Source organism: Acomys minous, assembly GCF_964271855.1.
Source record: "Acomys minous genome assembly, chromosome: 9".
Taxonomy (NCBI): domain Eukaryota; kingdom Metazoa; phylum Chordata; class Mammalia; order Rodentia; family Muridae; genus Acomys; species Acomys minous.
Window position 1 is genome coordinate 44,368,552 of NC_140490.1, and position 128,893 is coordinate 44,497,444.

At 47.0% G+C, this 128,893-nt stretch overlaps 2 protein-coding genes and 1 long non-coding RNA gene across 10 annotated transcripts; 1 reads left to right on the forward strand and 2 right to left on the reverse strand.

Moving 5' to 3' along the window:
- Positions 1–23,404: 23,404 nt before the first annotated feature.
- SPATA31E1 (SPATA31 subfamily E member 1) lies at positions 23,405–28,379 on the reverse strand. Of its 2 annotated transcripts, none has more exons than XM_084794858.1 (4): positions 28,140–28,379; positions 27,406–27,454; positions 26,807–26,867; positions 23,405–26,566 (listed from the first exon to the last, which is right to left on the reverse strand). In XM_084794858.1, the coding sequence occupies exons 1-4, from the start codon at positions 28,332–28,334 to the stop codon at positions 23,425–23,427; spliced, it is 3,447 nt and encodes a 1,148-aa protein (XP_084650984.1). In that variant the 5' UTR covers positions 28,335–28,379; the 3' UTR covers positions 23,405–23,424. The 2 variants fall into 2 exon arrangements, with proteins under 2 accessions (XP_084650984.1, XP_084650985.1); XM_084794859.1 differs by lacking the exon at positions 28,140–28,379 and adding an exon at positions 27,663–28,014.
- Positions 28,380–35,508: 7,129 nt separating this feature from the next.
- Positions 35,509–99,274, forward strand: LOC311606013 (uncharacterized protein). Of its 6 annotated transcripts, XM_084796948.1 has the most exons (9): positions 35,509–35,637; positions 42,166–45,205; positions 45,701–45,846; positions 46,523–46,599; positions 46,784–47,503; positions 48,641–49,705; positions 50,578–50,691; positions 64,448–64,544; positions 96,926–99,274. In XM_084796948.1, the coding sequence occupies exons 2-3, from the start codon at positions 42,224–42,226 to the stop codon at positions 45,701–45,703; spliced, it is 2,985 nt and encodes a 994-aa protein (XP_084653074.1). In that variant the 5' UTR covers positions 35,509–35,637; positions 42,166–42,223; the 3' UTR covers positions 45,704–45,846; positions 46,523–46,599; positions 46,784–47,503; positions 48,641–49,705; positions 50,578–50,691; positions 64,448–64,544; positions 96,926–99,274. The 6 variants fall into 6 exon arrangements, with proteins under 6 accessions (XP_084653074.1, XP_084653073.1, XP_084653072.1 ...); XM_084796947.1 differs by having other exon boundaries at positions 46,523–47,914; XM_084796946.1 differs by having other exon boundaries at positions 46,523–47,503.
- Positions 82,729–110,174, reverse strand: LOC311606014. Of its 2 annotated transcripts, XR_014782154.1 has the most exons (5): positions 110,092–110,174; positions 108,886–109,148; positions 106,866–106,957; positions 105,928–106,041; positions 82,729–83,406 (listed from the first exon to the last, which is right to left on the reverse strand). It is a non-coding gene; the product is annotated as an uncharacterized lncRNA (long non-coding RNA). The 2 variants fall into 2 exon arrangements; XR_014782155.1 differs by lacking the exon at positions 82,729–83,406 and having other exon boundaries at positions 99,271–106,041.
- Between the last annotated feature and the right edge of the window lie 18,719 nt (positions 110,175–128,893).

Here is a 128,893-nt window from a genome sequence, read left to right on the forward strand (position 1 = left end):
ATTTCCCCTGTATGTTTTGTGTGTCTAGGCGTCTGTGCACATGTGGATATGTGTGTGTGGTGGGGGGCAGTGCTGTGGGGGTGGAGGCCGGAGGCTGACATTGGGTTTCTTACTCAGTATCTTTCCATCTTATTTTGTGATAATGGAACTTGGAGGTCCCTGAGCTCTAGGATTTGTCTGCCTTCACCCACCAGTGCTGGGTTACAGGCATGGATGGACCGCCGCACTGCTTTTTCAGAATCTGAATTCATGTCCTCCTGCTGGTTCTACAAACACTGAGTCATCTCCTGGTCCCTTCCCCTTCTAGGAATAGTGGTTGTTACTGTTTCATCTTCTGTCTGCCAGGAGGAGGCAGGATGAAGCAGAGAAGGTATGCTCTGGTAGACATGGCATGTTCATGTTACTAGACATGGGGGTGGGGTGGGGGGGTGAGCGCTGAAGGAGATTCTGGCACGCCTGCGGTGGCTAGCCCTGCTGGGCAATTTGGATAAAGCTCGTTCATCTTCCTAGAGCAGGTTTCCAATCCCCTGTCCATCTGAGAAGTTTTATCCCCCTAATGATGTATTGTGCTCATCAGAGGGAGACTTTTAAGCTAATAACACATTATCACATAAAAAAGAGGTGGGGGGGAGAGGAGCTAAGCAATTACCTAATGCTTCTGCTGCCACATGGGGCTTCATCAACAGGGGTCACTGCGGGGATAAGCACCCATCTTAACACCCATCTTAACCTCATCCAGAAAACCACCCGGCCCGGCCCTTCAGCTTAGCCTTGTGTATTAAAGAGTTTCTTCTCCGCACCAGGTTCCCATTTGTTTTTACCAAGCCACAGCTGGTGCAATGGCATTGCTCTCAACACGAGGCTTGAGCTCCAGGGGCGCGGGTCTGGCACCTGCAAAGAACAGCACTGGCATCTGTCCCTCCTTCCTGGCCAACACAGTCAGGCTTTTTTTTTTTTTAATAGGTGTTAGGTGATGAGGAGACTCTTGCTGGAAGCTTCCTCTATATTCTTGAGGCAAGGGAATCAAAGGCCAAGACCTCACAGAGGAAGCACAGAACTGTCCTCCCATGGGGGAAAATTCAATTATGGGATGGAGAAGTTAAAAGGCTAGAACACATTGTACAGTGAGGGGAACACCTTTTTGCAGGGAGCAGGCTGAGACGGGGCCAGTCCAAGGAGATGAAGAAAAATAGACAACAGCCAAGATGAAGTGAGGGCACAGTTTCTCATTCTGTAAATGTCCTGAGGAAAAGGACAGAGGTGGCTTCAGGGTGTGTGGTCAGAGTCATTATTGTTGTTGGCCTGTTGGCCTAAGAAAAGGCTGTCTTGGAGCTAAAGAGGGCTGCTGCCAGGAGCTGGCAGTCATGGGGTGGGAGGGCACATTAGAGATGTGTGCGATGTGCAGATAGCGGAGAAAAAGAGGGAGGAAGGAAAAAGAAGGAAAGACAGAGAGGGAAAGAAGTAGGGAAGGACCAAGGAAGAGTAGGAAGCACACACACACACACACACACATACACACACACACACACACACACACACACACACACACACACACACACACACAAGACCCGGGAAAGAAGTAGGGAAGGACCAAGGAAGAGTAGGGAACGCACACACACACACACACACACACACACACATACACGCACACACACACATACACACACACACATACACACACACATACACATACACACACACACACACACACACACACACACACACACACACACACACAAGACCCCTAGATTCACTGACCTGCCAGCCCAGCTGAATCGATGGACTTTGGATTTAGTGAGAGGACTATCTAACAAAAAGGTAAAATTTAAGGTGGAGAGCAATTAAGAAATACACATCAACCATCAGTGTCTGGCCTCCACATGCATACTTGTCTGCACACACAAACATGCATATACACCCATACCACACACACACACACACACACACACACACACACACACACATACACATACACACACTCATGCATGCATGCATGCAAGCAAGCAAAGTGGCAAGAGTATGTCAAAGATTTGGAAATGTTATTGTTTGAGCTCATTTAAAGATTGCACTCTAACAAGTAAGCCTGCTACAGTTTCATGTGTGTAGATGGAAGACCCAAGATTCTGGCTCAAGGTCAGAGTTGAAGAGTATCGTCACTCAACTCAGCAAACAGCCATGCGCATCAGTGGGGCTGTGTAGATTTCTGTTTCTAAGTCCTGTGGAGCTGACACTGGGTAGGTTTCTGTTTCAAAGTCTCACAGGGCTGATATGGCACACAAGACGACACTTACACACCCAGGAAGGGGCCAGAAGAGGAACTTTAAGCTGAGGAATCTATTGTTTAAAGAGCCCCCTCCCCTTTCCCCCAAGGGCTGGGCATGCTTTCCCTCCAGTGGCTCCTTACAAGCCAGCCTAAGAGTGAGCTCAGGGAAAGCGTGGTGCATTTCTCATGGCTGCATAGCCACCACGATGGCACTTAGCGTGAGCTGCCTATGCGGAAAAGTGGAAAGGCAGGAGCCACCAGGCTAAAAATTAAAGAAGAGAAGCCTGGTCGTCAGGGTGGCTGACCTGTGAATCCTTCCCTTGGGGAGACACAGACATCATCTGTCCCTCCTCATAAGATCTCAACAACAGACCAAAGTAGGATTCCACATAGTTTTCCACCATCTGAGGAACCAATGAGCCTATTCGGCTTATTCATAGAGCATGGGTAGGATTATTTGAAGGAACATAGGACTTGTTCTGGAAAGTCTTCATCTAGCATGGATGATGGCTTCTCTATGTGAGGGGCCGCAGCAGTAAAGAAACTGCCAAAGTGACCGGTCCATGATTAAATGGGGGAGGTTTTCATTGTGAATAAGAGAAAGACAACAGCCAGAGGCATCTGAGGGAGGGTGCCATGGCGACCTGTCTGGGACAGGGGCAGGGGTGGGGGAGAAAAGGTGGAAGAGAAGCATACTGGTGATTGCCTGGGGTATGGGGGAAGAGAGGGTAGCACGAGTGACAGGAAAAGCCCTGTCAGTTATAGGGGTTATGCTGGGGGGGGGGAAGTTAGGTGGAACAGCCCGGGAACTAGCTTGGGGCTCTGGTCTACGGGAGGCCTGTTTGAGTTAATAGAAAACAAACTTTCTGGAGGAGGTGGTGGTGGTGGTGGTGGGAGGTGGGGGAAGGGCTAAAGAAGTGGATAAGAAAGTAATGGCTTTTCCTGGCAAGCAAAACCACTTTACAAGCTTCATAAGGAATGCTGGGTGTTTACCAGGTCAGAATCCAGCCTGGGTGGAGCCCAAATTGTCACTTTAAGAGGTTGGGGCGTGGCAGTTTCCTCACTTTATAGATGGAGCCTCTCTCCAATTAACTTCCCTCGCCTCTATAGAATAGCGCGTCCTTAGGCCTTCCTGGGATTGAGTCCGTGTGCAATTAGGCAGAATTGCATACAAATGGCTGGGAGGGGTGGGTCAAATAGCTGGCAAGGGTCTAATGATGTTTTCTACCTCCTCCTTCTATCAGGGAGCACTCATGGTCAACCCACCAGGTCTCGATGGACTCCTGCAAACACACACAACTGCTCTGATGAAGATGGCCACTGTTTTGCTCAGAGGATCAGGTGCTACAATAGTGGTCACACTGGCCTGGGGGGTGCAACATGGCAGGGACTCCTCTGGCTGTTTCCCTCAAGCCCCACCTTTATAGACAAGGTCAGCAGCCTCTAGAAACAGGAGGAACACACTAGAAGAACCACTAGGACAAGTAGAAAGGAAATGAACCCAGTCTGAGGTGTTGTCGACAGTGGCAGAATGACGTTTCAGAGACTGGTGGGATGATGGGAAGATGGGTTGAGAAGTGTTTCCAGATGGGAACCAGTAAGCAGCGGTGCCCAGTGGGGTGGTCATGGAGAACCAGGGGAGAGAGCTCTGGACCCAGGCCTGAGGAGCAAAGACCCGAGCATGCCTCACGGCAGGAGATCTGAGGACTGAGGGATGGAAGCCAAGCCACTCAGAACAGAGAGGATACAGGAATAGAATCTGGGTCCAGAGTAGGGTGCAGGATGGAGCCCATAGGTGGATACGAGGCCCCAGAGAACCCCAGTGTATGGCCCAAGAAGACAGTGCTGAGCCTAGGGAGCATGGGCTATGCTGGTCACAGGGGCTGTCACTGAGCATGGGGGTCACTGAGCCTTGCAAATCTGTGGCTGAGGGAGAAGTGGAGCCTGGGGTGGCAGGAGTGCTCTCTGTGTCCACAAGGAGGAGTGGGGACAGAGGTGACATATGACAGAAAAGCTCCCTGAAGGAGAAGCAGTTCATAACCGGAAGTGAGGTCATAATGGAGCTAAATTATGAAGCTGATTTCCCCAGGGGGCGGGAAGAAAGAAGGGAGGTGGCTGGCTGGGGAGAAGGCTCACTGGGTCTGAGCACTTGTTGTTCTTGCACAGAACCAGGGTTTGATTACCAATAACCACATGGCGGCTCACAACTGCCCATAACTCCAGTTCCAAGGAATCCAGTGCCTTCTTACGACCTTCATAGGCACCGGGTGCCCACATGGTACATAGACATACGTTTAAAGAAACACTCATAGGCATGAAATATACAATAAAACTAAATCTAAAAAAGGAGAAAGGAACAAAGAATGTTATTCTCTAAACACAAGCTGAGTTTTCATCTTTCATTTTCCTGTTTGTACCTCTTACACACAGGGACCCCAGTATGCACCCTAGACACAGAAGCAGCTGAGGAGGAGAGTCAAGAAGAGCTTCCTCCTGCTTGGCCTGGTGTCTCCAACCCCCCCCCCCCACAAACAATATAAGCAGGTAGCTAGCAGTGGGGATCAAGCAGAGTCCTGCTCCCACCAAAGGGCAAGTGGGGAACAGGCTCCTGTCCTGGTGAACCCAAGAGTTAGCTGGACTCCACCAGGTCATCAAGTCAGCTCCTGACCCTGAAGGATTCTCCTGCTGAGTTCACAGCTTGCTGCTTGGGAACAAACATTTCAGGCTGCGGCTAAAGACATCCCATTATTATAAAAACCACAGAGGCAGGCAGCTCACGGACAGCCCCTGGGTGTGCTCCAGATAGATCTGTCCTTTCTGCAAAGCCCAGTCTTAAACCCCAAGCAAGAGCTAGACAGTTGGGAGCCCTTTGGTTGGGTAGGGCTCTAGTGGCGTTCTTGGCTCTCAGGAGGCTCCTCCTGGTCCTTAAAACAATCATTTTCCTTTCATACCTATTGTTGCCTGTGAGTTTTATTCATTAGATGCCACGGATCGTCTTAGTCAGGTATAGGTCCTTGGGAACGGGAGTTTGTGAAGTGTCGGTGGACAAAGATAGGTGAGGGGACAGACAGACCAACCCAGGGGAAGTTTGATCTGAGTGCACTTTGCAGGCAAGCAAGCAAGATTTTTATACACATTTTTTGAAACGGGGAGTGTTTTTGTGGTTACATTTTTTTCATACAGTTCAAAATACAGGATGCAGAGTAATAATGTTGTCATCAATCTTGAGTCACCATTCTTAAGTCATTGGCTTGGTATCAGTACGCATGTGCCTTCTTTATTAAAGGTCAGTGCTCTCTCATTATGCCAAACATCTGTGTGTCAAGACAGTTTTTTCTTAGGTCTTCTTTTTATCTGATTGTCACTATTTGGAGCTTTCTTAAACACTTTATTTGTAAGTCACAGTATAAACTATCAAGTTATGATTAATCCTTCGCCATGTTTGTTTTAACAAGTGGAGTGGAACTTGGTGGTCAACTCCGGGCCTGAATGACCCTTGGCTGCAGTCCCAAGTTAGAGCGTTTCATAGCAACATAGTCATGTTTGAAAAGTTCTGATATGAAAATAGGTCAGAAAAAACAAAACAAAACAGACAGAATGTGCCAAAACAATGAGAAAAAAGAAAGAGTGCAATCAGTTACTCCTAGCAGGAACATCAGACCCATTCCAGAAGACTCTCCCTGGCCAGGGGTCGTCGCCTCAGGTTGTGCAGTAACATTTGTCACAGAGACTCCACTGGAGGGGGAGTGACAATTAGACATGAATTAGTGTTGGCATCTGCTCTTGGGAGCTCTGATGGCCTTGATTGTCTGAAGCTTTTGCACTCTTCTGGGTATTGTTTTTTAAGTTTATTAAGTACTATTAGTATAATTGTCATCACCACCACCACCACCACCACCACCACCACTACCACCACCACTATTTGTATGATGTATATGTGTGAGTTTGGCTGCTAGGTACCATGGTGCATGTGTGGAGGTCAGAGGTCACTGTTTAGAAGATGGTTCTTCCCTACCTTGCAGAGGCAGTGTCTCTTATTCGTTGTATACTTCAGGATAGCTGGCATCTCCTGTCTCTGCCTCTCACCTCAACTTAGGCGTGCTGGAGTGACTGATGAGTTCCACACTTGGCCTTTTTACAGAGGCCCTGGGATTAAATTCAGGTCCTCAGGCTTGTGCAGAAAGCCATTACCTGTGGGCCATCACACCAGTAGCTTTCCGGACACTTTTAAATTTTATGTACTTTTATTTTATGTGCATTGTTGTTTTGGTAGCGTGTATGTCTATGTGGGAGTGTCAGATCTTGGAGTTATAGACAGTTGTGAACTGCCATGAGAGTGCTAGGATTTGAACCTGGGTCCTCTGGAAGAGCAGTGAGTGTCCTTAAGCACTGAGCCATCTCTCCAGGCCCCTTTCCTGACTCTTTTGACCAGAGGCCATCATGTCAATGTAATCACTTGCGTCTCAGTGAAGACTGACAACTCCTGTCTGACACCTGTATTCCCACACTGGCCTCCGGCTTGTACCACGAGGAGATTTTCACAGAACCAAGTAAGCTTCACTTGCCCTGCAAAGGCTTGGAGATGCTGTTGCCATGGACCCTCAGCCCATGGCATTATCCAAGATGACCTACTCACTCACCCTGATCCGAAATACTAGCAGAGGGGACTTAAGGGGAATCTGGGGTCTCTTGACAGCATCCACACATACAGGATCTAACCGAAACTCAGCTGTCATAACTGAAACCAAAACAATTACAACTGAAGAAGAGAAGGGATTCTGATGCCAGGATGAACTGGATACTGGAATTGCCTGCCAAGGACTTTAAAAGAAACCATCATGAAAATGACATTAAAGGGTAAAAACAGCGGCTAAAGAGATGACTCAGCAGTTAAGAGCACTTCCTGCTTTTGCAGAGGACCTGAGTTCCCAGCAACTACCTAGAGCAGCTCACAAATACCTGCAACTCCAACTCCAGTGCCTATGATACCCTCTTCTGGCCTCCTCATGCATCTGCATTCACGCACGCACGCACACATGCACGCATGCGCGCGCGCGCGCGCGCGCGCACACACACACACACACACACACACACACACACACACACAGAGGAAAATAGTCTTAGGGCCTGGAGATGCAGCTGTTGGTAAGTGCTTGCTAAGCATGTATGAATCCTCTAGTTCAAGCCCCAGCATTAGTGAACAGACTGTGGAGGGATACGGCTGTAATCCCAGCCCTTAGACAGTAGTGGCAAGAGTACAAGACGTTCAAGGTCAGTCTCAGTTACCTATCCAGTTTGAGGCCAGCCTAGGTTACATGAGACTCTGTCCTAAAATATAAATAAATATAAGGAAGGAAAGAAGGAAGGAAGGAAAAATAGAGATGGATGGACATAGGAAAGAAATATTTAAATCTCATACATATAACCATAATAGGCCACAAATATAAATGAGAATAGTAGAAATACGAGGCTTTTATGGGAAACATTGGAGGAAGCATTTGTTGCTGTTGTTTTGTTCTTTTGAGACAAGGATTCTCTGTGTAGCCTTGGCTGTCCTGGAGCTCACTCTGTAGACTAGGCTGACCTCAAACTCACAGAGATCCGCCTGCCTGTGCCTCCTTGAGTGCTGGGATTACAGGCCTGTGCCACCATGCTCGGCTTAAAATATTTAAAAAAGAAAATCAATAAACAAATATAGACAAGTAAACGAGGCTAAAGGAAACAAAGGTGGCTGTTGAAGCACTTGTTTTGTACATGAAGAAACAGACTTTATGAGGGAACCGTCAGCTCCACTCCTTGGAGGCAGGGGCAGCTGAGAGGAGATTTGAGCCATTTTTTTTATTTAAATAACTTTTATGTTAGTAAAGTCCTTGTAACTGTCTGACCGGCCACCTTCCCAGGGTGCTTCTCTCTGCAACAAAAAGTCACACTTGATCCAGTCTGGAGTTAAATTCATCTTCAAAGGAGGCTGAAGGTGCTCGCGCTTTTAAAATCACAGCAAAAGGCACAGAGGGCAAGGTTCTCCCTACGTTTTCAAATGAGTCATCAAAGCCTGAAAGGAAACTGCATCTGGCTTCTGTGAATAATGCAAGACACACGGTGGTCACTCTTTCTCTCCTTTTGTGGAGAAAACGCGTAGGCACCTTTCTGGGAATAAATTCACTGGAAGCCAGAAAAGCTCATCTGCCAGTGAGCACCCTAAGTAAAGGGACCCTGTGTGGTGGGGGAGGAGGGCAGCAGATGCAGGTGACGAAGCTGATCTTTGGTGAGTGAGTGAGTGCCACAGACCAGGGTTGGAACTTCAGCCCCTGCGGGAGGCTGCCACCAGTCCCAGCTTTACTCTGAGACAGGGCATTATGCACATAGATTCCCCATTGCAGGCCACTTGCTAATATAGGCTGTGGAACAGTTGGGTTCCCTTCACTCTCAGAACAACTGTCTTCGGGTGGACAGCAGTCACACAATCACTCTCAAAGCCCTTCTGCTTTTCATAATTGTCTCCCAGGTACGAGCTAATTCACAGAAGTATTCAGTTTTATACATCCTGAGCCAGGCATGGAGTCTTAGGAGGAAGAGGCAAGAGAAAAAGAAGGTCAAAGCTTTCCCCTGCTACACAGAGGAAGAAGGCCTGAGCTACTCCAGACGCCATCTCAGAAACAAAACAGGGTCGACCAGATGCCTCAGTGGGTAACGACACTGGCTGCCAAGACTGACACACAGGCACACACAGTGGAAGGAGGAATGGGTTCCACCTGTCCTCTGCCCACCACACTAATGCAGATACATACACACATAAAAATAAAAGTGAAAACAAAAGCAGTTTTTCAGATCATGCAGGTCTTATCATTTCATGCTGACTCATCCTCCTGAGGGGGTCACGAGAAGGGAAAGGAAGCGCTCTCTCTCAGATGTACTTCACACTTCCTGTTGGCTCAACTCATCTAACCAGACAGGCTCAGTGGTTACACACACCTTTAACCTTAGCCCTTGAGAAGCAGAAACAGGTGGATCTCTGTAATTTCGAGGCTAGCCTGGTCTACAGGACAGCTTATGTAGCCAGACCTCATACCAACAAACAAACAAACAAACGAGCAAGCCAGCAAACAAATCAACTAAATTGCCTGCAGGGGAAAAGTGTTTCCCTAAAGACATCTCAAGCAAGGCTGTGGAGAGCAGGCACTTTCCTAAGGCAGGAACATTTTTAACCCTCTTTCACCTCCTCCCTCTCATACCTAAATCTAAATGTATATCCCATAAGCTGGAAAACAATTCCATTTTTTTCCTTTATTGAAGATAGATTTTTTTTCCCTCATATATGTTCTGATTATAGTTTTTCCTCCCTCTGCTCCTCCCAGCTCTTCCTCACCTCACTTTCTGTCTGGATCCACTACCTGTTTGTCTCTCATCAGAAAACACACAGGCTTCTAAGGGATAATAATATAATATAAAATAAATATAATATAATATATGTAATATAATATCACAAAAGCTAAATCGTCCGAATAGGACAAAACAAACAAACAGAAGTAAAAGAGCCCAGGAAAAGCAAGAGAAACAGATATGGAAACATTCACATAGAAACACTAAATTAGAAGCCATAATACATATGCAAAGGTGGCAATAGATTACTTTTGATTCTTCTTGCTCCCACCTACACTTTTATATTATGATTTTTGTTTAAACATTAATTCATATTTATAAATAAAATTAGTGTGTGAAGTTCCAAAGTATACTAAAATTAGATATGGCAATTTTGTACATGAAAGATGTTGTGAAGTGATATAGGGTTTAACGCATCAAAAATATTGAGTGCTTACTGGAGCTTGAAATAAAATGCTTTCCAATCATAAAAGGAAGAGAATGAAAACTGATTTTTCTACTACAGATATTTTTCACAAGCATGACAGTTTAAAGACTTGAATTAATATGTTTCTCTTTTAAAACCTCCATTTCTTGACTCAAATTATTTCTTTCTATCAAGCACCAAGGTATTATGCTATTCCCTTATGAGGTTGAGTTTAAACTGAGCCTGGCCCACAGAGATGGTTCAGCAGTTCAGAGAACATCCTGCTCTTGCAGAGGCCCTGGGTTCAGCTCTCAGTGTTTACATGGTGACTCACACAGTAAGTCCAGTTTTAGAGACCTTGATGGCTTTTCTGGCTTCTGAGGGCTCCTGCATTCATTGGTGTGAGCACATATATGCAGGCATATACAAATAAAATCCCTCCCTGACACATAAACCCTATGGTACAAAAAGATAAAGGGAGGCTGGAGAGATGGCTCAGCAGTGAAGAGCACTGACTGCTTTTTCAGAGGTCCTGAGTTCAATTCCCAGCAACCACATGGTGGCTCACAGCCATCTATAATGTGACCTAATGTGCACTGTATACATAATAAATAAATAAATTAATAAATCTTTTAAAAATGATAAAGGATGAGAGGAAGGGACTTTTGCCCAGATAGTGTGCACTTGCACACCTCTGGTTCCTGTTTGCTTTCTGGCCAAGTCTAGCCTCTTGTGCTGAGCACCTCGGCAGGGTTTCCTCAGCTCATGAAGTCTGTAGTGAGAAATCACTGCGTTTCACACATATATTCATTTAGCTTTTTCCTCCAGAAGAAAGATGCTCCTAATAAAATGCTTGCTAGCTTCTTATGGTCTTATCACTTTGAGGGTTCTCAAAGTGGTGCTTCTCAGCCAGCGTATGCATCTGTAACCAAAGACATTTAAGATTACAGGAACACGGGCAGAAGCATACCATAAACACTGTTGCATCATTAAATAGAAAGACAGTGCAGATGTTTGCCTAAGGGAGCCTGAGGTCACTGGAGAGAAGGTTAAATCCCTGCCTTTCGTTTTCTAGCCTTGTTCCCTACTTCAGTCCCCAGAATCAGCTGCTCTCTGAATTTTGCATGTCTTCATTGTTCAAAAAAAAGTATTGTTTGCATGGTTTAAACTTTATACAGAGCTGGGCATGGTGCCTCATGCCTGTAATCTCAGCACTTGGGAGGCAGAGGCAAGAGGATCACTGTGAGTTTGAGGCCAGCCTGATCCAGGACAGCCAAGATAACACAGAGAAACCCTATCTCAAAAAACTTTTTAAAAAAGTGTATACAAAGTAACTTCAATTAAAATTTAAGTTTAAAATCTATGTAAGTCGTAGCCAGGCATGATGGCGTATGCCTTTAATCCTAGCACTTGTGAGTCAGAGGCAGGCAGATTGGTGTGAGTTCGAGGCCAGCCTGGTCTACAAAGTGAGTCTAGGACAGCCAAAAAAAACAAAACAAAACTCTCTAAGTTGTAATGCACCTTTTCTTTCACTTTGAAATTGCACTGTTTCTCTCTTGCTGCCTGTCTCCTCTCTCTCTCTCTCTCTCTCTCTCTCTCTCTCTCTCTCTCTCTCTCTCTCTCTCTCTCTCTCTCTCTCCCTCCCTCCCTCCCTCTCTCTCTCTCTTTACACCAGTCATGTACAGAGATTAGCATGCAAATGTCTTTGTGTGCTCTCACCAGCTATCACTGCTGCAGTACAAACATCTGTCAAGGAAGGCCTCGCAGGATGGCTTGCTGAGGATCTGACTCGGGGCCAGCAGCCAGTCTTCAAATGTGCAGACCTAACGTCCAGCCGTCTAACGTATCCATCTGCAAACGCCAATAAAGACGCCTGCATCTATTAGCTGGTTACCGGCGGTGATTTAGATGGGAACCGGCCCTTACAGGCTCACTGTGTTTGAACACTTGCTTGGCCCCCAGCTGGTGGCGCTGTTTTTGAAGACTGTGAAACCGTTTTAGGAGCCAGTCCTCGCTATGCAAGTGGGTCGCTGGGGACAGGCTGACAGTCTTTGTAGCTCAGCCCCACTTCCTGTTCGCTCTCTGCTTCCTGACTATGGCTGCAGTGCAACCAGCCCCTCATGCTGCCTTGCCGTCCCACCATGACGGGAGGAAACCCTTCTTTTTTGTTTGTTTGTTGAGACAGGGTCTCCTTACCTAGCCCTGGCTGTACTTAGATCAATTCATCTAGGCATCAAACTCACAGAGGTCTGTCTGCCTCACCTCCAGAGTGCTGGGATTAAGGATCTGCATCACCACACCAGCTGGAATCCCTTCTTAAGCTATGATCTAAAGAGTTTTCTCTTACGTTGGCTTTTGCTCATACTTGGTCACAGCAATGAGAAAATTTCTAATATGTTCAACATCTACAAACCAGGGCACACGAAATGTCACTGTAAATTAAAATTTTCTTCCTTGGGGAACATTTTTTTTGAGATATATTTTGTTTTGTTCTGTTTTATCTGCAGCAATGTTTTGTGTGTGTGTGTGTGTGTGTGTGTGTGTGTGTGTGTGTGTGTGTGTGCGCGCGCGCGCGCACCGGCACCCCCCACCCCCCACTGAATTACCTTGATCTGGGGTTGTGAGCCACCACCTGGACATTGGGAGTCGAACCTGGTTCTCTGCAAAAGCAACAAGTGCGCTTAACCAGTGAACTATCTCTCCAGCCCTAATGAGAAATGATTTTAGAGATTATTTTTATTTTATGTGCATAAGACACAAGCGTGTGTATTACAAGTGTGCAGTGCCCGTGGAGGTCAGAACAGGCTATTGGATCCCCTGGAGTCACAGACAGTTGTGAATCTTCACGTGGGTGGCGGTGGAAACCAAACTGACATCCTCTGCAGGAGTGTGTTTAGAATCACTGGCCCAGCTCTCTAGACCTGAGGCAATGATTTGGAAACAGAAGGAATTTGAACGCAAGAAATCAAAGTTGGAGTCCAAAGAAGTTAGTTTTAGTGGAGTAATCAAGAAAGTCCTGTGTGATTTGACTGGTCTTAAGAGACATTTTGTTGTTTGGAGCTCTGATAGGTGTTCCCTCCACACCCGTGATCTCCACCTACAGCTCCAGAGCAGCCCCCTCACCCTTACAAGCTCCACACAGTCTGCCCAAAGAATACCAAACCACACGTTAACTTCTGTGTGAAAAACAACGTTTTTCTTTATTCTTATCTTCTGATTATTTCCAAGGAGAAAAAGGAATTCTTATTTTATGATTTCAAAATATGATTATGTGACAGACCAGCTTTTCCACATAGTTTCTAAGTCCAGCATAAAAAAGAAGCATCTACTTTGAGGAAATGTTCCTCATCCATTTCAGTAAGACAGAAATGGTACCCAGGGCTAATGAGATGGCTCAGTGGATAGTGACCTAAGTTCAACCCCCAGGATGCACGCAGTGGAAGGAAAGAATTGACTCTTTCAACTTGTCCTCTGACTTTGATGTGTGCATTGCTGTGCATGGGTGGCCATCCACACATACAGACACAAAATAAGTAAACGAAATATAATAAGAGTTAAGAATAAAACCTGTCCCAATGTTCAGGACATTTTAGGTGACACTGTTAGACTAGGTCTTACTATGTAGCCTAGACAATCCTGGAACTCTCTTTGCTGCCTAGGATGACCTAGAACTTATGACCTTACTCAGTCATATGCAGGACTCTTTAACACATCCTACTGTGTATTTTGAGAAAACGAAAAGCCATCCACATTTTGAAGCTTCATTGTATCAAGTAGGCAATGAGTTAAGTTTAATTTGCTTGTTTATGTTTCTCCTTCTATTGAGTAGACCCGTAGAGGAACTGAGCAAGATGTCCTCAGTCATTTGCCTTACAGTATCCTAGGTCTCATTAAAATAGTCATAAAAAGGAAGACAAGATGAAACTCCGTTTATCTAATCGAAGTAACTTGGAATTAAGAGAAATGCCTGTGCATAATTGCTTGATTCTCACACCTGACAGTTCATGGGCTCCAGTGGCACCAGCTATAGTCAAGCAAAGTGCACATCCCGCCTTTTGGAAATGCAAGTCGAAACTACATTGAAACTGAACACAGTGGTCTAGGACTATAATCCTAGAATTCTGGTGGCCGAGGCAAGAGGATTGCTGTGAATTTGAAGCCATCTTGGGATGCATAATTAGAACCTGTTTTAAACCACCCCAAACAACTAAAACATTGCACGAGATCCCATCTCATCAGTCAGAAGGGCTATCAGCAAGGATGCGTGCTGTTGACGAGGTGTGCCTGGGGTCGGGTGGGGGTGGGGTTCTTGTATAAAGTTGTTGTGAAGGTAAATTAGTGCAACCAAAATGGAAATAAGTATGAACATTTCTTAAAAGGCGAAAAACAGAACTGTGGTAGGTCGAGCTCACCTACCCCTGGAGAGCTAAGTTGACAAACTACAACAAAACTTCGCTACGCACGTTTATTGCTTCTTCGTATTCAACAGCCAAAGTATCCAGTTAACGTAGATGCCCATTAACAGATGACTGCATAAAGACGTAGAGTTTTAGTCAGCTGTAAAGAAGCATGGAATTGTATTAATTTTAGGAAAATGGATGGAAAACGGATCTTCCATGAAGCTTTGAGAGGTTGGACTACCACGCCCCAGCTGTTTCTCAATAGCGCCACCCTCTGGAGGCCAGCAACCAGATCCAAAGCACTAGCCTTCGGGCTCTTTCAAGGTTTGCCTATAACATGTTGGCTATTTATGGAAGGACGGATGAAAACGTGATAACAGGAACTCAGTGTGGCATCTCCCTAGGAGCAATGGTGAGACATACAGTAACTCAGTATAGACAGAAACTTCATAGACTAGAGTACCCGAGCAGCAAAAATTGCTATAAGATTGTCTCATTCGGAGCCGAGCATGGTGGCACATGCCTTTAATCCCAGCACTCGGGAGGCAGAGGCAGGTGGATCGCTGTGAGTTTGAGGCCAGCCTGGTCTACAAAGTGAGTTCAGGATAGCCAAGGCTACATAGAGAAACCCTGTCTCGAAAAACCAAAAAAAAATTTTTTTTTTCTCATTCTGCATCGATGAGGTTTTGTCTCCTCTTTTAACAGTGCTGGTAATTGAACTTGTAGCCCTGTGAACACTGGGCACCTCTCCATCTACTGAGTGACATCCCTAGTTCTTTGATTTTTTTTTTTCTGCCTATTTTAGATACGTACTGTGTCCTGTGAGTAAAAATGAAACTCCAGCTCTCTTTTCAACTTTCCGTATCTCAGCTCTGGTTTGTTTGCTCTCCTCTCCCTTCTGCAAGAGTCTAAAGAAAACTCCACCCAGACTCTTTGAGCAATTCCTCCCCTATCATTTTCTGATTAGAAGGAACACACGACATTGTTTTCAGACACCATAAAACAGTGGCTTTGCAAAAAGTAGGACTCTCATCTCAAACACGATCTTTCAACTTATCCCCAAAGGGAGCCAACCATTGTCACTGCTAGAACTGAACCACGGCGTAAACACTTCCGTTAAGGTGGTATCTGAGGAACTTGTGTCGTTGTGGCACCTGCATGGTCTGTGACCTCCATTTTCAAAACCACAGAGACTTTGCAGTGACATTGATGATGTCCCAGGCCTGTGGTGGGAACATCAGAAATGGACCCGCTTTGCTTTCCTGGTCACCAGCACCATCTGTTCATCACTAAACTTTCCTCCAGTTTAAAGTGAATGTCAGAGCAAGGGATGAAGGGGGTCTCACAGTATGCCTCTCTGAACTGAATCGTCCAGTGTGGACACATCTCGGGATGTGCAAGAGGTGCTTGCTGTCAGACACCCACATCACCAGCTATGCCCGCGACAAATGCTTCAGTTTTGTTTCTAATATGCGTATCCTTTCCCTAGAGTGCCCTCTGCTGTCACTGTCTAACACTGCAGTCTTCCCTGTTTCTTGGCCCACACCCAGTCTGAGGAGAGATGGGAAGGAGGAAGTTACTCTCTCACTACAGCAACTGTTGGTGAAACACTCAGCAGAAATATACGCAAGTGTACAGGAAAGTGGAGGAGAAGGATCAGGAGTTCAAGGTCATCCTCAGCTACAGATGCAGAAACCTTCTGCACCCCATCAGTAGGAGAATATCGAAGAAAAATTGAGCAGAACAAAATGTAAGTGCCAGGCAGGGTGGTCCACGCCTGTATTCTCAGTCAGAGCTTTGAGGCAGGAGGATCACTTGAACATAGGAGTTTAAGGCCAGTCTCTTAAACTAGCCAGAAATGGTGGCTCCTCTTTGTAATCCCAACACCCAGGAGGCATAGGTGGAAGGGAGTCAGTTAAAGGCCAGAAGGGATAAACAAGTTATAGGCTATCTTGAACTACACAGTGAGTCCCTGTCTCAAAAAGCCTCTGTCTGTAGATAGATGGATGATTGACAGACAATATAGATAGATATTTGATAGATAATAGATAGGTATATAAGTGATAAGAAGATGCTAAAATTGGATTAAGTAATTAGATTAAATAGATTATCAGTGATAGAAGGTAAATAAATGATTGATCATGATAGTAGCCAAAAGATAGATAGATAGATAGATAGATAGATAGACAGAATTGGCAACAGAAGCAGAGGAAGACTTCTGTTATTTGAAAAGAGAGATGAAAACATCTGTGGATAGATCAGATGTTATTAAGAGAGACAGATGTACAGAACGGTTCAGGGACCCAGGGATGGAGCATCCCTGGAACTAGGAAGGTGGAGGAAAAAGATCAAGGAGCTCAAGGTCACCCTCATCATAGATAGAGCTTGTGGCCAACCTGGGTAATGTGAAACCCTGCCTTAAAAAACCCAAAGGCAAGAAACAAAACAAAGCAAACAAAAATGGTGTGGGGTCATATGTTAATGGTGGTGCTTTTTTCTGAGAGTGGGGATTCTGAAACAAAAATAAGAGGGTGGCACTGAGCAATTAGATTTGAGATCTCTCCCTCTCTCTCTCTCTCTCTCTCTCTCTCTCTCTCTCTCTCTCTCTCTCTCTCTCTCTCTCTCTCAATCAGTCAAATGGATCTGTTAAAAGCAGCAAACCGAGATAGGAAGTCAGGCTAGTCATGGTGGCATATGGTTGTAAACCCAAACCCCCCACAGTTAAGACGGGACCATCATGAGTCTGAGACCATCATGAGCCATATAGTGAGATATTGAGTGAAAAACAAGAAGAAGAAGAAGAAGAAGAAGAAGAAGAAGAAGAAGAAGAAGAAGAAGAAGAAGAAGAAGAAGAAGAAGAAGAAGAAGGAAAGAGAAGATTATTCCAGAATCCTAGAAGACGAAGATCTCATGGGCAGGAAGAGCATCTATAATGGCAAGCTTCCTCAAGTAACACTCTTTAAAAAGCCAGGGGGAGCCCATGGTCACAGGTCAGAGCGGAACAAACTCTGTTAGCAACACTGGGCTCATCTGAATAGAACGCCTCAGTGGACTGGGGGCCTGCATCATCCGAGGGAAGTGACCGTGACCTGTTAGGGAGTATGCTAGTGGCTGTTTAAGATTCTAGGTGTGGGGTACATTGATAATACACCTGGAACAAGAACGTAAGAGAGCAAAGGCTTGTTTGGGCTTACGATCTATCTAGGGCAAAGGTAGTGTCCATTGGGGTGTAGAAGAAATGGTGGCAGGTGTGAGCATCTGCTTGCGTATGCACAAATGTGTCTGCTGATTTTTGTCAACTTGACACAAGCCTAGACATATCTGGGAAGAGAGAATCTCAACTGAGAGATTATTTCAACTATTTCAGATTGGCCTGTAGCCAACTATAGGTGACTCTGTAGCGTGTTTCCTTGATTATGATCATGATCAGCAGCTGGTCCTCGGTGGACTGAAAAAGCAACCCAAGGAAGCCTTTGGGAGCAAGCCAATAATCAGTGTTTCTCTGTGGTCTCCGATTTATCTGGCCCTGGCTTCCAGCCTCGAGTTCCTAGCCTGACTTCCTCTGTTGATGGACTGTGAGCTGTATGGTAAAATAAATCCTTTCCTCCCCTAAGTTGCTTTTGGTCATTGCACTTTTATCACAGAAATAAAAACCTAACTAAGACAGTGTGCATATAAAGACAAAGACACAGTTTTTACCTGCACTGGAATGTCTTGATCTCAGTGGAGCTAGGTTTATACAAGGACTGCAACCTCCATGTCTGTTTTGTGTTCACTATTGGAACTCTTAATTGCACCTATTTGGGTTTGTTTTTGTTTTATCTGGCCACTTTAAATTGTGATTTTTTAAAAAGGCATTTATTATTATGTGTACAATGCTCTGCCTGCATGCACACCTGCAGGTCAGAAGAGGGCATCAGATTACATTATAGATGGTTGTAAGCCACTGTGTGGTGGCTGGGAATTGAACTCAGGACCTCTGGAAGAGCAGTCAGTGCCCTTAACTGCTGAGCCATCTCTCCAGGCCCTCTTTATTTTTTTTTAAATTAAACATTTTTTTATTTTTTATATATGCATTTATATTATTACACGTATATACAATAAACTACCTATGGTTAGAAGAATCGTGACACAATCAGGAATTATATAAATGTTACATTCTTAGTGTTTTGGCTATTTGTATTTGACAGCCTTGGAGAAAACATCTTTCTTATCTTGGTGCATCTAAAATTCTGAATGTAAATCAGTCTCCATCACATCTTGTCATTATCAACTTAAAACATCTATCTAGACCTAAAAACATCTTAACCCCTAAACAACTAAGCTTCACTGTAAAACTAAGCTACCTGGTCTTCAACTCCATCAGAGACTTGAGAAGGAATAAACTTGATTACCTGAGTATGCCAGGAGTGCAGGTTAGTAGCTTTCCAAATGAGAAGATGATAGAGACAGTTTTCTACCTGAATAGTCAACCAAAACTCTCGATAATGTTGGAGCATCTTCTCCAGTCTTCTGGCCCAATATATCTGACTGACATTTTAAATTGTGATTTAACCTCTTTAAATTACTAATAGGTAGGAAAGGGTACACTTGGTAGGGTTTGTTCTCAGAAGCCTTGTGTCATGCATCACATGAAAGTATGTTTTGATACAGGCTTACTTTCCACGGGTGCTGTCCCGATTCCATGTACATTTGAAGTATTGTAATCTAATCTGATATGGTCCCAGTGTGAACTGTCCCCTTCTGGGTCTCGTTTTTGAACAGCTGGTAGGGCTGTTTTGGGATGTGGTGGGACTCTTATAAAATGGCGGCTCACTGAAGGGGGTACACCACTGGGGAGTGGGATGAGGGTAACAGCCAGGCTTACTTCCTGTCTGCTCTTGGTTCTATGCCTATGGATGCGGTGAAGCCGCCCTCTGTCCTTTCCTTGCCAGGGGAGTCTGTAGCCTTTCCTACACCATGGGTCAAGATAGACCCTTAAGCTACTTCTGTCACTGCAATAAGAGAAGAAAGATACTGAGCACTAATACTGAAGAACAGGCGTGTTTTTTATAAGCCTGACCCTGTGGTCCATAGGCTTTTGGGATTGTTTGTGGTGGGAAAGTGGGAGAGTTTGGAGCTTCCAGCTACAACAGCTCTTGAACGCTGCAGGCAGAGCCTCACAAAGCATTCTAATGAGAATCTGAAGGACCAAAAACACTGAAAGAAATGTGAGCAGCGCAGGCCAAGTCCACATCTCAGAAAGGAACACAACTCTTGCAAAATTGGCCTCAAGGCCATTCCTGTGAACACTGGAGAAAAACTGGCTGCGTTCTGTCCATTTACTGGGAACACCAGAGAAACTAAATTCAAAGGCAATCGACCAAATATTGTCTGGTGGAGGAGATTTCAAGTCACAACGGTGTTTAGCCTGTGCGTAGCTGCTCCTCTACACTACTCTTAAGCAGGTCTACAGTGAAAGGAGCAGAAAGAACTGAAAGAAAAGCCTATGTAGTTTGCGGGGTGGGTGGGGGAAAGGAGCACAAACAGCTTTAAAGTTACAAACTCACAGGTGCTGAGAAAGTAGCACCATGGGGTAATTCCATTTTAACTTGTGTGTGTGTGTGTGCGCGCGCGCGTACATGCACATGAGTGAACATGTGTGCAGGTCTGTTAGGAAGCTTCTGAAGTAGTAGGCTTCCATATGACTTTTTCAAAACATCTTTAGTGTTATTTACTCCTCCTTTCTCTACCCTGCCCCCTGCTCCCCCACTCTAATTTAACCTTTCCTTTATATCCATTATTCTCCTTACCCTTTTATCCAGTGCCTTCTATCACTCCTCTGTTGAAAGCCAACGCCCCCCCCCCCCCGCCCCCCAACAAATGCTCCTACTTGACACTGGAAGCTAACAAATAAAACCTCCCGTGCCCAGAATCAGTTGTCTCTTTTGGAGTTGTTGGCAAGTAAGGTCCCATAAACCCCCAAATAGTTCAGCGTACTGCCCATGCTCTTGGTTGCCCTCCAGAACTTGGCGATATGACCCTATTGCTGGTTGTGCATGAGTGTGTATGCCTTTATCCCAGCACAGGTGGGTCTCTGTGAATTTAAGCCCTGGAGTACACAGTGAGTTCCAGGCCAGCCAGTGCTACTTAGAAAGACGCTGTCTCAAAAAACAAGATGCCACATGCACAAGTCATAGGACATGGAGAATCAAGCCGGTACTGACCTGGATAGCTTTCACAGCGTTGGAAGGTCTTAGGAATGGCAGTGGAGGGGGAAAGTGATCATCAGTCTTCCTCAACTGGTGATACATGCAAGCTACAACAACGACAGGCCTGGCACGGCATGCCCAACCAGTTTCTGATTGAATTTAAGTCCCAATCCACAGACGAAACCCATCCATGTTGCCATTATCAGGCTAAAAACCTGTATATAGAGTGACCATGGATCCGTGGGGGAAGACCTCCTACTACTATTCTGCTAAATGGCCCCAGTATTAAACCAACTTGTCAGGACTTATTGTTACATTCATATGTCAATGCGGCCCTGAGCCCTTGTCAGATAAGCTATTTGCAGTAGATGGTAATTGACACAGAGACCCATAACTGGCCAAAGCACGGAGAATAAGAAAGTGCAGAGTGCTTAGCCCTAAACGGAACCCATATTCCACACCTTCTCCTCCAGAGGCTCATGGATCCTCACAGAAGAGAGGCAGAAAGGGAAGAGAGGCAGTAGAGGACAACAAGGAAACAGAATCTTCTGGACACAGCAGGCCACCTGCACATGGGAACTCACATGGGCTGTGGCAGATTGCACAAGATCTCAATCCAGACCAATATTTCAGCATGAAGATCAGAGCTGGGCACACAATGCCATCCTTAGCTGTGGCACTGTTGACGATTGGTGGCTGCTGGGAAAGAGAGAGACACGTTCGTTGACCACCCTTGGTAAGTAGACCATACTTCACTGGAAGATTCTGCATCCAAGAATGTATGGGCAGCACAATTGGTCTTAATGGGCTAAAGCAAAGACAAAAACAAACAACCCCCCCACATATTGGGTGGACAGGGAAGGAAGAGTGGATATTTGGGAAGAATCAGGGAGGAGTAACTATGATAAAAATGTGTTGTTCAAACTTCTCGAAGAATAAATTCTTTAAAAAAAAAAAGTGAACAGGAACATTAAAGACAAACCTCTTGGACCATACAAAACATCCAGATAGGCCAAGATACTGCTCATCAAAGATTCTAAATTGGGAAAATGCAAATTGATTTGAAGTGAGCACATCTAAGCTGAGAATGTGGCCAGAAGGATCCCAAGTTAATAGAAGCTACCAAGGAGGAGGGGTCCTCTTAAGGCTCATCCACTGATGGGCAGAGATACCACTTGCCTGGGATGACACCTAGTGCTGGCCACAGACCTAAGCAAGCACCATCCACATGGTATGGGATTTTTCAGATTGCAAATGCAAGAGTTAAGGGTGGCCTGCAGGCTCGCATCAAGATTTCGGAGAGGCAACGGACAGACGTTGTATGGCTGGGTGGGGTTCCCTGTGAAGAGGCCCATGAGAAGTCACAGCAGAAAGCTGTGAAAGGGGCGCCTATGGAGCAATTCCACCCTGAGAGTGTTGATGCGGTTGTTCACATCATAGTAATGGGCAGATGTCACTTATTTTTAGTGTGTTTCCTTTACTTTCCACTAAACCTCAATATATGAGGAAGATGAAGAGAAAATAATGGAGAGCCGGTCTGATGAAGCAGAGGGGAGATAAAAGATGGATGTTTAGGACAGAGCTTGGCAGGACAATGTGCAGAGTTGAGAGAAAGTATGGAGAAGAAGGATGAGAGGTTGAATTAAACCAGACAATGGATGTGGACAGGGCCCTTTGTCTCCTGGGAGCTCAGAAAGAACGTAAAGTAGGAATGTGGATTTCCAAAATTATCTACATAGAAATCTTCTACCAGGAACCAATCTGCAAGCTTACAGACCAGAGAAGCATTGGTGCAGCAGTCTCATGAGCTGCATAGCCAGATGTCAGACAGTGGGGACATGGACAGCACAGGAGGGTATGGGAAAAACAGGCCACATAGCCATCTGACTAGATGTCACCTAAAACCGGGCAAAATCAAGATAGTCTCTCATTAGAGGTGAACAGCATTCACTATGTTTCATTCTATAAAGTGTAGGTGAGAGGCAGCCACATCAACTAGAAGAGCATTCTAGAGCTTTAGCCCAAGCAGAGAACCTCATTACGGGCCATGACTGAGGGTTTCAGGGTTCTGGGCCTGGCCCAGGTGATGGCATGGGCAGGACAGATACAGGCCTCCAGGGAGGGCATTGCATGGGATGTTTGTGCAGTCTCTGCAGACACTTCCTGTGTTACTGGGCAGGCCTGTGTGACACAGCCCACAGTAGCCACCTGTGGTCACACACTGCAAGTTATATTCTGGCCCCTGCTCTAGTCAGAGAGGAAGGCAGACTGTGGACAGTTTCACTGCCCTGTCTCCCAGGCTCAGGTAGGAGGCGCTGGGGGCTCAGCTGGCATCAAGGTGAGTAGAGGCTCCTGGTGTAGGTGTTCCCTATACTTGTCCTGAAAGTGCAGGTTGAGACAATCCCACCTCTGTGGGGGATGAAACAGTTGGTGGCATGTGAAGCCTCTTGGCTCCCTGGTGTCTCTGCACACGGTTCTGCAAAGTGACACAGATGGCAAGGGGAGACAAGGAGAGAAGACATTGAGCCACAGACGTGGGTGGGCTCCTCACAGGGCTGGCTCATCCCAAAACCCCCCTGGACTTCTATGCCCCGCCCCTTCCGGAAACTGCACTGAGGCTGACCCTCCCTCTCCTCCATCACTGCAAGACAGACAGACACCATGGTGGTGAACGGCATGTGCATAAACTGGGGTTCACCTATTTGGGAAGGAGCCGTTAGCAACAGAGGAGGAACTCCAGTAGGAAAATTATTTTCTTGGCAGGGGTAAAGCCAAGGTTTATTACTAGGGAAACAATGACTGGGCAGATGGAATAGCTTTTGGAAGACTTCCTGGTGGGCAAGAGCCAAGGTGTAAGGCACCTGTTCCTTGGCCTATGCCGGAAAGGTCTATCTGGGCAGAACTGCCTGATTGCTCCTTGTCTTCAGTTCCCCTGTACACGAATGGAGGCTTGTTCTCCTTGAGGTTGGTGGGGTGGCCATAGCCTGATCCTTTCTTTGTTCCTTGACCTGGGTCACAGGCTCTATGGACAACGCCTCTCTGATGTTTGTTTTTAATTCCTCTGTACTTGATTGGATAGTCCTGCTCCTCGGGGCACCTATGTTGACAGCATCCTGTCCCACTCTTCGTTCTAATTTGATCTTGGTCACAGGCTGTTTTGGTAGCTGTGCCTAATTGCTGCTTGTCTTCAATTCCTTTGTACCTCCATGGCTGGTGGTTCCCTTTGGGAGTAGAGGGTTGGTCAAAGCCCGTTCCTCTCTTAACTTGTTTCTGATACTGGTTACAGGCTCTCTGGGCCTGTTTGTCTCTGGTTTGCCAGTACAGAAATGGATTGTTGTGCCCCTCAGGGCTGGTGTTATCACAGCTCTTTTTCTCTGGTTGGTTACTCTTTGGGTCATAGCGACCCTCAGAGGAGCAGGAGCAGCTGCCCGGCTGAGGTGCCGGTGGGTCCACATGACACCCTTTTGTCTTTGATGGGTCCTCCGCACTAAGGTTCAGCCAGTTCACCAGGACCTGTGTCACAGCCCTCAGGAGACACTGTACTTCAGCCGCCATGCTGCAGAAGAGCCTTTCTCTTGTGACTGCCTCCTCTGTCTGCACAGGAGATGGTGGAGGGCTCTCACTCTTCAGACGGTCCCCCTGCCCCTTGTGTTTTGTGCTGATGTTTACATATTGTGTAAAATTCTGTGTGATTTTCTTTATGTAGGTTTCTGAAGGCTGTCCTTTTGCTGCTATTTCAAGGGAGGACTGACTATCTGTCGTGGCTGTATGCTTGAGCTGGGTGTAGCTTGGGTTGAAGGAGCTCACTCTCCCAAGCCTTTCTCCCTGGCCTATGTCTCCAGCTCTCATAAAACTATTCCTCTCTTCATCGGGATGAAACGCCTTGTGTGTGTTGTCTTTTGGCCCTCTGAACTCCCGAGGCTTCATGCTCTGATCTCTCCCTGTGAAGACATTACCTAGGCCAAGGGAGGTCTTGGCGATTGGCAACGATTGCTGTGAAGGCATGCTGACCGCAGCGGGGTGCATCAAACTGGGGCCATCTGGATGATGGTCCACAAGCCTGGCCTCTGGCTGCCTGCTTGATCTGAAGTCAGTCTCGCTACACATGTGTGGGTTTAAAGCGAAGTCTCCTGAGTTGTGTAGAATAGGTGTGTGGAAACGGCCTGGGCTTCTGTTGGTCTCTCCATATGCCAAGTCTCTGAGATTGATATTGATGCCTTGGCTACTGGGAATCTCCCTGGATCCCTGATTCACTTTCCATGAAGGATGTGCCTTTTTTGTCACATCTGACCTGCTAGGTTGTTCGGCTATTGGAGGTGGGACACATTTTTGAGGGTCTACCACTGTCCCACTCCAGCAGGGATGCCTTGAGGTCACATTCTCAAACCTCTTACATGGCGCGTGCTTGGCCATTCTTGGCCTGACAGTTGGTTGCAGGCTGCCTCTTCCAGTCCCAAGGATAGTCCTGATGGGCTGGCTTTTTGCCTGGAAGCAGAAAGCACGGGTCTTAGCACTCAGGTATCTCTGTTGTGCATCTGGATAGGCCTTTGAGGGGCTGTGCCTGTCAGCAGGTGGAAGAGCTCTTTGAGGAACCTCTGAAGGTGTTGACAGAGGACTCTGCAGCCTGGCCACTGATAAAGTTTCTACCCTTGTCCCTCCTGGATCTTGGTGATGTAAATTTTCCAGCATCATGGCAGCTTTGGAATAATACTCAGCCTTGGAATCCCAGGTTGGTGAGGAGGGAAATGCAGGTTTGGGAAGGGGTAAGGCTGGGATGAGATCCCTTGACTTAAGAGTCTGCAGATATGGTTTCGGGTGTTTCACTGGGATCTGCTTGATGTTTGAGTGCAGCTTCATCTGAGTCTTTGGGTCAAGGACAGAAAGGTCCTGGGTTGCGTTCACATAGGACAAGTCACACTTCTTTATTGCAGGATTTCTGGGTTCCAGCCTCTTCCCAGGGGTGTCCCATAAAGTGCAAGGCAGGTCTTTGGCCCCAACACTAAGGCTCACCTTGAGGGGTTCACATAGGTTAGGTTTTTCTGGGCCCTTCTTTAAGAGTAAGCCCGAGGGCACAGATCCCATCGTATGACTCAACTTGTGGCTTTTGCAGTTGAGGGTGGAGGGCTGAGCAGGCTGGGAGAGGTCAGGCCTGTCCTTGTACTCACAAGGACTGTGTGCTGGGAACTGTCCCTGAAGTTGCCTCGGTTTCCTGGATGGGAGGAATCTGAAGGGGGTTCCTCGTTCTCTCATCTTAGTCCCCTTGTCTCCATTCTGTGGCTCTTCCTGGTACTGGGGAACCTGACAGGGCTCAGGAAGGATGGCGGCTGACCTAATGCCTTTACTGGGTGGAGGTCCCCCGGGCAAGTTGTCAGTGGGCTGGCTGGTGGCTACTTGACATTTTGGGACATTGTAATCTATAGTTTCTCTCCAACCCAGTCCCTGCCACCAGGGCTGGTTTTCAGCCTGTGTCCCTGTCTCAGTGGTAGCACGTGCTCTTCCACAGGTCCTACTTTTGGATGAAGACAGTGTTAGGTGTGGTGTAGCGCTTAGTAGGTTGTCCAATTCCTGGACCTCTGTCACACCTGCCAAGCTCGGTGTCACAGGTGGATGGGGCAATGACTGTGCCTGGGAAAGCTGTGGAGGACCTTGACGCAGAGGAAGAGCTGGTAAAGGGTCACCCGTAGCAGTGAACCTCACAGTCTTAAGTCCTACAGAGGACTGCTTTCTGGAGATCCAGGCTACAGCCACCATTGAATCAGAGAGCATAGATGAAATGCCCCAGAGAATCCGGCTAAATTTCTGCTGTATAAGATCCTCTAAGACCCTGAGGCAGGACAACAGCTCAGAGAGGGGAAGCTGATCCAGTTTCTCATTGGAGTTCCAAAAGTGGTGTGGCATGGAGTCCAATAAAGGATGCTTGGTGGGGCTGCAGAAGACAGGAGGGAAAAACATCAGCCCCAAGCAGATGGTCAAGAGGCCCATCAGTCTGTGTAAATGTGGCACCTGTATCCCATAGCCCTCCACTACCTCCATAACCTGTATTCTTTAGTGTTAGATCTAGCAGGGCCGTATTCCAATCCCACACTGCCTAGTATCTCCTGTAGGAGCCCATGGCCATGAGCTCACAGTCGGCTAGGAGTAATTTCACAAGACAGAGATTTCTTACATTTCCGTTGGCTGTGATGGATTCTGGGCCTCTTGCACATTTTTTCTGCAGTGTCTACAACCTGGAAATAGTTATGTAAGATGAGGACAAGGACAGAGATCACATAGGAGTGAGGCACCTCTCTTAAGACCACTCGTTCTAGGACTCTAATGCCCAACTACCATAGTCCAATGAAACAGAGCCCTGAAAGTGCACAGATGGGATGGAGGGACCATTTACACTTTCCTTGCTCCTCCTTCAACCCCTGTCATTCCTCATACAACACCGTGAGGGACACAGGTTACGTCATCTGAAAGAAATGAAGCTGGGAGAATTGAAGCTGCCTGTCCTAGGTGACCCTGCGTGTCCCCCACACAGGGGCACAGCTTCAGTCCACTGCCTTGAACACCTCCCATGGGCAGCACCACTCCCAGGGCAAACACAGCTTTATTATGTCACAAAACCTGAGGTTTTTCCCTGATGCTGACTTGCTGCCCAGCAGCCCCTCTTCCTTCTTGGTGCTCTGCATCTCATGTCCTCAGAAGCCTGGCTCTCCTCATGGCTCTCCTCATTGAGGGGCAGGGCTGATGGAATCGTCTCCATAGGAAGCAGAGGCCTACCTTTCACAGCAGCAGTTCTCTTCCTGGTCTTGCTCTGTCTCTTCTTCACCTGACAGTGAGAAACAACAAGATGAGTTGGCTCCTTCTTCCTCTCTCTGCATGGCAGGGTGTCTGCCCTCTGTGGTCAAGGATAACAGGAAATCCCCGTTTCCCAGAGAGCTTTCTCTCATCCATCCTTGACTCATTGTACTGTGTATAAACACATTTCCACTTGGCCTTGTTGGAAAAACAGAAGGGACTGTCTGTGCTGCACTTACCGTCCACAGTCAGTGTTCCTCAGACAGGATCCTGCCCAAGGCTGAGCTCTGCAGCCGCCACTGAACTGTCAGGTGAGATCTGCTTCCTCAGACCAGAGGAGACCGGAGCCCTGATCTGAGGCCCTTGGTCTCATTACTCCCTTCACATCAGCTCACCACAAAGAAAAACGTGTGCCTGAGCAGAGGGCAGAGCTTGTCTTGTGTCCCCACCGTCTCAGAAATGCAGTGTGCTCACAGATCCATGGTCTTTCTTAGTGGCCACTCTGCCACCCTGTACAGATGGTCTGGGAGCTTCAAGGCAGACACCTCAGGGCCAATCTCCCCTCTGCCCTGCCTGCCATCTCCTGCAGATGAGGTGTTGTTCTTTCTGGAGATTTCCTCTCACCTGTCTCCCTACTTGACTCCCTACAAGTATGAAAGTTACAGTGATGACCAACACTGCACATTCCTTTGTGTCTCAGCCACGGCTTCCCTTACCTTTGGGGTGCTCCCTTTGCTCCCAGGTGTTGGTGACACTGAGTGATTCTTCAGGAGTGGGATTAGTAGGAAGAAGAGCCCCACTCCGCACAGAATGCTGAAGGTCATGTCCACTACCATGAACATGAAGCTGGGGCTCACCCATGAATCACTAAAGCTGTGCAGCAGAATGAGGAAATTCTCCATCTTCTGCATCTCAGTGCAGATCTCAGGCTACTGAGTCCTGGGAGTGCAGTGTGAGGCTTGTCAAGAGGGCTCAGGCCACCTCACACAGCTGTGGCCTCCTCATCACAAAGGGCTCCTGGCAGGAGTGTGTGTGTGTGTGTGTGTGTGTGTGTGTGTGTGTGTGTGTGTGTGCATGTGTGCCACACCCTCTCCCCAGCCTGCAGCCCAGCTGACTTTCCTGCCTCCTGGCTCTCCCTGCTCCTTCCTTCCAGACCCTGCTCCTGCAGCAGTCAGAGATAGACCTCTGTTTTGTTCCTTCTCCTGAGCCCCATAATATCTCTGCCTCCTGAAAGATGTCTGCTTGAGTCCACAAGGTTCATAGTTTTCAACAAAGTGGGCCTCTCTGTGGAACTCCAGTTGTTTCTTAGCGATTGTGGCTTTCGGGTCTGTAGATCCACATCTGTTTATTATGAGTCAAGGCTTGCCTCAACTCAGACATGAAACCTCCACTTATCTCACACTTATTTAGCTTGTCCATTTTTTTTTTTTTTTTTTTTTTTTTGTCTTTTGAGACAGGGTTTCTCTGCGTAGCCTTGGCTGTCCTGGACTCGCTTTGTAGACCAGGCTGGCCTCGAACTCACAGCGATCCGCCTGCCTCTGCCTCCCGAGTGCTGGGACTAAAGGCGTGCGCCACCACGCCCGGCTGCTTGTCCATTTTTAATAAAATCTGAAATAATATTAATTTCATTGTCCTTAGTTATGGAATGCTGAAAAAAAAATAAAAATTTGTACTTTACTGTAGAAATGCATGTGCCTAATTACCATGAAATAAACCTTTGTTATTTTTAGTGTTTCATATTTGTTTCTTTTCTTTACATGCTTATCTTTAATTAGCATAAGATCATGTGATTCATTAAGGTCCTTTTTTGTTCCTAACTGTGTTGCTCTTGTGAGTAGTGCCACAGGCAGCACGGGTGTGCAGGCATCTCCTTGGCAGATGTAGGCAGCATGCTTGGAACCCACGCTCAGGAAGGGCAGTCCAGAGCCTGTGGTTCGTCTGTTTATTTGTTCTGTTTCTTTGAACTTCCGTTTCTATCACGATGGGGCTGCTCCAGTTCACACAGCCAATAGCAGTTGCCGAGGGGTCCTTTTCTCCACATCTTTCCTAGCATCTCTCACTTGTCTTCATCTTAGCCACTGTGGTTTAGGTGAGATGGAATCTCAAAATGGCTTTGGCTTGAATATCCCAAAGGCTAAGGATGTTGAGGGCTTTGTAAAATATTTACTGGTCTCTGTGTGTTTCTTTTTGAAACTGTTTAGTTCATTAGCTCCTCTATTGACCAGCTTTTAATATCTGCAACTCTCTGTACATTCCAGATGGTAAGACCCTGCAGGAATGTGGCCGGGAGTGATCTATCCCGTGACCGAGGCTGCCTGTTCCCTCTAACGGGAGCATGTATACTGCTGTGCAGAGCTTTTTCATTTCATGTGGTCTCATTTGTCAACTTATGGGCCTCTTTCCGGCACTATTAGTGCTCTAGCCAGACAGTTCTTGCCCATGCCTGTGTACAAAGTGCTTTCCTTCCTCTTCCTTCACAGCTTCAGCTTCCAGGGTTTAAATTCAGGTCTTTTGTCTAGTTTGAGCTGATTTTTGTACAGTGTGAGAGAGGTAGGTCTATTTGTATTCTTCTTCCTGTGGATGTCCTGTTTTACCAGTGTCATTTATTGCAACAACTAACTGTTTATTGCAAGGTTCTTTTTTTTTTCCAGTGTGTGTCTATATTCCACTGTATAGTTGGTGAAAGACTGAAGAAAAAAAGTCACAGATGCTGACATTTGCACAAAATATTCTTGCCCTTCTCTGTGGCACCCACAGACCTGCCTCTTGGGCAACATGGGGCCTTTTGTCAGCTTGTCCTTGTCTAGACGGCTCTTGACCACATCCTGTAGACTCTTTGCCCTGACAACCTGCAGTGGTAAGCCAGCCTTGTGCTAGTGATGGTGGGGAGGGACTTTGCAGTGCCTTTATTGGACCAAGCAGCAACAAGAGTTCTTGACGTTTTGTAGAAGTATGAGGTACCAGGCAGCATCAGCCAGTGTGGAACAGGCTGTGGAGGGAGATGAACCTTTTCCTCTCCAGAGGTCAAACGAATACCAGTGGCTCCCTGTTCTTTCTTCAACAAGATCTTGGCATTGGCCAGAGGGGCATCTTGGGGAACACTTACAGTAGTGGGGGGCTGATAGTTGAAAACACTCCTTTTAACCTTTTTTTTTTCATCTTCACAGTGCAGGTCACCCATGCTGTCTGTCCTCACAGGTTCTCCATAAAACCTGCCAGAGCAGAGTGAGACGGTGTCTCAGCGGAGCCCTGAGAAGTGAGTGAACATCTGTGCCTCACACCGGACAGGGTCCCCTGAGGAGGGCAGTGTCCCTATATGTCCTGTCCCAGGTTACTGCTAATGTAAATGTGGGAACTCGGGGTCATCCACGTGGACCATCTCTCCCCGGTATCACAAAGACACAGTTTACAACATACTTTAATACTGAAGAACGGAAGTAGAAACTCAACAGGGTTTACATAAATTGGTGTTCAGAACACTTTAAGGCATGGCTACATGAAGTCCAAATCTAAAGACTCAACAGAATGACAGTCTGATACCCAACACAGCAAATGTGGTGAGCAGCTAGGCTTAGACTAGACAAGACAGCAGAAGACAGAAGCCATTCCTAAAGGCCGCATGCTTCAGGTTCCAGCATGTACCAAAAGCCTCAGTGTTACAGAAAATGTTAAGGGGAAGGGGCAGAGACTGGACACATGGGACTGACCACAGAGCCCAGCCACAGACCCACCTACATGTCTAAACAATCCACATGGAAGCCATACAGGTCACAGGAGGACTCCACACAGCCTCACGCCTTATGACAGGGAAGCCCGAGACACAACCACACAGGGAAGATGACCCGTGGACACCAGAGCTCTGATGTGAAAGCCCAGAAGCTGGAGGCGGGCTGGAGTGGATCCCCTGTAGGCCACTAGAGGGAGCACGACCCTGCCACACCCCAGGAGCCCAGAGCTGGGCGATGACAAATCTCTGTTCTAAGGGGTTGTCTTCCTTGCTCTGACAGCACAGGAATTGGTTCACGGGAGTGTGCTCTGGCCTTCCCACTTCCTTGACCACATTTGCCTCTCTCTCCTACTGTATGAGGGGTCTATCTGGAAGCTGAATCTTTCCCAGACCCAGGCTGGGTTGCAGTTTGCAGCTCCAGTGTATCTGGGAGCACTGCTCTGGACTCCTCAACTCCTGGGACTCATGAGGAGGAAGTGTGAGGAAGAGGAAGAGACAGGATTTTTTTTTTTTTGGAGGTGGTGTGATGGCTGTTTTGGTTGTCAAGCTGACTACGTCTGGAATTAACTAAAACCCAAAAATGTCTGGGCACACCTGTGAGGAATTTTTGTTTAATTAAATTATTTGACAATGGGCAGCTCAGGCTTCATGTGGGTCCTCTAGTAAGGGGAGTGGGGGCTGTCTCTGACATGGACTCTGTTGCCTGCTTTTTGATCATTTCCCACTGCTGGGACTGCCTTGCCAGGCCGCAGGGGAGAAGGATTTGCTCAGTCCTGATGCGATTGATGCGCTGCGCTGGGTGGGTGGAGGGGTCTCCTTTTCTGAGGAACAGGGGAGAGGTCATGGGGGAAGAGGGAGGGAGGGTGGGACTGGGAGGAGAGAAGCATGCTGAGTGTCTTCAGGGGTGCATGATATGGGACGGAGGGGGGTCTAGCTGGGATGCACTGTATGTGCAGCTACAATGGAGAACGGCCCAGCAGGGTCTAATGTCTAATTGTGGACATGGACACTCCCACTATGTGTCACCTATGCACTGCTAGGTGTCAGGCCTTGCCAGGCATCTCACAGCTACCACCCACATGCACTGTTTTAACTCTATCAGTCCCTGCTGGACTCAGGATAACTCATAGCCCAAGATTGCGTGGGCACAGGGGTGTGCTTGATGGTTGGGGCAGCGTATTGTGACCTTGGGGATGCTGGCAGCTCAGAGCATGGATATTGGCAGTGTCATCATAAATTTTTCTCAAGTTTCTGTGTGGCCCACAGTGCAGCAGGCTGTGTGGTGAACAGCAGGGATGCTTGACACTTCATCCGTTCGCAGCTCTTCAACCCAGAAAAATTTCACATGACCCAGGTCTATCTAGCATAAAGATGTTAGTTAAATGTGCACTGATAGTAAATCATTGATTTATTTTAAGACAGTATTGTGTATGTATCACTTTACCATTTATTCACACTATTGAGATGGAATTATTTATTCATCTTTGCATAAGACATTAAACCTTGGCTGAATGGTTTAATGTGGAGCCTCTTCAATGTTTTCCAGAGTTAATCGATACTTTAATTTCATAATTGCCAATGCTGAGAAAAATTTCCACCTTAATCTCTATCCAGAACTTTAAACCCTCACAGCGGCTGCATACTACATATCCTGCATATCAACTATTTACATTACGATTCATAACAGTAGCAAAATTACAGTTATGAAGTAGCAATGAAATAATTTTATGGTTGGGAATCACCACACACACACACACAGTATTATAAGGTTACAGCATTAGGAAAGTTGAGAATCACTGCTCTAGCCAAATTTCATTCAACGTTTTAAAAAAATGAAACTCGAGCTTTAAATCGATGTCTCTTGATTTAAAAGCAGGCAGTTGGTGTGTCTTTACTTCAGTGGGGCACAGCTTACAGGCTTACAAACACAGCATGGCATTTCAGAACAAAGATGTAAAGAACACATTCCTGGAACTGTGTGCAGGCCCCTTGGGGTGTCTGTTTTCCATCATAAAATCATCGGTAGCTGAAAATACTCATGTGACCATTTCTCACCCTGTGCTTATGGTAACTTCTGTAAAACTTTGAAGATACCCGCACCGGCTAGGTTTGTGTCACTTTGACACCAGCTGGAGTCATCAGAGAGGAAGGAGCCTCAGTTGAGGAAAGGCCTCCATGAGACCCAGCTGTAAGGCATTTTCTCAATTAGTGATCAGTGGGGGAGGGCCCAGCCCACTGTGGGTGGAGCCATCCCTAGGCTGGTGGTCCTGGGTTCTATAAGGAAGCAGGCTGAGGAAGCCATGGGAGCAAGCATCCCTTCATAGCCTCTGCATCAACTCCTGCCTCCAAGTTCCTGCCCTGTTTGAGTTCTGGTCCCGTCTTCCTTCAGTGATGAGCAGCAATGTGGTAGTATAAGCTGAATAAACCCCTTCCTTTTCAACTTGCCTTCTGGTTATGGTGTTTCGTTGCAGCAATAGAAAACCCTAACTAAGACAGTACATTTAATCAGTGGTGCATCACAATTGCTTCCTTGAAGTAACATGTTAAAATTGATGGGTTTGGGGGGCTGTAGTGATGGCTCCGTGGTTAAAGGCATTTGTGCGTACAGCGGACCTACGTTCAATTCCCAACAGCTACATGATAGATCATAGCTGTTTCATAATTCCACTTGAGATATCTGGCACTGTCTTCTTACCTCCCACAGACATATAGGTAAGCAAAACACTCATACGCATAAAATAAATTTAAAATAAATTTTAAATCAATGAGTTTATTTATTCTTTTCTCATACCATACATTTAGACCACAGTTTCCCCCAGTATCTGGCAACACAGTTTCAAGAGCCATAGCCATTATGGAAAAAGAAAAAAGAAAAAAGATGTTTGTTCAGTCAAAAATATAACAAGATCACCTTTCAGTTCACTTCAGCTATGTAGCAGTAAGTTTCTAAAACTGGTCTCTGTGTTTGCAGAGGGTTGGAAACAAATGATTGGTGACCACACAGCTTCACACAAAGTTACTTATTTTGATAATGTCCTGCTATATCACTCTTTTAAAATCCCCAGAGAGATTAGATAAAATTATGGGTCCATTAAGCAGCAACTGGATATTTTAAAATGAATATTCAAATAAGAATATTTAATAAGAAAAGATAAAGGAGTAAACCCACAGATAGAGATCTGGCAGCAAAACAGGAAATGCATAAAGCCTACCAAGAAATTCAAGACTGATTCAAAGTGGATGAAAGTATTTTCAGGTGGAACAAAGGAGAAACAGTATATGGGATGTCTTGTGGGGGAAGGTTTCCAAGTCTAAGAAACAGAACTGTCTGTTTTAGAGTGACCCATCACACACTCAGTGCAGAGACTGGAAAAGTCGCACTGCTTCCTGAGGGACATGGCAGACAAGAAACTGTTCACTTGCTGGGTGGGTCTTTGTTTAGTGCTCCATCCAGGGATAAACAGGATTGAAGATACATCTGTCTTCAAGGAGCTGCCAGGGTTTCTCTGTGTAGCCTTAGCTGTCCTGGACTTGATTTGTAGACCAGGCTGACCTCAAACTCAGAGATCCACCTGCCTTCTGCCTCCGGAGTGTTGTGAGTACAGGTGTTTGCCGCCGCACGGAAAAAAAACAAAAAACAAAACAAAACAAAACACACAAAAAAAACCTCATAATGAGGAATATTCTTCGGATTTTATAATGCTGGATACCACAAGGAGGTGCTATAAGTCATGACGTTTTATGATATAAACTTAGAATTTTCTAAGAAATGGTTTTTAACATAGATTGGTTGTACGCATTAAGAGAGAGAAAGGGGCTCTCGGGAAGACAGCGCACACTACACTACGGCTCCTTACGGGAGAGCACTTTTCCTTTAGACCATCAGGTCCTTGAAAACAGATGTATCTTCAGTCCTGTTCATGCTTGGACGGAGCAGCTAACAATGACCCAGCCAGCAAGTAAATAGTTTCTTGACTGCCATGCCCATCAAGGAAGAGAGCAAAGAGCTGGAGGCAAACCTGAACTCCGACCTTCAGAAAGTCAGTCTAGGTTTTTTGTTTGTTTGTTTTGTTTTTTGTTTTTTTTTTAACAAGTGGAATGGGGACTGGAGAAGGAAGAAGTGCCACCATGAGCTCTGTGGACAGAAAGCATTAGGGTAGGGGAGGCGGGCATGAGCAGGCACCGCCATAGAAACAAGTCACAAGCAATGCCCTTCCTGGGTCTCCTTAGTGCAAGGTATAGGTCACATGACTTCAACCTGACCAATCAGGAGATCCCACCCTGCTTGGCTAGCCCGATTGGCTAGGTTCTGTGCATGTGACCAATTAGGTCACAGTTGGAAGTTCGAGGTGGGTAGTAAGACAGTTGGTGTTCATCTTGTTTTATTGAAGACAGACTTTTCAGTACAAGGACGCCAGTGGCAGAAGCAGTGTGCAAAACCACAAATCTGGGAGAGGTGCTTTCTGGTTTCCTCATCTAACACCCAGGTACAGACTTGCCAGTCAGTTCCCCTTTGCCATTACACTGTTGTCACGGATCCTTCATTCTGTTTGGGGGTTTGTCTAACTGCTTTAGATCAGACTGTGCTACATAGAGAAACCCTGTCAAAAGGATGGGGTTTTAAAGTGGCAGTGGTAAGGGTTTTAAAGTGGCAGTTCGTGATGGCTCAGGCATGGGTGCTCCCTCCCTCCCTCTCTCCCCTTCCCCCGTCTCCTCTCACTATCTCTCCCTCCCTTTCCTCTTTCTTTCTCTTTTCAGCATTCCACCCACTAGACACTACATAGGATAGAAGGCAGGAGATATGTTGTGACCCTGGCTAGTTGCACATAACATAATCATTACAGCTCCTGAGAATGTCAGCACTCATGGCTGAGCTCGTGATTTTACCATGAATTCTGTTTATAGACGGTCTTATTCATCAGGCTGCGTGTTTAGACCCATCCCTGGGTTGATGAGTCCTAGCGGAGCTTAGTTCATGATGAAGTGTGGCCTTTCTTGTGTGTTGCTGAAATTGGTGTGAAATACCGTGCTTTCTCATTTAAGGTTTCACACCTATGTTCATCAAGGAAATGGCTAATAGTTTGTTTCTGTTTATGGCATCTTTGTTTGTTTTTGTTGTCAGGGTAATGTGGTTTTGTAGTAATCAGTTTGGAAGTCATGGACCAGCCTGAGGATTGTGAGTTCTTCTTCAATTGTCTGATAGGATTCCTCCACATTTCTTTGTGGCCCTGGACTTTCCTCTGACTAAGGATTTTTAAAATTATCATTTCAATTTTGTTTATCTGTTGATCTACTAATATGTTTTAACATTTGTTATCCCAACTTTTGTAGGTCATGTGTGCCTAGAAAGCTGCTCATTTCTTCCAGGTTTTCCAGTTCATTAAAAATTTTAAAATATTTTCTAACAGTCCATGGGTTTTGATGGTGATGGTACCTGGCATAATAGCATCTTCTTTTTTCCTCTAGCTTTATTAATTTGTGTCTCCCCTTTCTTGGTTAGTTTGGGTAAAAGTTTGCCACTTTTGTATATCTTTTCAAATAGCTCTTTTTTTCTTTTTGTTTTTTTCTGATAATATTTTGTTAATTTCAAATTTTGATCTTTTTTATGTGTTACTGCTCACTGCTTGGGGCTGGTTTGTTCTGCTTTCCCATTACTAGGAGTTCTCACTAAGGTCACCCTCGTAGATTCCTGGGAGTCTATATTGCATTGGTTTTTAATATTGCCTGCCCCCAAATGCCCCCAATTGCAGCCTCTGCTTGTACTCTCTCCCTCCTTTCTTCTCTCCCCTGATCCCTCCTGTTTCCATCCCCACCTGCCCCAGTCCACCCTCAAATTTTATTCTATTTCCCCATCCCAGACAGATCATGCATCCCCCCCCCCCTAGAACTTTCCTTGTTACTTAGCCTCTCTGGATCTGTGGATTGTAGCATGATTATCCTTTACTTAACAGCTAATGTCCATTATAAGTAAGTGCATATCATGTTTGTCTTTCTGGATCTGGACTACCTCACTAAGAATGATTTTTTTTCTAGTTCCATCCATTTGCCTTCAAATTTCATGATCTTATTTTTTTTTTAAACAGCTGTGTAAATGTTTTCTTTATCCATTCTTTGGCTGAAAGACATCTAGGTTGTTTCCAGAATAAAGCTACTATGAACATGGTTGAGCAAGTGTCCTTGTGGTAGGATGGAGCATCTTTTACGTATAGCTTGGCCTTGAGGTTGATCAATTCCCAATTTTCTGAGAAATCATCTTGTTGTTTTCCATAGTGGCTGCACAAGTTTGCATTCTCACCAGCAGCAGAGCAGAGGAGTGGTCCCTGAGCAAGGGCATGTTAAGGGCACCACTGAAGAAAAGGATTCCCTCCCAAATAATGGTACCTGCCAGTAGTCCCTTGGGAGGCCATAGGGTCTCATAGATCCCTCCCAACCAATTGTGAAGAGTAGAGGCGCCCAGTCCCATGTGGTTAACCACAGCTGAAGTGAGTTCCTGAGTGTATAGCCATGCCATGTCCAGAATACATCTCTGTGCTGCACATCTCCCTATCCTCTGGCTCTCCACATCATCTCATTCCTCTCTTCCACGCCATTCCTGGAGTCTTAGAGGGAGTGATGTAACTCCCGCACTTAGGGATGAGCACTCCACCATCACTTATTCCTGTCACTCTGACAAGGTTTGCACCAGTCACCACCTACAGCTGTAAGAAGTGTCACTGATGGCCGCTTGTAGCTTCCGCCTGTTAGGTATCATTGTGAGTATTTAGAAGGCCATTTGATAACACAAAATCAAAACAACAGTCGTAGGGTCCCCCCTAGGACCCAGGACCTCCACAACTAAGGGTCCTTGGCCAAGTTTACAGAACCAGACATGAGTTCAGACCTGTAGACTAGGCCTTAAATCCAATCAGAAAGTGGTTGTTTCCCCATAAGTTAGTCCATAATTTCACTAGAGGATGTATCTTACTTGGTAAGCCACTAGTGTAGCTCCTAGGATTCACAGCTGGGTTAGACCATTGATGACCTTTCTCCCCTCAGCCATCTCCATGGCAGCTTGTAACACTGTGACACTTGTGACACAGCATCTTCAGGCAGTGTGAAGACTAGTCAATAGGGAGAAAACTTCCAGCCCATCTTCAGTTTGATTTCTCTGTGTCCTGTGGCCAAAGTAAGTGATGTCCCCACTAATAGGATTTTACCATCACATATTGGTGACAACCAAGAGCAGTGGTCATGACCTATATTGTTTTGAAGGTCTTTGGGGGTTTCCCTGGCTGGCAATATCTGACACTGAGATATCTACTAAATAACCTATAGCTATTAAAAGGAGCCTTATTCATCCATTGAGGACACCTACATACAAATTTCATTTCATAGTTTTTAATAAACATATAAGAGCATATGTTTTCCGTATATTCTTAGTTTTGTCTATTGCTCCCACCCCTCCTTTTCCCCACCCTTCCAACACTCTTGATTGGATTCTTCCTCCCCCAGTGTTTCCCTCTCCACCTTTATGTCTGGTATGTTCTACTAATCCCCTGCCCCTAAAGACCTCTCTCCCGTCTCCCTCCATGTAACAGTCCCTCTCTATCTCTCTGACCTCACTAGCATTCAATGTTAAACACATAAACATTGAAAATTGTATAGCTAAAATTCACATGCATGAGAGAGTTCCCATGGTATTTGCCTTTCTGGGCTTAGGTTACGTCAGGGGAATATTTTACAGACACATTCATTTACTTGTTAGTTTCATAGTTTTTTTTTTTAAATTTCTCGGTCAATAAATACAATTTCACTGTGTATATAAACATTTTCATTATGCATTCATCCATTGGACATTTAGGTAGGTTCCATTTCCTCCCTATTGTAAACATGGCAGCAATGGTGTAAGTATCTCTGTTGTAGAACATGGAACCCTTTGGGTATAGGCCCAGAAGGGGTACATCTGCTTTATATGGCACTTCTGTATTTAGTTGTTAAGGAATATCCAAACTGATTTTTATAGTGGCTGCACCAGTTCATGCCCTCACCCACGGTGAATTAAGGTCCTGCTTCTCCTACCTCCTTGCCAACATTTGTAGTGATTTGTTTTCTTGACAATACTAATTCTGGTTAGAGTGATACAAATTTTCAAAATTGCTTTACATATGCATTTCCATGCTGGCTAAGGATGTTAAACACTTTTTGTTTTATTTAAATAATTTTATTCAGATTACTTCTAGATTGTTGCTCTCCCACTTGTATCTTCCCATTCCCCCCCCCCTCCCTCTTTCACCTGTTCCCCTCTCCTAGGCCTGTGACAGAGGGGACCTCCTCCCCCACATGCTTACAGCCTATCAGGTCTCATCCTGGTAGCCTGCATCCCTTTCCTCTGAGTGCCACCAGTCCTCCCCACCAAGGGGAAGTGGTCAAATAGGGAACACCAGAGTTCATGTCAGAGGCAGTCCCAGATCTCCACACAATTGTGGAGAATGCGCTGTCCATTGGCTAGATCTGAATAGAGGGTCTAGGTTTACTGCATGCATAGTCCTTGGTTGGCACCTTAGTTTTGTATGCCCGCCTAGGTCCAGATCCACCAGCCTTGATTGTCTTGTTGAAGGGTTCCAGGACCCACTGGGTCCTTCTATTTCCCCATTCTCCCATACCTCTCTCACCTGGAGTCCCAATACAGGTCCCAGTATTTGTCCCAATGCCCCACTGAGTGAAGACTCTCAGAGGCCATCCATGGTGGGCTAGTGTCCAATTATAAGTGAGTATATACCATGTGTGTCTTTCTGGGTATGGGTTACCTCACTCAGGATGATCATTTCTAGTTCTGTCCATTTGCCTGCAAATTTCAACATTTCCTTGTTTTTAATAGCTGAGATGTATTCCATAGAGTAAATGTACCACAGTTTCTTTATCCATTCTTTAACTGAGGGACATTTAGGGTGTTTCTAGATTCTGGCTATCACAAGTAAAGCTGCTATGAACATAATTGAGCAAGTGTCCTTCTTGTGTAGTGGAGCCATCTTTTGGGTATATGCCAAGGAGTGGAATAACTGGGTCTTGAGGTAGCCCTATTCCCAATTTTCTGAGAAAGCACCAGATTGATTTCCAAAGTGGTTGCGCAAGTTTGCATTCCCACCAGCAGTGAAGAAGTGTTCTCCTTTCTTCACATCCTCGCCAGCATGTGCTGTCACTTGAGTTTTTGATCTTAGCCATTCTGATGGGTGTAAGATGGAATCTCAGTCATTTTGGTTTGCATTTCTCTGATGACTAAAGATGTTGAGCATTTCTTTAAGTGTTTCTCAGCCATTCGATATTCCTCTGTTGAGAATTTTCTGCTTAGCTCTGAACCCCATTTCTTAATTGGGTCATTTGGTTTGGTGGTGTTTAATTTCTTGAGTTCTTTATATATTCTTGATATTAGCCCTTTGTCAGATGTAGGGTTGGTGAAGATCTTTTTCCACTCTGTAGGCTGTCACTTTGTTCTGTTAACAGTGTCTTCTGCCTTATAAAAGCTTCTCAGCCTTATGAGGTCCCATTTATTAGGTGCTGACCTTAGAGCTTGGACTGTTGGTGTTCTGCTCAGGAAGTTGTCTCCTGTGTCAATGAGTTCAAGGCTCTTCCTCACTTTTTCTTCTAACAGATTTAGTGTCTCTGGTTTTATATTGAGGTCTTTAATCCACTTGGACTTGAGTTTTGTGCATGGTGATAAATATGGACCTACTTGCATTTTTATACATGTAGACATCCAGTTAGACCAGAACCATTTGTTGAAGATGCTATCCCTTTTCCACTGTATAGATTTGGCTTCTTTGTCAAAAATCAAGTGTCCATAGGTGTGTGGATTTATTTCTGGGTCTTTGATTTGATTCCATGGATCAACCAGTTATGCCAGTACCATGCAGTTTTAGTTACTGTTGCTCTATAGTACAACTTGAGATTAGGGATGGAGATTCCTCTGGGAGATCTTCTATTGTACAGGATTGTTTTTTAGCTATTCTGTTTTTTTTGTTTGTTTTGTTTTGTTTTTCCATATGAAGTTAAGAATTGATCTTTCAAGGTCTTTAAAAAATTGTGTAGGTATTGTGATAGGGATTGCATTGAATCTGTAAATTGCTTTTGGTAAAATGGCCATTTTTACTATGTTAAATCTCCCAATCCACAAACATGGGAGATCTTTCCATCTTCTGCTGTTATCTTCAACTTCCTTCCTCAGAGACTTGAAGTTTTTTTCATACAAGTCTTTCACTTGCTTGGTTAGAGTTACACCTAGATACTTTATATTATTTGTGGCTATTGTGAAGGGTGTAGTTTCCCTAATTTCTTTCTCTGCATGATTGTCATTTGTATACAGGAGGGCTACTAATTTTTTTGAGTTGATTTTGTATCCATCCACTTTGCTGAAGGATGTTAAACACTTTAAAACCATTTATTAACTACTTGTTTCGAGAACTTGCTGTTCAGTTTCATAGGCTTGCTTTTTTTTTTTCTATCAGACAGTTTCTATCTCTGATTGTTTTATGTAGGAATTTACTGATAGGAACTTTCCTCTTAGACCCTGAGATAGAATGAATAAGAAAGAAATGTCCCCCATGAGTTAGAGACCATTATGGTCTACAAAATGAGTCCAGGACAGCCAAGGCAATACAGAGAATTCCTGTCTTGAAGAAACAAAACAAAATATCCCCCATAGGCTCATGTACTTGGATACTTTGTCCCCCATTGGCAGTGTTCTTTGAGGAGGTTCTTGAACCTTTAAGAGGTGTATCCTTGCCAGAGCACATCCTTAGGGTGGGCTTTGGGCATTTATAGCCTCATCTACTTCCAGCTTGCTTTTCTGAGTGGTTAAGATGTGGTCTCATAGCTTATTGTTTCTGCCACCTGCTACCGCACCTCACTGGCCATTCTGGGCTCTTCCTCTGAAAAACAAAATAAACCCTATATGTTGCTTTCAGCCAGGGCATTTTAATATTGCAATGGCAATGTAATTTAATACATACCTGCTTTTGACTTTTTTTTTTTAAATCTAGGTTTGTGCGTTGGTACTGGGATAGACAAACGTAAAACAGGAGAAGCAAGGAGGTGACAATGCAGCGGGATCGTGAGAGCAGCTCCTCTGAAGAGAAGGTCCTCACGGATCATTACAGAATCCTCAAGACCCTCGGCACAGGCAACTTTGCTCAGGTGAAACTGGCCTTCCACCTCCGCACAGAGGTGCAGGTTGCTTTGAAGGTCCTGGAAAAGGATAAAAAGAATGCTACTCTGATTTCAAATGAGCTAGAGATTATGAAATTAGTAGACCACCCTAATATAACCAAATTGTTCCATGTCATGGAAACCACTGAACACATCTACATGGTTATGGAATATGCCTCTAGGGGTGACCTGGCTGGTCGTATCATAGAGGTCAGCCATATTCAAGAAGAGGAGGCTCGGCACATCTTTACACAGATAGTATGTGCAGTTAAGTACTGCCATGAGAATGGCATTGCACATAGGGACATCAAGCCAGAAAACATTCTGATGGATGCAAATAGAAGCATCAAACTGTGTGACTTTGGCCTGGCCACCAAAATTACCACTGAGCAGAAGTCAACAGTGTTTTGTGGCACCCTTCCGTATTGTGCTCCAGAGCTTTTCAGCAGCCAGAGCTATGATCCCAGAGCACTTGATATCTGGAGCATGGGAGTGGTGCTATACATCATGGAGACAAAGCACTACCCGTTCAAAGCAACGACATATGAAAAGATGAAGGAGGAGATGCGAGATCCACATTACTACATCCCGCCAAAGCTCCCAGCACACATTGCCAACCTCATCGTACAGCTGTTCACTGTTGATCCTGGGCAGAGGCCCAAGATAGGTGACATTATGGAGCATCAGTGGCTCAAGGGCAGTGCAGAGTTTTCAAAACTAACCATGCCCAGCAAGCTGGACTCCAGTATCATGGCGACTCTGTGGTCCATGGGCTACAATCCAAAGGACATTCTAGAATCTTTACATAAAAAGAAATTTAACAGCATCATGGCAACTTACTTAATTTTAAAACATCAGTCACAATGTGGGGTCAACACAAACCACAAGGCTAAGCTCACACAGCCCAATATTGCCACGACACCCGCAGATCCTCCCACTGTCCATCTCTTCCTAAAGAAGATAGGCAGTGAGAATGACCATCCCACCTCTACCTTGCCATCAAAACACCAGTCCCACAATGAAGACAAGCTTGTAAGGAAGAAAAGCAGCAAGAGTCACAACGTGCCTGATGTTCCATGCAGCCAGCAGATGAACCTGCCTCCCGAAACAGCTGCCCAGTATGCTCCTGTGCCACATGACCATGAGCAGCTTATAAGAAGTCTCATGCAGAAGAAAAGCACAGCTTCCAAGGCTGATCCTGCACAGTATGATGATGATGATGATGATGATGATGATGATGACGACGATGACGACGATGATGACGACGATGACGACGATGACGACAACTATGATGATGATGATAATGACGATGATGACAACACCAACAATAATAATGATGATGATGATGATGACTACTATGAAGACTACGATGACGATGATGATGACGATGATGACGACGATGATGATGATGACGATAGTGATGATAGTGGTGATGATGATCAGCCAATGAGCTTCAGTCTTCAGAAGAAAAGCACAGCTCCCAAGGCTGTATCCTGTGGCCCTGTGCAGCATGACCACAAGCAGCTGATGAGCTTCAGCCTGCAGAAGAGAAGCATGCCCTCCAAGGCTGCTTCCTGTGGTCCTGTGCAGCACAACCACAAGCAGCCAATAAGCGTCAGCCTGCAGAAGAGAAGCACGGCCTCCAAAGCTGCATCCCGTGGTCCTGTGCAGCACGTCCACGAGCAGCCAATAAGCTTCAGCCTGCAGAAGAGAAGCCTGACCTCCAAGGCTGTATCCTGTGGTCCTGTGCAGCACAACCACGAGCAGCTGATGAGCTTCCGCCTGCAGAAGAGAAGTCTGACCTCCAAGGTTGCATCCTGTGGTCCTGTGCAGCACAACCATGAGCAGCCGATGGGCTTCAGCCTGCAGAAGAGAAGCATGGCCTCCAAGGCTGCGTCCTGTGGTCCATTGCAGCATGATCACAAGCAGCCAATGAGCTTCAGCCTGCAGAAGAGAAGCACGGTCTCCAAGGCTGCATCCTGTGGTCCATTGCAGCACAACCATGAGCAGCCGATGAGCTTCAGCCTGCAGAAGAGAAGCATGGCCTCCAAGGTTGCATCCTGTGGTCCTGTGCAGCACAACCACGAACAGCCAATGAGCTTCAGCTCACAGAAGAGAAGCATGGCCTCCAAGGCTGCATCCTGTGGTCCATTGCAGCACAACCACGAGCAGCTGATGAGCTTTGGCCTGCAGAAGAGAAGCACGGCCTCCCAGGCTACTTCCTGTGGTCCATTGCAGCACAGCCACGAGCAGCTGGTGAGCTTCAGCCTGCAGAAGAGAAGCGTACCCTCCCAGGCTTCGTCCTGTGGTCCTGTGCAGCATGTCCATGAGCAGCCAATAAGCTTCATCCTGCAGAAGAGAAGCATGGCCTCCCAGGCTGCATCCTGTGGTCCATTGCAGCACGTCCACGAGCAGCCAATGAGTTTCAGCCTGCAGAAGAGAAGCGTGGTGGCTTCCATGGGTGTGTCTTCAAGCAGCACATCCTCCATGACTATTCTTTCTGAATACTATAGCTCCCAGGTGGAGTCCCAGGATGAATTCCCCACTTGGTGCAGCTCTCACCTCCAGAATCCACCATCTGTAAGGAGACCCAAGGAGGAGTCTCAGGATATGACCACCGCAGACACTCATCACGAGGACAGAAGCCCGTCCCCCCAGGAAACATCTGAGCCAAACCTCACCAGTGCCCAAACCCAGAGCATGACCACAGCCTCTCCTCATAACCCATGGGGTGGATGGAAGCGGGTGAAGAGGAGGTTGGTGAAATGCTTAAGAAGACTGTGCTGCTGTCTGCCAGCCCAAAGGAGACACTGCACTTCCCAGAGGAGAGTGGCTCCCAGGGAACGGGGAGACAGTGGAGACACACAAAACCAGGTAGGGGAGGACAGTGGGGTCACACAAAAAAAAAAGGTTGCGGGGGCGCGCAGTTTGGTCACACAAAACCAGGCTGGTGGCAGGGACAGTGGAGTCACACAAAACTAGGTATTGGGCATCAAGATGCACTTCTGCATTTTATTTAATTTATTTATTTTCTAACATCTTTTACAATTGACACATGATAGTTGTACTTGCCTCCGTGGTATGCACCTTAACACGTGTACCACATCCCGTGCTGCCAGCAAATGAGGACCCACCCTCCCAACCTCACAGCATTCTTCTTATGTTGAACCTGAGACAGTTGACTAGAGGTAGACAGCAGAGGATGGTGACCAGAAGTTGGGGGGAGGGAGCAACTGTGGGGTGGGTGTGGCCAGAGGGAACAAAAATATAGATGGAAGGCTATTCACAGTGGGGCCAGCACAGGCGACAGGAAGTCCTGTAGGCTTCAGCTACATGACAGTCCCTTTCACGTGTTTTTCTGCTTTTAAGTGATGAGCCTCTGTGGATGCTGAAGCCCAGGGTGGGAGATCTGCCTAGGGTGGACTGAGACAATCGCAGCAGGAGGCAGGCAGGACATCTAGGCGGCAGTGCGTCAACAAGTTCTGCACAGAGGGCTTTGTCCAGCCTAGGAGAAGGTGAGTTATCACAAGCTTTGGGAATCTGGCCCAAGGATGGCATTCCACAGCATCCTGCTTGGAGTGGAGATTGAGCTGAAAGCATGACCAAAGCTATCTGGGGTGAGAAGCCCCTGCAGCGTTCACTTAGGGCAAACCTCAGAGGTACTTGGTACACATCTCCCCCTAACCCCCTGTGCTGCTCACATGTCTTTCTCTCTTGTTTCTGTGAGAGAGATGGCTTAGAGCATTGGAGCAACAGTCTTCCCTCCAGAGTTAGTCTCCTCGACTGTCCCAAGGTAGCTTAGCTCAACTGAGTCCATACCACAAGCAGTCTTTTGGGACAAGCTGATGACACTTATTAGAGTGTCCACAGTTTCAGAGATGCCCTCATATAGGTCTTGAGATCTTTGCACAGACATTGGCAAGGCCTTGACCCCCAGGGCCTCAGTTCCTCCCTGTAAATTGGCCTTGCAACTGTTTTACTCACAGTCACGCTGAGGTAGAGTCACCTTAGTGGGGTGCTGGTCTCAAACTTTCATGTAATAACAGGTGCTGCATCTGTTGGTGCTGTGGGACTGGGAATTCCAGTGTGACCAGGTTGGTGGATGGCCTTAATAGAGTAAGCCTAGGATGTGTGGTTAGGAGGCAGTGGGATTCTTGTGTTGGGAAGTCTCTTGATACTTTTTTTTTTCAGGTTGGGTGAATCCTGTGACCCAGTACAGAGCAAACTTTGGGAAAACTTGATCTGCATCATGTCCCCCAAAGAGTGCTGTATGTACTTACTCCTCAGTCTCCCCTGGCAGATAGTGGTTTTTCTACCTGCCCCATGGTTCTGCCTCCCTTCCAGGCCAGAGGACCCAGTCTCATGGCATTCTGGGGCACTGAGTCAGAAGAGGGGAAGGAGCCCTTTTTGCAGGGTCTTTAACCAGAAGCAAATCTGTCTTCTCTCTGACAGGATAATGCCAGCAAGCAGGAGAAGAGCATGTGTCACTTTGGCTGTGCTGCTTAGACGCCACTCCACTTTGGAGAGGTGGGTAGGCCTTGCTGGGCCTAGGACATAGCAACTTCAGATGTCATTGCTAGTAGCTTTAGAACTGATCTGAACCCAGTGTCTACCTTTAGGGTCTGGCCTAGACAGAACTGTTGATCATCTGCAGGTAGGGGCTTTTAGCCAGCCAGCATTGTCAGCTTGTATCTTCTCCTGGACACTTTGTAGTAGCGAGCTGCTTCTTGCACTGATGAGTGGCCACTCACACAATGCTGAATTTAGGAACCAGATGTATGGGGCTCCCACTGCTGAAGAAGTCCCTCGGACCACTGAATTACTGGCCTCTGGGAGAAGACAAGCTTCAGGGGTCTGGTCTAACCTCAGTGCTGGCCTGAGTGCAGAGGAAAGCACATGGCTGCTAAGGCCAGCCTGCCTCAACCCCAAGGGCAGCTGTCACTGGCCCTGCCTTACAGAAGAGCAAAGGCTGACTGAGAGAAGGTACAAATGTGGCTTTGGAAGGACCTTGAAGACAGCTCACTTCCACCCTGGTTTCTGTGCCCAGCCCATTACGGAGAAAGAGCTTGTGTTAAAGATGGACAGCATCTTCTTACACCTGTACAGCAGGGCAGCCATTCTGTCGCTGGCCAGTTACTTCATCTGCATTGGGTTCAGGATCATGAGCACGAGGTGAGTCTCACACAGCCCAGCAGGCAAAACAGGTCCCGAGACAGAGACGCTTACTCCTGGGGCCAGAGTGGGTCCAGGTCACTGGGTCACTACTGAGCTAGGCCCTTGGGCCAGCCGCACTCCAGTGAAATCAGGACCTGGCAAGGGGGGGAGGTGACAGCTTTGGCCCTGTTAGGAAACTCCTGGACAGACCCTTTAGAGAGTCAAGGGTGTGAGTGCTAACTAGTGGCCTTTTGTGAAAGAGGCCGAGTCTGCAGACTGTGGATGTAGCTGGGTAGCTCCAAGGGCATGGTCATGCTCTTGCTGCTCAGGAAACAGTGTTGCTGCCTTTGGTTTTCAACAGTCAGACAGTGAACAGGCCCAACATCCCCCTCACCGCCTGCCTGCGCATTGCTCATGCTGCTAGAGGGTGTAAGTGCAGTCACTAGTAGCTACTGTATACTGGGATCTATCTTTACATGAACCATCCCAAAATAACCCACGGATGTCACCTCATAGGGGAGGACCCTGAGTCTCGGAGATACTCCATAGCTTGCTCTTTGGGACAGAGGGTGTTTGGTAGGGACTGTCTTTTAAGTTCTGAACCAGGTCTTTTGGTCCCAGCTACAATGCCCATTGAGGAGTTTCACCCATGCACACCAGTGCTGTGCTGGGCATGTCCTGGGAGCTTGTTTGAGCACGTGTCTACCCCGGCTCAGTTGGACAAGTGTAAGGTAGGGTGTGGGAGGGCAGAGTGCCCTGGTGCAGGCATGCTGACGGAGTGCCCAGCCAGCCCGAGCTCATCCCTGCCAACAGAAAGAAGACCCTGAGCTTGTCCTGCCGGTGTTCACCAGAAGAGGTCACACAGGGAGGTCTCAGGGAGAGTAGCCCATGGTTTTCCGAGGCTCCGGAAGCCAGTTCAGGTTTGCCACACCAGCTCAGAACACGCCAGCTGCTGGAGAGTGACAAAATGATTTCTGTTTCTGGAGCCCCAGCTCAGGGCATCTTCATGCTTTTCCAGCCCGCTCTGAGGGTTGGCAGGAAGGGTTTGCTGTGGGGGAGGTTCACAAAGGGACACTTGCTGTAGGGAACAAAGCCCCTGGAGCCCTGTTTGCGTGTTCACGGTGCGTGTTCACTCACGCCTGTCTGTCCTCACAGATGCTTCAGAAAGCCTGGGCAGATTAAGAAAGTGTCTCAGCAGAGCCTCGAGAAGTGGACGCACATCTATGCCTGACTGCCTTGAGAAGGCCAGTGACCATGGTCCCACTGTTGCAGGCACTGTTAGTGTGAAGATGGGAACTTGGGGCCTCCAGGAACTCTCACCAGGATCACATAGATACAGTTTGCAACCAAATGAACGCTGTAGTACTGAAGTAGAAATACAATATAATCTGTATAAATATGCATTTATAGCACTTTGAGGCATGGATATGAGAAACCTATGGGAGTATAGACTCTCAGAGACCCTTGCTCTTTGGCAACACAGTTGCTAAGGTGACAGATCTGTTGAACTTGATCTATAGACTCAGAAACAGTGGCATCTGATGTCCAACACATCCGATGTGGCAAGGAACTAGGCTTAGGGCTAGAAGGGTCAGCAGAAGTGATTCCTCACGATCATGTGCTTCCAGTTCTAGCACTTGCCAAAAGCCTTAGGGATACAGGTGCTAAGGGGGAGGGACGGAGACTGGACACATGGGACCGACCACAAAGCCGGACAACAGACCCACCTAAATCAGGTCAGCTGATTTCGTCAGAGGCACCCAGGGAAATCAAGGCAAAAAACCTATATTTGTCCACCTCTGACTGCAGAGCAAGTATGAAAAAGCAAACAATACAAAATCCACATGGAAAAATTCAGTGTCATGAAGGTTATGGCTGACTGTCAAAGTCTAAAAATTAAACCATCACATGGAAGTTGTAAAACACATAGGAAAAAAAAAACCCACACAGTCTCGTTCCTTAGAACAAGGAAGCCTGAGACACAGAACGACACAGGGAAGATGCCTCGTGGACACCAGAGCTCTAAGATGCCACAAGCCAAGGAAGCCCAGAAGCTGGAGGTGGGCTGGAGCAGATCCCCTGTAGGCCACTAGAGGGAGCACAGCCCTGCCACACCCCAGGAGCCCAGAGCTGGGAGATGACAAATCCCTGTTCTAAGCCATCTGGGTTGACGTTCTTTGTTCTGACAGCAGCAGAGGAATGAGGGAGGCAGACAGGCAGGTGAGTTCTGCCCATCCTCTTCTCTTGACCAGAAAATACACTTTTACTTTTCAGGCCAGGCTGGACAACTCCCTGCTGCTGCCTGGCAGTGTAAGGTCAGGAGGATGCAGGCTTGGGTATCGAAAAGGGCCTAACACGCAACAGCACTTAGGAGGTAGAGCTGGAGTCATAGGTGTCCCATCATAAAGATGGATGCTGGGGTGACACCCAGCACTGTATGGGTGTGTGTCTGCATGTCCAGCACTGTATGGGTGTGTGTCTGCATGTCCAGCACTGTATGGGTGTGTGTCTGCATGTCCAGGACTGTATGGGTGTGTGTCTGCATGGCCAGCACTGTATGGGTGTGTGTCTGCATGGCCAGCACTGTATGGGTGTGTGTCTGCATGGCCAGCAGGTTCTGATACTTTGCACTTTATGAGTGCCAGGGAAAGGAAGAACTGGATGGTGTATGTGAGCCGAGGGCAGAGGGCAGGTGGCCGAGGGGAAGTCAGGCTTCCCGACCCCATAATGGACACTATCTATACCTCTGTGGTGGTTTGAATAAGAGTGTCCCCATCAGCTTGTATATTTGAATGCTTCGTCATCAGGGAATGGAATTGTTGGAGAGAGATGAGAAGCATTAGGAGGTTTGACCTTGTAGGAGGAGCTGTTTCTCTGGGGATCAGCTTTGAGGGTTCAAAAGCCCATGCTCGGCCGTCCCTCTCTGCCTGGCTGGCAGGAGATCAAGGTCTGAGCTCTCAGCTCCTGCTCCTGCACCATGCCTATTTGCTTCCTGCCATGACGATCACGGACTAGCCCCGTAAGCAAGGCCCCACTTACATACTCTGTATTATAAGAGCTACCCTGGTCATGCTGTCTTTTCACAACAACAGAACGTTCACTAAGGCAGGAGTTGGCGCCAGGAGCTGTGGCAGGCCTGACTGTGCTGTTGTTCGGAAGAATATGGAAGACCTTGGGACTTTGGACAGGAAGAGCAGCTGGCCATTGTAAGTGCGGCCTAATGGGTCATCCTAATTGGAGTGAGGGCAACAATAGTGCTGCGGGTGACGTGGACCGTGGGGCCAGCTGAACGGTCTTCATAAGGGAAGAGTCTTGTCACCAGGGACAGAAACCATTGTTGAGGCAAAGAATGTGGCTGTTTTAGGCCCGTTTCCAAAAAATCTGCTGGAGGTTGACTTTGGAAGAGTTTTGGAGTAGGTTCCTGGGCAGAGAAGATTTTAAGGCAGCCTAGTATTGACTGTGTCAAATGGTTATTAGTGATCACTCTTGTGCATATACAGAATGAGTAAGCAGGGCAAAGAGAAACACAAAATACAGAGTTTGAGGAGAAAAGGAGCACCATGAAATGTAACGATGGAGACAATGTGAGAAGTTTAAAGAAAATCCTGATACTAAATGGGAAGAGGGATCGGCACTCTTCGGGATAGACCCCCACCCAGCTAATGGTGCAACCCATGAAAAGAATAAGCCCGAGTGGGTGATTTTCTCAGCATAGAAAACATCAGCAGTCAAAACGTATGCAAGCGCAAGTCAAGGAGAAGGCCAGGTTTCAGCCCCAGCAAGCAGAGGAACTTGGCGGTTCTGGCCACATGGGTCTGGATTTAGAGTCAAGAAGGATACAGGGAACGGACTGGGGAATCTTCTCACCCAGGTAAAAACAGCTTCTGGGCTCATGGGTGTGGCAAGGGAATCCCTGCATGGAGGCATGGAGAGGTCGTTATGTGAAGCTGTGAAGGTGACGCCTGGGTTGTGTTGGACACTCCAAGATATTAGAGGCGCCATAGCTGTGGGATCAAGGAGAGCGTGAGACAGGGTACGGAATCCAAGAGAGAGAAGGACCTTGCAGTCAACAAAGCTGGAAGGAGCTGGAGTTCTAAAGAGCGCTTTGACCTCAGACATAGAGATACGGGATTTCAAATTTTCCCAGCTGGTCAAATCTTGTTCTTGTTTTGGTCCAGCATTTCCTCACAATGTTCCTTTTCATCCAGTTTGGAATGCTCATGTGTATCCTGTGCCATTCATTGTACGTTGGAAGTATGTACTCTGAGTTTTAATTTTGGTTCTTTAGGAGCTTACAGTGAAGAGATTGCCATGAGTCTCAGAAGAGACTTTGAACTTCAGACTCTCAAGTAGTATTGAGACTAAAAGGCCATGGAGACTTTTGAAGTTAGACCAAGTGCATGCTACATTAGGATATGATATGGCTACAGGCCTGTGGGAGCCTGTGTGGTGATTTGAATGAGGACGTCCCCAATAGACCCGTACATTGGAGTTTGTAGTCACCAGGAGTAGAGCTGGAGAAGGGTTAGAAGATGTGGCCTCATAGAGAGGATGTGTCACTGGGGATGTGTCACTGGGGATGCGCTTTGAGGTTTCAAAAGCGCATGCCAGGGCCCATCTTCTCTTCTTGCCCGTGGATCAGGGCATAAAGCTCTAAGTTACTGCTCTAGTGCCAGGCCTGTCTGCGTCCTGCCCTGATGATAGACCAACTCTCTAAAACTGTAAGCAAGCCCCAATTAAAGTTCTTTTTTCCTTCCTTCCTTTCTTCCTTCCTTCCTTTTCTTTCTTTTTCTTTTTCTTTTTTGGTTGCATTTTGAGATAGGGTTTCTCTGTGTAACGGAACCCCAGCTGTCCTAAATTTGCTTTATAAACCAGGGTAGCCTCAAACTCACAGAGATCCCCCTGCCTCTGCTTCCCAAGTGCTACAACATCCTTTCGGCTTGACAGGACACACAGTTCGTGACGCAGTGCCTTCTACCCTCTGCAATCACACCCTGCTTGCTGGAAAAAACAGCCTCTCCTGCTTCTTGACAAAGCAGGTTCTTCCTTCTTTTTAGGGAAATGATGCTTGTAAAATCCTCCTGCCTCACACCTGGCTTTTATAAATCCCGTGTTGACTTACTTTGGGGCTGAGAGTTCTTTGTGGCCAGAACCTGCTCATAGTTGCTGTCTTTTGGGGCAGGGGTTCGAGGCAGAGTCTCTCTGAGTTAGCCTTAACTGTTCTGGACTCACTTTGTAGACCAGGCTGGCCTCGAACTCACAGCGGTACACCTGCCTCTGCCTCCCGAGTGCTGGGATTAAAGGCTTGCACCACCACGTAGTTGCTGTCTTAAATAAAGGACTCTTACTTGTGGTCCATAAATTACTCACATGAGTATTTCATTTGGAGGTCCCATCAAGATCTCCCATGCTGCATCAGCCTCAGCTTCGCTCCAGACCTTCCTGGCCTGGGAAGGTTGCGGGGAGGCGCCCCCTGACGACCATCCAGGATCCTGCTCCTTCTTGCTGAGTCCAGAGAGGTCTGGAATGACTGCCCTGTTCCTGGATACCAACACTGATGGAGTCCTTCTGGTTCTAGGAGGTAAGTCTGCACTCTGAATTCAGTTCTTGGTTGGGAATGGCGCCCTGACAGGGGTCTTCCCCTGAACTTTCACTTTACACTGGGATGCCATTACAAGACAACTGGGCCAATGACTGGGGGAGGGGAGGGGGTGGTTGTTCTACTGCCCAACCTGGAAATCTGGAGGCAGCTATTGAGTCCAATTGAGTCCTAATAGGCTGTGGTGATATCATAGGGCTCAGTGGTGGCAGTTCAGAGTCCACCTATTGCTAAAAAGCACCTAAGTTAGGGCTGGAGACATGGCTTAGAGGTTAACAGCACCGGTTCCTCTTCCGAAGGTCCTGAGTTCAATTCCCAGCAACCACATGGTGGCTCACAAGAGTCTATAATGAGATCTGATGCCCTCTTCTGGCCTGCAGGCAGAACACAGTATACATAAGCATCTAAGTTGGTAGAGAGCCAGTTAGCAGGCAAATCGAGTTCTGGACAGTGCCTCTCCGAGGGTCTTATTTCTTGTTCTCTGTGCATCCGTCTCAGCTTGTCCCTTTTGAAGTCTGCATCAAGGACAGGAGATCCGGTCTGTCCTCCAGGCCACCCGAAGTACACACATCATGCTGCTGGGAGAGACCCTAGCTGATGCTTCATGTTCACTGACAGGTGACAAGTCCTTCTGGACACCCTGCCTCACATACATGTTAGGTGTCAGGTCCTGCTGGACACCCTACCCTGACACTGCCTTGCACGCACTACTAGGTATTAGGCCTTCCTAGATATCACCACACTGCTCCCATTCTCCTATCCTGCTAGAAATCAGTTTGCGAGTCTCTGGCAGTTGGGGCATAGTCCATAGCAGGGCCTTAAAGCTGCACTTTATGTGGGATAGAAGGGAGTTGTTGGCTGGAACTGATACCTAGAGTTGTTTGTGCAGCTGTGACAGGGTGTGGTCGGAAGCACATGGTTCAGTGTGTGTGCCTACCACTGTATGTGGGGAGAAGCAGTCCAGCAGGGGTGACTGACACTCAGCACTGTGTGTACGGTAGGGCCTGATGTGTAACAGTGTATGTAGGACTGGGATGTGCTGCAGGGTCTGAGCTTAGCAATGTCTACAGAACATTCCCAGGAAATGGGTTATACGACAGGGTCCAATACATAGATAGCAGTACTTCCGTAGGCAGAGAGTTCCACAGAGCCTCAACTTGACAGCGTCTGTGGGGTGTTGCCAGGTGGCAGGGTGTCTGCAGTGTATGCGTGGCAAACACAGTGGTGTCAAATCCAGCAGGAACTGATCCCATAGGCAGCAGTGTGGTGAATGGTGACTTGCAGATGTGACCCCTTTCAGTGTAAGTGGGGTGTCAGGAAAGTATCCATCTGGGTCTGATATCTAACTATGTTGTATAGCAGCAACAAGAGGGTATTCAGTAACATGTAGCTTGTATGTTGTGTGGTGGTGGGGTGTTGAGGAGCACTGTCCAGTAGGATCTGATACCGAGCATTAAGTGTGGAAGCCACATGTTTATATCATTGGGTTTTTTAAAACATCAGACAAATCATAGTTTTGAAAGCCATAAGCCATTATATGAAAAAAAGTAGCAAAATCAGATGTGCATTCAGTCAAAAATATAATACGATCACCCTTCCATTACAACAATCTGTTTAAACTTCACCCTCGTGAGAGACCTCAGCTCTGCATGTAAGTTTCTGCAATCAGAGTCCATGTTTTTACAGAGGTTTGAAAACAAGTGACTGTTGGTGACACAGCTTTCCATGAAGTGACTGTTGGTGACACAGCTTTCCATGAAGTGATTGTTGGTGACACAGCTTTCCACGAAGTGACTGTTAGTGACACAGCTTTCCGTGAAGTGACTGTTGGTGACACAGCTTTCCATGAAGTGACTGTTAGTGACACAGCTTTCCGTGAAGTGACAGTAGAGGATGTCCTGAATCCATGACTCCAGATGCCTGGGGTCTGCTTTCACAGAGGTGGGCACTGGCAAGTTTGTAGGCTACTAGGCATCGTTCAGGGATCCCAGGAAACCCATCACTAGTAGTTAGCCCAAACAGTAATATGAAAGATGGAGAACATTCTAGCATATTCTGTCTGGTTGGAATTAACAGCGCTGTGTCCCAGTCTCATAACTTGGCTCGCGCTTTCTGCTTTTGAGCTTCTCCTTCAGCACATTACGAAGAACCTGTATTAGTGTCATGCCAATGGATTCCAAGGAGAAAACAATTTCCTGTGACTCATCCATCTGCTTGCACTTGTTAGGAATTGTATTCCTGTCCTTAAGTGTGACGAGGGTTACACTGTTTAGTGACCATGCCTCTCTCCTCAGACACTCAAAACGTGACCAGGAATACGATTATTGGAGTGCATTAAGACAAAGGAATAGACTATGGCAAGAAAGAAAGGTGGATTCATGCTCAGAGAGGACTGAGATGAGGATCAGAAATGAACCACTGGTGAGTGCTGTCTGAACCACTGTCATTGGTTAAATGAGATCAAAGGACACAAGCCAGAGATCATAAACTAGTGGATCCCGAGAGGGGGAAGTGGGGAGCGGGGGAACTGTAGGGGGTGGAAGAGACCTCAGGTGGCTGTGGGCACAAGTAGAACAGACTCTTAAGGAGACAGGCTTCAGGGAGCAAGCTCATTTAGTGGGATGGGGTGAGGGGAGGGGAACAAAGGCTACTTAAACCTTTGAGGAGGTGAGAAGGGCCTTTCAGGGTGAGTGTGCATTGTTGGCTGGGCCCAGGGCACTGGGGATGGTTCATCTTCATAAGGAGGAGTTCCAGGTGCTGCTGGGCATGACCTTATAAGGGAGAGGAAGTTTAACCTGGTTATGGGGGGAGGGGGCTGCATGACCTCCTGGGGGATGGGGAAGGTGGGGGTGCAGGGCTATGTGTGATGGTACGTGCTGGTCTGGGGCAGGCAGGAGTGATCTACACCTGCTGATCTCAGGATGAGATTTCTTGGGTTTGGACATGTCTCGACCCCACTCTTGCTCAGGCTGGCTTCCCCTAGTCTCACAGCTCCCCAGATCCACAGACACAGGTTTGCACCAAAGGAATCTGCAGTGATCTTAGCTAGGATTCAGGAAGTATCCCTGAGTCGCAGCACAGGGGCTTAAGAAAACCCCACAATTTGTCTTGAAAGCCAATCCTCACTGAAATTACCCTCTGCCATAAGCCTCCTGTGAGATCCCATCTAGCAATGGCTAATACTTAACCGAAGCATTCATCCAGGCCAGCAGGTGTCTTAGCTGGCCATAACCGAGCGGCCTGGTCAGGAGCCCACAAACAAGGACCTCTCACCAATCCTCTTAGTGCACACGAGACCTGAAAGACTTCCTTCAATTATGAATTACAATAACTGTGAACATTTATAAGCTAACTTTGGTAGGATAGGTCTAGTCCCATCAATGAAGAAAATGGGGGATTGGGCCACAATGAATTTAGGGCCAGCCATTAGCATGGCTTTATCTAAACTAAAATATATAAAGGGGGCTGTGGATGCAGCTGTGGATGCTTGGCCTGGCCTGGAGAGGCTCTAGTTTCAACCCAGCAAAGGAACTAAAAGACTGCAATAGGGCTTCTATGGGAACAGGGCCATCCTGTCACTGTCCGGAGGCCATGGCATTTGCATGATTGCAAGTTGATGTCAGGTTGATGATATCAACTGAATGTTTCCTAGCTGGCTGTGGACCTTGCCCTCAAACCACACACTCAAAATGGCCTCCAGCCAGCGGAGAACTGGTCCAGCCTTGTCACCTGTGTCATTAAGGAAGCAGGAAGATCTCTCCCAAGAAAATGCAATCTCCAGGCTAATCCTAGAGACTGGGTAGACAGTTCAGAGAGCCTAAGACTGGAAAGCAGCTCTAGAACTTTGTAGGGGTGGGCAATGATTGCATTCTCTCGGAAGATCCACAAGCTTTAAAAGGGTGACAGACAGCATAGATTCCTGGAGCTTCCAGTCGGCATTCTCCCAGGAGCAGTGGGTAAATCTAGGCAAGACCTGGGTGTGTACCTTGACACCCCCAAGTCCAGAGTCTCTGGGTCTAACCCTCTGCTCCTCCTTGCTCCATGGAGCAATGCAGATGTCAGAGCCCCAAGATAATTTTCAATCAAACCACCTTTCCACACTGTAACTCACCAACTCCTGATGTGGCTCACTGCCCTCCTCCTCCCCCTCCCCCACTCCATCCTTCCCTCCTCTCCCCACTACTCCCCCCTCTAGCTCTACCCTAGGACCAGCTGTTGAGCAGGAAGGAGTCTTTGGGGTTGGAGAGAGGCGGAGCCAAATGTCTGACAGCGCCACCTTGAGGGGACATCACACAAGTGGCGGAATGCTTCCTTTCCTCTTATCAGTTCCTAGTGACTTACATTTCCTCTTCTGAGGTTGTAAAGCACAAGCCACCTCCAGAGCCCATGGTGGCCCTTCAGATACCCCAGGACCAGGTCCTGAGCTAGGCCTCTCAGCCATAGGAGCCAAGCCTCCAGTGAGAGCTTGCAACTTAGGCTTGCTTTCAGGAGGGGTGTGAGCATTTAGGCCCATTCTCTAGGGACATGAGGACTAGGAGGCATCTCCAGGACCAGGGAGATTTGTGTTGGGATCCAAGTGGCCAGACGGTCTCCAGGGTACCAGCTGGTACTGGGAGGGACAAGAGAAAGGCCGAGCTGGGGATCTCCTCCTTGGTTCTGCCCAGGGGCTCGTGGGGCTCCTCAACAGCACAAGCTCCTCTGAGGCTCCCTGCACATCTGGACCCTAGGCTTTGGGGAGGGATTCCATGGCCATTGGGAGAAGCAGTGGATGGGGTGGCTTCCAGTGAGGGAAGCTCTTGATTCCTCTGCAAGATAACAACAGGCTTAGGCCTCAGCATCTGTACATCATACATTACTCCTCTGTGATACTGGTGGCCTCAGGAAATCACCCAGCTCTGTACACTGAGCCCTCTTTGTGGACCACGGTCATCTCTCTCTGTACCTTCGAAGATGGCCAACACAGAAGCACTGGAGGCTGCTCAGGAAGGACAAGGATTGGAAGGTGTGCCATGCCCTGCTCTGTTCCCAAGCCAGGTGATGCTTCTCCAGCAGCTGCCAGAGGAAATGGGCGTGTGTCACTCAGCCCCATGCAAGAAGGGCCAGAGCATTTGGGTGGAGGTAAAAGAGAGAGGAGACAGCTGTCTAGGTTTGAGAGACAGAGGTCAAGGCCATGCCACCCTGCTGGGCTCCTTCCAGCTCTACAGAGACTGTCACCTTCTCCACATCTGCACCCCCCATCTGGGACAGCCCCAGGAAGGATTCTTTTGACTGCCTATTGGGAAGGGTTATTCAAGCTCACATGAGCTTTAACATGCCCTTAAGAAGGCTCACATGCCCTTAAAAAGGGCAGGGTCTCTTCCTTCCTCTATCTTCTAGTCTTCTTCTACCTTCCTGCCCCTGTTCTGTCTTCCTAGTGTCTCTCCCTGCCCTGACTACATGATGTCTCGCTGTCTCCTGCCTCCTCCTTGATCACCCCTGCTCTGGTATCCTGTTGCCTCTCATTTACTCCTTGCCCCTTCCCTGTTTTACCTGGTGTCCCACAGTGTCTTGCTTGTCTACTGCCTCTTTCCCTATTGTACCCAGGTCTGTCCTTCCCTGTCCACCTGATCAACGCTGACTTAATCCTTTTGTTTCAGCTCCTCTGTTACAGCCATGTCCATCTCTGGTTTAGGGGAGAGGATTTCAGCCACACAAATCGGGGGGGGGGGTTACGATGGCCTCAACCGGTAAACAGAAGGAGGAGGATGTGAATGGTGAGGGCAGGGAGACCTCCAAGAGAATCAGCAAGCCACGCCTGGTACTTCCTGGTTCATATTACATGGCTGACAAGTCATTATGAAAGCCATCATGCTCATGCATGCAGTTGTGCATGCACATGTCACATGTGCACACACAATTAAACAAAGATCTGGGATGCCATAGCCAGAACCTACATAACACTGGGGCTCCAGATGCAGCTCACGTGTTCAACAAGGTCTTGGGACCATAGCTCATCAATGTAGTACAGGAATCCTGGATCTGGGTACAAATCATCCTCTTCTTGCTTGGCTTAGTGGTTTCCTTCCTCCCTCTTCCTCAGGCTCTCCCTGCAGCAGATTCTAGGAGCCCCTCAGGCAGTGCCTGATACCCCTGCACTTCTGTGTGGCTTCAGACAGGATCTCTGTGAGAGCCTTGGTCTCTGGTGACTGCTGTTACGTGGAAGCCAGCAGGTAGACAGGATAACTTCATGGTAAGTTTTCACAGAGGTGCATGCTGGGAGCTAGGAGAACATGGAGGAGCAGGAATTTGGTTCATCTTCACCTCAGCCATGCCAGGGAGGGAAGGGTTCAGGGGAACTGCACTGGCCCAAACTGAACCATAACAGCTTGTCCTAAAGCCCTGTGAGAGGGCACCCTGTGAGAGGACCATCTGGGGCAGTTATGTGGGAGAACATTTGGAACCACAAGTAGCTCAGTTACTTTGCAAACCCAGTGCCCAGTTCCTGAGTGTATGGTATTTTGGGCCTTTGGAGAGATGACAGAAAAGAGAACAATGAATGGTCTTGGCCACATCATCATCACACAGTTCAAGATACAGGGTAGCAGGGACCCCAGGCTTTAGGGAGCTTGATTACATTGCATAGCAAATGCCCCATTCTGAAGGAAGAGGTCTGCCTGTGGGACAGCAGACAGTTGTGACTGATTTGGCCTCTGCGTGGACACCCGCAGGGATGTAGGAAGCTTTACCTGGCTGCTCAACATCATCAGGAGCTGGAGGCCTTGAAGATGCCTGTCACAGTGGGGTTGCAGGAACTTGGCACTCTTAGAGCTGTATCATCTCCAGCCTTGGATTCCACACTCACCTCCATGAACCTGGGGAGGAGGGAAATCTCAGTCTGAGGTGGGACCTAGGCCATGCCCAGCTCCTAGCACTGGGAGACTGCTAAGGGCAGGCATGTGAAGCAAGGTCCCAGGGTGGGCTGGTCCAGTCTCAAAGAGATTACTGATATCAGGACAGAACCACAGTTCAGGAGACACTTAGAATCCTTTGACACCTTCAGGAATCCAGTTCAGGTGTGGTGGCCCAGAGTCTTTGGGTAATCCTTCCTCCAGGCCCATCCTGATTCTGCCCAGACAATCTAACTGACAAGCTGGCCATGCATATGAGTGATGGAGTGCATGAGGGACCATGGACCAGGTCCAGAGTTGCTGAAGCTGAGACTGAGAGAGCTGGACTGACCTGGGAGATGAGGACCCAAGAGATAGCAGGAGAAAGTAGAAGGAAGGTAAGAGGTGTGGCTGCCTCCCTCTGAGAGTTGTCTGTTGGCTTATGTGCATGAGGGCATCACAGGGAACAAAGGCGGAAAGACCGGGGACTTGTCCTCAGAGTGTCTAAGGGGCTTCCTTTCTCTCTGCATGATCTTTTCACTTGTACCAACATTGGGATTTCAATTAGTGGGGTTATTTGAACACCAGTAGTTCAGTTTCAGGGCACCGACTTCCAATCAAGGGCTTGTCACAAGGCTGGAGGACTGCCCTGTCACACTGTTCCCAGTGTTGGAGGAGACCACACGGGGCTGGGTGGGTTACATCTCCACCCTGACCCTCAATGCGAATGCAGAGATGGACTCTTGACCAGTGAGACCAGAGACCCCCGTTTCTGGGACCATGGGGAAGAGAACACCCAGCATTCTAAGGGATGAGACCAACATCCTGGGCTACAAGGTTACTAGGGAAGTGGCCTTAGCTATTGGAGCCCCTTCCTAGCAGTGTTTGGGTAAGTAGGGCCATGGGAGCCATCTTCAGTGGAGCAGTCCCCTTTACCTCACCACACAGCCTCTGCCCTAGATGCCCTGGCTCACTAGTCTGCCATCCCATGGAACATCATGCGGTCAGAGTTGCTTGTGCACCGCCACTCCTGCAGACCCTTCCACAGGCCTTCCTTCACGTTCATGCTGGGGCCTCCATCAAGCCACTGGCTTGTAATTTGTCAGGACCACGCAGGCCACAAGCCCACCTACCAATCCCGGCTGATCCAGCCCATCACACAACCCTTGTCCTTAGGCCAGTGTGGACTCTTAGCTTCCAAGACCTCACTTCGTGCACCAAACACTAGCACTAGGGGCTCTCTCTCTCTCTCTTTCTCATTGTGTCACGTGCCCTCCATGTCTGTGTGTGGAAGACCGGATGATTTTGTTATCCACTCTTCTGTTTTGAGACCCTAATCCACAAAGCAAAGGTCATTAGGCGTGGGGTCTTGGGTAGTTACCAGGCTTAGGTCATGAGCGCGGGGCACCCCTGATGGGGTAGTGCCCTTCTGGAAAGTTCGAAGGGATCCCCAAGTTCTCTCTAAGTCCTATGTGATAACACGGCTATGGGTACTGTGAATCGTAACTGACTCTGCCACTCTCTAGCTGGGTGTCCAGCCTTCTGAACCATGAGAAGACAGTGTCTGTGGTCACCGTTACCTAGTCCATCTGGTCATGTAGCTGAGATGACTGATGAATTGGCCAAAGTGGTCTGGACCCCCTAGTGTTAGTACCTGGGGGAAAGGTGAAAATGCCTGCAGAGAATTAAGAGGAGGGAGAACCCTGAAGGGTCTATCCCTTACTTGCCTTAAAAGAAGCTCCCCAGGACAATGGCATCTGAAGAGGTCTCTCTCAGTTAGGCACTTTCCTACCACAAGTTGTGGTGTGCTCTGGTGCTAAACACTCAAGTGTGTCCACCCCATTTCCCACACTCACGGTATCTCTCTTGCCCGGTGGGGACTGCTGCCCACTCTCAGGCGTGTCAGAGTAAGCCTCCCAGCTGCTGAGGCTCAGGCAGCAGGTACGTAGGCTGTGAGAGGGAGAAGGGCAGAGGTGTGCACTTTCTCTCTAGAGGTCTGCAGGGTTGGATTCCTCTGGCTAGCAGCTCCTGCACAGTAATAGACAGTGGTGGGAGGAGGCCAGCATCTGGATGTCAAAGTCCCACATAGGAGCCCTCATCTTATATCACATATGATCACCTCAGTTTAGGTGAGAGTCTGTCATTTGCATCTATTTCTATGCCTGTCTTCCACTACTCACTGTAAACTACAGGTGCAGGAGTGTCTATTTACCCTGTTGGCACAAATCCAAATGCATTAGGGTGGCCTGGGGACCTTAATGTGGGTCTAGCAGCTGTCTATCAGATGTCATAGCTGGATCTCTGAATTGGCTCCATTCTACACTTGCTGGGGCTGATCTTTGGTCCGGGCTAAACAGGCATGTTACTGTAACATGCCCCTCTACTGACCGGTGCTAGGGACTTCTTCCCCCATATTTGCAGAGACTGAGGCCACACCCAACTACCTTCTTACAGAAAAGCTTGAGGATCTTCCTAACTCTAAAGCCAGGGCAAAAGCTGTTTAGCTGCTGCCCCTAGGAGGTGCCAGTGGAATGTAACCAGTGGAGCTGGCGTGCCTTGAGGCTCCAGAGGCACTGAGCGGGGCCAGGAGCCAAGGAAATCCCTGGGTCTGTGCACTGCGGCGCTGAGTGGTGGAAACAGAACCCATGTAGATGCCGGGGCTGCGAAGGGACCTGTGGGGAGTGTACTGCTCCCTGTCACCTCCTCAGACTCCTGTAGCAGGGTGTGCCTCTCCTCACTTGACACTTTATGCCTCTCTTGCCCTCTGTCCTGTAGACAGCTTCCTCTGCATGCCAAGCCAGAAGCTCACAGCAGCCTTGGCTTCTGACCTGCTTCTGAGTGTCTATGCCTTAGAGACCATCACTCTCAGTCCCATGAAGCCAAGGAACCGCTGGGTGCCATAGTCCCTTAGGTTTCAGACACCAAGCTGGAGAAGCCACCCACAGCATCCACGAGGGGGGGCGGTCAACCCTAGTTTGGAAGCCTGAAGGTTGCCCCTGCTTGTGAAGGGCTCGAGCCCTCCCTCTACTGAGCCACAGACAGCATACAGTAAATAGTCCCGAGTCTTAGGGCAGAGGGGTGGTCTTTGGTGTGCTGCTGAGAGGCCTGGTTTTGCGTTAAATTGCAGAGAAGCTGTTGGCTGCCTGGTTGGCTGGCTGGTGAGCAATTGGACCCCGCTGTTTTGGACAGACTAGGACTTTTCTGACCTGCTGGACCTCGACATTGTGAGTTTGTTTCCCTATGTTTTAGTTTTGGCTTTGGGGTTTTGCCACTTTGCCTTTTACTAACTTTATTTATTTGTAAAATTAGTTTGGGTTATAATTTGTGCCTGCGTTTTCTCTTTCTTCATTGTTAGCCATTTTCCTTTTTAAAAACTCATTTCTATGTCATATTTTGGTTTTGTTTCTATTTTTATTTAAAAATGTTTGTTAGTATGCATAGTGTCATTATGTATTGAGAACTGAGGCCCCAGAGAAATTTCAGGATATAACATGGGTGAACACTGCCATAGTGTCTTGGGTTCATCCATGGTGTAGACTTGCCACCTTCAGGAATATAAGAAATGATTTTCCCTTATTTATAATTTACCACAGACAAGGTGCTTTGTTAGAGAGCATGTCTACGTGAAGGACACATCAACACACGCATCAACATACCGTCTTTGGAGTTCTTCCTGTGAAGCTGCCATGAAGCTATAATCCTCCAAGGCCCATAGGTGTTCGCCACATGCCTGGGGTTGTCTAGGAAACAGCATCCCGGTGTCAGTGAGAGGCTACCTGCTTTAAACCCATCATCCCTAAGCTTCACGATAAGAGGCTTGGCCCTAAATGTACGCATGATAAGCTCTATAAAAGGCAAAGTTAATACAGGAATTTAGGGCTGAAGTGAAATGCCACTGAAGCACCTATACACGCGAGCTCTGACTAGTCAGTTCTGGTGTCCACAGCGCTAGGAAGTCTGAAGCTCCCAGAGTCTGTCACTGTCCTCAGTCCTGTCGCTGTTATTATCACCATCATCATCATCATCATCATTATTTACTAAAGTGTAAAGCATCCTTGATAGGGTTTGGATGTAGAATGTCTGTTGTCTTGTGTGTTTAAATACTTGGTCCCCAATAGGTGGTGCTGTTTGGAACATTGTGGAACCCTTGGAGGTGAGCCTAGCTGCAAGTACTCCTTGCAGGGGGAGTGGGAAATTGCCAGATCTTGTAGGCAGCTCCATCGCACTCCTAATGTCTAAGCCCACTACCCTTACTTGTGTGTCTCCTGAGAATCTGAGTCTAAGTACACCCTTCCCCTTTGGAAGTCAATTCTTGTTAAAGAGTTGATCACAGCCATGAGAAAAAATAGTATAGTCGTTGGCAGGTGGCGGGGTGGGGCAGAAAATGCAAAATAAAACAAAACAAAAATTTCCACATCACAAGGAGCCATTGTGAGGAATGTTAAAAATTGTATATGTAAGATAATGCTAGCGGTCTGGTCTTGCATTAAATTGCAGAGAAGCTGTTGGCTGTCCGTTCGACTGGCTGGTGAGCACTTGGACCCGGCTGTTTCTGACAGACTAGAACTTCTCTGACCTGCTGGACTTCGACATTGTGAGTTTGTTTCCCCGTGTTTTAGTTTTGGTTTTGGGGTTTTGGATTTTGCCTTTTACTAACTTTATTTATAAAATATTTATAAAATTTATAAATATTTATTTATAAAATTTATAAATATTTATTTATAAAATATTTATAAAATTCATAAATATTTATTTATAAAATTTATAAAATAATTTGTGCCTACATTTTCTCTTTCTTCATTGTTACCTGTTTTCTTTTTTTAAAAACTCATTTCTTAATCCGGGCAAGGTGACACATGCTTTTAATCTCAGTACTCGGGAGGCAGAGGCAGGTGGATCTCTGTGAGTTTGATCTACAAAGCAAGTCTAGAACAGTGTAGGCTATGCCGAGAAACCCTGTCTCAAAAAACAAACCCACAAAAAAAGAAAACAAAACACAAATCTCGTTTGTCATTTTTGGTTTTGTTTCTTATTTCAAAATGTTTGTTGGTTTGTCTATGCTCACCAAAGCCATTGGCCTATACTTGACTCTTTTTAAGTTGTCGCTTGTTTGGGGATAAAGGTACATTATTTTATAGAGTGAGTTTAAAAGTTTTATGGGCTGTTTGAAGTCACTGCTGTTACGACTGCAGAATCCCTCAGTGGATTGCTCTGGTCACATGTCCACGCTCTTTTGACCCATTGCTACTCTCAGATTCTTTTGTGCAGTCTTAATTAGAGTTTTCCTTTGTTTACTTCTCTCCTGTTTGCACAGTTTTCTCCCCATTTTTGTTTTTTGTTTTTGTCTTTTAAGGTGGGAGCAAGGAGGAGGAAGCAGGTTAAGGAGAGATAGTAGGACAGGTCCTCTTTTTCGGCTACCTGACCATTTCTCTGGATGGGGGAGGGGAGCCTGGATAATGTGAGGCAAGACTCAGTCTGCTTTGGACCCTGGACAACATGGTTGGGTGGGGATTGGGCAGCCAGCCCTCTCTGCTGAGGTCGTGTGTATCAGTTACTTTCCTATTGCTGTGATAAAAGACCACGGCCAAAGACAGATTAAGGAAGAAAGTTTATTTAGCATATTTTCCCATGATGCTGCAGCAGATGCATGGCAGCTAGCTGCAGTCATGGTGGCAGAAGCAGGAAGCTCCACACCCCAACCTCAAGCAACTGGAAGTAGATGAGACATTTGAATCTAAAGATCTGCCCCCTAGTGATACACTTAGCAAAACTGTACAACTTCACCAGTAACGGCCGCCCAACTGTTTAAATGCTCAAGACTGTGGGTGACATTTCTCATTCAAACCACCACAACACAGCTACCTAGCACGGTACCTAGCACAGTACCTAACACAGCTACCTAGCATGGCTACCTAACACAGTACCTAACACAGCTACCTAACAGTACCTAACATAGCTACCTAAGATGGCTGCCTCACATGGCTACCTAGCACAGTACCTAACATGGCTAACTAGCACGGTACCTAACACAGCTACCTAACACACTACCTTACACAGTACCTAACATGGCTCCATGTGTTTGAGTAATTGCTGTTGAGTAGTTGGTACTATTCTGGGAAGTTATGGAACCCATAGGAGGTAGGCTTATCTGGAGGAATTGTATGTGCCACTGGGGAATGGAAACTTGCAAGTGCAATGTCACCAGGCACCTAAGGACCCAGCTACTCAAACAAGATGCTATCACTCCCATGATGTCTGTCTCTTAAAAGACTGAGTCCAAGTAAAGCATTCCTCCCTTAGGTTGCTTCTTGTCAGAGATTTGTCACAGCCATCAGGAAAGTAACTGTTAACAGTGGTTGTGGATCAGAATGTGAGGGAAATGACTTCCAATTGTGCCAAGCCATGATTGGTCCCTTTCTTGGAATGACCTTGGTGTTTGTTTCAGGCATTGTATACATTGTGTGAGAGCTGAGAAGGTATCCCAACCCTGAGGTGGGACAGTGTCCTAAGGGCATCCTGAGACATGGGAGCCCAGGAAGCTCACAGCTCTGAGAGGAGGCCTCCTCAACAGGGACGATGCTCCCAGGGAAGGGCTGCCCCTAAGCCCTGAGGAACTGTAGAGCCTTGGAGCCTGAGCCCCGCTCAGGGTTTAGGGACAACCCTTCCCTGGGGGCTGCATTGGTTGGAGAAGGAGCTGAGCTCAGGCCCCTACGCTCTTCAGTTCCTCAGGGGTTGGGGCAACCCTCCCCTGGGCTCCCATGTTTCAGGTTGTCCTTTAGCCACTGTCCCATCTTAGGGCTGGGATACCTTCCCAGCTCTCAGAGTTGTGAACACCCTCCCACCCAAGTACCAGAAGGCAGGCCACCGCCCGCCCACACAACAATGCCCTTCCCTTGGGACACTGCCTCCCTCCCAGAGTTGGGATACCTTCCCAGGTCTCAGAATTGTGGTTTTCCCCGACACCTTCCCACCTGATCAGGAAGGCCAATAACAGCAAATTTGTGTATATATACTCATCCTTGTACTCCTGGGTGGAGCCATCTTGACGGTGAAGGAAGGTTTCAGTGTGTTGTTGAATTGGATGTGAAGGATCAAGGGCTCTCGTTAGTGATATTCACATCTATGTTCATCAAGGAAATTAGCTGCTCTTTTTTTTATCCCTTATCTGGTTTTGTGAGTAGAGTAATACTAGCTTTGTGATTGTTTGAAAGTGTTTCTTCCTGTCTCCTTTATGGAATATTTTCAAGACCATCGGTGTTCTTTCCTCGCTAAGGTCTGGTAGAGTCAGTGAATCCAGGACTCCTGGGCTTTCCTATGTTGGGAGCTATTTTTATTACTAGTTCGATGTTGTTGCTTATTACTGACCTGTTGAAATGTTTTTATTTCATATTATTTCAATATTGACATAAGCCTAGACATTTCATGTTTTCTAATTTGATGGAGTATAAAATCTCAAAACATTAATGATCCTCCTGGAATGTGGTTCTATCTGTTGACACGTTACCTCTTATCTCCAATTTGATTGTGTCTTATCTCTTTTAGTTAATTTGAGTAAGGGTTTGCCAATTTTGTTTGTCCTTGCCAAATATCCACCTTTGTTTTAAGCATTTACAGTTTTTGTCTTTCTATTGTCCTGAGTGTCCATTTCATTGACCCTGTCTCTACTCTTTACTATGCCTTTTTATCTACTGCTTTGTGATTTGGGTTGTTATTATTTTCCCATGAGCTTGAGATGCATCATTAAGTATTGGGGTACCTAAGATTTTACGTAGAATTCATAGCTAGTTTATATTTCTTCCTAGCATTGAGTGAAACTACCGTTTCTAACAATACAGTGGTTGAGATGGAAGCCCAATGAAGAGAGCATCCTTCAAAGTGATTACAGAATCTTACTGTCCTTCACTGTGGTGCATTTGGAGACGTGAACCTGGCTTGCCATATTCCCACATGCACATGGGTAACTGTCTAGGTCTTGGAGAAAACCAACAATGACTTGTGTGACATCACCTCTGAAGTAGACCTCATTAAATCAATGGAACTCATGAAATTCTTTCACATGGTTGACACCCCATCAACCACTCTGTATGATAACAGAGTATGTGGTGGGATAAGAACTGGAGCGGGGCCGTAGGGAGCTGGGCTGTATACAGGAAGGGGCACTATATGTTCTCTAGAAGCTCATGTCAGTGGTTCACTTCCTCCACTAAAGAACATGTCTACCAGAATGTCAAGTCAGAAAACATCCTAGTAGATGCAGCATGAAATTAACAGCTTTGTGACTTTGGCCATGCAACTAAACTCACAAAGGGCGCAGATGTTGGGGAAGATCTGTGGCTCCCTGGTTTACCAGCTCCCAGATATGTTGGCAGGAAAACTGTGTAATAGCCTTGCAGTTGACATGGAGCTTGGGCATCCTTCTTTGTGTCATGCTCACGGATCACTTTCCATACTTAGAAACAACTCTCTCAGGCAGGCACCAGCTCATCACCTCCACAATGTATCATCTTCCTTGTTACTTGTCCAAAACCAGCCAAGTTAATATTTTATGATTGCTCGTGGTCCCCAACACCATGGTATATTAAAGTAGGTCATCTAGCGGAATACCCTTGGCTGTACCACATCTAAGAAGATGTACCGCTTGTCTCTAAAGAAATAAATTTGATGGCCAGGAAGACCATATGTATGATTGGATATATAGTCTGTAGGAAATTATGGTATCTGAAAAACATGGGCTACAAAATGAGAGTCACAGCAACATTCTATATATAAAACATCAATTGAGCAGTGGGAACAGCTGACTCCCAACTATGAAGCCCTTGAAGAAGAGAGAGAGAGAGAGTGAACCGGCTTTCCAACCTGTTTATCACCTGGGAAGAATCAGCTGCAGGAAAAGGCTGAAGGAAGCAGGAAGGGCTGCAGAAGGCACAGCACGCGTAACACCTAGTGTGGCCTGGACAAGACTCCCTGTCCGGGTACCACAGACATGGAAAGTGGTGCCGTGACATTAACAAAAGTTTGGTGGACATTGAAGTTGGTGTGACTTTGAGTGAGACTCTACCTGGTGAGCAGTCCCTGCCAGAGTCAGCCTAGGATGCAGCAACCACAGGGTTAAATGAGAAGAACCAGGGCCTGTTCCCTGTGGACCCATCCACAGGGCCAGCCAGGCCCAGGCTCTGGCTCCAAACGGCTATGGCTGGAAAAGGAATGAGAAGGTGATTCCTTGAGTATGGAGAACACTTCACTCCTCCCTGCCCATCCAAAGGTGAGCCACCTATACTTGTGGTAAGGAGCTATAAAGACAAGAGAGTGGAGTTCAGTAGTTAAAGGCACCAAAATGTATTTCTATATTGTTTTTTTTTTAAAAAAAAAATACTACATAATTTACTTATATTCTTTCTCAATCAAATATTTGACATCCTTAAATATAAGAAAATAATTTTGAAGCCTAAAATGTGGGAAATTCCCTCTTTTTAATAGGCATTTTTTTTTTAATTTCCAATTTTTACTGGTAGCCAGATAGTTGACCTCAATGAAACAAAGAGATCTTGAACATTATTGGAGAAAGCATAGCATTGGATTTCACTTATTTTAAAGGGAATATTCTATCTTTAGAATTTATTTATATATCAAATAGTTTAATACAAATATAAATACATATCATATATATATATAAAGCAAATTGTTGGATAAGCTATAAAATGTAATTTTAGTTAGGAAACTATAATTCCATCTATAAAGGCAATTTAAATGCATGCAGCATAAGAAATCATGACTTTTACACTGGAGATAATCCAGAATGAGGGATTTCTTTTTTTTCTTTTAAATTGTTTATTTCGTGTGTGTGTGTATATATATATATTCATATTACATCTCAATTGCTATCCCATCCCTTGTATCCTCCCATTCCTCCCACCTGCTTTCCCCCTACTCCCCTCCCCTATGACTGTGACTGAGGGGGACCTCCTCCCCCTGTATATGCTCATAGGGTATCAAGTCTCTTCTTGGTAGCCTGCTATCCTTCCTCTGAGTGCCACCAGGTCTCCCCATCCAGAGGACGTGGTCAAATATGGGGCACAAGAGTTCATGTGAAAGTCGGACCCCACTCTCCACTCAACTGTGGAGAATGTCTTGTCCATTGGCTAGATCTGGGTAGGGGTGTATCTCTATATTGTATATGAATGCTTTTTGCATGTCCCTTGCAAATGACAAAGTATACCCATTTTGGTGTAGAATATTTAAGAAGCCTATCACTTTAGAAGGAACAAGCTTACGGTTTCCTTCTTATGTAGACCCTTGGGATTTGAACCAGATGTATATAATAGAGTATAGTGACCAGACGGTAGCGAGGGTGGGGAGTTCTGCAAGGGAAGCAAAGGGTCAGAATGGGAGAAACCGAGTGGAGAGCTAGGGTACAGCAGTGTCACTAACAGGGGCCTTTTTGTGTTTCTTCTTTGAAGCGGTGAAGGAGACGCGGCCTAGGTGAACTACAAGCAGCCTAGAGTTCAGCCAGCTCAGAACTCCAGGGTGCAGTGACTCCAGGGCACCAGCTGCTGCAGGCGTCTTTCAGACACTGAGTCTTTGCTGCCAGCCCCCTGCTTGCTCAGCCCAGCACTGCTTGCTGCACAGATAGGTGGTCCCCTGTGACATCCGCCTGATGAAGGCCTACCTCCCTGCCCTGGAAGCAAGGCTGACGGGCACGCAGGTTCTCCGGCTTCTCACCAGCTCTGTCCCTTCATCCTCTTCTTTCTTCCCTTTCAGCAATTCCTATGGGACAGAAATAGATGGTCTAAGTCGACTTGGGGTTGGGCTGCTCAGACAACATCTGTCTTTGTCTTCGCAGTCCCCTTCCTCCAGGCCTCCTGTGGTGCTGTCCCTTCTCATGCTAGGGTCCTACAAACACGATTTCCTGACATTCTTTTGACATCACTCTGTGGTTGTTTTGGTTTACTGTGCCAAGGTAGGCAGGCCTTTTCAGCCCTGGGGCTGAGCACTGTCTCCTCAGGCCAGCAGCTGTAGGCCTGTGTTGTACCCAGTGTCACCTTTAGGGTCAGGTTTAACAGATGTAAGCCAGTAGTGCTGTTTGCAATGTTCTCCTGGGTACCTTCCTGGTAGCGTGTAGCTCCTGGAGTCCACAGGGGTGTGCTAGCTTACCGGAAATGCGAGGGGGCTTACCTGCTTGTAGGAAAGGATGGGTTTCTAAGCTTGGTCTTGACATAACGCTAGCCCAAATGAACAAAAAAGGGACAAGAAGTCATTTATGCAGGCCTTGCCAACTGAGAGGAGACGGTGTCATTGGCTTGCTTATGGTCTGCTGTGCTTGGCAGCAGGCTTTCCACTCTGACCCTCTAGCCCCACCCCTACCAAATCATGTCACCAGCTATATGGCATGGATGCTGTCATGTCACTGGCCTGCCACTGCATGGCATCCTGTTTTAGGACGTGATGAGTACCATTTGGCCCCACCTAGGAAGCAAGACTGGAGGCCGAGAGCGCCTTACTGTGGGGTCAACAAGCTTCCTGCCACAGCCCCGGCCCCTCTCCCTTCTCAGGTATGCGGGAGACACTCATGCTTGGCCCCTACCCCCTGAGCCCCACCTGCTCAGGGGTGGAGTCAGTTTCTGGCTTCCCCATGTTATTGTTTCCCAGAGGCCAAAAGGCTTTTGCCTTCCCTAAGCTCACCTAAGAGTATTTGTGCTTTTAACACAAAGTTCTTTTCCCAAGCCTCTACTGTGCTATATGTCCACTGCCTTTTCCTACAATGTCTACATGTCTAACAATGTGTATTTCACTGCAGATTTCAAACAGTGATGATGCTAACATGTCTAAAATTTATCTCCCTTTATGAACTAACCATGATTCTTGTAAACTACAAAAAAAAAAAAACCAAAACCAAAACAACAACAACAACAACAACAAAAAACATTTCTCAGATCAAATGGAGTCCAGATAAGTGCTGTAATCCAAAGCCTAAGTTTCTCACCTAGCTCCTAGCTCTAAGGGTGGGGTTCCTCCCCCTTTCCCTGGCTTTGGGACTCCCCTAACTACCCTATTGCTACATTCTTACACCCAACACCTACTGACTGCTGAGTCTTCCCTTCTGGTTGATGTAAATGCTTCCTGCCATTCTTACCAACCTACATACAAACTCTTCCTCTAGAACCTTCTCCCTTGGGTGAGATCTCCCTCTGCCAACTTGGTTCATTCCCGCCCCACCTCGTTCAAAACCCTAGTGCTAGGTAACCGTGTCTGTTCTTGGGCCACACCCTTGGTCTCTGTCCAGTGCTGACGAGCTGCTGGAACACTTGTACCAATCTCATCAAGTTAAACCTTGCTTATGGCACGCCCTGACAGGTCACTGACTTCTACTCTTCCCATGAGGACCAGTCAGTCCATTTGCTGCTTCTCCAGGCTCTTCTTGGATGCCTTCTGAGAATTTCAAATCCCTACGACCACATTAAGGGCTTCTAAGCTTACATGTCTCTGCAACCAAACTTGGACGGATCCAAAACTAGACGTCTAATTATTGACAGCAATCGGGTAAAATGGAAGGAAGCTCCCTATATCCAGACCTTTTCTTTGCTCTCCCAAAATTTTCAAGCATTCTCAGCATTGTCTCAAGCTCAAAGCTTTCTCTTTGCTCTCCCAAGAGTTTCAAACGCACTCCTAAAGGGAACTTTCTCCCTAACCTACTATCTTTGTCTTCTGCCCCCATATATGTTCCAGTATCTTGCCAGACTTCCTACATCTAGGACATCATCAAAGCAGCTACCCACAGGGCTTCCATCCAACCTCAGAAACCATGCAAGCTGGACCTGCATTGTACCTCCTAGCTGGACCTGCATTGTTCCTCCTAGCTGGACATGCATTGCCCTTCCCAGCCCCAGATGTTCTCAGACCCTGGACAGAAAATCAACAGCCTATTCTTCCAGAACCTGGCCAACATTTCAGCCTTTTAAGCCCCCTATCGCCGCCCCACTGTCAGCAGGAAGTAGTTAAGACGATTACTTCGCCCCTTATCCATTTGCAAAAGGCTGAGATGGTGTGCTCCAGGCCCGGGACAAACAGCTCCATGTTCCCTGAGCACTCCCTGGTCCCTGTCTGCTGCAGGACATGGCTGACATAGCCTGCCCTCCACCTTGAACTTTCAGGGCAGAACTTTTCTGTCCTCATATAATTTGGACATTTGTTCTATTGCTTTTTTTCTATCTCTTTTCTCCCTTTACATGGCAGCCAAAAGCTGCTTCCAGTGAACCTACATTTATATACTTTAACTTACCTTATATAAAATAATCCAACATTCCTCATTTTTTAATTATAGGAAAAGGTAGGAATATTAGGATTCTGCTTCAATCCACCTACCTGAGATATCATTGCTTACCTGCCATGAAGGCAGAAGCTTCATGAAAAGTCCTAAGAGAAGTGATAAGATCAATGTCAGTTGCCATTTTGCAGAATCCTCTCTTCCTAGTCACCTGCAGGGCTTCAGGGGCCTCAGAGAAGGACCCTATCTCCTGTTGCCATGGGCCATACAACTGCTGGACAGAGCCTGACAGAGCAAGGCTATCCAGGGAAGTCAGAGAGTCAGCCTGCAGTCAAGTTCAAGCCTCACAAAGATGGTGGATGACACACAGCAGGTGGGTGACTCTGTGGTCCCAGAAGACACTGAAGAAGTGTGACCACCACGAAAACTGAAATAGGGTTCCAGTCAGCAGTGACCAAACCACCATGACCATGGAGTCACTCGGGGTGTGGCAGTGATGTCACTGCTGAGTGCAAATTAACCATGCAGGACAGCAGAGCATCCCTGAATTGTCCATGAATCCAAGCAGGTCAGGTTCCACAGAGACCAGTAAAAGCCCTTCCTCCCCATTAGAGTGTAGGTACCTAAAAACACAATAGTGACAGTTATACACTTAATGACATAGTCTCAAGAGCAGTCCCCTGGTCTTCCCCGCCCCCACACCGCACTCCCCACCTCAGCCATCCTGCCCTCTGCATGGCTCTGATCATCTTGCAAAGTGCATCTAGAAGCAGCAGGAAGACTTTGGTGAACTCCATGTCCTGAGTGAGTTGAGGGTACAGCCACATTAAGGGCTTCTAAGCTTACATGCCTCTGCAACCAAACTTGGACAGATCCAAAACTTAACTGTCTTAATTGCCAGCAATCAGGTAAAATGGAAGGAAGCTCCCTGTATCCAGACCTTTTCTTTGCTCTCCATGTTCAAGCCTTTCCTAGGCTAAAATGGAAGGAAGTTCCCATGTCCAAACCCTTTCTTTGCTCTCCACAAATTTTCAAGCATTCTCAGCATTGTCTCTCTCCTTGTTTTCAAGCCTTTTCTCTTTGCTCTCCCAAGAGTTTCAAATGCAAACCTAAAGGAAATTTTCTCCCTAACCCTGTCTTCTACTAACTTTGTTGTCTTCCCACATATGTATTCCAGTATCCTGCCAGACTTCCTACATCTGGGACATGGTCAAACCACGAGTGCTCCCATCCAACCTCAGACCATGCCAGCTGGACCTGCATTGTTCCTCCTAGCTGGGCATGCATTGCCCTTCCCAGCCCCAGATGTTCTCAGACCCTGGACAGAAAATCAACAGACTGTTCTTCTGGAACCTGGCCAACATTTCAGCCTTTTAAGCCCCCTATCGCCACCCTACTGTCAGCAGGAAGTAGTTAAGATGATTACTTCGCCCCTTATCCATTTGCAAAAGGCTGAGATGGTGTGCTCCAGGCCCGGGACAAACAGCTCCATGTTCCCTGAGCACTCCCTGGTCCCTGTCTGCTGCAGGACATGGCCGACATAGCCTGCCCTCCACCTTGAACTTTCAGGGTAGAGCTTTTCCTTCCCCTTCACTATATATTTTGGGCATTTGTTCTATTGCTTTTTTTCTGTCTCTTTTCTCCCTTTACATGGCAGCCAAAAGCTGCTTCCAATGAACCTACAATTATGTATTTTAACTTATCTTATATACAACAATCCAACATTCCTTATTTTTTAATTATAGGAGAAGGTAGGAATATTAGGATTCTGCTTCAATCCGCCTACCTGAGATGTCATCACTTACCTGCTGCAGGGCGTGACCCTGTCAAGGCTATATAAAAGACAGACCGTCCACCTGCTCTCTTTCCCTTCCCACCCTCTCTCTCTCTACCTCCTCTACTTGTTCTACCTTCTTACTTTCTCTCTCTCTCTCTCCTATTCTCTCTCTCTGGGGTACCCCTCCCCTTTTTCCTTCTCCCCCATGCTCACTTAATAAACCTTATATGACATAATAACTGTTGCCTGACATGTTAGTATCTTATCATCTTATTTTCTTTTTATTAATCATAACATCTGTGACAGCCGGCTCAACAGGTGGGATGTTCACTGTTAGTGACTTGCAGCCCACGCCTCTCCCAGATTCACGATGCCAAGGTGAGTTTTAGTTCATTGCTCTGTCTCTGAACTGCTTGGGTTGGGAAAGACCCAAGCTTAAAGCTTAAAGCCACTCACAGCCCAGCCCCTGAGGCTGGGCCTTGGGATGGAAGGGGCCACTCTGAGAACCATGGAAGCAGAGACACTGAGCAATAAAACTGCCCATCCCACCTCACTGGAAAGGCTGCAGTGCCTGAGGCAGTGTGAGGTGATTCAGACCCTGCCAGACTAGCTCATGGGAGTCATTAGGAACACCTTGCCAGTCAGCCAGGCCCTTCCCTTCAGTACTTCCAGGGCACCAAGTCCCATGTGCCTTGGGGCCTTTGCTAATAAGCACTGAGCTTGGGCACTTCCCTGCTCCCTTCAGTCTTCAGCTCCCCGCTTCTGATCTTAGCACAAGTCAAAGCAAAACCTCAATTTCCCTGGTGCCCGAACTGCTCACCATGACAGCATTGATAATACCCTAACCTGAGTGCCCGGGCTCTCCCGAGTCCTGTAAACTGCACGGAGCCTGTCCTCTGCCTCCAGCCTGCCCTGCTCTTGTCCAGAGCTGCAGGAGAGGTCTATAAACTGTCTACTGTAGACTAAACTTGGCTTGTGGAAGATGTGGGGAGATGAGAACGTAGCCATCAAAAGCTGCCCTTGTGGCACGGCAGACAGCTCTCTAGACAACGTTCTTGTAAAGCAGCATGAGGCCCTGCATTAGACCCCAGCAACCCAGCAGGGCAGCGTGCGCCTGTCATCCCACTTCTGTGGAGTTGGAAGCAGACAGACATTGGGACTCCCCGTGCACGTGGTGTAGACTAATTGTCAGGCTCCAGCTTCAAGTAGAGACTGTCTCAAAAAATAAGGTAAAGCCAGGTGGTGGTGGTGCACACCTGTAATCCCAGCACTTGGGAGGCAGAGGCCGGTGGATTTCTGTGGGTTCGAGGCCAGCCTGGTCTACAGAGCAAGTCCAGGACATTCAGGGCTGTTGCACAGAGAAGCCCTGTCTCCAAAAAACTACAGATGACAAGGCAGAGTTATAAAGAAGAAGAAAATCATGGTTAACATTTTGTCTTTCAGAAAAGGATCTTCAAATGTGTGATATCTATATGTCAGACTGCAGTAACTGTGATTTTTGTTCAAGACCACCATTCTAGTGAAAGGCTGCTGCAGAACTGTGGTTGAACTTGATTTTCTTCTCATTAGATATGTCTGCCGAGGAGTAGGCGGTTGGCTTCATGCTGCAAAGAGCATACCCCTGTACCACATCTCCTCACCCAGAATGCAGAGTTTCCTTCAGAGCTTCCAAGAAAGGAGTTATCCCAACTTTGACCCTGATTGGGAAGTGCAGAAGGATGCTGGAATTGAGTTCAAAATGCACAAAGAGCAAGGTTCTGCAGTCTCTGGTATAAAACTATGGTACAGGCAGCTCCATCATGACGGAGAGGGCTGTACCCATTTCTGCTGAGTGGATGCGTCAACAAGCACCATGTTAGAAAGAGGAGTCCTCTGAAAATCACATTCACACAGAAAGAGGAGGTGACCCATCTGCAGACACTGATGGGGAGTGTTCTTCCTCAGTGGGTTGAAAGGTGGCCCCGCACTGGGTAGATGGTCTCCTGGACCGAGCTCCAGTCAGCCCATGGCCCACACAAGCCCAGATACAGGAAAGTAGTCACCATAATATATTTTTTGGTGGTTTTGTTTATAAGCGTCTTTAGGAAATGCTTGGTTTGTATTACCTCAGAAATTATCAAGTATTTTTAAATTAAAATAAGAAACTAGTTTGAATATTTTCTTCCACTGCTGTGTTTTAGGTTCATGAAACCATTGGAATCCTCATACCTGTCAAACATTAAAATGGATAAAAGCTTCATGGATAGCTTGTGAGTCCATGGATATATGTGTGTGAGTGTGGATTCAAGCACGTGTTTATGTATGCAAAAATCTGGGCAAGGAGTGAATGTGGGAACATGCATGTGCAACAACTTTTTAGTGTGGTCTGTCTTTCCCAGCAGCACTGGTAAAGAGCTGTATATGCAGCGCCCACACTAGCCGTGGCCCCTCCCACATCGAAATGATTCCCAAGAGAGATGGCCGCAGGCCAGTCTGACCTGGGCAGTCCCTCACCCGAGACTCCCTTTTTCCCAAGTGATGCTTGGTTGTACCACGTTCACAAAATCTAAACACAGAGCTCCTTCTGGATGCTTCTGGGAAGGAGAGCACATCCATAAAGTTACAGTGACCTGGGATTGGTGAGCAGGAGCCCTGGCTTCCGGGGAAGCACAGGTTCCAGTCTGAGAGCTCTGGTCACACTTGTCAGCCAGTTAGGACATGGCTGTTCTCTATTATTTCTGGTCATTGTGTTTTAAATTTTTATCACAATGTCTCAGTCCATAATTGAAGCTTAGAACTCACTATGTAGCTCACACAGCTGTCTTTCTGCCTCAGCCTTGCATGTGCTGGATACAGGCGAATGTTTGTTTTGAAATAGGGTCCTGGCCCACAACCTCGGGCCTGGGACGTGGGGGGACTTCCCTGACACACACACCTCCTTTGTTAATGGTGTTTGCTGACACTTATGAGAACCCAAGGACTTTGATCTTTGGAACCCATATGGTGGAAGCAGAGAACTGACTCCTACAAGCTGTCCTCTGTCTTGCACACATGGGCCCTGCTCATATGATATGTAGACACAATAAATGTAATAACAAACTTTTTAAGTGCGTTTCACATGACAATTCTTTGAGGCCATCAAGACTCGCTCTGCAGCCCAAGCTGGATTCAGTTCTTGTAGACAGTCCACATGTGTTTTCTCTGCCATCACAGAAGTCTGTATGTGCCCATTAAACCAAAGCATGCCTTCTTGCTGCTGGTGATTTTACTGTACTCATCAGCTGTTTCATTGAGGTCTTTGCTCACTGACTCTGTTTGGCAAATTGCTATCAGCATTTCTCTTGACTCCCACTTAAATACTAGAAACCTTGTGGCTGGAGGCACCAACCTTCAAGTTTATTGTATCATTTGGTCCTTGGATCACTGTGGAATGCATTTGTATAGAAGAGCACTTTGAATCTCACAGGTACCTTGAGATACACACCTCAAGGTTAAAACAGCCCTCCTTTCATCTGCTTAATAGTTTACCATTTTATGATTATATACTGTATGTGAACCTTGTATTTAATTTTACAAATTATGATTGTTTTAATCTACAACTTAAATTTTCATCTTATCTTTTTGTAATGGACTTTTTTTTTTTAAATGCTTTTTCTCCACTATGGTTGACAGTTCCATTTCAGTAATTGGCTTATTTTTTATAGGCATCGTGGCTCACTTGACAAAGCTTTCCAAACACAAGAGCCTTTACATGCTGAAATACAAACCCTTCTTTCCCACCTTCCCTCTCTCTCTCCTAGACCTTGCTTGCACGCAGAAATTTTGGAGTCCCTGCTTGCTGCTCTTGGTCACACCCTGGTTTTAGTCACTCAGCTGTGATTTCCTTCAGAGTTCCTTACTCATGAGCACTTACTGCCTCTTCTTGTAGCATCAGCTGAACTCATCCAGAACCACATTGTGCTGTGGGTGATGGCGGCCTGAGGTGATAAATGCTCAGAGTGTAAAGTATGTTTGTTTCTGGTTTGGGCCACCCTGACCAACTTGTGTCCTGCCTGAGACCTCAGGATCAATGAGAGGATGCTGTACAAAAAGCTCTGCACCTGAGCTAAGTCCACAGCCCATTCCCCAAACTTTATGTTAAGCCCTGAGCCTAGGCACTGGTGGTGGGATCTTGTCTGGAGTAATGGTCATTGTGGATGTTAAATTAAGGCAATAGAGCATGCCGCAAGCCAATGGCCAGGGTCCGTCTAAGCAGGGGTGAATTTGGTGAATTTGGACACAGAAACTGGAACAATGAGACATGCTAAGGGACACCAAAGGTTACCTGTAACTCCCAAAGCTCAGAAAGACACAGGAGAGAGCTTCCTTGATGCCTCACAAGGGGCCAGGAGCTGTGCTCACCCCGCCGAGCTGAAGCTCCAGGATTCTGGTGACAGCTCTGGCAACCAAGCGGGAATTATCTTAGTGCTTTTGATCCTGGGTCACCTGCTGTACAGAGGCTCAAGTCACATGGACACAGGTGAAAAGACACCTCTTGACTGTCAGGGCACTTGGACATGGCCTTCTAGTGAGTTGCACATTTGACAGGCAGCCCACAGCTGAGTCAAGAGACTAACAATCATGGTGTACATTTGTAGATGAAGGAACCAGAATTTGGGGGTGGAGCTTGGGAGAGGGGGTGGAGCTTGGGAGATGCTCTGTAAAGTACTTGTTCCTGGAAATGCAAGAAGACCTAAAATTCTAGTCCTAGCCCCCACATACCACGTAGAGTACAGTCGTACATGGTAGTCCCCACTCTCAGTTGGCACCTAAAGGAGTCTGTCTGTGAACTGGTGAGCTCCAGAACTGGTGGGAGACGTTTCTCAAAAACCAAGTTAGAAGATCAAAGAGGAATGGCATCTTGGGGTTGACAATGGGTGACCTCTGGCCTTCATGAGCAACTGCACAGAAAAGTACGCATACAAATGAGACACACACATACCAGGAGATAAGAGACTAGAGCCTGAAAAGTCTCAGGAACTGGTCTAAGAGTGGGTCTGTGGGTACAGTGCCCAGGTTCTGCTGCTCAGATCAACTTGGAATCCATGTTCTTGGAGTGACACACAGACTGCTTCTGGTGGAGTCAAAAATGCTATTTTATTCCCCTAGAATTGGTAGCAAGGCTTAAATGTGGTGCTGTATAGAAAAATTTTACCCCCTTGTGGTACTCGAATCTTTTGCTAACAAAGTCCCCCTCCCCCCACCTCTAGTTTGCTAGTGTGTACGTAGGGCTGGTTGTTTGTGGTTCCCATGGAGATTCCATTTAAACGCAAAAGTGATGGCTGTCTGGGGTAAGCCACAGTAGGGTAGCTTCAAGAACTGCTTCAACCCCAGCCTCCAGTTGTTGGTGTCACATGTGTGCACTGTGGCCCAATACCAATGAGTAACAATTTTTGCAATTTTTTGTTTAGTTTTGTTTTTTGTTTTTTGTTTTTTTGTTTTTTGTTTTTTTTTTTTTTTGAGACAGGCTTTCTTTTTGTAGCTCTGGCTGTCCTGGAACTTGCTTTGTAGACAAGGATGGACTCGAACTCATAGAGATCCTCCTGCCTCTAAGCCTCCTAAGTGGTGTGATTAAAGAAAGGCGTATGCCACCATGCCTGGCTAATTTTTGCAATTTTTGATACATTAATGATATAAATCACGGAGAAAAAAAATCTACTCACTTTGAACTATTATTTACTATATAAGCAAGGACAACTTTAAACTGCTGGTCCCCTGCCTCACCCTCCTAATAACATCCTCTTTTATAACTGTGTCAGTTGAACCTGAAGGGTTTGCTCAGGCAGGGAGGGCACAGCTAGTCGTAGCACGAGCTTTAGTTTGTGTGCTTCCCTCCAACAACACTGTGGAGACCTCAACCTCAGGGTGAGAGTACGGAGAGGCGGCACCGTTAGGAAATGACAAGCTCTTGGCATTCATGTAGTCATGAGAGAAGACACTGCACTGAGAAAACAGTTCCACACGAGACCATGAGACGACAAAAACAGTACCAGATGGAAAGAAAAAGCCTCCTTCCACTCTACATCTCTTGGTAGCTTAGTCTTTGCTCCACCATCTTCAACAATTATAAATGACCCAAAATAAGGCATTCAGCTGCAAGGTGGCATGGCACCATTTTAGATGAAGGAAGAATACTTCTCTTTAGTAATCTGTCTTGACAATATTTTCAGAATAATTTGTAATGCTCTTTTGAGATCTAGGGTTTCTGATAAGAAACCTAATAAGTGTCTTAGGGTATACCTGGGACATGGCTAGCTATCTTTGACACCCACAGATTGTCATCACATGCCCCGAGTGCTTTGGAAATGAGCATCTCAGTGTCAGTGAGGGGCCACCAGCTTTTAAAGCCATCGGAACTGAACACCTGAGTGAAGAGAGGGTGAGGCCTCTAAAGGCCAAGTGTTGATACAGTGTTTTATAGTCTAGGTCATAAAGCCACTGAAGCACACGGCATCCACTTCCAAACTAATGAACGCCCAGTGTCTATGACTCTGAGGATCACAAGCTTCCTGGGCTTTATCATCATGTTACTATTGCTCAGTAAGAGAAAAAAGTCTTTGTCTTGGGTTGAATGTGAACTGTCCCACACTGTCATGTGTTTGGACCCTTGGTTCCATAGGCAGCACAGTATTGAGAAGTTAGGGAACCCTTGGGTGTGTGGCCTGGCTGGAGGCAGTGGATCCTTGGGGAACCTGGGAGATTGTCAATGCAGTGAAACCAGGTGCCTCACACTCTGCAGCCAGTACCAGCAGCTGATCCCACCACCATGATGAGCCTGATCCTCTAAGTCCTAGCCAAAGTAACTCCTGCCTCTCTTGAGTTGCTTCATGGCATGGACTTGGGAGGGGCAATAAAATGAGCTAGAAACCATAGGTTTTGGCTAGCTGCGATTGATCCACAACGCCATGACCTCACAAGAAACCACTGTGAGGAGTGATGGTTGCCCAGCCATATAAGGCATGGGCTGGGTCTAGGTCTTGTCCTTATACTGTAGTGAAGCTGTTGGTTGGCTGGTTCTGAGTTGTGTTTTATATTGTCAATCTCTGGAACTGGACATGTGATCCACACTGAGCTGAACAGAGTGAGTGTGGTTCGATTTTCTGAATTTAGATTTATAGTTTTTGGGTTGAGGCTTACATTGTGATTCTGTGCTAGTTTTTAAAATTGATGACCCATTTTCTATTAATTATTCAATTTTCTTTAACATTCTTTACTTTGGTTTCTTTTAGAACGTCGGTCCATTTCCATTAACTGTTGAAGATAGGGACTGTATTATGACTAGGGAAGTTACATTGCGGTGTGCACCTTAATCACCTACCCCTGCTACTCTTTTTCCTCTTATGTGTCTTCCCTTCTGTACCAGGACATCAATGTCAGGGAGGGCCACCATCATTCCATGTTCATAAATACAAGTTTAAAGGAATTGGCCAGCAACAGTGGCGCACACCTGTGTTCCCAGCACTCGGGGGGGGGGGGGGGACAGTCTGCAGAGGCAGGTGGATCTCTGAGTTCTAGGGCAGCCTGGTCTACACAGAGAAATTCTGTCTTGAAAAGCAAAAGCAAAAAACGAAAGAGGAATTGAGTGTCTTGAGTGTAGAGATGAAGTTTACAGTAGATAATTTTAGGGTGCAAGTGAAAAGGCTACTGGAGCAGTCTGTAGACTAACTGGGCAATACCTATGTCTCTAATCCAGGGAAGCACAAAGCTTTCTGAGTCTGTCTTCAAGTTAAAATGTCCTCCTATGGTTTGAATGTAAAAAGTCTCACTCACACCATCTGTTGCTAAACTTCTTCCCTAGGGGAAAATGTAAAGCATCATCTACCCCTCAATTGAGGTCCCAACAAGAAGTGTAGGCAGGATTCCACCAATGACTTTATTGAGCCTAGGTAAGAGGTGACTTACAGGGGTGTGGGCACTCCTCACCCGAACTAGCCACACCTGTAAAGCAGTCCTGAGTGCTAATCAGGCCTTTTCCCACCGATTCCTAGATGGAGCCCCTGCTCCCTTCTTCGCTGGTCTTATGTACTTTATCTCCTGTCTGATGCCACCTGCAGCCATGCTAGGTGGTAAGGAGCAGCTGGATACTTAAGGAGCATCTGTTGGGGTGGGGCTTCACCAGCCCTCACTGTCTTTTGCATGCAGGCGCAAATGAACTCCCTGAGATGGCATTTGCTTGTCTCTCATGACAGTCACTCAAGACACAGTCCACCCCCATCTCTGGCTCTTACATTCTTTCCGCCCCCTCTTCCGCAATGGTCCCTTGAGCCTTGGAGGGGGTGACACAGATGTGTGACTACGTTTTCTCCCACGCCATCAGGGGAACATATCCTCGTGGCTTTCTGTTCTTCCCTCCGTGTCCAGAATGCGGCAGGTGGTGAGTCATGTGGGTGGTTTCTCCTACTACAAAACACAAGCGAGGAAAAGAACAAAACACAGGAAATGAAAAAATACCCAACAGACACAGAGTGTAGTAATAGCCTGTGATTGTAAATACAAATGTGGAGATGCTCTTGAGCTGGTATATCATTAAGCCAATCAATAGCAGTTGCTTTTCCACTGGAGCATATGACTTCCCTTTTCACAGGTGTGTCTATGTTCTCAGCACTAGATGTGAATTTCCCCCTGTAAAGCAAGCTGTAAGTACAATCAGAAAGTTGCTTTTAATCCCTAACCACTTGGTCCACTATGCATGCAGGATCTTAGTGGAGTAAGACTGTTGGTCTTACTTTTCCCCAGCATTCGTAGTAGCAGCTTCTGGCACTACAAAGCTAGCTCACAGGGATGGGACTATTGATCGCAGTCCTACCTTTTGGAAGCCAAATTATACATCCTCTTCAGCAATGGGGCCTTATTATTCAGTTCTAGGATGAATCCAACTATGGCAATCACCTTTATTGCTTTGGGGCCCTCTAGGGCCTCTGTGACCAACAACTCCTGGTGAGGTAACTCACCCCTAGCACTGGGATTCCCAACTAACTGCCTTCTAGTTAATTCCCAATTAACCACCTTCTAACTAGCCAGCTGATGAGCATCAGTTTTTATCAGTTGGATACTTTGACATTTGCCAGCTCAGGCTCAGGCAGACATTTCTCAAACACACTGGTGTGTATCACTTGTGCCTTACCCAACCGTAAAGCTCTCGGGAATTCCACAGACCCTTGGCTTTGCATTCTTCGTGAAGCAACTTCCTATGCTCGCTTCACCATGAGCACTTGGATGTCAAACGTCTCTTAAATGAGCCTCCAAATCTGTAAAACACTCAAGGGTGAGGGCTATGCTCTACCCACGTAACAAAGCCTTTATTCAGAGGAGTGACAGGGCTACCATCTCACACTGAACAGGGGGACTGTAAGATAATCTTGGTGAAGTAGTTTGAAAGTTCATTGTCATCTGTTCCAAGCAAGAGTCTGCAAGTGACTGAGGAAATACTAAAGTAAAACCTAAGATCTGACCCAGCATGACAAGTGTCTCCCCATTAGAACCAGCCATTTTCTACACGTGTGTAGCAGCATGGCTACAAGGCACTAGCTCTGTTAGCTTCCCACAGCCCTCAGCTGCTCTCTCTGAGCCATTCCACTCCCACACCCTGGAAGCTTCCACAGAGCACAGCCTCCCTGCATTTCTGCACCCCTCTCGTAAGCTTGGTGGGGCTGGTTCATGCTCTTCATCCCTGCTGCAGGGCAAAGGGTAAATGAGCCACACACCCCCCCTCCTGCTCAAATTGGTTGTCTGGGTCAGAGAGACTTGAGGTTGGAACAGCAGCTGTGGCTTCTCTCCCTACCATGCCTGCCTGCTGGCTAAGAACCTGGCTGGGCAAATTCTCCTAAGCTCTAGCATTGGCTTTTGCAGGAGGAAGACCCCCTTGCTTAGTCTGGAGGTGTAGCTGCCTCACCTGCACTGTGTTACCATGGAGGCCTTTGTGGCCTGTCATTCAAGCTTTACAGCTTTCTAGATGTTCAGTTGTGCAGCATGTGGCTTTCTGCCAGTTTGTCCTTAGGGATCGGCCACAGCACCACTCTGGCCGGTTTTGTCTTCGAATATGACAGGCAGCATTCCCTTCTCTGCATGGCTTTTTTCCTCATCTCTAGGCTGAGCTTGCACTTTATGGACAGTCTTCACGTGCTTGTCTGTGCTGCTCACATCCCCCAAAGCCTTTCCCACGTCATAAAGACCCTTGCTCCACCAAAGGCCCAGCAGTGCTGCTGGGACTCTACGCCAGTCTCCGGCATCACATGTCACTTGCCTCCTCTCTGGTCCTCCTGGTCCTGATGTGGACCCACAAGGACCTCCACTGCTGATGACCAAGCATCTCTAATGGGGTCGACAAGCCAGTCAGTCCATCAGGGGCTGGTTCCCCCTTACTCTGCCTTTGCCTGTGCTCGGTAGCTTCTGTGGCAGCTTCAAGGGCAGCTGCTCAGTTTTGCTGCTTCCACAGCACCACACTGACTCCCATCTCCCCTCATATCCCATAGCCTCACAAGCAACTGGGTACTCAGCTGAGACGAGAATTTTGTGTAGGACTCTGAGTCTCTTTTTATTTTTTAGGGGAGGGATTCAACTAACCTCATTGGGATGATCTTCTACAATGGGCACTGATGCACTCTCCAAGATTGTGACAGCTTTATTTGGGGCCCAGTCACTCGGGACACCACCTCATTTGTTTGAATGCTTGGTGTCTAGCAGGGGTACTGTTTGGGGGGGGGGGTAGTGAGATCCATCAGCAGTAGAGCCTAGCAGGAGGAAGTAGGTCACTAAGGGGGTGGAGGAGGCCAGCCAAAGCCACAGAGCCAGCTACCATCTTGCCAAGCCACCTGCTCTCCCCAGAACAACGCGTCCCCCATCCCCTGAAAACAGGAGGCATACATATTAGCCACTTCCTCCCTTAAGAGCTTTGGTCACAGGCAGAAGGAAAGCAACCAATATAGTCCTTGGGGACAGATAAACCGCTTTGGGTCATTCCTTGCTGTTAACTGGAGCGTTTCTTGCTGTGACATCACACATAATCATTGTGGGGAATATAAGGCACTTCCTGCGGCTGGATTTTATCCTTATGCTGCAGAGAAGCCATTGGTGGATGGAGAACAGCTGGGCTCCAGCATCGAGTATGATTGACTTGCATCTACACATGGGGACTTAACCTCTTTGTTAGGGGTTTAAATGTTTTTCCCCCTTCATCCACTTGTCTTTGCTTTGGACTTTCATTCATGGCTCATGTGTTTATTTCTCTTAATTGTTCCTTTAAATTGTTGTCATGTTGTACTGTGGTTTTACTTTTCTTATTTTAAGCCTTTACTGTGAGAACTGAAGACTTGCCCTGGACACTTCCATGCATGCATGTGGTATGTATGGAGTCATACGTGGATCGTGTTCATCTGTTCTGTTACATTGCAACAGCCCCTCTGTACGGGCCAAAGGCCCCCTCTTTTTATTAAGGTCCCACCTCCCCACCTCCCACCATCTATGCACTAGCTGGATTCACTGGATCTCTGGAACTGGCATGTTCCAGACAAAACCCCTATCTCCACGTATATTCCAGAAAAGGACAACATTTTCTTCTTGGTGGCTGAGCATTGGCCTCTCCCCTTGAATCTGCGTAGGAGCCCATTGTTGACAGTGTGTGTGTGTGTGTGTGTGTGTGTGTGTGTGTGTGTGTGTGTGAGTAGCTCTCCTAGGATACCTTGCTGATGCCATCGTGAACGTGAAGAACTTTTGTGAGCTACCAAGAGATCTCATAGCAGATCCTGCTATGCTGCTGTTGGGAGAGATTGTATTAGTCTCCCCGTCTTTCTCCCTATCTTGATATCTTTAAGTATTTTGTAACATCCTCCTCCTGAGTTTTGCATCACATCCAGGGTGTAGCATCAGAAAGGCAGTGGGCTGTGCATGTCTGGTAAATTCATAGGTCAGTGTTGGTATAGATGACCGTAAGTCTAGCAATCTACCCATTGCTTTCAGGATTTACAACTCTCTGTCTGGGATGTGTGTCAAAAGTCCCCAGTGGGTCCACTGGATTTTGTTTCTGTTGAAATAATCACCTTGTCGTGAGTTTCCTTTTATTTTAAGTCTTCTCTCTCCGAGTGCTTCAGGTCAAGGGTTTGTCAATTTTGTTCATCCTTCCAAACTCCCCACCTCTTTATTTCTTTGATCCTTGTTTCATCCTCTTAGTGTCCACTTATTCCCAGCTCTGGTCTTTCATATGCGTTGTCATCTAGTGCTTAGGGGCTTGGGTGGTTTTTCTTTTTCTGCTCTGACCCCAAAATGCATAACTAGGATATTTAAGATATCTAAGATTTTTATTTTTTAATGATACAGAAATTGATAGTCATAAGCCATAAACTTGCCTCCTAGACCTGCTTTGTGTTTTTTACATCTAGTACCACATGGTGGTGCCATTTCCCCACCTGTGAAGGGGCTCAGAGACAGCCTCTCAGATGAGGACATCCTCAGAGTAACTTCAAGATCTTATGAGGGGGATTTCCTCCTCCGGAGAACAGTCATAGGGGAGGGGAATAAGGGGAAAATGGGAGGGAGGGAAGAATGGGAGGATACAAGGAATGGGATAACCATTGAGATGTAACAAGAATAAATTAAAATTTTTTTAAAAAGATCTTAACAACACTGGCCTCAGGCTCCTTTTCAGAGGTGAAGCCCATCTACCTGAAGATCCTGAATAAGGCTGTCAACAAGCTCTCAGCCATCACCTTTGTGGTAGACCTCATGAGAGAAGTACAACATCCTAATATTATGAAACCATTTCAGTTAGTTAACACACCAGCAAGTCTTATTTGTGCCCAGAATTTGTGGCAGAGGGAGATTTGGTCAGCTTCATAGCAGCCGTTGGCCTTACGAATGAGGACACTGGCCTTACGAACCAGTGTCCAGCAGGTGGAGCCACGGTTCAGCACCTTCATAAGAGAAACATCAGCTACTGAGACATAAAAGCCAATAACATCCTAGTACATGGGGCTGGAAATACCAAACTATGTGACTTTGGAATGGCCGTCAAGTTACTAGTGGCCAGGTGTTGGAGATCTGTGGCACACCTTGTTATTAAGCACAAGAGGTTGGGGAGGGCAGAAGCTACCACGGACTCGCCAGTGAAACGTTCTGCCTCAGCAATCTGGTTCGCTTTATGGTTGCTGGATTCCTACGACGCACCGTGCCATTCCCCTGATCATCATCTCCACAGAGTATTGGATCCCACCAAACCCCGCAGCCCTGGCAAACCTTATATTCTATTTTATTGTAGACCACAAATGAAGGCTAGCCATCAGCCACCTTGCGAGGTGCTATGTCTCAGTGGTGAAGGTTTGTCACTAAACTCCAGAGAAACAGTTTCCACAATTCCAGTGACTGTGATCACAGAAGCTGTCTGTAGTATGGATTATAAGGTACAAGAAATCATGCGAACTTAGGAAAGAGACATCTTAATGACGTCATGTCATTATAATATATAATATATAATTAATATAATATATTGAACTATTGACTAAGCAGTGGGTACATTTTTAAACAATGAGGAAGCTTGTGAAGCGCAGTTCAAACATGAGCCCTCACGTCTTCCTACCTGTGTCTTGCCCACTTTCATCTCATCTGGGAAGAACCAACTGTGGGAGGCGGATGAAAAAGGAGGGAGCAAGGGCCGTTCAGGGTCCAGCTTATATGACCTACAGTGGATACTGCACATCAACTGTCATCGTAACCTAGCTCCACAGAGTCATACTGTGCGTGCCGACAACACTTACACCCATTGCCAGTAGACTGAGAGGTACATAGCATTCAGTACTTTACCCCTGGACATCTTGTGCTACCTCAAGGACACAGATTGTAATTCTGGCCCAGCCTCATAGGATGATGCTGTTGATACCTAGAGCGTGAACACCAGTTTTCAGGAGACTGACAATGACATCACAGTTAGTAACCTAACTCTTGATGTATTGTGCCACCTGGAGGATATGACCTGCCATTGTAACCCAGTCCCACAGAGTGATGCTATGTGCTGATAGCATCAATAGCACTTTGAAGGAGATCTACCTGAGGTCCAGTCAAACATTAGCTGGTGATATATCATCCACGGATCCTCTCCAGGATCAGAAAAATGAAAATGAAAAAAAAAAAAAACCTGCCAGAGGCTTGTACTCCTAGGAACCATCACCAGGTCCTGTCATCAGCAAGAGTTTGCCTCAAGGGGCACTCACAACCTCCAAGGCCACCAGACGAAGGGGCTGGAAGGCGATGCGGAAACAGATTAATCACGTTTAGCAGGTTTTGTTGTTGCCTTCCTGCCCCAAAGGAAAACAGCATAGTCCCTAGGTAAGGGACAACCAGGAAAGAAAAATACAGTCCCACGGGAAACACGGGACGCATAGCCACCAACATTCACCTGTGTATTTTATCACTGCTTTTTAAAATGCCCCTTTCCATTGACAGGCTGGACCCATTTATAGGACACGAACCTTGAGATGCCGTTCCCCTTAGAAGTTTTCCTCTTATGTCTCCCTTATGTGGGTTCAGGAAAAGTTGAAGCAGAAGTAGACAGCAAAGAACGGGAAAGGAGGGAGGGCGGGAGGCAGAGGGAGCACAGGTCCAGAAGGGAGGAAGCTGGTGGAGAGCTGTGGTAGAGCAGGCCTGGCTCAGTGCTAGGTCCTGTCTCTGTCCACGGCTCTAGCAGAGTTCTTTTCGTGTGTTTTCTTTCAAGGGGTGAAGTGCAGGCCCACTGTCGTTCAACCACAGGGCTCCGTTCAGCCTGGTGTGAAGTGACAGCCATAGGAGGGAGCTAGGCCAGAACTCGAGGAGGTTGTGTGCCCAAACACCTATCTCCAAGTGACAATGGGAATCAAGGCACTAGCTTCTCCATCTCTCCTGTTGCCGCTGTGTCCCTTCCCTTCAGGTCACGGCTCCCTCAGCACTCCAGGCTAGAGACAGATGTGGTCCACATGGCTTCCATGTGATGAAGCTGCAGCCCTAGCTTCTCTGGGACACTAGGATGGAACACCCACAGTGAGAGAACTGAGCGCTCCACGGGGCACAGGGCCTTCAGCAGCATGCCCCCTCCCTGGACCCACATTATCACTGAGCAGCTGGACATAAATACAGAAATGGTATAAGCCATAGGAGCAGGAGAAGGGGCAGGCAGAAGAGGAGAACAATGGCAGACAGGGTAACTGGGACATGGGGAAGAGAGCGGAAGCAGAGGAAGAGGGGAGGAAGAAAGGGCGTGGAGCAAGGTGAAGGAGGAGAGACCGTCCAGTGCAAAGTCCAGTCAGAGGTGAGGAGAAAACAGTAAGTATGTTGGGCTCAAGTAGAGGTCATGGACAAGGATGGGTAGGAGCAAACAACCCCGCCCCAAAGAGCAGAGCTAAAGGATACGGGGCATGGTCCCCATCACAGAGGGTCCCAGCATGTGCCAACCATCCACAAGGAGGCTGCTGCCTTGGAAACCTGCGGCTACAGTAAGCTTACCTCCTGCAAGCTGTAGCAGTAGGATGTACCAGGCTGGGAGAAGATGGATCCCGCAGGATCCTCCCGCAGGACCTCCTCATCCTTCCCCTCCTCCTGCCTGACCCACCACTGTGACAATCTGCCATCTGTTGCTGTCTCCTCAGCCTCCTCCTTCCCAGCCTGGCATGCCAGCATGGCATAAAGTTTGTGCCATCAGCCAAGCCACCGGACCACATCACACTCCAGAGCCATGACTGCCAGGTAAATTCCACACAGCCACACCTAGGAAACAGGGCCAGAGACACCGAGCAGCTTGCTTGTGGTGCCAGATGAGGCTTGGGTCAGCAGGTGCCCAGGGCGCTAGCCCTTTGGCTGTTGTTATGACAGGGAGTCTTGGTGGGGAAAAATCAGCAAGGAATCACAGGATCTAACTGGCTGCTGCTATCAGACTGAGTCTTTGAAAGGCGCAAAGGTGCTGCTCAAGAGGCCGGAGGACATTTCTGTGGTATGGGCACATCCGGGTTGCTTCAGAGACATTGCCAGTTCCTTTGAAAACCAGAAGCAGGCAGCAGGCTGAAAAAGTCAGCTTGCTTACCCGACTGCTTGCCTATGATGCTGTTTGGTCTTTTTGTTTGTTTTTATGAAATTCTTTCTAGGTGGAAAGACCTGCTCTAAAATCTGGGTGATTTGAAGTGAGAAGACCCTCCCTAAATCTGGATCATTTGTGGTCAGAAGACCCACCCTGGATCTGGGCCACACCTGGTACCAGTCTACATAAAAGGTCATAGAAGAAGGAAGTTTGTGCTCTTTACTTGTTTGCCCTCACTCTCACTGTCAAGTTCATCTGCCCTGCTGGGGAGGCATCCCCTTTACTGGTATTTAGGACCAACTTCTTTGGGAGTCCAACTTAGACTGAAGACTAACTGAGATAGCCAGCCTTGTGCACTGAGTCATTACCATATTCTTGGCCTCCTCATCAGAAGACAGCCACCATTGGACTAGCTGGATCACAGTCTGTAAGTCACTCTAACAAGCCCTCCACACATATCACTGCATCTAGAGATCCAGGGTCACTAGGAGCTACTGTATACCATGCTCTTAACACGCATCCTCATTGTGGAGGCCACAGACACCTACCTCACACAGGATGAACCTTCTAAGAGATGCTAAGTAGTTGCTCTGGAACTCAGGTTGGTCAGGGACCCTCGTCACTATAGCCAGGCCTTTGGTCCCAGACACAGTGCACTTTGGCTCCCAAGGCTGGGATCTTGGAACTCCGAGGTCAAGACAAGAAAATTCTCAGGAGCCATGTTTTCCTTTCTTTGGCTCTTTGGAGACTTCTCCCTGGGAGAATTGTGAGTGAGGTAAGGTACAGGAGGGCCCAGGGCCGGGTATGTTTGTAAGGAGCTGTCTTTGAGTGGGCCTTGCTGCTGTCTAGCCTGGGCAGGTCAAAAGGGAAGGAGACAAGCACTGTGCCTACTGCAAGTGCCCCTCAACTGCAGCTAAAATGCAGGCGATGCTCTCTGTGGAGGCTGAAGGCCTTGGACCTAGGAATATAGAATATTGTTCTATTTGTCTAGAACACTCTTCCTCTTTTGTCGTTTAGGTGAATGGTCTTTCCCCCATTCAGCATAAAGGCCTTTCTGGCCCAGAGGAGCCACAACAAGGTTAAACCATGCATCTGAAATCAGCTGATCAAATGTACAGAACCTCATTGTTCAGTCAGGCCTGTGAAGTCAGAAGACACTGTAATTGAACATCGAGGGCTGCCATGTGAGTAAGTGCAAAGCCAAAACAAGCAAAGGAATCCTTGTAGCAGGTGAGGAGAGCATGGCCATCATTTGGAAGGCACTGTCTTCTCTGAACACAGAAAACAAGGTGGGATTATTCAGGGAGCCTCAACATATTTGTAGATTGGTAGGTCTACTCCTGAGCATGCTCAGTGAAGGAGGCCATCACACCCCTGAAAATGCTCAGTTTACAGTCAAGGAACGCATGCTTAAAAGAATGGACAGGGACGGACAGAAATGCCTCATGGTATACTCAGTTTGCAGTATAATTTTGAAGGTTAAAATAGTGGAAGGAAGTCTGTGGTTTATAAATTACCCCAAACCAGAAACTGTATTGGAGAGCAAGGAGACTCCATCCCTGTGGTTATCAGATGCTGCATCAACCCCATGTCTTTTGGAAGCCCAAGCTTCTGTTGAGGGTCTCAGAGGATAAAACTGTGATAAAACTGTCTTCTTCTGAGGCCCACAGGTATCCATCACACGCTCTATGGCTAGTGGGAACAGTATGTGTTCCAGCAGTGCCGTCAGTGAGGGGCTGCCACCCTTTAAACCCATCTATGATCCAAGAGAGTTGAGCCTGAGTGCACATGTGATGAGATCTGCCCAAAAGCCAGAAGTACAGAAATTCAGGGCTTGAATGAAACACTATTGAAATGCCCCTTTGTGAAGAGCCTGGAACACATTGGCACAGGAGACAACTTCCAGAACAGAACACCAACAACACAGGCCTTAAGGTCAGCAATTAATAAATGGGACCTCATGAGGCTGAGAAGCTTCTGTAAGGCAGGAGACACTGTCAAAAGAACAAAGCGACAGCCTACAGACTGGGAAAAGATCTTCACCAACCCTGCATCTGACAAAGGTCTAATATCCAAACTTTATAAAGAACTCAAGAAATTAAATACCCCCAAACCAAATAATCCAATTGAGAAATGGGGCTCAGAATTAAACAGAGAATTTTCAACATAGGAATATCAAATGACTGAGACACACTTAAAGAAATGCTCAACATCTTTAGTTATCAGAGAAATGCAAATGAAAATGAGTCTGAGATTCCATCTTACACCCATCAGAATGGCTAAGATCAAAAATTCAAGTGACACCACATGCTGGCGAGGATGTGGAGAAAGAGGAACACTCCTTCATTGCTGGTGGGAATGCAGACTAGTGCAGCCACTTTGGAAATCTGCCTGGCGCTATCTCAGAAAACTGGGAATAGAGTTTCCTCAAGACCCAGCTATTCCACTCTTGGAATATATCCAGAAAATGCTCCAGCATACCGCAGGGACATATGCTCAACCATATTCTTAGCAGCCTTATTCATAATAGCCAGAACATGGAAACAGCCTAAGTGTCCCTCAGTCGAAGAATGGATAAAGAAACTGCTACATTTACACTATGGAATCCTATTCAGCTATTAAAAGCAAGGAATTTCCAAAATTTGTGGACAAATGGATTGAACTAGAAATGACCATAATGAGTGAGCTAACCCAGAAGCAGAGAGAGAGAGTCAAATGGTATATACTCATTTATAACTGGACACTAGCCCAAGAGGTAGGTCCCATGAAAGTCTTCACTTACCAGATAAGTGGGACAGAGGGGAGGACATCCTATTGAGATTCTAGGTGAGAAAAATATAGGAGATAGGGAAATAGATGGATCCAGAGGGTCCTAGAAACCTACAAGAACACTATGATGGGCGGATCTGGGCCCAGGGGTTCTGCTCAATCTAAGGCACCAACCAAGGACAATACATGCAGTCATCATCAAACCCCTACCCAGACCTAGCCAAGGGACAGAACATTCTCCACAGTTAAGTGGAGACTGGGGACTGACTTTCACATGATCTCTGGTGCCCCATATTTGGCCATGTCCCCTAGATGGGGAGGCCCGATGGCACTCGGAGGAAGGATAGCAGACTACCAAGAAGAGACTTGATACACTAGCATCATATTCAGGGGGAGGAGGTCCCCATCAGTCACAGTCATAGGGAAGGGGAATGGGGTGAAAGCAGGAGGGAGGGAGGAATGGGAGGATGCATGGGATGGAATAGCAAATGGGATGTAATTTGAATTATTTTATTTTTCAATAAAAATGCCCCTTTATCCCCTTTATCTTCTCTAACTAGCAATACACCTGTATCCATAACCTTGGGAGGCACAAAGCTTCCTGAGTCTGTTGCATCTTTACTGCTGCTTTTATTATTAAAGTTGACAGGCTCACTGATGTCAGCATGTGGAATTTTCATGGCTGTCTCATGTGTTTGAACACTTGGAATCCAGCAGGTAGTACTGTTTGGAACACTGTGGAGTCACTGGAGGTGGAACCCAGAAGGAAGTATTGTGTCATTGGGGAAGCAGAGAGATTGCCAATGCAACATTTCTAGCTACAAGCCATGAGCTGCTTCTCGTGCCTTTCTGTCTCTTGAAAATCTGAGCCTTCCTTCATAAAGTTGACTCTTGTTAGAGAGTTGATCACAGCCATGAGAGAAGTTAGTATAGTGACTGGGAACAGTAAGTGAGGAAAATACCACCACCACCACCACCACCACCACCACCACTGTTTTGCAAAGGCTTGACTGGTCCATTTCAAGTGACATGACAGAGAGTCATTGGGAAATATGCTAGACACCAGTCCATATGAGACATTGCCTGGGGCTGGGATTTGTCTTATACTGCAGAGAAGCTGGTTGGTTGGCTGGTGAGCAGCTGGACACAGCTGTTTCTGATAGACTTGAACGTTCCCAGCCTGCTGAATCATGTTGTTTCCCAGAGTTTTAGGTATGGCTTTGGGAGTCTTTTATCAGCCTTTATTTGGGTTTTCCCTTTCTTCATTGTCACTTTTTCTTTTTAAAAACTCACCTCATTGCTTTTTGTCTTTTTGTTTCAAAACATTTGTGTCAAATCCAAAGGAAACTCCACTCTCCCAAATTCTGGCAGTTAGACAAAGCCAGCATTCCTCAGGAACTTGTGAAGCCAGCTTCCCTCTATCAGAGGTGCCATTTCCTTATCGCTGGCAAAAGGGACACATGGCTAACTGGAGTGCCTACTAGCAAATCAAAACACATGTCGGCCTCCAGGCTCCCTCCATATCACAAGTATCCTTATACGTTTCAGCGTTCACTGCTGGCAACCTGCATCTTCTCACCCCAACCCTTGCCCTAACTGGCTCCAGCTCATGGGCTTCCCTCCTGCTGCTACTCATTTCTACTTATAACCCTGCCAGTTTGGCTATGCTTTCTCGTCTTTTCTCCCCCTCTTAGTCCTCTCTCTCTCTCTCTCTCTCTCTCTCTCTCTCTCTCTCTCTCGCTCTCTCTCTCTCTCGCTCTCTCTTAGTCTCCTTTGCTCACATTCTCTTTGCCTTCATCTCTTCCTCTCCCCCAACCCCTACTCTCATGGCCAAGTCCAGTCTTCTGGCCATGTTTAGTCTACTGCTTTTTCTCCCTGCTATGGAGTCTTCCAGATGCCTCTGGCTGTACTCTTCCTCTTATCTACAATAAAAACCTTCCACTCAACCACACCTGGGCATGGTCATGTCCTCAGTTTATTGATTTGTATTAACATATGCATATTAAGGTAGTCATCACGCCTGACTGTACTACCTCACTTTCCCCACCCCCATCTATGTGACTGATGCTCTTCCTGTTACTAAACTAGAGCTCACTCGCTGCTCATAGGAGATAAAAACAGGAATATTATGTGTTGGTAGAACTGGCCTGCTTCATGGAAAACTATTTCTAGATCCATCTATGTTCCTGAAAATGGCAACAGTTCACTCCTCATTGTGGCCCAGCAGGGGACTCATCTCCAAGTCTGTTTATAAGTTATGCTGCTGGTCAATTTGTGGGTGTACTGTACTCATCCTTGTACTCCTGGGTGGAGCCATCTTGACAGTGAAGGAAGGTTTTAGTGTGTTGTTGAATTGGATGTGAGGGATCAAGGGCTCTCGTTAGTGATATTCACATCTATGTTCAAGGAAATTTGCTTTTCTTTTTTGGTCCTTTTTTGGGTTTGGGAGCAGAGTAATATAATACTAGCTTTGTGATTGTTTTGGAGGTGTTCCTTCCTATCTTTTTTTTCATTTTTTCCCTTCCTGTCTTATTATGGAATATTTTTAGCACCACTGGTGTTCTTTCCTCTCTAGCATCTGGTAGAGTCAGTAACTCCAGGACTCTTGGGTTCTTCTTTGTTGGGAGCTATTTTTATTATTAGTTCAGTGTTATGTATTATTGACCTGTTGAAGTGTTTTTATCTAATATTTCAATATTTGTGTAAGTCTAGCAATTTCATGTTTTCTAACTTAAGTATAAAATCTCAAAATATTACTGGATCCTCTGGAGTCAACCCTGAAAGCCACTTTTTGCTGTAGCTGATGTTTGCCTTGGTTGTATCTGTTGAAACATCACCTTTTATCTCTAATTTAATTGTGTCTTCTCTGTCTTGGTTAATTTGTGTGTTTTCAACCTTTTACCTTTCTCTTTTTTCTCTGTGTTGTGATTTGAGTGTTCATTTCATCAATTCTGACTCTGGTCTTTTCTGTCTAACTTTTAGCCTACTGCTTTGGGACTTGGGTTATTCTTATTCTCCTATGATCATGAGGGGCATCATTAGGTTGTTTGGGGTATCTCAGGTTTTGTGATGTAGAATTCATAGCGATAAACTTCTAATCGGCCTTATATTTCATCCTAGCATCGTGTGGTGCTACTGTTTCCAATAATAATGTGGTGGAGACGGAAGCAAGCCTCATGGCCAGCCCAATGAAGACAGCATCCTTCAAAGTGATTACAGAATCTACTGTCCCTGGCCTGTGGTGCATTTGCTGAGGCAAAACTGGCTTGCCACATTCCCACATGCACATGTAACTGTCCAGCTCCTGGAGAAAACCAACAATGACTTGTGTGACACCGCCTCTGAGGCAGACCTCATTAAATCATTGGAACATCATGAAATTCTTTGACTTGGTTGATACACTGGTAGCCACTTATATGATAAGTGTGTGTCAGGAGAAGACCCAGCGAGGTGCATCAAGGAGCTGGGCTGTACAAAGGGGGAGAAGGCAGGATTCATTTCCCAGCAGCTTGCGTTACCAGTTCACTTCCTACAGGAAAAGACACATGACCACCAGGATATAAAACTAGAAAACATACTAGTGGATGCAGCAGGAAATGCAGAGTTTTGTGGCTTTGGCATGGCTACAAAACTCTTAAATCTGCAGGTGCTGAGGAAGGTGTGTGGTTCTCTGTTCTATTTAGCCCTAGAAAACTTTGAGAGAAATTCACACAATGGATTTCCACCACAGATATTTGGAGTTTAGGAATACCCTCTGTCATGCTCACAGGATAGTTTCCATACTTAGAAACAGCCCTTTCAGGTATGCAATAGCTCATCACCGCCATAGCGTGTCATCTTCCCCACCACTTGTCCAAAACCAGCCGAGTTATTCCTGCACCAATGCTAATAGTCTTCCCCTACATCCCCTGTATGGGAAGGCAATAGGCTGCCTTATGGAATACCCATTCATGTGCCTATAAAGAAATAATTCTCATGGCCAGGGAGACCATGCACATGATTGAATACAGCCTTGAGGATGCTGTGTCATACGTAAAAGACAGGTTACTAAATGAGGGTCACAGCAACAGTCAATATAGTGAAACATCAAGTGAGCTGTGGGGGAAGCTTCTGGCAACTGTGAAGCCCTGTTTAAAAACTAGCTCTGAAAAACACCTTTTGCAATAGCCGATGTTTGCCTTGTCACTGGAAGCAAAGAAAGGCTTTTGTCAAGGGAGGATGCCCAGGCCATCAGGGCCACAGTCATATGTTGGATCACATATTGTCAGGGATGGGCCAGCCCTTGCTCTCACTCTCCCCTTGAAGAGGAGAGTGAGTGAAGCCACCTTTACAATCTTTGTATCACCTGGGAAGAAACACGTGCAGGAGGAGGATGAGGAAGGGTTGCATAAGGCACAGCATACCTAACACCCCAATGCTACCTGGAGAAGACGCCCTGTCAGGTACTGTAGACCCAGAAGGCAATGCTATGACTGTTGACATCAACAGCAGTGTTCGGAGGGACACTGAAGTTGACATGACTTTGGGTGATATCCTACTTGAAAATATATCCTCCCCAGAGTCAGTCCAGGAAGCAACAACCACAACGTTAATTGACAAGAACTGGGTCTTGTCCGCCCCCACACACCCAGTGACCACCCCCAGGTTGTTCTATGGGCTCTAGTTAAAAGAACTCAAGGCCTGGAAGAGAATGAGGAGGTGAATTACCTGAGTGCCTAGAACATTTTGCTGCTGCATGAGCCACAAATCCTTGTAGTAAGGGCAACAAAGAAATGAGAGTCCCACAGGAAACCCAGCAGGCCAGGCCACCAAGATGGACTTGTCCTCTGTTTTTAACTTTGATTTTGGAATGTCCTTTGCATCGACAAATTGTACCCATTCATGGAGTAGAAAACTTAAGACATCAGTCACACCCTGGAAGGAACAATGCCACAGCGCTCCCTTTACATATAACCATGGAAAGCTGAGCAGACAGCAGAGCATGGCAAGTAGAGGGTTGGGGAGGGAAGCAGGCAGGAGAGTTTGGCAAAACGGCTCATAAAGAATAATTATATGGAGAGCTGGGCCACATCAGGCCAGCTCAGCACTAAGTCCTTCCTATGTCACGGTCACTAACAGAAGCCCTTTCATGTGTCTTGCTGCCTTACAATGGTGAAGGAGACAAGACCTAGTTAACTATAGGCCTGGTATGGATGGATAGTCACAGGAGGGAGCCAATCTGGGACTCCAGGGGCTGGGTGCCCACACAGCCGGGGCACAGGCTCCGGCAGCCATCCTCCAGTTAGTGAGCCTCTGCTTCCAGCTTTCTGATCCTTCATCTCATCACCCCCAGCCCTGCTTGCTGCACAGATAAGTGGCCCCATGTGATATCTCCCTGAGGGAGGCCTACCTCCCCAGCTCCTCCAGTGCCTGTGGCACCAGGCACTCACAGGGCCTGGAACACTTGCCCCGAGAACTGGACTCTCTCTCTCTCTCTCTCTCTCTCTCTCTCTCTCTCTCTCTCTCTCTCTCTCTCTCTCTCTCACACACACACACACACACACACACACACACACGGCGTAGGCTTCCCACCAGTTTGTTCTCTTCATCCCCTCCAGCCTTCTCTCTCACTATGTATGTCTAGTCAGGCGGAAAGGGAAGAATATGGGGGAAGAGAGAGAAAAGGGAAAGGAGAAGTGGTGAAGGAGGAGTAGGATGTGACCTGGGGGAAAACAGAACTACAGAACTGAAGAGAAAGAGTGTGCTGGGAAGGACCAGGGACGCTGGCCGAGCAGGAGCAAACTTCCCCCTGGAAAGCAAGTTGCAGGGGGCAGGCCATGGCCAGCAAAGGGAGAAGGGGGCTCGGTCCTGATGTGTCCCAGTATATGCTAATTAATGTACACCAGTAGAATGCTGCCCTGGAAATTGGCTCCTGCCCTGGGGAGCTGAGGAGGAGAGTGGGGAGTGTGAGGAGAGGAGGAGGAGTGAGCTGGAGAGTGTGGGAGGAGCCACGTCCTTCAGTGCAGCCTGCTCCTTCTCATGCTTGAGCACGCTATGGTCAGATCTGCCAACATCTGTATCTTTGTCATCACAGCCTCCTTCCTCCATGCTCCCCACGATACTGGCTCTCCTCATCCCATTATTCTAAAATGTGTATAATTTCATATCCTAAAAAGGAACTCCTCTACCTTAGTTTGACTGATGTGATCTGAGTTTTCTGCTACACCGAGTCAAGGCAGATAGGCCTTGCCAGGCATGGGACCCAGCATGGCTTCCCCAAGGGCAGCAGTCAAGGGACTACTTTGTACCTCAGGGTTCAGGCTTAGGAGGAGACCTTGATAGCCATGGAGCTGCAGGGGTTAGGCACGGGTACTGTGTGGATCCCTGCTGGGCAAGGGGTCTGCAGTGTTCTGGGCGCCCTCCACAGAGGGAGTAGCTTAAGTCGGCAGAGGCTGCCCAGCAGGCAGGGAAACTAGAGGCCTAATCCGTGTGGGTCATGTACCTAAAGCTAAGCTGGTGCCCACTAAGTATCCGCCTGTGGTAAAAGAGTTTCTGAAGCCTGGTCTTGATATAACACTGGTCCATGTTAATACACAGGAAGCATAAGTCAGCTTATCCTGGCCTGCCCAACCCAGAGACTTGCTTTGCTGAAGAGCAGTGGGAGACTTGAGGGACTGCCGAGGTGTGGCTACAGATGACCTAACTGGTCCTGTTTTGCTTCGTTTTAGGCTTCTGCTCTGACTCTCCGGGTCTCTATGAAGTGGTGGCTCACACTGAATGGAGTGGCTGGATCCCAGCCCAGCCCCTCTATGGCACCACGTTCCACCAGCCTGACCATCTGGGGAGCCCCATGTGGCCCCACACGGGAAACAGGGCTAGAGGCGAAAAGCAGCTTCATTGTGGATTGAGAAGGTTTGGTGGGTGGGTGTCCGCTGGGGCAGACCTTTGGTTCTGCTCCGCATTAGTGAAGACAGAGCTGGGAAGGGGAGTGAGTTCTTTGCCTTCCTGGGAATGAGTTAGGGGAATCCAGCACCAGGTGCTGGTCTCATAGTGACAGTCACTCTCTGCAGGACACTGGCCTGCCTTGTGAAGGCCTTGCCGTGTCCACACTTCCCTACAGAAAAGGCACGTCGGGAACTATTTCCTACAAAGAATATGGGATTTGAACTTGCGTCTGCCAGGCCTTCCATCGGGTCTCCTCATTCAGTCACTTGTATTGCAGGAACATTAGCAGGGCTCTGAGAACACTGTTTGCAATGGCTGATGTTCGCCTTGTTATTTGAAACAAAGAGGGGCTTTTGTCACGGGATGATGCCCAGGCGCTCAGGCCACAGTCATAAACTGGATCACATATTGTCAGGGATGGGCCAGCAAAGTAAAGATGTATGTCTGTTTTTATGTGGGGCTTTTCCTCCTGCAAAGATCACTCCCCCACCTTGCGACATCAGAGGTGTCAGGGTGGCACTGACTTCTCCGAGTGCGGCCCACACAGGCCTTTGGTTTGCTACTTGAGAGCAGGGAGTGAGGTGAGGAAGCAGTCCCCGAACCAGGCACACTCATACACTGCTTCTCTGAACCTTGCTGTTGAGAGCCCACGTTGTCAGCATTAGCCTCTGGGTACCAGACTTTTCCCATTCACAGTTCCATTGCAGCCCACGGACTTCTGCCTCAAGACAGAGGACACACTAGGGACCTTATCAGAGACATGGAGGACCTGTTCGTAGGCAAAACCAAGTTTGGCTAATCACTGGGTAATCTCTGAGCCAGGCATGTGCCCCTAGCCATGATGTCCTCTGTGGCCCCAGGCTGGGTTTGGAGTTCACTTGTCAGCTCCACAGATCCACCAGCCTTCCTTTCTGACCTCAGTTCTGCGGCTCTATTTGATGTGTTCGGCATTGAAACTCTCTTCACTCTGTCTCAGCTGGACAAGTGTAAGGGAGGTCGGGGGTGGAAGGACAAAGGCTCCAGGGTGACGTGTTGGTGGGGGGGGGGGCCACTTCTGACTATCTGATCCCAGAGCCTGACGCTGGGAAAACAACAGGGCCAGCCAAGCCAAGCCCAACCTGGAGTCAGAGGCCCTGCTTGGTGTGTCTACCCTGGGATATCACAAAGCAGGGAGACAGGCTTTGTAGCCCGTCTTTAGTCTCTTAGCCTCTGACCAGCAATGAAAATGAGCTTGCTGTTATCTGCAGGAGCTGCAGCCTCCGTCCTGGGGAACATGGGACTTTGTGCCAGGCTAGACACCTGTCTGGAATGGTCTTCCTTTTTGACAGCTGCCTGGCCACGCCTTATACTTGTAGGTGGGGCCACCTCTGTACAGCAGCCAGAGTTTCTGAGCCCTGTCGGCAGTGGATGATGCAGAGGGTCATCAGACACCTTTGGTTGAGGGCTTCCCACTTGCTGAGGTTTTGGTAAGACAGCCAGCCCTTCAGGGGCCTGCAGGACAGTGATCTCCCATGAGTGGTGACAAGAGGGCTTCTCCAACACCAGTTCCTGATTAAATCTTCACCCTTTTACCCTAAAGTATCTTGGATCCTGGAAGAGTATTTATTCTCTTGGGGAAAGCATCACAGTGGATGCTGAGTGTTGCAAAGTCCCCCTTGGAATCTGTCTGCATTTTCCTGGAAGAGAAGTGTCACTCATGTCTCTCATCCTATGCAGATGTTCCTGAAAAACTCACTGAAGAGCTCCAGACATGTCCCTTCCTGATGATGGGAGAAGCCTCTAGAGTTTGGTTTTCCCTCCCTTGAAGAGCCTTTTGTTTGTGGTGCTGCTCTTGTTTGGAACCTGAATTTGGTCCCTAAAACCCATGTGTAACCATCTCAGGCCTGCCTCACCAGGTCAGCCTGAACTAGACAGTGAGTCTATGTCTCAGAAAAAGAGCAAACAAGCACATCCCATGATTCTCCACAAAAGATAAAACACACAAGACCATCAAGTAGCCAGCTCATAAGAGACAGAGGAATTCTGACCACTGTGGCAGCCAGTGAGTCATGCAAGCCACAGCTTCTGTGACAGCCGGCTCAAACAGGTGGGATGTTCACTGTTAGTGACTTGCAGCCCACGCCTCTCCCAGATTCACGATGCCAAGGTGAGTTTTAGTTCATTGCTCTGTCTCTGAACTGCTTGGGTTGGGAAAGACCCAAGCTTAAAGCTTAAAGCCACTCACAGCCCAGCCCCTGAGGCTGGGCCTTGGGATGGAAGGAGCCACTCTGAGAACCATGGAAGCAGAGACACTGAGCAATAAAACTGCCCATCCCACCTCACTGGAAAGGCTGCAGTGCCTGAGGCAGTGTGAGGTGATTCAGACCCTGCCAGACTAGCTCATGGGAGTCATTAGGAACACCTTGCCAGTCAGCCAGGCCACTTCCCTTCAGTACTTCCAGGGCACCAAGTCCCATGTGCCTTGGGGCCTTTGCTAATAAGCACTGAGCTTGGGCACTTCCCTGCTCCCTTCAGTCTTCAGCTCCCCGCTTCTGATCTTAGCACAAGTCAAGACAAAACCTCAGTTTCCCTGGTCCCCAGGCTGCTCACCATGACAGCATTGATAATACCCTAACCTGAGTGCCCGGGCTCTCCCGAGTCCTGTGAACTGCACGGAGCCTGTCCTCTGCCTCCAGCCTGCCCTGCTCTTGTCCAGAGATGCAGGAGAAGCCTGTAAACTGTCTGCTGTGGACTAAACTCGGCTTGTGGAAGATGTGGGGAGATGAGAACGTAGCCACCAAAAGCTGCCCTTGTGGCACAGCAGACAGCTCTCTAGACAGCATTCTTGTAAAGCAGCATGAGGCCCTGCATTAGACCCCAGCAACCCAGCAGGGCAGCGTGCGCCTGTCATCCCACTTCTGTGGAGTTGGAAGCAGACAGACATTGGGACTCCCCGTGCACGTGGTGTAGACTAATTGTCAGGCTCCAGCTTCAAGTAGAGACTGTCTCAAAAAATAAGGTAAAGAGTGACAGAGGAAGAGACTTGATGCTGACCTCTGTCCTATGCTCACAAGACCAAGTACATGTATGTTCCCTTGAACACATATGTAAACTCATCCCTGTACACAGACACAGATGACAAGGCAGGGGTATAAAGAAGAAGAAGAAGAAAAGAAAATCATAGGTTAACAGTCCGTCTTTCAGAAACAAAATTCCTCATGTGTGTGACATGTTTTTCTTTTTTCTTCTTTTGTTGTTGTTTGTTTGTTTTTCCCGAGACAGTCTTTCTCTGTTTTGCCTTGGCTGGCCTGGGACTCACTTTGTAAACCAGGCTGGCCTTGAACTCACTGTGATCCACCAGCCTTTGCCTCCCAAGTGCTGGGATTAAAGGTGTGTGCCACCACGCCTGGCTGATATGTTTTTCAATAATTGTGATTTTGTCAGGATCATTCTAGTGAAGGGTTCCTGCAAACCTGTGGTTGAATCTGACACTTGTCTCATTAGATGTGTTCATTACGCTTAGCTTGACTCTGCTAAGTAAAGCACACATGTGCCACACATTCTAACCCAGAATGTGAGTACCATCCAAATATCTTGAAGTGAGTTATCATTGACTTTGACCCTGCTTAGGATGGGTAGATGGATGATGAAAATGAGTTCAAAATGCTCAAAGAGAAAGGTTCTGTAGTCTTGGTTAAAAAGACAGGCCAACCAGTCATTATGGAGAGGGCTGTACCTCTGCTAAATAGATGCAGCAGCAGGCACCATGTTAGTGTGAGGAACCCTGTGAAAAGTAACACAGGAAGGGCAGAAGCCTGAGCTATGCAGGCAGAGAGGCAACGTTCCCTTGCCACACACACTACGACTTCTTCAGGCCCTCAGTGGGTTGCAAGATGCCCCCACAGTGGAAATATGGCTCACTGCTCTGAATCCAATGCTTCTAATATTTTTATCCCAGCACCCCCCCCCCCCCCACTAAATGTATGCTTGGCAGAATTAATCATCACAGTATTCTATTTTTTTCTGTTTGTTTTTAAATATCTTTAGGAAATACATTTTATTCTATTTGTATACTTTAGAAATGATTATTTTTAAAATAAAACAGGAAACTAGTGCATGTATGAGTTTCCTACTTTTAGTTTTATGTAACTATTAGGCTACTCATACATAATATAAAATACTAAAATGGATACTAAAAGCTTAATTGGTATCCTTTTTGCTCCCTCACCTCATGTGTCTTTCATGGTGACTGAACTATTTTACAACTTGTCAATCACAGAAAGCCAAGGAGCAGGCAGGAGTATGCCTCTGTAAATGAAAATGACTAGTGACTGGCCACACCCTGGTGCTCTCTGGTTTAAATCCTTTCATGTGCATGTGTGCGACCGTGAAGGCACGCCTGCATTATGCGTCTCAGTGCTGGGACCGGTATATTTGTACGTGGCGCCCGATTCACAGACACAAGGCTCAGTGAGCCCGCATTCTCTATGACGGGCCGATTGGCGCTATCCCAGCATAAGCTCACACCATGTACTATCATGTGCTTGCTCATGCTTCATGGACCCTCCCATGCTCACAGAGCACGGACGATGTCCAAATGGTTCTAATACTTCAGGAGATGCCATGTTCTTTCCTGTTGGCATTGCCTCCTCGATGAACTGCCAAACAGGAACCTCAACATAGGACATAAGGATAGTATCTGTGCCTTCTTATGATCCAGAAACAGGATCGAGAGATGCCATCAGTGATGGCTGACTGTGGGTCAAGACATAAACAAAGTGGTTTCATGGGCTTCCAGGCCAGGCAAGTATGTGAAGCATGTTGCCACCCTTGCTCTAGTCAACTACTCAGCTTTGAGGCTGCTTATTTCCCCACATATATGCTTGCAGCTTCTTATCCATCTACCTGGATTAAGCGCACGGTAAAACAGGAGAAGCATGTTCCCGTCCTGTGTGCGCCCATGCTGGGGTAGGCGCAGGGCAGGGATGGCGGGCAGGCGACATAGGAGCCCATCCTGCTGGGCCCACATGTTTGGAAGATGGTGCATTTTTTTTTTCCTGCTTGCTCGCGTTAGTTTCTGGTTTCTTGATCTTCTACTACGATGCCCCATCAGTTTCAGGAGCACAAAAAGCCAAGCCGCTGTTGGGAGGAGAGGAGAGGGAACTGGAGCCCTCTCATAACTCTTGTGCTCTGTCTCACAGGCTTCCGAGAGCTCCTACCTGGATCCTGGGTGTCCGGAGCTCTCCCCTCATTCGCTGCTCCCCGGCACTTGGGTATCAGGTTGAAAGCCCACCTCCTCTGAAGGGCAGGGCACTCTCCCTGGCAGGAACGATCTGTAAGGGATAAAATGCATGGCTAAAGAAAACTGCCAGTCCTGAGGCCACACTGTCCTGCTGTTATTACTCAGCTGGTATTAGTCAGCCACATCGTATCTCAGAAAGGACTGTTTGTTTAGAGCGGCAGTTGCCCCAAGATACCCCGCTTTGCCTGAGCAAAACAGTTCCCCCCAAAAGAGGTTGTGAAGACAGTCTTTAAGACCGTCTTAGCCTGAGCGCACTCTCCACAGCGGTATCAACTTCCCTATTCCCAAACTCTGCTCCCTGCTCAGATAAGAGTCCTGACTGGCTCGCCCCCCGCCCCACTTTTTTTTTTTTAATAGAAGAGAGCTTCCCCTGCCATGTGCTCTAATGAGAGCAGCCGCATCTGTTGAGGTCAGACTCTTCACTCTTTCATACCTTTTGTTTCAACAGCCTGTATACTAAATATAACATTTTGGTGCCCAAACCTGGGAGAGCTTCTAGGGTCACTGCCCACTGGTGGCTCTAAGCACTCCTTCTCAATTTCCTTACTGCCCTTGTGTAGTCCTGGGACCCAGTCCTTCCGGAGCACAGACACACCTGGTGATCTCAATATGAAGGCTAAACCGCCGCCAATGTTCTTGAGATCTCTGATCTTTGAGGCTGCTGTCCCCTCCACCCCCCACGTCCCCCCCCCCCCCCGGGAGCAATACTTGTCCCTAGGTGACGTCTCTGGCTCTATGGGCTTTCTTGGAGTTCTGTGTAAACCCAGCTCATAATCTTGGGAGATGGCTGGACTGCTTTCCTACTTTCCTCGCATTTTCTCTCCCCATGCTTCTCTCTCTCCCTCTGTATCTCACCTCATCTGACCTCTGGAGAAGAGGCTCTCTTCCATTGGATCAGATCACACAGTCAACACAGCCAACAAGTTGGACAAGGGAACTCATGAGACCTAAATCAAGGGCGCCCTATTAGGTCTCTGGGACTCCTGGAGCCTTCCTCCACCCCCATTTCATCTTGAGACTCACTCAGTTGAAAGAAAGTTCTGGGAACTTTCTACAGGCCCCATAACCACTTGACTCCTAGCTGGTACGATGTAGGCAGCATCTCTCCTATTTTCCAGACATGTTTGACCGCTCAGAGGATTGAGACCAGCGACTCTTCTTTGACTCTCAATACAGGTTTGGCATATATATATATAAATAATCACTGGCAAGAATTTTGACCTTTGGATTTTGATTTGATTTTAATATGGTCTGCAGTACATACAATACCTTCTGCTACCCTTACCCCCATGTCTCTTTTCTGTCGTCACTCTTGTCCGTCTTTCTAAACCCAGTTCCCTAAACACTCTCTCTGATGTTCATCTGGCCGATACAGCCCCTCTCCCAAGGCAGCTGCCAGCATTCCTGAGACGATCCTCCTCTGTAGCTCAGAGAAGTGGAGCTGCTGTGAGGTAGGGAGCTGCCGCCATCCCTGCCGCAGCATCCTGCTGCCTGTTTCTTCTGCTGCCGTCCCTATGCCCGCTCCCCCCGCCTAACTGACATCAAATGGTCTTTCCTCCTCAGTCGCCTTACTTCCATACGTGACTGGGTTTGTTTCTGCCTAGTCTAACAGTGTGATTACTAAGACTGCCCAATCTAACAGTATGATTACTAAAGATCTCTAGGTTAAGTTTCTCTTTCACAACAAAAATTATAAAAATATAATTGCAACAAACAATAATGCTCATAAATCTTAGTCTATTACGATACACCTTATAAATGATTAAGGATATACAAGCTGTCTGTTTATATATAATTATAGTTTGTTTCTTTACATCCTGTATTTAGTGCCAAATTGACTTAGCAAATTCATTTGTCAATGCTCTTCCATGTATAAGAATGAAAAGATGTTTAAATATAAGATTTATGCATAAAGATTAAACTTCTGGAAGTTATGAAGGTCTAAATTGTTTTAATAGAAAAGGAAAAGAAACTAGGAAGCTTTTGCAAGTTACGAAGGTCTGAGAAAGCCATTTAAGGTGCGTAAAGGATAAGACAGGTAATATATATAAGGTACTAAATGTTTTAAGGTCTATGATCAAGAATTACCAAAACTGGTTAAAATGTAAGTCTTGTCAAGGTTTATTTAAGAGTATATGACTATTAAAGTACCAAATAGTAGTTAAAAGTGGCAGCCTGGTGTAACTGATCTTCTGGGTGTTGGGTAACCACAAGCAGGCTATTCTAATATGGTCAGAGGAATTAAAAGGAAAAATGCTTCCCTCCTACCCTCCAAGGTCAATGAGGTCCCAGGGACTGTGAGTCATCTCTGGAAATGTTCTGCCACTATGTTTTCATCCGTTCTCTTGTTCAGGGAAGCCAGGAGACCCCACTCAGTGAATTCTAACCAGAATCCAGCCTACTGAGAAGAAGGTCACCACAGACGGATGATCTCTTCCAGGGGAAGCCACAGCCGGCCTGAGAACAGCCTTTGCCTTATATACTTGGACAACTGGTAAAGAAACGCGTGAGGAGTCAGAGGCCCCTCAGAAGCCCAGTGGCCCCTGAAGACTAGATCTTTAATTGGCCCTAATAGGACGAAAACCAAAACTAATTTAGGCTTCCTAGATAGTCGTTAGCACCAAGCAAGAAAGTATTAACAAAATTAAAATGTTTCTTTAGCAGATCAAGGGACTGCCGTCCTGAGACACTATAGCCATGTAATGTTATGCGGGCAACTGTTTCCCACTAATGATTCACCTACACACATGCACACACAGCTCAGATATAGGACAAGACCAAATGCCAAAAACAAAACAAAAACAAAACAAAAAACAAAATTGAAAAAGCGGGCCTATCTTCTTAAATGCCGAGGGCAAATGAAAGCTGTGCTTACCAGCTATGGAACGCCAGCTCTCTCTGGAAATCCTATTTCTCGCGCCTGTAGTAGCTCCCTCTGCACCTTAACTTCAGGCTACTCTAGGTAACCTTTACACTTTAGATTTCAGGACCAGCTTGCCAGCTTGCCACTCCCCCAAGCGTCGGTGGTGACTTGAGGGGTCTGCACTGAACCCGCACTGACTCTGGGGGGCACCGCTGTCTTCCTAGCCCCAGCGTTCGTCCACCCATCTACCGCGCTTCACTTCCAAACAGTTAAGCCTGTGTGAGCAAGACTGTATAATTAGTTTCCTTTCCATATTTTTGTTGGTTTGTAGCAATGGTAGAAGCACCATTTCCTGTGAACTTAGACTGTTTGTTAGCTCTTGGTATGTTGTTTCGTTTGACAGGTTCACTGTTGTTTTCCACATGGAGAATTGTATCCTCCGGGACTGTCAATTCTAGGTGCATCCCAATTTGGATGATTTTAATTCTTCCTTTCTTCCCTTTCTTCCTCCTTTCCTTCATTCCCCTCCCCTTCTTCTTCTCCTTTTTTTCTTTTTGTTTTGTTTGTTTGTTTGTTTGTTTTAAGACAGGGTTTCTCTGTGTATTCCTGGCTGTTCTGGACTCACTTTGTAGACCAGGCTGGCCTCAAACTCACAGTGGTCTGCCTGCCTCTGCCTCCCGAGTGCTGGGATTAATGGCGAGAGCCACCATTCTTTCTTTAACCATTTCTTTCTCAGTTGGAAACTACATGTTTATGAAATTTACTGTGTACATCATGTGTGCAGGTATTCTTTGTGTGGAGGTGTGTGTGTGTGTGTGTGTGTGTGTGTGTGTGTGTGTGTGTGTGTGTCTTCTTGGGGTGTCATTCTTCAGGCTCCAGCCATCTTGAATTTATTAAAATTCTCTCTCTCTCTCTCTCTCACTCTCTCTCTCTCTCTCACTCGAGCTCTCTCTCTCTCTCTCTCTCTCTCTCTCTCTCTCTCTCTCTCTCTCTCTCTCACTCTCTCTCTCTCTCTCACTCTCGCTGTGTGTGTGTGTGTGTGTGTGTGTGTGTGTGTGTGTTTGAATGTGCATGTGTGTGTGTATATACATGTGGATGTCCTACTATGTGGGCCTATGTCTCCACAGAGAAGCCCTGTTTTGGATGTGTGTGCGTTGGAGGGCCGTTAGGATAAACACAACGATAACCCCAAGGTTTTAAAAAGTCAAATCGCTCTACCTCAGTCTCCTTCCTCCTCCATCAGCCTGGCCTGGAGCAGCCTCTCTGACCAGCCTCAGCTCCTCACTGTCCCCGCACGGCCATGAGGCCGTGGGCAGCCTGAGCGTCGCTGAGCTCCGCAGTCAGTGGTGGCAGCGAAGTGAGGGGCAAGAAGGCGCTGCAGGTCCAACGTCTGCAACCAATGGACTCAACGACCGACCGTTGTACACGAGATCTACTGTCTGAAGACCTAGAACACTTTCACGAGAGGCTTCAACTGGGCACGCTAACCCCGCCCCCGACAGATTCACCTTCACACAGGCCCCGCCCCGCCTCAGTCCCCACAAATCAAGAAAGCTCAGCCCAGTTGGCAGGTTCCAGTGCTCTGGGCTCCAGCAAAGAGGTCGTGCTCAGAAGCCAGGGCGGTACCTCCGCGAAGGGTCCACTTGCCAGGGATCATGCCTCATGCTGGAGGTGGACTAACGTGCATACCTGAAGTGCACTCCAGAAGGATCCAATTCTCCACAGCCCGGGATCTCAGCTGACACCAAGTGCAGTTGCTTTGGGCCTGCCTGTCTCCTGAGACCGCAGAGCCCAAGAAGGCGCAGGTCCCTCAGTCCCTGGAACCTCGCTAGAGTCTCGCACTCACCGGATCATGAGTGTTCAAGGCCGCTCAGAGAGGCTGCATGGGGCCAGGCTGATGGAAGACCAAGATGCTTCAGGAGGAGTGCCTTATTTGACCTTTTAAAAATCATGGTGTTATTCTGTTTACATTTAAAAAAAAAAAAGAGTATTTTTGTTAGAGAAATTTTCTAGATATGTAAGTGTGAGTGCGATAGGGCGAAGGTTGTGTAGCAAAGACAATTTACATGTGTTTCCTATGCGGGTTTTTGTGTGTGCTGAGAAGCTACATCTCCAGTTATAAACATCACCGGAAATAAAATCATTTATGTGCATGAGTGTTTTGACTACATGTATGTCTGTGCACCACGTGGGTGTCTGGTGCCCGCCCACAGAGACCAGAAGAAGGCATCAGAACAGCCAGGACTGAAGTCACAGGAGGTTGTGAGGCCCCTTGTGAGTGCTGGATGAACATTGAACATACCACCTAAAGAGCAGTCAGGGCTCTGCCCCCCCTTTTTTTTTAATTTAAAAAAAATTTTTTTTAATTAAAAAAATTTTTTATTAATTTATTCTTGTTACATCTCCATGGTTATCCCATTCCTTGTATCCTCCCCTTCTTCCCTCCCTCCCATTTTCCCCTTATTCTCCTCCCCTATGACTGTTCCTGAGGGGGATTACCTCCCCCTGTATATGCTCTCTTCTTGGTAACCTGCTGTCCTTCCTCTGAGTGCCACCAGGTCTCCCCCTCCAGGGGACATGGTCAAATGTGAGGCACTAGAGTACGTGAGAAAGTCATATCCCACTCTCCACTCAACTGTGGAGACTGTTCTGACCTGGGTAGGGGTTCTAGATCTGGGTAGGGGTTTAAAGTTTACCGCCTGTATTGTCCTTGGCTGGTGCCTTAGTTTGAGCAGGACCCCTGGGCCCAAATCTGCCTACCATAATGTTCTACTTGTAGGTTTCTAGGACCCTCTGGATCCTTCTACTTTGCTATTCTCCCATGCTTCTCTCCTCCAGAGTCTCAATGGGATGTCCTCCCTTCTGTCTCAGTTTCCTGGTAACTGAAGGCTTTCATGGGATATGCCCCTTGGGCTAGTATGCAGATATAAGTGAGTATATACCATATGAGTCTTTCTGCTTCTGGGTTAACTCACTCATTATGATCATTTCTACCTCAATCCATTTGTCCACAAATTTCGGGAATTCCTTGTTTTTAATAGCTGAGTAGTATTCCATAGTGTATATGTACCACAGTTTCTTTATCCATTCTTCTACTAAGGGACACTTAGGCTGTTTCCATGATCTGGCTATTATGAATAAGGCTGCTATGAACATGGTTGAGCAAATTTTCTTGTTGTGTGCTGGAGCATCTTCTGGGTATATTCCAAGGAGTGGAATAGCTGGGTCTTGAGGAAGCCCTATTCCCAGTTTTCTGAGAAAGCACCAGATAGATTTCCAAACACCAACAGCCCAGGCCTGAATGTCAACAATTAATAAATGGGACCTCATGAGGCTGAGAAGCTTTTGTAAGGCAGGAGACACTGTCAAGAGAACAAAGTGACAGCCTACAGACTGGGAAAAGATCTTCACCAACCCTACATCTAACAAAGGTCTAACATCCAAAATATATAAACAACTCAAGAAATTAAACACCACCAAACCAAATAACCCAATTGAGAAATGGGGCTTGGAACTAAACAGAGAATTCTCAACAGAGGAATATCAAATGGCTGAGAAACACTTAAAGAAATGCTCAACCTTCTTAGTCATCAGGGAAATGCAAATCAAAATAACTCTGAGATTCCATCTTACACCCATCAGAATGGCTAAGATCAAAAATTCAAGCGACACCACATGCTGGCGAGGATGTGGGGAGAGAGGAACACTCCTTCATTGCTGGTGGGAATGCAAACTAGTACAGGGCTCTGCTCTTAACTGCTAAGCTGTCTCTCTTACCCCTAAACTTTGCCTTTTGATGGAATCAACATCAAAGCACAGTGGAAAGGCACGTCAGGAATGACGGGGATCAGTAGACTTTATTTTGCACTTTCCTGTTGAGTTGTAAAGGTGAGATTGGTATTTTCTGAAAGATCAGAGAATGTTTGGCCAACAAGGGTTTGAGGCCAGGAGGGAGACTGTTGACATTGTAGTGGTCTGCTTCTAAACTGCCTGGAACTGGGATGTCTGAAGATAACGTCACGCAGATATGAAGGAATAAAAACGATGCAGTGAGATGGCCGCCCTGTGTCAGTTCAAGCTGACAAAGCCGTGTTCATGGCTCATGAGCTGAAGCAATTTAAAGGGAGAAGTGTTTGGCACTTTCCATTAGCATACTGGTCACCAAGAGCTTAGGATGTGTTTGGATGGCTGCAAAGCGGTTTCTGCTGTGGTGACTCACTTGAAGTGATCCACATAGAGGCGAGAGTGAAGGCTGCATTTCAGAACAAGAAGAAGAAGAAAATAATGTATAGCTCATAATTTCTAAATGAACAATGCTAGTGAACAAAAGTGAGCATTACTTAATTGTGTGTAAGGTGTTAAGCATCATGACAGATGCATGAAAGTGTGCAGACACCGGCTTTAAGTGTGCTGGGCAGTTTTTGTCAGATTGGCACTAACTAGGGTAGCCTTGGAAGAAGCTCAGTGGGACCATGACACTCGTGGGCAGGTAGTTCAGGCTTGTGCAGGAAAGCAAGCTGAGCAAACATGCAGAGAGTGCTGGGAGTTCGCATGCTTCCCTGAGCCTTCAGCCCCAGCCTGCACGGGCTTCCCTTGAAGGTGGACCATGGTCTGTAGGATGAAACAAACCTTTTCTGTCCCTAAGTTGCTTTGGTCAGGGTTTTGTGGCAGCAACAGAGAAGCAAATTAATATATGTACCTGGTCTTTGTAGCAGTTGGGGAAGGGGGCATTGCTTTGTTTGTTTGTTTGTTTGTTTGTTTGAAAAGGTCTCAGTATGTGTCCCTGGATAGATGGGAACTTACAATCTTGCTGCCTCAGCCTCCCGAGTGCAGGGATTTCAGGTGTGTACCACAATGATGCATCTGTTTTTTAAAAAATAATAACTTGTCTTTATTCTTGAACTCCTACATGTATACAGTGAAATAGGATTACATCTGCCCCCATTTTCCTCCCTCTGATTTCCCCCAAGCCACCTCAAAGCAGTCCTTCCCAGCGCCATGTTTCTCTCTTTTGGTGTTTCTATTTTGCAACCACATATGTCTTCGTTCCGGTGGTTGGTGACTGACAGAAGGCAAGGCAGAAAGGACACAGACCCTTGACTGCGTAAGAACTAGGTGGCATGCCACCCCGAGTGTCATTGCGTGGGGCAGGAGTGAGGCTTGTGCCACTTGATGACCTTCACCTGCTATTGGGACTCATTTGCTGGGTGATGGGGTTCAGGAACCTAGTTACATTTTTGCTAAAACAGAAAATGAATAGTAAAAACCAAAACCAACCAAACCAAAAAGTCACACACACACACACACACACACACACACACACACACACACACACACACCACCACCACCACCAACAACAACAACAATAAAAACCTACCTGCATGAGAACATGATTTCAGAGTTAAGAATTTGCCCAATGCTGTCTAGCCAGAATTTAACATTTACATATATGTGAATAGCCATGTAAACCATTGTTCCATATCTCATAATAGCGGTATTTTAATTTTTATGTATGTAGATGTGAGGCTAAGTGGCTGTCCAAGTAATGCTCTGTAATGGGTCAAGCAGTTTACCTCTTGCAGTTGGTGACTAAAAACTAGTGCTTTATAGAGTGCCTGCAGGTTCCCAGGTTAGACCCAGCTTTCAAAGGTTGATGCTTGGTGTGTTTTAGCAATGCCATTACTATTTCTTCCCCTGATGCAAGAGACGGTGATTTCGTTAACATTCATTAAATTACTGCTGAGTGTCACTTTCAGTTTTCTGAGATCAATACAATTTGATTTTTTTTTCAGTCAAGATAAAATGCCTGAAAGTCATAGGAAATGTCTGAACCAGCATAATAAATTTGGTGATTTTTCTCTAAACATCTAATACAGCCATATAAAGAACATATTTTCCCCCAGAAATCTCATAAATAGAATACAAACAGCATAATCCCCCTTTGGATTGACAAGAATAACCTGTTTTTACCACTTTGTATCAGCCCCATTGTCTTCTGGCCTCCCGAATCCCTGATGGCCTTTGTTTCCAAGAACAAATGAGGCTAAGCCAGGATTGCTGCAGATTGGAGTCTAGCCTGGGCTTAATAGCAAGACCCTATTAATCCCACAGACAGGAGGAGAGAGATTATTGACCCAAATAATCATGGCCAAATTAATTAAAGCAAGCAACCAATTAAAGCAAGCTCTTTTATTTATGCCTCCCCCTAAGACAGGATATGAGAGGCCAGCATTGGATTTGGGGAAAACAAGATTTTAATAGCTCAGGGGTAGGGGGCTTTCAAATGGGGATTTGGCAGGCAGAATAGGAGCAGTTGCAGGAGCAGAACGTAAGCATAACAACGAAGACATGATTGCAAAGTGGGCATAACAAGGTTGTCACAGGTGGTTATATAACTTTTGAAACAAAGGTAGGGTTTGCAGGATGGTTATAAATAACGTTTAGAAACAAAGACATGATTGCGATTCCTGGACCAGGCAGGACAGGCCATTTGTGTTTAAGGTTACAGGCGGGGCATGATCCAATCCTTGAGAAACAGAGGTCCAATCACAAACAGGAAGGAACCTAGTCTGTCTTTGCTCTAAGATGGCTTTCCAGGCTAAGATGGCAGCAGGGTGGTTCTTCAGGCAGATCTGAGTTCATCCTGGGATTCCTTGAGACTCTTGGTGGCTGTATCCCTATCTCTCATTAAACATGGGAAGTTTTGAGGCATTGTCTTTTTACCTGTTCTCCCTGCTGCTCCTCCTCACTTGACTCCCACTGTCCATATTTTATTCCGACTGCTGGTACCCAGATACTTTCCTGTTATTTTTTAAATTTTTTTAAACAATATTTTAATTATGTGGTGCATGTGCATGCGTGTGCGTGTGCGTGTGTGTGTGTGTGTGTTGGTATGTGCACATTAATGCAGGTAACTGAGGAGGCGAGAGGGTCAGACTCCCTCAGAAGTTGTATCTTATAGGGGGTTGACGGCTGCCTGATTTGGCTCCTGGAGATTGAACAGGGTTCCTCTGGAATAGCAGTGTGCATTCGTAACCACTGAGGCATCCTTCAGCCTTCTTACTAACTGCTAATTGCTCTGGGAAACGCAAATCAGCGATAGAGGTCAGATGGGACGTGGATATGTTGCGGATACGTTATTTTGTGGGGGTCATTGAGGGATAAAACACTTTAGACAATACTGCCTCTAACTCAAGTTAAGGGGCTCTGACACACCTGGCCTCTGAGAGCACATGCACACATAGACCTAACCTGAGCATATACACATATACAAGAAATCTTCAGAAAAACAGTTCCGGCCATTGCACAAGACAACGTTGGGCGCCAACTGACCCGGCCTGCGGGGTCTTCAATGGGTACCTGTGGGGAGGGCAGACAAGTGGGGGGGGGGACAGGAGACACAAAAAAATGAGGGCAAGTCTGGATTCTGAGCAAGCCCTGCTTATTGAAAATTTTCACATAGTTTTTATAGGCACTCAGGCATGGGTATTTGTGTAAGCAAGGGTTGCTATGGATACCTAACTCTGGAATGCCACAGCAGGTGTCTACCTTTACAGCTGATATAATCACAGAAGATGGAGAAATTCCAGAGAGAAAGGGAAGTTGTAAAAGATGTGGTTAGTCAGGAAAAAGTTCCCAGAATTGCTGCTTGCAGGCAGCTGGCCTTTAATCTGATTTTACCAGTAGTCTTACTGGAAAAGCTAGTTTATACTGTGGGATCCTGAAGTCTACAAGGGGATCAAGCAGATTCATGGTGATCCTCGCTGCCCAAACCCATGCTTTGCCTCAGCGTCTCAAGCCTGGAAAAGGATGATCAAAATGAGGCTATTGCATTCTAACTTGTTTGGCCTGTACCTTTACCCAGTTTCTGGCTGATAAAGTTTGTATCCACATGGTCACCACACAGAGTGAACTGTAACCTCGCTTAGTATATAAACTTTTGCTTAATATTTCAGGATAACCTTGTAACTGAATCATCGGTTCAGCCAATCACAGCAGTGAAGCTTCAGCCAATCACAGGCTAGCAACAGATCACATGGTACCTTCAAGACAAGCTGCGTGCAGCCAGTTGGGATGTTTCTGAACGCTTTGAAGCTCTTTGGCCGTTTAACTGCTGTGTCCCAGTACTGCTGGGGGTAGAAGAGGTGGGGCCTTGTTCCTGTAACTGCTGCCAGCTTTCCTGTACGGATCTCCACCCAGGAAGCAGCAGAGAACCTTCTGTGTCCTCCATGGTATTTGGGCGGATTCAGAGGTGCTAGGGCTGCTGGGACTTTCATGGGAAACTGAAGTGCCTGGCAATAATGAAGCCACAGCATAGGGGGGTCACAGGCCTCCCACTGAGGGTCACATTGCTAACTGTGGCCCGGCCTGAGAGCCCTGAAACACCAGGCATGGCGGGGTCTTGGAGAGAGTGACAGCAGAGTTCAACACTAGGGAGAGCTGGAGGGGGAATGTAGGGACAGGAAAGGGGAGAAGGGAGTGTGGGGGCAGGAAAAGGGAGAAGGGAGTGTGGGGGCAGGAAAGGGGAGAAGGTTGCTAGGGGAGTACGGGAGCAGGGCCTGGAAGGGGTAGGGAAAGCTGAAGGGGTCCCTGGGAACTCACGTTCTACACTGCCTACTGTGGGCTCCAGGAAAAGTTGTGGGCTCCAGGAAAAGTCCAGGCCTCCAACTTTTCTTCTTCTTCGTCCCAAGGTGGCGGGAGGCCCTGGTCAGGGACCTGTCTGGAGGAAGAGTGAGCTACTTCACTTCTGGACAGGGAAGACATTTTCCTTTCAGTGCCTCAGGGCCCTTCAGCCATTTTGGAATGGCGTGGTGTTGTCACTGCAGTAAGATCCTGGTCCTGGCAGCTGACTTTTCCTTACTTGGACATCAGCAGGTAAGTCAGGAGAACCCTGACTCCACCTGAGGGACAGGTGTGTACAGACTGCCTGGAGAACCCAAACCCCCTGAGGTACATGCTTTCATGGTCACACTTGCAATGGCTTTGGGGTTGCAGAAGAGGCGCTTACCACCAGAGGACATTACAGACCCTCTGCATGGCATGTACCAGGAAACGACTCAAAAAATGACCTGAAAGAGTATCCAGATTATTTGTCATGTGGACTGTGACTCTCTGATACCTATGCTAACTTTTGTGTTAAAAATGACATTGCTTGATTTTATTGGGGGCGGACCTTTTATTGTATACAGTTTAGCAAGTGAAAAATCACAGAATGTCATAAGAAATTAAAAGCAATGATAGAAAAAAGAACTGGGGTCTGGAGAGATGGCCCAGCTGTTACACACATTGGCTGTTCTTGCAGAAGACCCAGGTTCAGTTCCCAGCACCGACATGGTGGCTCATGGCCATTCCTAGCTCCAGTTCTGGTGCCTCAGACACCTGTCTCTGCCCCCACACCCACCCCCAGGCCCCTGGTAAACACATGGTACATATACAACCATGCAGGCACAGCCTATGCACATAAAATACATTTGAAAAGTGATCCCTGTGGTGCAATCCAGTGTGATTTTACCTTCTCCACTCATTTCCCATCATGCAGTATTAACATTCATTTCCCATTTTGTAGCTGAAGCAAGGGAAGTTTCAAGACACGTAGTAAAGTTTGCCTCACTCCAGGGACCACAGTGCACAAAACCAGAGCCTGCTTCTCTCTGATCTCTCCATGGTGTTGGAATTGGTCTGTAAAATGGTCCTAGCATCCGGTTACCATCAAGTTTTTCTGAAGCTTCAGAAGGACCCCCAAGTTGAGAGGCATCTTGGGGTCATGTGATCATTGCTGAGGGATGATAAAGCTCTTTAAGGCATCAGTGAGGAGGTAATGGGGAGTCCAGTTCCTGAACTAAGTGAGCAAGTGCTTCAGGTCTCATCATGGCAGATGAAGTTGAATTGCTGAAAGCAAGTGAACTCAGAATCAAGAGGCCCTATTGGCCACCTTTCCTAGAGGACATGCTAGCATGTTCCAGCACTTCTGTAGCGTGGCTGTCGGGGTGATGTGAACATGTCTTTTTGGGACTGTGAGTCACTTAGAAGCCACTATGGAAGAGGAATTGTCTTTGAGGTTTCTCCTGGAGTCTGTCTCTGTCAGGGGTGTCTGTGGGAGGTGTGTATGGCTGTCTGTCTGTGAGATCTCTGTGGACTCAAGCTCATGTGCTATTTCTGGGTGTTTCGAGTATTATTGCATGGTGCTTCTGTGTTGATAAGAAGTGTCTGTGGGTTCTCAGTGTGAGTGAGGCATAATTCTCTGCATTTCTGTGGAGGCCTACGGCTGGTCTAGAGGGCTTGGTGAGAGTGACTGTGAGGATGTTTAGGAAAGGCCATGGGAGTGCTAGGGGCTCTCTGTGGAGGGCTCTATGAAGGACTATGGAAGAGAGGGTTTGAGGGGGGTCTTTGGGGTTCTCTGTGTGCGTGTCTCTAAATGTCAATGTGGGAGGGTCTAAGAGGAAACCTCAGGGGTCACTGTGTAGGGAATGTAAAAGTCTAGGGTGGGCCTACCTAAGGGGAGCCTTGGGTGTTTTTCCTTGGGGCATTAACATAGGAGTCTCTAAAGGTGAGCATGGAAAGGCTGGGGAGATGGCCTATAAGTTAAGAGCACTCACTGAGGACCTGGTTTGGTTCCCAAGTGGTCATAACTGCGTGGAACTCCAGTTCCAGAGATTGGACACCTCTACAAGCAGTACAGGTGTGTGGTGCACATATAGACAGACAGATAGGCAGGCAGGCAGGCAGGCAGGAAGACACTGCAGGTGTGTGCTGCACATATAGACAGGCAAAAAGAAACTCACATCGTTAGGGAAAAGGTGACCATGGTGTTCTCTTAGAGGGAGTCTCTATCGAAGGCTTTGGATAAATGGCTGCTCTTGAAGTCTGGCTGGAAGTTGACTGAGGCCCAGTCAGGACCCTTCCTGGCCTGCTCAGTGACCAGGCAGCACCTGCACTTTGAACAGGTCCCTTCCTTTGTGTGAACCAGTTCTGTAGGCTAGCCTGGGCTCATGAGAAGACAAGGGCGGGAACCCAGAATGCCCTGCTGTGTGATCCCAGGTCATGTTCTTGAGCACGTTAGGTCCCCTCCTCTGCCCTGAGTGCAGTGGGAGAGCCATGTGTGTGCATGAAGGTCACCAGGGTGTGAGTCACATTCAGAACCCCTAGGTCTGGCTTTCCCATCAATTAGTGACTCGTTCTTTCTGGAGTTAAGAGGCAAGAACAGGCAGAGTAGTCAGCTATGCTCTTTGGAAATAATATTCCCTGCTTGCAGATTGACTGTGACAGTTCCCTAGACATCACTTATTTTCAAGTCCATTTCTGGAGGCCTCTACCTTTATGTTGTATGTAAAATGTGCTGTTATCAGGACAAAATGCATGCTCATCTCTGATGTCACAAGCCTCATGTCACACTGAAAGCTGACGTTAATGCCTTGACTGACTGAGTCTTTGTATAGATGATGCTAAATCATAGGCCTGGTTCCTTGTCTCCAAGTGAAAACGGTTATTGCTCATGTTGCTCTAGTGCTTCATGCCATGGCAACACTTGCCTCACTGTGCCTGTGGATTCTGTTTGCAAGTTGCAAACATTACCTCCTGGCTGCTGTCTACCTGATATCACAGCCCCTCACAAGCTCAGGGAACTCTGCAGAAGAGGGTGTGTGAGACTGTAACAGCCTATAAGGAAGGGTGGAATATTTAGACTCCACATAACATGACTGCAGCCATCTTGAGTTCAAACTGCTAGGAGTATTCCAGAATAATCCTAGCTACACTTTCCCACCTATTCTCCTGTAAACTCCAAATACACAATCCACTAGAGGGCTGTGTGGAGCTCTCTGGTGTCAGGATAACCACACCGCAGGGATGGAGATCCTTCTGTCCTCACCTACATAGACCCCTGGTGACCTAGACTGTGGCCAGCTCACTGCTGCCACTGTCACCTAGGCCTGTGCTTCTGTAAGTCCCCTAATAAACTGGGCCCTGTACAACCCTAGATCTGTTGTAACCTATTATTCGCCCACCTGTAGCCTCTTCCTGCAGCTTCTCAGACACTGGGATGGGTTGTCCTAGAAAAAATCCGCAGAAGGAGGAGGGAGGGAGGAGCAGCAGTGGCAGCCATCTAGGTCTAAATGGATTCACAGCAGAATTCTACTAGTCTTTTAAAGAAGAGCTACAACCAATTCATTTTAAATTACTAAAAACAAACAAACAAACAAAAAACAAAACAAAACCCAGAAGAATCACTTATAAAATCATCTATGAAGTCAGTATTATGCTAATCCCCAAACAATATAAAAACAGAACAAAAAATAAAAAATAAAGGCCAATATTCTTGATGAGCATAGAAGCCAAACTTCTCACTTAAGTAATTCAATCAAACTACATATATAAAAAACTACCACAATCAAGTTGACCCTATTCTGGAGATGCAGGAAGGGCTTAATAAATATGTCAATAAATATAATGGATAGTACACATGGACTCAAAGACAAAAATATATTAATATATCTAGAAAAGACCTTTGGCAAAATTCAACATACCTTTATGATAAAAGTTCTAGGGGCAGTAGGGTTAGAGACAAATACTTCAGGATAATAAAGACTGAGAAATCTGCAGCTAACATTTTAAATGTGTTTATGGTCAATGAGGACCAAGTGATGAAATTTATCAGCCTATTGATGACAATCTACATTCAGTTGATATTATGCCACCTAGCTCCCAGAGACCAATGACTACACCAGTGGAATTGCTCCAAAGAACTGAGTCTAAAACGGTCTACCTCTCCTGTTCCCATTAACCTCTTTTCTCTCCTATCTAGGGTAGGTGGGTTGGAAGGGAAGTATAAGCATTAAAGAACCCCAAATAAAGTAGCTTTGAAAAAGCTCAAAGCCTACAGGTGGCGCTCAACACGGGGCTCGAGCACAGTGGATAACCTAACTTCTAATGCTGTAGAGGAAACTACAGGTTTGAAGGTATAAAGATACTGCTTCCGGGTGTCAGCAAAATAGCATCTGCTGCAGGGAGCTTTCCTGCTTCGTACTCAGGTGATTTTCTGTTTTTGCTTTGTCTTCTTCCCGTATTCCATTTTTAAAAAGACTGGAAGAAATACTGATGAGATATAGTTCTGGAAAAGATTTCAGAGTTGTCGGTGAAACAAGACAGCTTATGGGTAGAAATGGAAGCATGTGGGAAGCAAATAGCACCACTGACGAATGGCGAAAAAGTGTTCAGATTCCATGGTAACTAAAAATGGGAGTTCTTTGCTCTTGCCGCCTGGCCCTGCTCTAGGCACCAGGTGTTCAGAGCACTGGTGTGTGGAGGGGCGTGTGTGTGTGTGGGGGGGGGGGGGCGGAACGGGCAGAAAAGAACAGGAAGCCAGACAGGCCAAAAGGGCTTTAGAGGCTAGTGCGCCATTAGATGAATTCTCTAGGGCTACCCAGACACCATCAGCTTTTCCAGTCTTTGTGCAACATATCCCTGCTAATGATGGTGGTAGGGCTTAGGATGAGATGGCATGTTGTCTAGTAGATATGCTAGATTTAAGGCATTTTAAAGAATCTATTGTACGGTATGGAAGGCATTAGTCTTTGATTAAACAAATGTTAAGTAACTTGGTACACAGCATAAACTTATTCCCCAAGATTGGAAGGGATTGGTGTCAGCTGTGTTAGAAGCTGCTCAACAGTTTCAGTGGTTTTTATGGTGGAGAAATTAAGCCATGAAAATGGAACAACAAAATATAACTTGGAGGATAAATGTTGTTAAAGATCAGTTGCGTGGTGAAGGGCGTTATGCTGACTGAAGAGAACAAACCCCATCTGAAGATGTAGTAATTGAGCAATGTCTGTTGTAGCCCTAAGAGCTTGGGACATGGTTGACGAGGCTGGTAAAACAACCTCTTTCTTTCTTTCTTTCTTTCTTTCTTTCTTTCTTTCTTTCTTTCTTTATTTCAAAGCCCTGCAGAAGCCTCACAGAATTCTTACAGAGATTGGGTTCAGCTCTAGATAGAGCCATACGAGATCCTGAGACCAGACAGGGATTGACACTGACCATGGCATGTTAGAATGCAAATACTGAATGTGAGAGAGCAATTAGACCATTAAAAGCACAAGGAGCCCTATTAGATGAGTGAGTAAGAGAGGCAGCTAATATTGGTTCTCAGGAGCATCCAACCAGTATAATAGGACAAGCTAGAGCTAGAGGTCTCACATATCAAAACACCCGGTGCTTCAGTTGTGGTAAATTTGGCCATTTACAAAGAAATTGTCATCAAAAACAATCTTAGGCAGTCCCAGTTGCCCAAATACAGGGCATCAAAGGGGATCTTATCTGTCACCATAGACTAAATTCATGGTAAAATCGGTCTCAGTGAGACCCACACTCCTGTCTTTACTGAGTGAGGCACAAGGTAGGGATGGCAGGGACAGGAGACATGGGAGCCCAGCCTGCTAGGCCCCCTTGTTTTCTACATGGTGTATTCTATTTTCCTGCTCGCTCTCATTCAAGATTGGATGCTTGATTATCTACGATGTCCCCTCTGAACTCTCCTGTTTCAGGAGCACAAGAAGCCAAGCTGCTGCTGGGTGGAGATCAGAGGGAACTGGAGCCCTCCCCATAACTCTTGTGCTCTGGATCCTGGGTGCCCAGGGCTCCCAGGATGCAGGAGTGAAGCCAGAGCCTGTCTCTCTCCTAACTTGCTATGGGGCTGGACATAGGGGAAGGGGAATTTGGGAGGTGGGAGCTGGCCTGGCCAGAGCGTTCTGCCATGGCTCTGACTTGGGAAAGAGCATTCCCGTGGCTAAGATGTTGGCTAGTAACTAAGAAAGACCAGGAGCCTCTTTGACAAGTGCTGGGAGCTTTCCTCTGGAGCATATGAGGGAGAGGAGCCTGCAGAGGTGATCTACTTGGTGTCCATTAGAGCCTGCCTCAGCTGCTCTGGGAGACGTGGTGGCACAGACAGCTGTTGAAGGAGCTTCGGCATTCATTCACTCAGGGGCACCAGAGATCTTCCTGTCAGGGGCAGCTGGAGGCTCTGCTCTTAGATGTTGCAGAATTCTAGTATGCACCATCCTCCAGATGGTGCTGCTTCCAGCTCCCTCTTTCCTGGTCCAAAGCAGGCTTCTAGCAAAGCGTGCATATTCCCCACCACTCAGTCAAAGAGAAACAGGCAAAATGAGGTCTCCTAGTAGCCCTCTCCCAACATACACACAGAGGAAACTCTCTGATGAAAGGCAGTCTGAGGCCGTGATGGCGTGAAGATCCCACACTCAGAACCCCTAGCTAAGAGCCAGGCCGGTTAGAGATTCTTTGCTCAGAGACCTGGGGCTCTACCTTGTCTGGGTAGGAATTCTGTATGTGGATCTTGCTGGGTTCCTAAAACTGAGGGGTGGGGGCAGGGAACCTACTGGGAGCAGGCTTGAATTACAGTGTGTGAGCCAGACTTCTAATCAGGTATCAGAAAATCTTGGGGTCATAGTGACAGTTCCTGATGCCTTTGGTAGTGCATACACATGAAACTCCACTGTGTCAGTCTTTCCCTCCCCCCCCCCAGATTTTATTTATTATTATGTATACAGTGTTTTGCCTGCAGGTACACCTGCAGGCCAGAAGAGTGCATCAGATCACATTATAGATGGCTGCGAGCCACCATGTGGTGCTGGGAATTGAACTCAGGACCTCTGGAAAAGCAGTCAGTGCTCTTAACCTCTGAATCATTTCTCCAGCCCATGTGTCAGTCTTAAGGATCATGAGTAATATTATGCCAGCTCTCATGTGAGCTCCAGATGCATCCAAAAGCAGGAAGGAAACGTTTATTTTCGTCATGCTATGCCCAGATTGATCCCAAAAAGAACCAGAAAGACTCGAAACCACTGTACATACAAAAGGAATCTTTAATTCAGCCACATCTGATCCCTGAATCAAAAATCTCAGGAAGTGACCCCTGTGTTGACGTGGTGCGCTTCTTACTCATTCTTCCCTTTCAGTACCTCCCAAGCAGGGGGTGGAGATCCTAGTTAACATAAGGGGGTCTAACATTCAAATGATTTAACTTCTTTTTTCTTTTTTTATGCCATTTGCTCAGGGAAGTGTGTAATCCCATGGGGGATGGTGGTCAGTTGCTATCAGATAACGCTATCTCTGGTTATAGCTGTGAGCTTGAATCTCTTTTAAGTCTGTTTCTTAAAAGAATCTTGTGGACCTCAGTCTGACGCCAATAACATCCAGTGTTAGCTCAAGAGGCTTCGTGCTTCCTTTGGGGTTTGGCCAATTTTTAAAAGTCTTTTAGGCTTCTCATTCTTTCAGTCGCATCTAGGGATCTTGAAATATGTGGTGGAGGAGAGTGGAGCAATTCTGCCCCTAACCAGCAGTCTTCTGAGAGGTCAGTGTGTCTGCCATTTTCAGTGCTCCTGGTGGTGAGGCCTCTGGCCAGCTTTGCTGTGCTCAAGTTTTGTTTTGTTATGTTTTTAAAGTCCTTTCAAGATGCACCACCTCCAACCAAGCAAGAGGTGGTGCTAAGAATCAGGACACCTGCCATAGAAGGCAATGAGGTTCAGAACTGGTGCTGACTTAAGGGAGAAGCAAGTCAGTCAATAAAAGGATGAAAGAAGATTCAGGAAACTCTCTAGGAGTGCTGGGGAGTGAGGAGGGTGAGACAGGCCCCTGCAACGACTTCTATGAGGACAGCTTTACCCTTCTTCACCACTTCAGCTGCTGCAAGGAGAGAGTCCCTATGACACAGGGCTTAAAAATGAAGAGGCTGGGACCTCTGCTGCTAGAAGGATGACAGGCAGCAGGGCAGGCGTGGGTGTGGGTGTGGAGGGTGGCGCTGGTTTCTTGCTGGAAGAGTAGAATTGTTTGTCCCAAGGATCACGTGGCAGTTTCCTTTACATTCTGTGAACCCAGGTGGAGTAATAACAACCTCCCAGAGAAGTGGGTGGAAAGCACAGAATCAGTTACAACAGGAATTTAGCCTTGTCCCCTGCTAACTGAGGAAGTGCAGTAAACACAGCAGCGCACACACATACTCACCTTCGTTCTGTTTTGCTTTGGTGCAGGGGATGTACCTGGGCTTCCATGCATGCCAAGCAGTGTGCTGCCACAAGCTACATCCCTGACCTCAGGTATAAAATTAAAACAGAGTCTCAGGTATGGATGCCAGTGCTACATCTCCCTAGTTCTGATGTTACCAACCTGTCAGAGGTGATTAGTAAATTTTCAGGCATTTTTTTTTTACATTCTTTGTTAAAGATAACCAGTGCTTAATGGCATCCCACTATGCGGAGGAGGGGAGACAAATGTCCTTCCACTGATGATTGGATAGTGAAAACATGGCACACATACACAATAGGGCTCTATTCAGCTGTAAGGAAGAAGGGAATCTCCACACTCCAGACAAATGGTTGGACCCAGCACATATGATCATGAGAGAGAGAGACTCAGATACAGAGAGTTAATCACTGAATGGTCTCTGCTATTTTAGGATTCTTCTTCCAAACCTCCAAATGTGAGAATATTATGTGGAGTAACCTCAGAAGACCAGAATGTAAACAGGGTCTGGGAGGCGAGCATTTGTGGAGAGGGGCACAGTAGATGCAATAAAAGAGGAAACAGGACAAATTGGGTGGGAGTTACAATGTGCAGGGACAGGACCAGTTAAATAGGAAATGGGCTCCACACTACATGTATGATATGAGATTTATTGTAGAAAGGGAGGAAGGAAAAAGAAGGGGAGAGGCACCTCAGAGAGAGAGACAGGCAGAGAGAGATGGGGGGGTGGGAATAAGAGAGTGCACGATTTAGAATGACAAAGTGAGAAGTGAGAAAGCTAAGGATGACAGGTTTGTCCTTTTTCTGCTGGTTCCCTGGTCCTGATGGCAGCAGATGATGACATCAGAGGTTGCTAAGCAACCTGGAGGCAGGCTTGTAGCTGCTTATATGCTAACAAGAGGGAGGGAAAACATCACTCAGTAAGTTTTTAAAAAAGCCACAGGAAGAAGTTATTTTGTGTTTACATAAATGAGCAGAAGCACAGACAGCTCATCCCGTCTCTTTGAGCACCCTGTGGACACAGTCTGAAAACGCCTAGCTTTCATCATCCTCATCACTATTCAGCACAACAGGGCTCATGGTCACCTGCTATCCACAGCACCCCACTTCCACTTTGGACAAAACAACAGAAACCCTGATTTTCTACACAAACTTCCTGTTGGTAAAGTTCCAGCATTTAATGATGAATTTTGTGACCTTGAGAGCAATGCCATCACCTGTTACCTGAGCAACAGGGAGCTGCAGGCAGAGGCGGCGGCTCCGGTGTGCAGTGGATGGGCTTTGGCTATAGTGACATCATTTTTCCCGCCAGCACCTTGGTGTCTGCACCTTGGGCATCGTAACCCACAGCAAACAGTGCACTGAAGCTTCAGAGGAGGTGCTGAGGGGACCCTGGGGCTGCTGGTCACTCAGTCAAAGTTGAGGATTTTTCTGCCACACAAGCAAGTAGCCATGGCTCACATCAGGATTCTCTGCATCCTTCTGTGGCTCTGTGACAGGCTATGGAGCTTTCTTTTCTCCAGGCCTCCCAGAGTACTAGTTGCTGATTCCTGATGGAGGATGTTTCTGTGTATTCAAATGCTGATCTCTTTACTCAGAGATCTGCATGTAGGCTTTGGCATTGCCATTTTTAAATCATATCCTGTCTCAATATTGTGTCAAATTGTTCTTCATCATCTCTGATTGGTTAATAAAGAACTGAAGAGCCAAAGCTGGGCAGGAGAAAAAGAGAATTTCTCAGGTGAGGAGGAAAGAGTTGCCATGAGGAAGTTGCCAGGAGGACAAGGATGAACAAGGAGGTGCCAGAGCGAGACTAAGATGGCAGGTAACGGGCCACATGCCTGGGAAGTAGGCCAGGCCAGCATAGTGGGTCAGAACATCTCAGTATTCGCCCAGGTATGTTGTCTGAAGCCTATAATAACATTAATATGTCTCTGTGTCATTATTCGGAGCTAGGGCAGACATAGAAGAGCCATACTTTGCAGGCTCCTCACCTACACTAGCCTGACACAGTTCAGGGGTATCTTGAGGTGAAGCTGTGAGAAGATGGCCCAGTTTGATTTTAGGAAGCTTGTAAAAGAGGCGACCTAAAATGGCCACCCCATTGAAAGTGGAGGATTCCAAGGAAGAGAAGTAGAAGCCTTAGTTGGGTGTAAAGAGGAAAATGGCAGCCTTCCCAGTGCTGGGGAGATGGCCAGTTGTGAGCAGGCACTGGCTGTCTGGCCCAAGCTTCACTCTTTGTGCTAAATCAGTTTAACTGCAAGCACCCCCGCGAGGTCTTCCTCTCTGTGGCACTGCCACATGTTGGCAGCACCTTGGTCAGGATGGCTGGTCCCTGTGGTAGTCGAATACTGCTTCCCCACAGAGCTTTCCAGACTTCATGACGTGCATGAGTTGGGGGAACATTGGAAGAAGCTGAGGCGCGAGAGGGGCGGGGGCATGAGTGATGTAGATGCGGTTTTGTGTATGAAGTTCTCAACATACATGAAATTATTAAATTAGAAGAAACAAAAAATATCAAAGGTTGGGAGGAAACAAAGTACACAGGAAATGTGAGGACTGGTTCAGCAAGTGATTATTTTCCAAAAGTGCAGGAAATTTTTTGAAAAATTTGGGGAAGTTGCTATCACTGAGGAAAAAAATTGAATTAAAATTGTCAATCCTTAAAGCAGTGTAAGGAACAGGAAAAGGCAAGGAGGAAAAGAATTTTTAATTTTAAGATCTTTGGGACCACAAAAGAATATGACAAGCCATGACTATTTTATGATGCAACTTTGGGGTTTTATAACTAAAGGCATTAAAACACAAGTATGAAGGGGGGATAAACCTGTTCCTGTTTTGATCCCAAGTGTGGGATGGAGAAGAGAGCAGGATGTTTACCACTTAGATGTGAGAAAGCAGGATGTTTTTCCACATAGAAGTCGAACTACTTCATGGTGGAGCCTGGTGAAAAACACCCTTGAACAGACTGAGAGGATGCATATATGAGCCC

Excerpts from the sequence above, each read along its gene's own strand:
- SPATA31E1 (XM_084794858.1), bottom strand. The coding sequence starts at position 28,334 with ATGCAGAAGATGGAGAATTTCCTCATTCTGCTGCACAGCTTTAGTGAT. Across the intron at positions 26,868-27,405 it reads GAGAACTGCTGCTGTGAAAG|GTTGTAGACACTGCAGAAAA; the intron begins GTAGGCCTCTGC and ends AACTATTTCCAG. Across the intron at positions 26,567-26,806 it reads CCATCACAGCCAACGGAAAT|CCCCACCAAGCATCCTTTAT; the intron begins GTAAGAAATCTC and ends TGTCTTCTGCAG.
- LOC311606013 (XM_084796947.1), top strand. The coding sequence starts at position 42,224 with ATGCAGCGGGATCGTGAGAGCAGCTCCTCTGAAGAGAAGGTCCTCACG.